Below are 144179 nucleotides of genomic sequence, written 5' to 3' on the forward strand. Positions count from 1 at the left end.
CAACCACTCTGGAAAACAGCATGGAGGTTCCTCAAAATGTTGAAAATAGAGCTACGCTATGAACCAGCAATTGCACAACTGGGTATTTACCCTAAAGACATGAACGTACTGATCCAAAGGGGCACGTGCACCCGAATGTTTATAGCAGCAATGTCTACAATAGCCAAACTATGGAAAGAACCTAGATTTCCATCCACAGATGAATGGATAATGAAGAGGTGGTATATATACACAATGGAATACTATGCAGCCATCAAAAGAAATGAAATCTTGCCATTTGCGATGACATGGATGGAACTAGAGGGTATCGTGCTTAGCGAAATAAGTCAATCAGAAAAAGACAACTATCATATGATCTCCCTGATATGAGGAAGTGGAGATGCAACATGGGGGGTTAAGGGGGCAGGAGAAGAATAAATGAAACAAGATGGGATTGGGAGGGAGACAAACCATAAGTGACTCATAGTCTCGCAAAACAAGCAGGGTTGCTGGGGGGAGGGGGGTTGGGAGAGGGGGGTGGGGTTATGGACATTGGGGAGGGTATGTGCTATGTTGAGTGCTGTGAAATGTGTAAACCTGGCGATTCACAGACCTGTACCCCTGGGGATAAAAATACATTATATGTTTATAAAAAATATAAAATTTAAAAAAAAAAGAGTCTCTCTCTCTCTCTCTCTCTCTCTCTCTCTCTCTCTCTGCATCTCCCTGTCCACTCTCACTCTCTCTCTCTTTCTTAAAAAAAAAAAATACAAATACTGCCCTAATTCTTTATGGACTCAAAGCTACTCAATATAGCAACAACAACAACAATAAAAAAAAAAACCCACTAATCGAGACTTTCCTTGTTTATACCACCTAGAACTGATGTCTCCTTCTCTAGAGAAAGCTGCCATTAGTCTATAATAACATTATTTCATACATGGCACCAGTTTGGCTAGAATATTAAATGAAAGTATAGCTGAGATCAGCTATCATTTGTGTTATCTATTAATGAGATTTAGATAAGTAAAGGTTTATTAAGTTTATTAACAGCATATGAGAGGATATAGAAGCACAGAGATAACATATAAGAAAGAGGTTTCTCCAACTGGGGGAAGAAACTGGGGGAAAATGTTTATTAATAAACCTTAAGTACCAAGTACTACAAACAAAGCAAGGAAAATAATTATGTATTTGAAGAATATGGATACTTTGAATGGAATTTTACAGTAAAATAAGAGACAAGAAAGCAAAAAATAACCTCTGCATCCTGACTAGCAGTGGGTAGGAACAGGACACCTGGCCAAGGTCTCATTCTGGGTGAAGCAAATAGATTGATGACGAAGAATGTTGGAAATCCTTTTAAAGGGTGATAAAAATGCTTGTGAGTGGTGAGAACAATGCTCACACAAGCCTTCACCCTTCACCAAATGTAACTATTCATATATTTTCAAAAATATTTTAACTTCAGAAAATTAACAGAGAGTTTATTACACCTTAGTTAAAAACCACAATGGAATCATCAGCCTCTGCAAATGTTTTACTTACCTACACTCCCTAAAAAAGTTACACATCATTATGTACCTAAGCCTAGTATTAGATTGTATGACATTGTAGAACTCTTCTTAATCTTCACATAATATTTATTATCATTTATTGCTTTAGAAAACTAAGATATCACATTTTGGGTAGGAAATATTCTGGATAGAAGAAAAATTTGTTTTTGTAAATTACCCATTTAATAATTCTTATGTACACTTTTCCTATTCTCTTCCAAAATGGAGGCCAGCAGACACAAGGCAAACAGCTCTTATACAGTCACCCTGAACTATGCAGTACACAGTGACTCTCTAACCCTGAGCATATTTCTCAGCCATATTTACATAAGACTTGAACACACCACTGCTTTAGGTCAAATGCTTAAAGTCATTGAGCAGTTCTGTTTTCATTTCCTCATCAAGTAGTAAATTTTTCAAAACTAAAGTAGAAACTGGTGGGGAAAGTATACACTGACTTTCTTTTCTTAGCTGTAGAATAACTTCTTCATTGGGCACTCAATTGTCTCATGACCTTCTAAAATTTAATTTTCTTGTTTTGATTAAGAGACATTTCAGGGATGCCTGGGTGGCTCAGTTGGATAAGTATCTGACTTAGGTTCAGGTCATGATCCCAGGGTCCCATGATACAGCCCCACATGAGACTCCCCACTCAGGAGTCTGCTTGTCCCTCTCCCCCTGACCCTCCCCCTGCTTGTGCTCTGTCTTTCTCTCAAACAAATACATAAAATCTTAAGACAAAAAAAGAGGAATTTCATTTGACCATCCTGCAAGGTTAATTGTAGACAAAAACATATTCCTGAATGCCAGTACGTGAAATGATTACAAAATATCTAGATGCAGTTCTCACACCAGAAGAGGTAATTGGTAAGAAATGAGCAGTTGTTTAATCATTATTTGTTCATTTATTCATTTACTCGACATGTATTTAAAAGTTCCCTGTCCTTAAGCATTTAGGTAAACATATTTTATTTGTGCTTCATGGAATTAGATCTTTCCTACCTGGAAGTACGGGTTGTCCTTTCTTTAAAACAGGAAATTCTCGACAGATTTCCCCATCCTCTTGATCTCGTGCCAACCATCGTTGAACAGGTATATAAAACTCTTTTCCAGAATTCATGTTCCACAATTGTATCTACAAAGCAACAGTATTTCTTGTAAAAAATGTAAAAATTCTTTACCAAAGAGTCAAATAAAAGTTTCATCCAAGCCTGACACTTAGCTCATAGAAGATCATGTCACATCTTTTTAAATACAAAAAGTTGTTGAATACTTGACAAGAAAAGTGCTAATTTCTTCTTTTATTGTCATCTCAAGTATAATGGCATTTCTTTTATTTTGAAATTTTTCTATTTCTAATTTCTCTATATTGAAATGCTAAAAATACCAATTTCCTCTCAAATTTTCTAAGTGTTAATATTTTCCCATTTAGAAAGAGATTGACAATTTTCAAAAATCTATTACTTCTCTGTTCCAATCCCTTAGTAAGTACTTTTTTTATTTCAAAATGATTTTATAAAATGCTAGCATAAGCTTATATTTCATGCACTAGAGATTCAAACTGATAGTTTTTTTCCTGTGGGTTCTCAGCAATGAATGAAATTTAAGCAATAATTATTATTTGGGTACCTATTATGCCATATTATATATATTCCATTTATCCTGGAGTTAAACAAAGATGTTAATAAATTCTATTAGGATCAGATGAATACAAAAAATCAGCAGAAAGTAGAAACTATCATTCCTGATTCTAAAATCTATCCTTTCATGAATACGGTACTATTATTGTTTTAAAATCTTCAGTGAGTGTTATTTTATTTGTTAAATTAATCTTATAGTCTTTAAAATGCCTAAATCAGAGAGTTTTCCTATTTTAATGTATTTAAGAAATTAGGTTGTTATAAAGATATATTTTTGATACATAAACTTACTAATTCTCCAGATAAGACCCAGAATGCATTCATAAATTCACACCATGTGCAATTTTGGTACAATCACACTTATAGAAAGGCTTCCTGAGAACCACACAGAATTGCCATGGGTTTGCAAGGCTGCTGGCATCACTATTTGATTTGGTTATTTTAAATAAAGCCCAAGGCAAATTACTTGAGAAGTACAAAATAAACCACCATTTGAAACTTTTTATTTTGTAATCTTCTTAACTAAACTTGAAAGAACCAAGATTAAAGGCTTGAAAGTAATGTGATTATGGGCTGTGGAAATGTTGTATCATTTTGCTATAATGGACTAAATGTTTTAATTCAAATCCCTTCAAGTTATAGGCACAAATTGGCTTACTTTAAATTTTAAATTTTAAACTTCTAAACTATACTCTAAGAAGTGTTGGAGAAGATGTGGAGAAAGGAGAACCCTCTTACAATGTTTGTGGGAATGCAAGTTGCTGCAGCCACTTTGGAAAACAGTGTGAAGATTCCTTAAGAAATTAAAAATAGAGCTTCTTTATGACCCTGCAATTGTACTACTGGGTATTTACCCCAAAGATACAGATGTAGTGAAAAGAAGGGCCATATGTATGTCAATATTCATAGCAACAATGGCCACAATCGCCAAACTGTGGAAAGAGCCAAGATGCCCTTTGACAGATGAATAGATAAAGATGATGTGGTCCATATATACAATGGAATATTATGCCTCTATCAGAAAGGATGAATATCCAACTTTTGTATCAGCATCAAGACTGGAGGAGATTATGCTGAGTAAAGTAAGTCAAGCAGAGAAAGTCGATTATCATATGGTTTCACTTACTTGTGTAGCATGAGGAATGACATGGAGGACATTAGGAAAAGAAAAGGAAAAGTGAATTGGGGGAAATCAAAGGAGGAGACAAACCATGAGAGACTGTGGACCCTGAGAAACAAACTGAGGGTTTTGGAGGGAAGGAGGGGTAGAGGTTAGGCGGTGGTGGGTATTAAGAAGGGCAAGTATCGCATGGGTGATGCATAAACAGTGAATCTTGGAACACTGGAAAAATTAAATTAAATTTTAAAAAAGAATTAAACAGAAAATACCCAACACATTATCTAGTAACTTAACTTGGCAAAATTAGTAAATTATATAACTGCTTTATCGAGCTGGAATAAAACTTTGAATCAAGAACATCTCCCTTCTTCACTGATACTCAAAGACAGGTGAGGTAAAACTCAGGCAAAAAGTTGCCTTGCAATGAGAGTAATTGTCATACAAAAAGACACAACAGAAACATTCAGCTAATTGTTTGTCTTTTCTCTGCAATATATTATAAAATCTTTTCAGATCTCTGAATCACTGTCTCAACATCCAGGCTGAATATATATGTATAATGAATATAATATTGCTTATTGTTTTTCAATCAAATGAGATGGCAGGAGTATTATTGATAATTTTCACAAATTAGCTTAACTTACTAGGAAAAAAAGTAAAAGGCACTATTACATATGATCACTTAAGTATCAATTTGATTATTGTACTTCAAAACCCTATATAGCATAAAAGAGAAAATTATTTCATATAGCAGCCATGCAGTAATTTTAAATCTAAAATCTAACTCTACATTCATATTTCATAAAATGAGTTTCATTTTCCAATTTCCTTCAGGATCTTTTGTGACTGTAATGCAAAAATGATGGCATTATTTTTTTTTAGATTTTATTTATTTATTTGAGGGAAAGATAGAGAGAGAGAGAGAGAGAGACAGCGAGTTTGAGTGGGGGAGGGGCATAGGGAGAAGCAGGGTCCCCACTGAGCAGTGAGCCTGTCTTGAACTGGATCCCAGTACCTTGAGAACATGACCCCAACCAAAAGCAGAAGGTTAACTGACTGAGCCACCCTGACGTCCCAAAGAAGAGGGCATTATTAACAACTGTATGTATCCATAGATACGTATATCTATAGGTATATATAGATATATCTGCTAATAGAATAAAAGTATTTTTAGGCAATTACTCATCTTCCACAAATTTTTCATTAATTTTCTCACATATTACAAAACTGTAGAACAAGTCTGCCAAGAATATCAAGAGTTTGACTAGATGCTCTTTGCATTTGGAGAACTTGCTTACATAAGTTCATTTATTCTGAAACGACAAAAGATGGAAATACACCATACATGAAAATGGATAATAAGATTTTTGATTTTCAATGTTGAAGATTGTTGGCAATTGTGGTAATAAGTAAAATTTTTAATTCTAAATAATTTAGAAAATGTAAGCTTTTTTTTTTTTTTTTGCTATTACAAGGTATCAAGTGGTATTATTTGCTTAGCGTGAATAGACCAAATTTGAGAGCTGGCATTCAAGTCTAGCAGATTATTTCACCAACACAAATGGTCTATTTTTACAAAACTTCTGAAACAGATAACATTCACCTAGTTACCTTTTCATCAATAGGGCAACCATATCAAGAAGCAATGTAATTGTCAAAACATGATGTTGTATATCTGAAATTAATATAACACTGTGTTTCAACCATACTTAATAAAAAATAATAAAATAGTTAAAACTAAAATTAAAAAAAGAAGAATGGGAGTTTATCCACAGTCCCAAGTACCTTTTCTTTGCAAAGAAGTAAAAGGATTATTTACTTTGCTTCCCTCAATAAATTAGGAATTAAATTATTAATAAGGGCATATGATGTTGTTCTGAGAAATAGACTGACTAAAAAGATCTAGGTTTGATTCCATCAATTTACAACAGGTGTGAAGTGCCTCTTTGGGGTTTGGTTCCTGAACAGAATTTGCAGAGGGTTTTGCAAAGGATGGGAGTGTTGTTGGTAAGTCTTTACCTCTTTACAGTGCCAGGAAGGGGAGGGTCCAGAGTTAGTATGACCAATACGAATCTTAAAGAGTGTTCCAATGTTTCCAACCATGATCTAGAAAAGAACCAAGAAAATGTCTTTCAATGTAATTTCACAAAATCCATTTAAAAATAGCTCATATTAGTATATTGTATTTCAATAAAGGGGTTAATCCATCAAGAAATATAATAATTACAAACATGTATATACCTCATGACAAAGTGCCAAAACATATGAAACAAAAATTGACCAAATTGAATAGAGAAGTAATCTAAAATAATGGTTGGAAATTTCAATACCCCACTCCGCATGATGTGTAGAATAACTAGACATAAGATCAATAAAGAAATTAAAAATGTGAACAACATTATAGACCAACTAGATCTAACAGATATTTACAGAACATCTCACCCAACAACAGAAGAATATAGTTCTCTCAAGTACACATGGAATTCATTTTCCCGGGCAGACTGTATATCACTAAAACTTCTGAAAATTAAATAAGATTGAAATCACACAGAGAATAGTTTCTAACTTCAATGGGATAAAACTAGAAATCACTACAAGGAAAAATGGAAAATCCATAACTGTGTGTAAATTAACAACATACTCTTAAGCAACCAATGAGTCAAAGAAATTGCAAGGGAAATTAATATAATGTTCTTTTTATTAGGCTATAATTGACATATAACATTATATTAGTATATTATATTCGTATATATCATGTGATATTTGTGTAATCGATGAAATGGTCACCACAATAAGTCTAGATACCATCTGTCACCAAGCAAAGCTTTGACATTTTTTTCCTGTGATGGGAACTTTTACAATTTACTCTCTTAGCAACCTTCATATGTGCAATACAACATTACTGACCACGGCAACGCTGTAATATTACATCCTTGTTACTTATTTATATATTCGACCCCCATCCCATCTGGAAACTACCAATCTGTTCTGGGTATCTATTAGTTTTGTTTTGTTTCCTTGTGTTGTTGTTTTTTTTTTAGATTCTGCATAAAAGTGAAATCATACAGCATTTGTTTTTCTCTGACTTATTTCACTTGGTATAATACCCTCAAGGTACACCTACATGGCCACAAGTGTCAAGATCTCATTCTTTTTTATGACTAAGTAGTATTCCATTGTGTATTTATACCACATCTTTATCCATTCTTCCATCAATGGACACTTAAGATTAGTTCTATATCTTGGCTATTGTAAATAATACTGCAATGAACACAAGAGTACATATATCTTTTTGAAATAATATTTTCACTTTTTTTTAATTCCAGAAGTGGAATTATTGGATCATAGTATATTTTTCTCCATAGTGTTTTCCACAGTAATTGTACTAATTTACCTTACCACCAACAGTGCACAGGTTCTCTTTTTTCCTCTTCTTGCCAACTTATTATTCCTTATCTTTTTGATAATAGCCATTCTAACAGGTGGGAGGTGGTATTGCATGGTTTTGATTTACATTTCCCTCATGATTAGTGATGTTAATTATCTTTACAGGTACCTGTTGGACATTTATGTATCTTCTTTGGGAAAATGTCTATTCAGATCTACCCATTTTTAATCAGATTATTTCTTTTTTTGATATTGGGTTATATGAGTTCACTATATATTTTGGATATTAACCCCTTCTTAGCTATATGACTTGGAAATATCTTCTATTCAGTAGGGGTTTTTTTCTTTTTTCTTTTTTTTTTTTTTTTTTGATGGTTTCCTTCATACAGAAGATTTTAGTTTGATGTAATACCACTTGTTTATTTTTGCTTTTCTTGCCCTTGCGTTTGGAGTCAGAGTTAAAAAATGATAACCAAGACTAATGTCAAAAAGCTTACCACCTATGTTTTCTTCAGTTTTATAGTTGCAGATATTACATTCAAGACTTTAATTGATTTTGAGCTAATTTTTGTATATGGTGTAACATGGTGGTCCAGTTTCATTCTTTTGCATGTGACTGTCCAGTTTCCTTCCCAGCATCATTTATTTATTATATATTCTCAGCATCCTTTTGTCATGAGTTGACTATATATGCATGGGTTTATTTCTGAGCTCTCTATTCTGTTCCATTGATCTATATGTCTGTTTAATGTTGATACTATACTATTTTGATTACTACAGCTTTGTAGTGTATATTCAAATCTGGGGTTTTGATACCTCCAAATTTGTTGTTCTTTCTCAGGACAGCTTTGGCTACTTGGGATCTTTGTGGTTTCATACATAGATATTGGATATCTATTTTCATGCATATTGAATTGATCTATTTCTGTGAAAAATGCCATAAATTTTCAAAGGGATAACATTTAATACATAGATTGCTTCAGCTAATATGGACATTTTAAAAATATTAATTCTTTTTTTTTGAGATCTTATTTATTTATTTGACAGACAGAGATCACAAGCAGGCAGAGAGGCAGGCAGAGAGAGAGAGGAGAAAGCAGGCTCCCCGCTGAGCAGAGAGCCCGATGTGGGGCTCGATCCCAGGACCCTGGGATCATGACCTGAGCCGAAGGCAGAGGCTTTAACCCACTGAGCCACTCAGGCACCCCCAAAATATTAATTCTTCTAATCCATGAGCATAGAGTATCTTCCTGTTTATTTGTGTCTTCTTCAATATCTTTCATCAGTGTCTTCTAGTTTTCAGTATACAGGAATTTTACCACCTTGGTTAAATTTATTCCTAGGTATTTTATTCTTGTTGATACAATTGTAACTGGGATTGTCTTCTTAGTGTCTCTTTCTTATAGTTCACTGTTAATGTATAAAAACACAAAAGATTTTTGTATATTGGGTTTTTACCCTGAAACTTCAGTGAATTTTTTTATTAGTTCTAACAATTTTTGGTGGATTCTTAGGAGTTTGCTATATATGAAAACATGTAATCCATAAGTAGTGACAGTATTACTTTTTCATTTCCAATTAAAGTCATTTCTATTTCTTTTTCTTGTCTGATTGCACTGGATATGATTTCTAATACTGTGTTGAATAAAAGTGGCAAGGAAGAATGGATATCACTGTCTTATTCCTGATGTTAGAGGAAAAGATTTCGGTTTTTCATCACTGAGTATGATGTTAGCTATGGGTTTATCCTATATGGCCTTTATTATGTTGAGGTATGTCCCCTCTACACCCACTTTGTTGAGTTTTTATGATAAATGAATGTTGAACTTTGTAAAAAAAAAAATTCAAGTCTATTGAGATGAACATGATTTTCATCCTTCATTTTGTTAATGCTATATATCATGTTGATTGATTTACAGGTGTTTAACAATGCTTGCATCCCTGGAATAAATCTCACATGATCATAGTGCCTGATCATTTTAATGTATTATTATTCCATTTGTTTTGCTAATATTTTGTTGAGGACTTTTGCATCAATATTCATCAATGATAATGGCCTATAATTTTCTTTTTTTGTGGTTCCTTGATCGGTTTTGGTATCAGGGTAATGTTGACCTTTAAAAATGAGTTTGGAAGCATCCCCTCTTTTTCAATTTTTTGGAATATTTTGAGGAGTACATGCGTTAATTCTCCTTTAAGTATTTGGTAGACTATACCTATGAAGTCATCTATCACTGGACTTCTGTTTACTGGAAGTTTTTTTATTTTTTATTTTTTATTTCTTTTCAGCGTAACAGTATTCATTGTTTTTGCACCGCACCCAGTGCTACATGCAATCCATGTCCTCTCTAATACCCAACACCTGGTTCCCCCAACCTCCCACCCCCACCCCTTCAACACCTCAGATTGTTTTTTTAGAGTCCTTAGTCTCTCATGGTTCACCTCCCCTTCCAATTTCCCTCAACTCCCTTCTCCTCTCCATCTCCCCTTGTCCTCCATATTATTTGTTACGCTCCACAAATAAGTGAAACCATATGATAACTAACTCTCTCTGCTTGACTTATTTCACTCAGCATAATCTCTTCCAGTCCTGTCCATGTTGTTAAAAAAGTTGGATATTCATCCTTTCTGATGGAGGCATAATACTCCATAGTGTATATGGACCACAACTTCCTTATGCATTCATCCGTTGAAGGGCATCTTGGTTCTTTTCCCAGTTTGGCGACAGTTTGGCGACTTGGTTCTTTTCCCCATTGCTGCTATAAACATTGGGGTACAGATGGCCCTTCTTTTCACTACATCTGTATCTTTGGGGTAAATACCCAGTAGTGCAATGGCAGGGTCATAGGGAAGCTCTATTTTTAATTTCTTGAGGAATCTCCACACTGTTCTCCAAAGTGGCTGCACCAACTTGCATTCCCACCAACAGTGTAAGAGGGCTCCCCTTTCTCCACATCCCCTCCAACACATGTTGTTTCCTGTCTTGCTAATTTTGGCCATTCTAACTGGTGTAAGGTGGTATCTCAATGTGGTTTTAATTTGAATCTCCCTGATGGCTAGTGATGATGAACATTTTTTCATGTGTCTGATAGCCATTTGTATGTCTTCATTGGAGAAGTGTCTGTTCATATCTTCTGCCCATTTTTTGATATGATTGTCTGCTTTGTGTGTGTTGAGTTTGAGGAGTTCTTTATAGATCCTGGATATCAATCTTTTGTCTGTACTGTCATTTGCAAATATCTTCTCCCATTCCGTGTGTTGCCTCTCTGTTTTGTTGACTGTTTCCTTTGCTGTGCAGAAGCTTTTGATCTTGATGAAGTCCCAAATGTTCATTTTCCCTTTTGTTTCCTTTGCCTTTGGAGACATATCTTGAAAGAAGTTGCTGTGGCTGATGTCGAAGAGGTTACTGCCTATGTTCTCCTCTAGGATTCTGATGGATTCCTGTCTCACGTTGAGGTCTTTTATCCATTTTGAGTTTATCTTTGTGTACAGTGTAAGAGAATGGTCGAGTTTCATTCTTCTGCATATAGCTGTCCAGTTTTCCCACCACCATTTATTGAAGAGACTGTCTTTTTTCCACGGTATATTTTTTCCTGTTTTGTCGAAGGTTATTTGACCATAGAATTGAGGGTCCATATCTGGGCTCTCTACTCTGTTCCACTGGTCTATGTGACTGTTTTTATGCCAGTACCATGCTGTCTTGATGATCACAGCTTTGTAGTAAAGCTTGAAATCAGGTAACGTGATGCCCCCAGTTTTATTTTTGTTTTTCAACATTTCCTTAGCGATTCGGGGTCTCTTCTGACTCCATACACATTTTTGGATTATTTGCTCCAGCTGTTTGAAAAATACTGGTGGAATTTTGATTGGAATGCCATTAAAAGTATAGATCGCTCTAGGAAGTATAGACATTTTAACAATGTTTATTCTTCCGATCCAAGAGCATGGAATGGTCTTCCATCTTTTTGTGTCTTCTTCAATTTCTTTCATGAGTGTTCTGTAGTTCCTCGAGTACAGATCCTTTACCTCTTTGGTTAGGTTTATTCCCAGGTATCTTATGGTTCTTGGTGCTATAGTAAATGGAATCGATTCTCTAATTTCCCTTTCTGTATTTTCATTGTTAGTGTATGAGAAAGCCACGGATTTCTGTACATTGACTTTGTATCCTGCCAGGTTGCTGAATTGCTGTACGAGTTCTAGTAGTTTTGGGGTGGAGTCTTTTGGGTTTTCCATATAAAGAATCATGTCATCTGCGAAGAGAGAGAGTTTGACTTCTTCCTTGCCAATTTGGATACCTTTTATTTCTCTTTGTTGTCTGATTGCTGTTGCTAGGACTTCTAATACTATGTTGAACAAGAGTGGTGAGAGTGGGCATCCTTGTCGTGTTCCTGATCTCAACGGGAAGGCTACAAGCTTTCTCCCATTGAGGATGATATTTGCTATGGGTTTTTCATAGATAGATTTGATGAAGTTCAGGAATGTTCCCTCCGTCCCTATACTTTGAAGCGTTTTAATCAGGAACGGATGCTGGATTATGATAGACTGGTATTGCTACAAACTTATCTATTAGAACTACTACTGCTATTCACCATAGATTTTGGTATGTTGTGTATCCATTTTCATTTGTCCCTAGATATTTTATTTTAATTTCTCCTTTCACTGACCCATTGCTTATTCAGTAGCTTGTTATTTAATCTCCACATATTTGTGATTTTTTCCAGATTTATATCTTCTAGTTGATTTCTAGCTTCATATTACTGTGGTAAGTGAAGACACTTGATATGATTTCAATCTTCTTACATTCATTGAGACCTGTTTCATGGCTTGCAGAATATTCCTATCTTGTAGAATATTCTTTTTTTTTCTTTAGTTTTTTTTTATTTATTTGAGAGAGAATGGGAGTGAGAGAGAGAGCACAAGAGCAGGATGAGTGGCAGAGGGAGAAGCAGATGCCCCACTGAGCAGGGAGGCCAAAGCAGGGCTCGATCTCAGGAGTCCAGGATCACTGATGGACCACATAGGTGCCCTATTCTGCATAATATTCTATCCTGCAGAATATTCCACGTGTACTTGAGAAGAATGTGTATTGTGCTGAATTTGGATAAAATACTCTATATTTATCTATTAAGTCCATCCTGTCTACTGTGTCATTTAAGGCCAATATTTCCTTATTGTTTTTCTATCTAAAATATCTAAACATTGATGTAAGTGGGAAATTAAATGTACCTACTATTATTATACTGCCGTCAATTTCTCCCTTTAGTTCTATTAGTATTTTCTCTATATATTTAGTTGCTCATATGTTGGGTGCATGAATATTTACAAATGTTATATCTTCTTCTTGGATTGATCCCTTTATCATTACATAATGCTTTATTTTATTTTATTTTATTTTATTTTATTTTTTCAGTGTTCCAAGATTCATTGTTTATGCACCACACCCAGTGCTCCATGCAATATGTGCCCTCCTTAATATCACCACCAGGCTCACCCATCACTCCCTCCTCTCCCCTCTAAAACCCTCAGTTTGTTTCTCAGAGTCCACAGTCTCTCATCATTCATCTCCCCATTTGATTTACCCCAATTCATTTTTCCTTTTCTTCTAATGTCCTCCATGTTATTCCTTATGCTCCACAAGTAAGTGAAACCTTATAATTGACTCTCTTTGCCTGACTTATTTCACGCAGCATAATATCCTCCAGTCACGTCCATGTTGATACAAAACCAAGATAATGCTCATCTCTGTCTTTTATTATAGTCTTTATTTAAAGTCTATTTTGTCTGATAGTATAGCTACCCAGCTTTCTTTTAGTTTCTCTTTCTATGAAATATCTTTTTCTATTCCTTCACCTTCAGTCTGTGTGTGTTTAGATCTGGAGTAAGTCTCTTATAGACAACATATAGATGGGTCTTGATTTTTATCCATTCAGTCATCCTATGGTTTTCAATTAGACCATTTACTCCATTTCCATTTAAACTAATTATTGATAGGTATGCACTTCCTGCCATTGTGTTCATTGTTTTCTGGCTATTTTCATGGTTTCTCTCTTTTCTTTCTTCTCTAGATTACTTTCCTTGTGGTATGATGATTTTCTTTAATGTTATGCTTAATTTCTTTTCTCATTTTCTTTTGTGTATTTACAATAGAATTTTGCTTTGGGGTTACCATGGGGTTCACATATAACAGCCTGTATATATAAAAGTCTACTTTAAATTGATAGCAATTTAAGTTCAAATACATTCTAAAATTAAAAATAGAACTACCCTATGACCCTGCAATTGCACTACTGGGTATTTTCACCAAAGATACAGATATAGTGAAAAGAAGGGCCATATGTATGTCAATATTCATAGCAGCAATGGCCACAATCGCCAAACTGTGGAAAGAGCCAAGATGTCCTTTGACAGAAGAATGGATAAAGATGATGTGGTCCATATATACAATGGAATATTATGCCTCCATCAGAAAGGATGAATACCCAACTTTTGTATCAGCATCAACAAGACTGGAGGAGATTATGCTGCATGAAATAAGTCAAGCAGAGAGAGTCAATTATCATATTGTTTCACTTACTTGTGGAGCATAAGGAGTAACTAGGGGGACATTAGAAGAAAGAAAGTAAAAGTGAATTGGGGGAGATCAGAAGGGAGACAAAGCATGAGAGACTGGACTCTGAGAAACAAACAGAGGGTTTTGGAGGGGAGGGGAGTGGGGGGTTAGGTGAGCCTGGTTGTGGGTATAAAGAGGGCACATACTGCATGGAGCACTGGGTGTGGTGCATAAACAATGAATCTTGGAACACTGAAAAAATAAAATTAAATTTAAATAATTAATTAATTAAATACATCCTAAAACTACATTTTACTCTCCTTTCCAAGTTTTATGTTTTTTTTTTAAAGATCTTTATTTATTTGGCAGACAGATCACAAGTAGGCAGAGAGGCAGGCAGAGAGAGAGAGAGGAGGAGGAGGCAGGTTCCCTGCTGAGCAGAGAGCCCAATGTGAGGCTCAATCCCAGGACCCTGGGATCTTGACCTGAGCCGAAAGCAGAGGCTTTAACCACTGAGCCACCCAGGCGCCCCCCAAGTTTTATGTTTTTGATGTCACATTTTACATCTTTTGTGTGTGTCCCTCATCTAATTATTATAGTCACAGTAATTTTTACTGCTTTTGTCTCTTGATCTTCATACTAGCTTTATAAGTAATTAAGGCACTGCATTTACTATATATTTACCTTTACCAGTGAGATTTTTTACTTTCATATGTTTTCTTTTTACTAATGATCACCCTTTCTTTCAGCTTAAAGAATTCCCTTTAACATTTCTTGCAAGTCCTGTTTGGTAAAGATGAACTCTTTAGTTTTTGTTTATCTGAAAAACTGTTTCTCTCTCCCCATTATTATAAATGATAATCTTCTAGTTCACATTCTTTGTTGCAAGCTTTTTCCCTTCAGCACTTTGACTATATCATGCCACTCCCTTCTGTCCAGCAAAATTTTTGCTGACAAATCCACTCATAATTTTATGGGGGTTCCTTTGTATATAGCAAGTTATTTCATTCTTTCTTTTGAAATATTTTCTTCTGCTTCTTCATTTTGCTTGATTTTTTAATGTTTATTTCTATATATAAGGTAAAATAGCCACTTCTTCCAATTGAGAGTGTAGGAACTGAACCTTGTCATTCAACTTAGCCCTAGTACTTTGTTGTCTCTTGGACCTTTCTCACTGTGTAAGCAGCCTGGCTTATCCTTTATAGGTCCCAGCTGTTGAGGTTGTTCCAAGAACTGTCAGTATTCCAAAGGGAGGGATCTCAATGAGCACCTACTTACAAAGTTATTGAAACCAGATCCTCAAGCCGCAGCCTTTAAGGTATGTAAATAGAGATAAAATCAGGATAGTAGAGTAGGAAGATCCTGAGCTCTCCTCCTCCCTTAGTCACACCAAAACAACTCTCTGAGAATGACCTGAGGACTAGGAGAACAGCTCTCCCACAGCCAAATATGTAAAGAAAATGCTACATCAAGATGGATAAAAGTAGCAGAGACACAGTCTAGTCAACCCACATTACTGGTGGGGAACTAAATACCAGAGGGATATCGTAAACGTGGAAGTCATCCCTGAGGAAAGAGAGGATGAAGCCCCATATCAGGCACCCTTGCCCTGGGGACACACACCAGAAAAACAAGCCTCTATAATATTCAGCTTAGAAAATCAATAGGGGGACGCCTGGGTGGCTCAGTTGGTTAAGCAGCTGCCTTCGGCTCAGGTGATGATCCCAGCGTCCTGGGATCGAGTCCCACATCGGGCTCCTTGCTCGTCAGGGAGCCTGCTTCTCCCTCTGCCTCTGCCTGCCATTCTGTCTGCCTGTGCTCGCTCTCTCTCCCTCTCTCTCTCTGACAAATAAATAAATAAAATCTTTAAAAAAAAAATCAATAGGGCTTAACTCTGGGGAAGCTGGAAGATTACAGGAAACCAAGGCTCTGCTCTTAAAATACTGATGCACTATCTCACTCACTCCAAGACCCAGCACAAAGGCAGCAGTTTAAAAAGCACCTGGGCCATAAGTAAAAGATATTTATTGACTAATTTTAAGGTCTGTGTCACTGAGTTAGGGATCTGTAGAAACATTCTCCAGAAACAACTTCAATGATTGGTGCTATTTTTCTTATACTTCTTCTACCTTCCAGATTTAGACTTGATGGAAACCATTTCTGACACTCTCCATCTATCTTGCTAGCACTACTCACCCTCCCTGGCATTCTGCAGACCCACCACACTCAAACTGCAACCCTTGGCAGATGTCCCTGCAAAAGGGCTTCTGACAGGTAGTCATCTGACAGGTAGTCTCAGCTAGGATCATAACCCCCCAAAAGAGGACCCCACTTATCAGTATGTTCATAGTAGCTGTTGCCAGGCCTATCAGCCACCCATGCCAAGGGCCAGCCCAACTCACCAGTATGCCCATAGCAGCCATACAGGAGATACCCCTGGAACACCTATTTCTTGTGACAAGGAGGATATTTCACCTCTCAGATCCACGAGACACCTTCTACATAAGGCCATTCCTTCAAGACCAAGAGACATAAATGATCTACCTAATATATAGAAAGACAGAGTCAGGCAAAATGAGGAGACAGAGTAATATGTTACAAATGAAATAACAAGATAAAACCTCAGAAAATGAGTTAAACAAAATAGAGATAAGCCATCTACCTGATAAGGAGTTCCAAGTAATGGTTATAAAGATGCTTCCTGAACTCAGGAGAAAAATGGATGTACATAGTGAGAACTTCAGTAATAAGACAGAAAATTTAGAAAGAAACCAATCAGAGATAAAGAATACAATAAGTGAAATAAAAAATGCAATAGAGGGAATAAAAAGCATATTAGATGATGCAGAAGAACAAATCAGTGATCTGAAAGGGTAGTAGATATCACTCAAGCTGAACAACAGAAAGAAAAAAAGAATCTTTAAAAGATGAAGACCTACCATTTGCATCAACATAGATGGAAGTGGATGGGATTATGCTAAGTGAAATAAGTCAAGCAGAGAAAAACAATTATCATATGGTTTCACTCATATGTGGAACGTAGGAATACCACAGAGGACCATAGGTGAAGGGAGGGAAAACTGAAAGGGAAATCAGAGAGGGAGACAAACCATGAAAGAACCTAGACTTCAGGAACAAAACTGAGGGTTACTGAAGGGAGGGGGTGGGGGAAGGGTTAATTGGGTGATGGGTATTAAGGAGGGCACATGTTGTTATGAGCAATTACATGCCAACAAATTAGGCATATAATCTTTTAGCCTAACTGTGGAAAGAGCCAAGGTGTCCACTGTCCATTGACAGATGAATGGATAAAGAAGATATATATCACACACAATGGAATATTACTCAGCAATCAGAAAGGATGAATACTTACAATATTTATAATCCTTAGAATATTTACAATGAACTGGATGGAACTAGAGTGTATTATGCTGAGCAAAATAAATCAGTCAGAGAAAGACAATTATCATATGGTTTCCCTCATAGATGGAATATAAGAAACAGTACAGAGGATCATAGGAGAAGGGAGGGAAAACTGAATGGGAAGTAATCAGAGAGGGAGACAAACCATGAGAGACTCCCAACTATAGGAAAAAAACTGACTGTGCTGGAGGGGTGGTGGGTGGGGGAATGGGGTAATTGGATGATGGGCATTAAGGAGGGCACATGATGTGATGAGCACTGGTGTTATATGCAATTTATGAATTATTGAACTCTACATCTGAAACTAATGATGTACTACATGTTAGATAATTGAAGTTAAATTTTTTTTAAAAAGGGGACCTGGGTGACTCAGTTGGTTAAGCATTGGCCTTCAGCTCAGTTCATGATCCCAGGGTCCTAGGATCCAGCCCTGCATCAGGCTCGCTGCTCAGTGGGGAGCCTGCTTCTCTCTCTCCCTTTCCCCCTGCTTGTGTTCCCTCTCTTACTGTCTCTCCGTCAAATAAATAAAATATTTTTAAGAAATTAAAAATTAATTAATTTAAAATAAAAATTAAAAACTAATAAATAAATAAAAATAAAGATAAATGTGAACTGAAAAAAAATTTTTTTAAAGAACATAAAACTCAACACCCAAAAGTTAAGAAATGAGCAGAAGACTTGAACATGTATTTTTCAAAGAAGACATACAAATGGCCAACAGACACATGAAAAAATGTTCTACCTCACTCAGCATCAGGAAAATACAAATCAAAACCACAGTGAGATACCAACTCATACCAGTCAGAATGGCTAAAATTAGCATGTTAAGAAACAACAGATGTTGGCAAGGATGCAGAGAAAGGGGAACCCTCTTATACTGTTGGTTGGAATGCAAACTGGTGCAACCACTCTGATAACAGTATGGAAGTTCCTCAAAAAGTCAAAAATAGAACTACCCTATGATTGAGCAATTGCACTACTGGCATTTATCCAAAGGATACAAAGATGGTGAAGGGGCACATGTACCCCAATGTTTATAGCAACAATGTCCACAATTGCCAAAATATGGAAAGAGCCCAGATATCCATCAACAAATGAATGAATAAAGAAGATTTGGGGTACACACACACACACACACACACACACTCAATGGAGTATTACTCAGCCATCAAAAAGAATGAAATCTGGTTATTTGCAATGACATGGATGGGACTAGAGGGTATTATGCTAAGCAGAATGAGTCTATAAGAGAATCACAAATACCATATAATTTCACTCATGTGTGGAATTTAAGAAATGAAACAGATGGATATAGGGAAAGAAAGGAAAAATAAAACAGAGAGGGAGGCAAACCATATGAGACTCCAAACTGTAGGGAACAAATTGAGGGTTGCTAGAAGGGATGTTGGGGGAGGGATGGGGTTATTGGGTAATGGGCATTAAAGAAGGCACTTAATGTAATGAGCACTGGGTGTTATATGCAACTGATGAATCACTAAATTCTATTCCTGAAACTAATAATATACTCTATATTAACTAAATTGAATTTAAAGATTTTTTTTTTTATTTATTTATTTGACAGAGAGAAATCACAAGTAGGCAGAGAGGCAGGCAGAGAGAGAGGAGGAAGCAGGCTCCCTGCTGAGCAGAAAGCCCGATGTGGGGCTCGAACCCAGGACCTGGGATCATGACCTGAGCCGAAGGCAGCGGCTTAACCCACTGAGCCACCCAGGCGCCCCAACTAAATTGAATTTAAATAAAAAAAAAATTTTAACTAAATTTCTTATGCATCAAAGGATACCTACCAAAGAGTAAAAAGGCAACCTACAACGTAAGAGAAAATATCTGCAAATTCTCTTTTTGATGAGAGTCTAGTATTCAGAATATAAAGAACTCTTACAGCTCAACAACTAAAAGAAAAACAACCTAATTAAAAATGGATTAAGTATTTGAATAGATATTTTTCCAAAGAAGATATACAAATAGCATATAAGTACATAGTGATACTCAATATCATTAATTATAAAAATATAAATCAAAATGACAATGAGATCCCACTTCACACCTACCCACAAGGTTTAATTAGAATTTTTCTAATCAACAATAATAATATTAGTGAGAATGTGGAGAATGAAACACTCATACTTTGCTGGTGAAAATGTAAAATAATAGAACCACCGTGGGAAACAGTTTGGCTCTTCCTCAAAACGTTAAGCATAGAATTACCATATGACTCAGAATTTCCACTTTTACAGATATATATACATATATGTATATGTATATATATATATATATATATTCAAAAGAAATGAAACAGGTGTATATATATATATATTCAAAAAAAATGAAAACAGGTGTATAATAAAAAATTACTTACACACAAATGTTCATAGCAGCACTATCCACAATAGCCAAAGGGTAAAAACAACCCAAATGTCCATCAACAGATGAATGCATAAATAAAAGGTGGTGTTTCCATAAATTAAATATTATTCAGTCATAAAAAAGAAAGAAGTATCATATGGTTTCACTTATTTGTGGAGCATAACAAATAACATGGAGGACATGGGAAGATGGAGAGGAGAAGGGAGTTGAGCAAAATTGGAAGGGGAGATGAACCATGAGAGACCATGAACTCTGGAAAACAATCTGAGGATTTTGAAGGGGCGGGGGGGTAGGAGGTTGGGGGAGCCAGGTGGTGGGTATTATGGAGGGCACGTATTGCATGGAGCACTGGGTGTGGTGCATAAACAATGAATTCTGTTAACGCTGAAAAGAAATAAATAAATTTTTTAAAAAAGAAAGAAAGAAATGAGCTATCAAGCCTTAAAAGACAGAGGAACCTTTAGCAGATACTGCTTTTTTAAGAAGCCAGTCTGAAAAGGCTGCATAAAGATATAATTCCAACTATACGACATTCTAGAAAAGACAAAAACGTAGAGATAGTAAAAAAAAAAAAAAAAAAAAAAAATCAGTGGTTTCCAGGAGTTCAAGGGGAGGGAGGAACAGATAGTAGATGGAACCCAGGGGAATTTTAGGGTAGTGAAAATATTCTGTATGAATCCATCATTAGATGGATTCATGACATTATGTGTTTGTGAAAACCCCTAAAACTGTACTGCACAAAGAAATAACACCAATGTAAATTGTAGGGTTTAGTTAATAATAATGAATTGATGCCGGTTCAGTAATATTAATAAATGTGTTACACTAAAGCAAGATGTTAATAGAAAAACTGAGAACAGAGGACAGAAGTGGTATATGGGAACTTTTTGCACTATCTGTTCAATTTCCATAAACTTAAAACTGGTCTAAAAAATAAAGCTTATTAATTGCAAAAAAAAAGGAAAGAAGTACTAATACATGTTGTAACATGGATGAACACTGAAAACATTATGCTAAGTGAAAGAAGACAGACCCAAAAGACCATATATGATTCCATTTACATGAAATATCCAGAATTGGCAAATCCTTAAAATCAGAAAGTAGATAAGAGGTTGCTAGGAGTTGGGGAAAGGAAATGGAGAGACTGCATAATGAGGTTTCCTTTTGGAGTAACTCAAATGTTCTGGAACTAGATAGTGATTGAAGAATATTGAGACTACATTACACCTCACTGAATAACAAGCTTTTAAATAAATAAATTTTAAAATGGTAAATTTTATTTTCTGGATTTTGCCACAATAAAATAGAAAATACCTATGCAACAAAACTACAAGGAAAAAGGAAAGAATGAGACAAAAGAACCTAAGAATACTTACAAGAAACCAATTCATCAAAATGAGTGACAACTATGATCAAAATCAACAAGAAGTTACTGAACTTGAAGAAGCCATCACCTCTACAAACAAGATGTAAATGTACCAATCCTAGGGCTCAAGAAAGAAAGAGCAAGACAACAGAAAGAGCTGAAATGTAGGTAGCAGTGCTGAGAAAGAAGCATCAAACTATGAAAATGGTTTCCTAAGGAAAGAAAACAGGAATGAAGAGTTAAAGGTGTTCCTTTGCTACTACAGAATTCAGAATAACTTAACTCTATACAACAGGTGTATAAATTGATTTAAAAATACACATGAAATAATATCAGAACCACAACAAAAACAACTTGGACGCTTTTGATATAGTCACTTCTAAAACTATTTCTTACACATGCAAAATAATGATAAAGTCCTCATTTTTTACATGTAGTGCCCATCAACACAAGAAAGAGTTTCTTTAAATATTGATTCATATAGAAACTATGGAAAGGATAGTTCAAACTAAACAATTAGTTTAGTTCCAAATGATTCAGACTCTCCTATAAGATATGTTACATGGCTGAGTACACAGACTGGAGTAAACCAAGTACTCAGGATCACATGGAAGTGAGTATCATATAACAATTTGAGCCACTTAAGGATACTCTTTCCTGATTGTGATTTTATTCTCTATTTCTACCCAGTCAAAATAATCCCTCTATGCATCCAATCATTCATTCAACAGATATTATTAAATACCTATAAAGTGCTAAGTGCTTGACTGATTTCACATCTTTCCTTTGGTTGCTAATCTTTCTGACTTTAACAACTGATCTGATACTGCTACCTCTGTTTCTCCCTAATCTTGATCTCAGTGTGTCTAGTAATGAACTAATAATTTGATTATAACTTCTTTGCTCTCCTTTATTTATTTTTTTATTTTTATTTTATATTTATTTATTTTTTTAATTTCTTTTCACCTTAACAGAATTCATTGTTTTTGCACCACACCCAGTGCTCCATGCAATGCGTGCCCTCCATAATACCCACCACCTGGATCCCCCAACCTCCCACCCCCCAATCCTTCAAAACCCTCAGGTTTGTATTTTTTTTCCTTTGCAACTTTGACTTTGAGCCTTATCTGTTCGAGCCCCAATCAGAAAGGCATAAGCCCTTACTTCCAACAGCCACAAGTATAGAAACAGTAAAAGTTGGCCTTCTAGTATTTCTCTCTAGCTATTGTCTCTTACTGTATTGCAGTTTTACTTGTGTATAATCTGCATGAAGAAAAACTGCCATGAATTACTTTTGACTGACTTTCAACGGGACCCAGAGTGTTATAACAGAAAGCACCAATTTGATAGATCGTATTCATTCCAATGTACCAACTACCTGTATCACTTATATTAGCAGGTTTTACGCAGCTTTATTACTTACAGTAAATATGTCTTCATGGCCATCCTGAAATTGAGATCCATCTGTTCCATAAAGATATATAGGAGCTGAACTTCTATGTTGTCCATACAGTATAATATAAATCTGTGAACTGGTCCCTGAATTTGGCAAGTCACTGGTGATTATGGAAACTTTCCAGTTACCACCTACAGAAGCACAAATAACACACAGCATTAAACCAACATATAAAAACAGAAGACTCAGGGGCACCTGGGTGGCTTAGTGGGTTAAAGCCTCTGCTTTCGGCTCAGGTCATGATCCCAGGATCCTGGGATCGAGCCCCACATCGGGCTCTCTGCTCAGCAGGGAGCCTGTTTCCTCCTCTCTCTCTGCCTGCCTCTACCTACTTGTGGTCTCTGTCTATCAAATAAATAAATAAAATCTTTAAAAAAAAAAAACAAGACTCAGAAGAGATGGTCATCATAAAGCCAGGAGAATTCAGAAAGACATAACTTACTCTTCTTCTCTCCTTTGGAAAAGTACTATAACACAATATTTAGAATTGTTTTTTAAAATATTCAATAAAATTACTATGTCCTACAATGTAACTATAAGACTATTTCCTAGATCTTTAATAATAAAGTTAGAGAGATACAATTATCCTATTATACTTGGTCATGCTTGGATTCCAAGAAAGTTGCTATGTAACTTCTCTAAAGTTCCCTGCCTTTTGACAAAATATTTCCAGTATTGTTATCTCTGACATGTAATATGTGCATTCAGTATTACACATTTTAAGATCTTCAGATTTTAGATATTTATTTTCCAAAGTAAAAAATTATTTAATAATTTATATAATCATAAAAATTGGAATTAGATAAGTTAGAAGGAATTTGAAAGGTCATCTGGCAATTTCTACACTTACTGTTTTAAGTATCCCTAATTAGTAGATGAGGTAACTGAATTCCAAAAATGTTAAATAAATTTTGTATCCCAGCAAAAAATAAACACAGTGCTAGAAAATATATGGCTTATTGTGAATATAACTGAGATTATCTAAACATTATAGCACACTGATAGTGGTATGATATTACTTCCTAGGATTTCAATTTAATTTTGTTAGGTTTCTTTGGAAAAAAACATCAAGAGTTAATCAATAAGAAAATTGAAATAATGAGAAATTAGGGAATACACTCAAGATTACATAAAAGAAGTAAGAATACGAGGCATAAAATTCAGAACTATGGATTTAAATTACATTCTTCTCTTCAGACTTTGGTTTTCTCTCTCTTATATTTAAACTAAAGTTTATTTCCCATTTTGATCATTCAAATTGTCAAATTCAAAATCTGAATTTTATTTATATGGTACAATGAATATATGTTAAATTAATGCATGTGTTTAAAAATCTACTTTGAAACAGGAAATCCTAGTTTATTTTTCCAACATATGGCAAAAAGCCAAGTTAGGCTACCAAATCATCCTGGCAGACATTCAGTTCATAAATAAAAACCTCGTTTTTAAAAACTGAAAGAGGAGGACACCTGGGTGGCTCAGTCTGTTAAGGAGCAGCCTTCAGCTCAGATCATGATCCCAGGGTCCTGGGATTGAGCCCTGTATCAGACTTCCTGCTCAGCAGAGAGCCTGTTTCTCCCTCTCCATCTGCCTGCCACTCTGTCTATTTGTGCTCTCTCTCTATCACTCTGTCAAAAACATAAACTCTCTAAAAAAAATAAAAAATAAAAATAAAAACTGAAAGAGGATAATAGGCTATCTTTAACAATGGCAAAAATAGTTAAATTGCAATTACAAACTACACAACTAGGAAAATTCTAGCTGTTTTCTGTAGACTAACTGTATGTTAGTGCTTGTTTGAATAAAATGAAATAAAGCTCTTCAGCTTCTGCTCTCTTAGAAATGCAGCAAAAGATTTCAGGGGAGAATCAATACTTGCTAAATGTACAAGGACCAAATCAATAAGGAAAGAAATTGCATTTTCCAACAACTAAGATGGAAAAGGATGAAAAGCATAGGAATAAAAATAAAAAAGAAAATAATGAAATATGATGTCAGTTTACCAAAGTCTTTACACCACTTTAAATCATTAAAACCTAACCTTGGAAGGGGATGTTGTAAAAGCCGGAGTAGAATGTAAAGATCATGAACCAAGATTCATCTTTAAGTTTATAACTCACACTTCAATCAATCAATAGCCAACAAGTCATTGAGTCATTACTAGGTGTCTGGTGTCACAGGGAGGAGTAGATGGAAAACATAAAATGATGTCATTGTCCTCTGTCAGTTTATAATCTATATGAGGTACTAAGGCCAACATACAAAAAGGGAAAAAAAATCATTTTTGGAGAAGAGAGACCAGATCACAGAAAAACTAACAGAACAAATATGAAAAATAACTTTTTAATTTAAAAAACTGGCAAAAAATAAGAGAAATTAAACAAAGAAGGTACAAAAACTCATGCTGTAATCTCTGTAAACTAAAAGCCAAGAGAAGAGTGACACAGATTATAGGAATTTGTGGACACCTAACTCAGCTTGCTTAGCAACATTATGGGAGAGAAAAGGTGAGGAGATAAAATTCTAAAAACCTTCTTAATCTTCATATCCCATTAGATCCCAATTTGAAAAAGAGTAGGTTGAAGGGGTAAGTAAATAGACTGGAGAAAAACAGGATGCAGGGAATAGACATATAGCTTGATGAAAGACTCAAATACCATATCACATACAAAACAACTATACAATTTGAATAGCCCTTATATATTCCAAAAAATAATAAACTTATAGTCAATTTATTTTCACAAAGAACTACAGGCCCAGATGGTGAATATTCTACCAAAACTAAAAAAAATAAATAAAATTTTTTTAAAATCCTACACAAACCCTTTGAAATAGTTTCCAAGTCATGATGTAAGATAAGTATTACTGTGGTACCAAAAACAAACAAAGGCATAATAAGAAAACTACAAAGCAATAACCCTCATGAATGTAAATGAAAATATTCTCAACAAAATATTAGGAGATCAAGTCAACCACAATCTGCAGATTTATCCCAGGAACTCAAAGCTTTTTAACATTTAGAAATTAATCAGTGTAATTCATCATACTAACAGAATAGGAGAACTTGTATCTGTCCACCTCAATAGACCAAAAAAAAAAAAAAAAAAAGCATTTGGAAAAATTAAATACCCAATCATGGCAGAAACTTATTATTGAAAGTGACAGAATGAGAATCATGTTATTGAAAACTGGAGCACAGTGTATCCTTATGTTGAAAGCGTCAGAGAACTTGGCTGAATTGTGCTCTATTATTGAGTAGTGCAAATAGAACTTATAATGATGAACTTAGAAATTTAGAAGGTGTGGTCAGGTTTCTCCTTGCTGCTTATGGTCAAATTCAACAGGAAAGAGATAAATTGAGGCAGGAATTACTAAGCAAAAAGAATCTTGCACTTAATAATTTGGAAAATTCTCAACCTATCTAGATACCACGTTCTATAAACAGCCTAGGATTTGGCAGGAAAACTATTTGCTAAAGAGATCGGACATGTGATTTATGGATCCAATCAACTATCTCAGCAGAAGCCAGGAGTAAAAATTAGTCATCCAGGAAGACTTTATAGAGTACTCTTGTGCCTAATGATGTGAATTCCCATGACATCCACAGAAGACAAACAAGGGTTTCAAGAATTTTATTCCAGCAGATGAAAAGGACAGAAATGGGATGAAATAAACAAAGAATGACTCTGATGGCCAAAGTAGACAGAATAACTGCTCTGGGGCAAGGCCACCACCTGAGGGTCATGAAGAAGGGGTTACTTCTCTACTAGGGCGCAGAGAACAAAGCATTAAGTCACAGAGGATTATTCTCAGGCCTCAGAATCTATTGAAATTTGCCTTACTGGATTTCAGACTTGTTTGGGATATATGACCCCTTTTTTCCTTCAAATTTCTCCCTTTTGGAATGGGAGTGTCCATCTATGTCTGTCCCATTGTATTTCAGAAGCAGATAACTTCTTTTCCAGTTTCACAAGTCTATGGATGGAAAATCATTTTGATCCAGAACGGATTATACCCAATGTCTCACCCATACCTGACTTAAATGAAATCAAAGATGAAGCCTCAAACTTCTTGAGATTATTACATTTAGATGATATTTTGGGTTTAAAGTTAATGCTGGAATGGTTAATACTTTAGGGAATTTTTGAGTGTGGTAAATTTATTTCCCACATGTGAAGGACATGAATTTTCCAGGACCAGAGGAGAACTGTTGTGGGTTGAAATGTATCCCCAAAAAGATATGTTCAAGTCCTTATTCCTAGTATCTATGAATGCGACCTTAATAGGCAAGGAAAGTCTTTCCCTAGAGCTGTCAGAGAGAGTATGGCATTACCAATATCTTGAGTTCAGACATCTAGCTTCCAGAACTGTGAAAGAATAAATTCCTGTTTTCAACTTCAATTTGTTAGAATAGCCCTAGGAAACTAATGCAAAAAGTGACTACGTAAGCAAACTGTGTTACATAAGTAAACACAACTCAGCAATTAAAAGGTATACACTATAGATACATATATTTGAGTCAATATTGAGCTTCATGCTGATCAAAGTCCTAGTTATAAACAAGTATACAATAGTGTATGATTCCACATATACTGTACACATAGTGTATGATTCCACATAAGAACTTCTAAGAAGGACAAACTTAGTTGCAGTAACAAAAAGCAAATAAACTCTTTCCTAAGGCCAGGAGTGATGGAATTATCTGAGAGAGTATGAAGATGCTATTTGGAATTATATAATTATTCTATATTTTCATTAAAGTGGTACCTAAAGGGTAAGCTCAAAGGTCAAAATAATCACACTATAGATTTGAAATGCATGCATTTTGTTTATATAAATGTCTCAATACAATTAGTTGTTTTAAACACCAAGTAAGAACTTATAAATGCCATACTGAAACTGATAAAGTTGGGCAGGAGAAAGCCACACAGATGAAAAAGAACTAAGTTCTTTCATTTGCAAAGAGCTTATACAATCAATAAAAAAAAGCTAAACATGAATTTCACAATAGAAAAATGGACAATATGAATAAGCAATTCATTAAAACACATACACACAAAAGTAGCAAAGAAATAGAAAATTTCCTCACCCTCCCTTATAATTAAGGGTAGGCAAATAAAAACAAGACATCATTTTTCGCCTATCAGATTGGCAAAAATATTTAGTTTTACAATATCTAGTGCTGTGAGTGTGAGCCTTTCCATACTGTTTGACATCAGTCCACATCCCCCTAAACCTTTTTTGAAGGGCAATTTGGCAATAGCTATGAAAATTTATAACAGAAGCTATTCATCTAAGAGTTTCACTGCTATAATTTACTGTACAAATATACTCACAAAGATGTCAAACTATGTGCATTAAGGACATTCTCCAAGATTCCTGGAATAGTGAGTATTTGGACATAACCATATATCTTTTAATACAGAATGAGACAAATCACAAAATAGCCACAATGAAATGCTACACAATGCAATGATTTTAAAATAATAACTAAAGCAAAATATGGCATGATTTGAATACTATAATCTCAATTTTATAAATAAAAAGGATATCCATAGGCATACATATATATACATGGTGACATATGTATTTAAAATTTAAAGGAAAATTTGAAGACCTCTTTAGAGTTTAGAAGCTGGACCTGGGGAAAGGCTAACTTTTCATTTTATATTTGACTATACTTGTATACTTGTACCATATTATTTTCACCTTTTTAAATGGGCAAATAAATGAAAGATAGAACTTTAGATGATGAGAAGAGCTCTTTAGGAAAATCAGGGAAAATGTGTCTGAATTTTTCAGAAACAAAATGTTTTCTGTAGTTATAAAAATTCTCTCTAGAATTATTCTTTTTTATTTCCAGAGTTCCTTATAATCACTTCCTAATTGTTCTTCCCAGTAAACTATAAGCAACTCACAGACCAAAAATTATTTGATGACCTACAAGCAATGCCAAAGCTGAAGAACAGAACCATTCCTAGAAGTCAGTATGTTGGAAATTTAGGTGCCACAATAAGTCATGGTTCTCTGGCCACAGAATAGCATGACTCTTCAATTAATTTGAATAGCATCATTATGAGGAATGGAAAGTAGTAGGAAATTTTTGAGGTCACAGGACTATCTTGAGATCTATACTTTGAAACTCAGTTTTAGAAAAGGTAACAACTCTGTCTCAGTTTCTTTATTCAAAAAGTAGAAATACACTATTGATTTTTTTAATAACTATATCAGGTAACATTTGTTAAGCACATGGTACAGTGTCTGGTACATAAAAGTCACTTAATAAAGGCAGGTTATTATCATTGTAATTGTAATTGAATTACCTTTTCTTTCAAGTAGACCATGTATTCTCAATGGAGCAATATTACTCTCAAAGGAGAAAAATTCGTTCTTAGAGCACAAAAAGCTTAAATATTATAATAGATTGTGGCTCTTCTAAACTCAATTGTACCCAAGAAGATACTATTCCTTCATATTTATCTCCTTAAAAGGCAATAATGAAAAAAATAAAGTAAAAGGCAGTAATGAGGAGAACTTGGCTGGCTCAGCTGATGGAGCTGATGGAGAATGCAACTTTTGATCTCAAGGTTGTGAGTTAGTGTCCCACATTGGGTGTAGAGATTAGTTAAAAATAAAATATTTTTTAAAAGGCAATAACAAAAAGAAAGTTTAAAAATGTTGAATTAGGCTATAACTCACTTAAGAATTATATACAAGGGGCACCTGGATGGCTCAGTCATTAAGCGTCTTCCTTTGGCTCAGGGTCATGATCTCAGGGTCCTGGGATTGAGCCCTGCATCAGGGTTCCTGCTCAGCAGGAAGACTGCTTCTTCTCCCACTCCCCCTACTTGTGTTCCCTCTCTCTCTGTGTCTCTCTCTGTCAAATAAATAAATAAAATCTTTTTTAAAAAAAGAATTATATACAAATGCTGTTGTAAGTTCTGTAAATTTCAAAGATTAAAATGTTTATGGAAATGAAAAGTAATATGCTGAAGTACGAAATTACAGAAATAGTGCCTGTTCCTGTCTACACACCTGAATGATTATAATTCATATATGCAGCAATAAAAATAAACATAAAAGAAAGGGGATCAGAGTTTAGGACATAGTTATGAAGCCACTGGATGACAGCAGTGTCTATAAGGAAATTTATTTTGGTGGGTATTAGCCAAATATAAATCACAAATACTTGGAATTAAACCATTGGAAATCTTATTCCAAGCAACGCAACAAGCAAAGAGTGTTTAATCTTAGTTGCAATTGTTTGAAGAAGATTGAATGTGTGAAATTAGAAGTAGCCATAAAATAAATAACTTCTGAGTAGTAAAAAATATAGAACTATACCAGAAAAGCCTTCTTTTTGCTTTCTCCCTCCTAAAGTAGCAACACATATATTTGAAAGTCCAAGACAATTATGGACTGCCTCAAAATTGGACGGAGTCAATAAGTATGGTTCTCTGTTGCGCTTTTTTGCACATGGCCTCTATGCACTAAGCTGACTCAACTTCTGCATTTTTCTATGGTCTATATCTTTCACCAAGAACTATAAGGGCTAAGACTATTTCAATGGCTATATACTCAGCAGTGAGGGAAAACTCCAAGCTAGGCACACAGGGCTGTGGTCTCCAGCTATCAGCTGAGAGTTTGAAGAAGAGGAAAACAAAAGAATGTTGACTTACCAAAGCCATTTTAAAAGATAACAAAGATGAAAAAATCCACACTATCTGGTTCCAAGACTTACTATGAAGTTATAAGTAATCAAGGCAGTACGTTTGGGCATATAAACAGACACATAATCAATGAAATAGAGAGTGCAGAATACCCCCACATATATATGGTTGACAGATTTTTCAACAAGACTATCCTTTTCAATTCAAAGTATTTCAATGGGAAAAGGATACTCTTTTAAACAAAGAGTATTGGAATAATTGGATATCTGTATGAAACAAACAAGCCCCATCCCTTACCTCCTACCATATGCAAAAAAAAAATAACTCTATGTGGGTCAAATAGACCAAACATAAGAATTAAAACTATAAAACTCCTAAAAGAAAATATAGGAGAAAATCTTGTGATGGGGCTAGGCAGGATTTCTTAGAATTTGAAAGACAGAAACCACAAAAAAAAAAAAAAACCATAAATTGAACTTTACCAAAATTTACAACTTTTGCTCGCTTAAAATCCGACCACTGAAAAAAGAAAAGGCAAGCTATAGACTGGGAGAAAATATATGGAGAACATGTATCTGAATATACTGTGCCCAGAATACATGAAGAACTCCTTCCACTCTAGGACTACAAACATACAAAAGAAAATAAGATTTGAAAAGACACTGTACCACAAAAGACAGATGAATGGCAAACATCAATAACCATTACAGAAATGCAAATTAAAACCACAAAGAGACATCATTAAACACACACTAAAATGACTAAAATTTAAAGGTCTGATACTAACCAGTATAAACAAGAAAGGTACAGCCACTTCAGAAAAGAGTAGGCAATTTCTGATAAGTTAAACATACAACCCAGCAATTTCACTTCTAGGTATTTACCTGGAAGAAATTTTTAAAATGCCCTATAAAAGGACTTTTATATGAATGTTTTTATAACATGTTCATAATAGCTAAAAACTGGAAGAACACAAATGTCCTTTAACTGGTGAATGGGTAAACAAACTGTGGTATATCCATAAAGTGGCATGCCACTCAGCAATGAAGAAAAACAAACTACTGGTTCAGGTAACATTAATGAATCTCAAAAGCACTTTGCTAGGTGATAGAAGCAGACATCAAAAATTACATTCCATATACTATGAACATGAAATTCTGGAAAAAAAAAAAACTATAGTTACAGAAAATACATCAGTGGTTTCCAAGAGATTGGCAAAGGGGAGAGGAGATTGACTGCAAAGGGGCATGAGAAAACTTTTTGCGGTGATGGACATGTTCTATATCTAGATTGTAATGACAGTTATATGACTATATATTTGTCAAAACCATTAAAATATACACTTGAAATTGGGGGTTTTATTAAGTAAATTAAATCTGAATAAGTTTTTTCTTAGAAAAAGAGAAACAAGGAAAATATAAAAGAAGATTAAGGGATTAATTCAGCAGTTCATCATCTTTACATAGTAATTAAAATAAAACCTCTCAATAGTGATTTTTTAAAATTATAATATTATTGGGAGGAAAAGGGACAGGAAGTAGAAGGTAGACGGTGGAGAAGGTCAATAAATAAAATCTGAAATTGAAAAAAAAATCAATATTTCTAGAGAGATGCCTGGGTGGCTCAGTCAGTTAAATGTCTGCCTTTGGCTCAGGTCATAATCCCAGGGTCCTAGGATAAAGCCCCGCATTGGGCTCCCATCTCAGCAGAGAGCCTGCTTCTCCCTCTCCCTCTGCTACTTCCCCTGCTTGTGTGCTCTTTCTCTTCTCTCTATCAAATAAATAAATAAGATATTTTTTTAAGATTTTATTTGTTTGAGAGACAGAGAGAATGAGAGAGATTGAGATCATGAGAGGGGGAGGGTCAGAGGGAGAAGACTCCCCCATGAAGCAGGGAGGCCAATGCAAGACTCAGTTCCGGGACTCCAGGATCATAACCTGAGCCGAATGCATCTGCCTGACCAAGAGAGCCACCCAGGCATCCAATAAATAAAATTCTTAAAAATACATTTTTAGAAATAAAGAAATAAATAGAAGGAAAAGCTATAAGTTTTAAAGGTGGATGCCTCTGTGGAGTGGGAATTAGTTATGTAAAGGGTCAGAAACTGATCTACTATTTTTTTTATTTTAAACCTTGTATTTCTACCTAATTTTTCAAAACTAGTTATACATGTATGACTTTAATAAAAAATCAAAATATGGGAGGAAGGATTCACCATCCAAAAAGTAGAATCTCTGAACTGGATAACCTGCTAGAGCAGGCCTACTATCTGGTTTTAGCTCTTAACGCCCTGCATAAACAAGTGGACTAACTCTCTGCAGACATCTGCCAATTGGGCAGTCACCAAGGATCCCATTCCTATCTCATTCAAGACCCTCAAGGTTAAGTCAGCCCTATGAAGATGGTCCATTTCACTCCACATACTTCATACCAATTAGGCACTTTATGATAACCCACTTTAGCCGAGGTCAAGGTCTATATTGTAATTATACATGATGGACTGCCAAACAGGGTGCATCAGGTTGACTCCAACAATAACCTTTTGAAGAAACAGACTTCCAGCCTGAATCTGTATAGTGCTACACTATACCATACCTTCTGAAAGGGTAAAACAGGAAGCATAATTCTATGAAACATAGGACAGATTCCAGCTCTTTTCAATATTACTCTTAACAGGAGAGATACCAATCAGATGGTGGAGTAGGAGAAACTCAGTCTCCATCCCTCCATGAAGATCAACAATTAGAAAGCTACCCAAGAACAAAAGCAGCTCGGGGAAAGCTCAGGATTGACTTAAGAAACTTTAGCAACAGAGGAGGAAAAGGAAAAAAAAAAAAAACCTGAAAATAACCACACAAAAAGGGAGCATACAGCTTCCTCCGGCCTGTATCATCTCATCACCCAGCACAGCACAGCACAGCTCAGCACCAAAAAGAAACATTACAGATACAAAGATTTTCCCTCACTAGGAAGGGGAGAGTGGAGCAAACAAACAACTTCTCCCAGCCTTTTAGGGCACCACATAAAAGACTCACTTCGATTTCACCCCACCTAGAGACTGGTGATGCTGAGAAGTATAGAGATAGCAAGGAACAAGGAATAAGAGAAGGGGCTCCTAGTATGAGCCTCACAGCATGAGTGACCATGGTTCAAACTGACTTGCTCTGCAGAGGACCTTAGCAGCTTTTACCACTGAAGAGATCAATGGCCAGCACAGCCACCACAGGCCCACTACAGATTTCACCAGTTTTGCCCCTCAGGTATTTGAGTTTAAAGATATCAGCCACCTGATTCCCTTCCTTCTCCCTCCCACCCACCCTTCTGAAGATCAAGATCCACACCAGCAGCTAATGCACAGGCTTCTTAAACTCTGCAAGTGCAAGATGCTAGCCTAGACATCTGTAGCTGACTTCCACCACTGTGCATGCTCAAGGCCAGCACCCCTACCTGTGTACTTGTACTCCAACAGCCCAACTCTCATCATCAGCCACTACCGCCATGTGTATGCCCATGGCAAGATTTTGGGGCCTTGGCAGTACACATTCACTGCCAAGGCCTCCACAGCTACCTGTAGGTCCAGACTCAGCTCTATTTCTAGTTACTGGCCTGTTCCATTGGGCTCACCTCTGACTAGCCCAGCCAGCTGTGCCCTTGAATGCTGGTGCTCATCACTAGCCTCCATGCCATGTGCATGCCTATAGGGAGACCCTGTAGCCACAAAGGTGTGCACCAACAGACCCAACTGATGATTGTGGGCCTGATTCCAACCCAATTTCCTATCACTGGCCCACACCACTGGGCTCATTTATAGCAAGCCACTCCAGCTATGTACATCCATGTTCTCAGCCTGACTCCTGACATGGGCCCAGCCTCCACTGGGTACATCTATGGTGAGACTCAGCAGCCACAGTAGTGCATGCCAACAGCCAGGGTTCACTCACTGCTTGATAAAAACATCAAATTTTTTAAAAGCGTATTTTTAAAAGTAATTAACACTAATGGCTTTTTTATTTATTTATTTGACAGAGAAAGAGTGAGCTAGCACAAGAAGGGAGAGCAGCAGGCAGAGGGAGAGTGAGAAGCAGGCTACCTGCTGAGCAGAGAGCCTGAAATGGGGGCTTTATCCCAGAACCCCAGGATCATGACCTAAGCTGAAAGCAGACACCCAACTGACTGAGACAGCAAACCTATAACCTATAACCCCAACACTAATGGCTTTTTTAAAAAATAGCTAAAATGAGATGGTTGGGAAAAATTAAAAAAAAAATAGGAGGATCATGAGTTCACTTTGTTGCATGGATAAACTAACAGCTTTATCTATACAACTAATTCTGAAAATGGCCTTAAGACTGGCAGAACAGACCTTCTACAGTTAATTGTATAGGGAAGGCCATATCAAAAAAGGTAAGAGGGACAAAGACACAGTTGGAAACTAAACCCTTGGCAGGACTATCCACAAACAGGAGGGAAACCCCAAGCACAGAGAAGCAAAAGGATCAGACCCCATATTAGTATCCCACACACTGGGGACCTGCACTGGGAAGATAAGTCCCCATAACATCTGGCTATGAAAACCAGTGGGACTTAACTTCAGGAGCTTTAAAAGTCAGCATGGCTTAACGCTGGTAACACTACAAATTAGTGAACTTAGTGCCAGAAGAGCTGGAGGGCAATAGGAAACTGAGTCCCCACTCTCAAAGAGTAGCATAATAAATAACTCAGCTTGAGACACAACAAAGAAACAACAGTTTGAAAATCAACTGAAGATTTATTAACTAATCTTAGAGTGTGTGCTGGAGGGGTAGGGATCTTCAGGAGACTTCTTCAGGAACAAAAGTACTATGAGATGCCATTTCTCTTTCCCTCCCCCAGTCTAAATAGCCAGATGTTTGTGGGAGCCAGTGCTAATCCTCTCCGTATACTTTGCTAGCACTGCATGCCTTATCCCAGTGTTCCCTTGGACCTGCTCCATTCAACCTACCTGCCTCAGCAGGCATTTGTTCAAAGCAGCTCCTACCCAGCCACACTGTGCAAGAATCCCTAGCAGAAACCAGAAAAATGACCCCTACTTTGGGAAGGTGATAGATAACTCCAGATAACAGTGAGCCTGCAATTCTCATAGCCTAGCCTCCTAGCTGGCTGCCAAGGGAGCAAGTCCTGTCCTTTGGTGCCCCTGCATCTGAGGTGGAAAGGCAGATTGCAGATAGCTAGTCTAACTGCTGGCCCCAATCTCCAACGAGCTTACAGTGACTTCAGACAGGCCTCTCAATAGCACAGAGACCAAACCCTCCATAGCACACCTACTGTGGTAGGTGAGCTACCTACCACAGTAGGGTCAACGCAACTGACTAAGTGGGTCAATGCAACTGACTAAGCTGAAGTCAAAAGTGGCTCAGCCACCATAGTAGCACATATGTAGCCCAGCACAGGATACCTGGAGTTCCTGAGTTTAGAGACTAGAAGGGATTGTGCTACAGGGCACCTCGAGACCTCTTCTATACAAAGCCATATTTTCAAGACCAGGAGAGTCTACTTAATACATAGAAACAGACAGTTAGACAAAATAAGGAGACAGAGAAATGTGTCACAAATGAAAGAACAAAACAAAATCACAGCAAAAGAGCTAATGGAACAAAGATAAGCAATGTGGTCAATAAAAAATTCAAAATAATGGTCATAAAAACACTCACTGGTCTTGAGAAAACAGTAGATGATCTCAGTGAGGACTTCAATAATGAGATAGAAAACATTTAAAAGAACCAGTTAGACCTGAAAATTTCAATAACTAAACATAAAAAATATACTAGAGGGAACCAATAGCAGATTACCAGAAGCGGAAAGACAAATTAGCAATCTGGAAGACAGGTTGATAGAAAGCAACCAAGCTGAACAGCAAAAAGAAAAAAAGAATAACAAAAAATTAAAATGGGTTGAGGGAGGTCAGTGACATCATCAAGCATAATAACATTCACATTATAGGAATTCCAAAAGGAGAAAAGAGAAAGGGACAGAAAATGTATTTGAAAAAATAATAGCTGAAAACGTCCCTAATTGAGGGAAGGAAACAGTCATCCAGGTCCAGGAAGCACAGAAAGCCCTGAAGCTGAATGCCAGGAGAGCCACATCAAGGTACATAATAATTAAAATGGCAAAAAGTAATGATAGATCATTTTTTTTAAGATTTTATTTATTCACTTGACAGAGATCACAAGTAGGCTGAGAGGCAGACAGAGAGAGAGAGGGGAGGAAGCAGGTTCCCCGCTGAGCAGAGAGCCCAATGCAGGGCTCTATCCCAGGACCCTGGATCATGACCTGAGCCAAAGGCAGAGGCTTTAACCCACTGAGCCGCCCAGGTACCCCATGATAGATCATTTTTAAAGCAGCATGAAAAAAGAAAACCATTACCTACAAGGGAAACCCTATAAGGCTCTCAGCTGATTTTCAGCAGAAACTTTGCAGGCCAGAAAAAAAATGGCATGATATATTTAAAGTGCTAAAAGGAAAAAAACCTATAACCAAAAATACTCTATTCAGCAGGTTGCCATTCAGAATCAGAGGCTAGATCCTAGACAAACAGAAGTTAAAGGAGTCCTCACCATTAAACCAGCCTTACAAAAAATGTTCAATTCTTTCAATGGAAAGAAAAGGCCATAACTAGAAGTAAGAAAATTATGGAAGGAAAAAATTTTGCAGGTAAAAGAAAACCTACAACGAAGGTAGTAAATTTATCACTTATAAAGCCACAGTGAAGGTTAGAATACAAAAGTACGATAATTAGTTATGTCTATAAAAATTAGTCAAGGGATACACAAAGTATAAAGACATAAAATATGACATCAACTTAATACAGACTGCTATATGCATAAAATGTATATATAAACCCAGTGGTAACCACAAATCAAAACCTGTAAGAGATATACAAAAAATAAAGAGAAAGAAAGCCAAACACAACACTTATAAAAACATTAAACCACAGGGAAGACAGCAAGAAAATAACAAAGGAAGAGAGACAAACTACAAAAACAACCAGAAAATAATTTAAAAAATGGCAATGAGTACATACCCATCAATAATTACTTTGAATATAAATGGACTAAATGTCAAATCAAAAGACATAATGTCACTAAATGGATAAAAAAACAAGACTCATTCAATATGCTGACTACAAGAGACTCATTTCAGACCTAAAGACACATACAAACTGAAAATGATGAGATAGAAAAACATGTCATGCAAATAGAAACAAACAAAAAAGAAACAAAAACAAAAACAAAAACAAAACTGGGAAAGCAATGCTTATTAGACCAAATAAACCTTAAAACAAAGGCTATAGCAAGAGACAAAGAGGACACTATATAATGATAAAGAAATTAATCAAACAAGAGGATATAACAATTGTGAATATCTATGCCCCCAACACAGAAATATCTAAATACATAAAGCAAATATTAACAGACATCAAAAGAAATTGACAGTATTACAATCATAGTGGGGAACTTTAAGATGCCATTTATATCAATGAATATATCATCCAGACAGAAATTCAACAAACAGTGGCTTTGAGTGACATATTAAACCAGATGGACCTAACAAATATATACAGAACAGTCCATCCAAAAACAAAAGAGTACACATTCTTTTCAACTGTACACAGACCATTCTCCAGGATAGATAACATATTAGACCACAAAACAAGTCTCAGTAAATTTAAGAAGACTAAAATTATATCAAGCATCTATTCTGACCACAGCAGTGTGAAAGTGGAAATCATTTACAAGAAAAAAATCTGGAAAAAACACAAACACATGGAGGCTAAACAACATGCAACTAAACAATGAATGGGCCCACCACAAAATCAAAGTGGAAACAAAAAATACATGGAGACAAGTGAAAATGAAAATATAATGGCCCAAATTCTTTTGGATGAAGTAAAAGCAGTTCTGAAAGAAAAGTTTATAGCCTACCTCAAGAAACAAGAAAAATCTCAAATAAACAACCTAATCTGACACCTCAAGGAACTAGAAAAAGAAAAATAAACAAAGCAGAATCTAGTAGAAGGAAGGAAATAATGAAAATTAAAGCAGAAGTAAATGAAATAGAAACTAATAAAATAATAGAAAAAAACAATGAAACCAAAAAGATAAGGAAAATTGATAAACCTTTAGCCAGATTCATCATAAAAACAGAGAAAGAGAGACAGGACTCAAATAAACACAAAATGAAGAAATAACAAGCAACAACACGGAAATACACAAGATTATAAGAGAATATTATGAAAATTATATACCAACAAATTTGGCAACATAGAAGAAAAGGATAAATTCCTAGAAATATGTAATCTCTTAAAACCAAATCAGGGAGAAATTAAAAATTTGAAGAGACCGATTGAGCCAATATTCAAAAATCTCCCTACAAACAAAAGTCCAAGACAGATGGTTTCCCAGGTAAATTCCACAGAACAGTTAAAGAAGAATTAACATATATTCTTCTCTAACTGTTCCAAAAGATAGAAGTAAAACATCCAGATTTGTCCTATAAGGCCACCATTATGCTGATACCAAAATCAGACAAAAGTACTACCAAAAAAAAAAAAAAAATTACAGGCCACGATCTCTGATAAACATAGATGTGAAAATCCTCAGCAAAATATTAGCAAACCAAATTCAACAATAAATTTGAAAAAATTATTTGCCATAATCAAGTGGGATTTATTCCAGGGATAAAAGGGTGGTTCAATATTCACAAATCAATGTGATACGTCACATTGTAAGATGATTGATCTCAGTAGATGCAGAAAAAGTCTTGACAAGATACAATATCCATTCATAACTTAAGGGAAAAAACTCAATAAACTGGATTTAGAGGGATTCTATTTCAACATAATAAAGACCATAGATGACAAACTCACAGCTAACATCATAATCATTGGTGGAAAATGAAAGCTTTTCCTCTAAAATCCAGCATAAGACAAGGACCCTCAATCTTATGTCTATTCAACATAGTGCTGAAAGTCCTAGCTGCAGCAATCAGACAAGAAAAAATAAGTATAAAGTATCCAAATTGATAAATAAGAAGTAAAACTGTCACTTTTTTTACAGATGACATGATACTATATTTAGAAAACCCTAGTCTCCAATAAAAACTATTAGAACTGATGAAAAATTCAGTAAAGTGGCAAGATACAAGATAATATACAAAAAAATCTGTTGCATTTCTATACACTAGTAACAAATTAGCAGAAAGAGAAATTAAGAAAACAACCCCATTTACAACTGCACCAAAAAGAAAAAAATACCTAGAAGCTGAAAGACCTATTCTCTGAAAACTATAAAACACTAATCAAAGAAATGAAAGAAAAAGAAAGAAAGTAAGAAAGAAAGAAAGAAAGCTAGCTAGCTCATGGATTGGAAGAATTAATATCATTAAAATGTCCATGCTACTAAAAGCAATCAACAGATCTGATGCAATCCCAATCAAAATACCAACATTTTTCCCAGAACTAGAACAAATAATACTAACATTTTTATGGAACCACATAAAAAAGAGCCAAAACAATCTTGAGAAAGAAGAACAAAGTTGGGGATATCCCAATTCCAGATTTCAAGATACACTACAAAGCTAAAGTAATCAAAACAGTACAGTACCGACACAAAAACAGACACATAAATCAATGGAACAGAATAGGAAGCACAGAAATAAGCCTATACCCATATGATCAATTGATCCACAAGAAAGGAGGCAAGAATATGCCATAGGGAAAAAACAGTCTTTTCAATAAATGATGTTAGAAAACTGGAGAGCTCCGTGCAAAAGAATGAAACCTGACCACTTTCTTACACTACACAAAAATAAACTAAAAAATCGACTAAAGACCTTAGTGGGAGACCTGAAAAATTCCTTTGAAAAACAAAAAGGCAGTCATCTCTTTGATATTGCTATTAGCAACATTTTTTCTAGGTATGTGTCCCTAGGCAAAGGAAAAAAACACAAAAATAAACTCACCAAAATAAAAAGCTTTTGCACAGCAAAGGAAACCATCAACACACCAACCAAAAAAAAAAAAAAAAAGAAAAGAAAAGAAAAAAAGAAGTCAACACAGTGATTGGGACAAGATACTTGCAAATGATAGATCTAATAAGAGGCTAATATACAAAATATATAAAGAACTTATAATACAACTCAACACCAAAAAACATATAATCTGATTAAAAATGGTCAGAGGGCCTTAATAGACATTTTTCCAAAGAAAACATATAGGTGGCCAACAAGTACTTGAAAAGATTCTCAACATCAGTATCATAAGGAAAATGCAAATTAATACCACAATGAGGGGCACCAAGGGACTCTTGATCTTAAGGTCGTAGGTTCAAGCCCCACTTTGGGTGTGGAGATTACTTAAAAATAATATCTTTAAGAGGTGCTTGGGTGGCTCAGTGGGTTAAAGCATCTGCCTTCCACTCAGGTCATGATCCCAGAGTCCTGGGATCCAGCCCCGCATCAGCTCTCTGCTCAGCAGGGAGCCTGCTTCCTCCTCTCTCTCTGCCTGCTTCTCTGCCTACTTGTGATCTCTGTCTGTCAAATAAATAAATAAAATCTTTTTAAAAAATCTTTAAAAACATACACACACGGGGCGCCTAGGTGGCTCAGTGGGTTAAGCCGCTGCCTTCAGCTTGGGTCATGATCTCAGGGTCCTGAGATTGAGTCCCATGTCGGGCTCTCAGCTCAGCAGGGAGCCTGCTTCCCCCTCCCTCTCTCTCTGCCTGCCTCTCTGCCTACTTGTGATCTCTGTCAAATAAATAGGTAAAACCTTAAAAAAAAACATGCACATACAATGAAATATTACCTCATGCCTATCAGAATAGCTACTATCAAGAAGACAAGAAATAACAAGTGCTGGCAAAGATGTAGGGTAAAGGGAACCCTCATGTACTATTGGTGGGGATGTAAACTTGTACAGCCATTGTAGAAAACATTATGGAAGTTCCTCTAAATAGCAGCAATGGCCACAGTCACCAAACTGTGGAAAGAACCAAGATGCCTTTCAGCAGACAAATGATAAAGAAGATATGGTCCATATATACAATGGAGTATTATGCCTCCATCAGAAAGGATGAATACCCAACTTTTGTATCAACATGGATGGGACTGGAAGAGATTATGCTGAGTGAAATAAGTCAAGCAGAGAGAGTCAATTATCATATGGTTTCACTTACTTGTGGAGCATAAGGAATAACATGGAGGACATTGGGAGATGGAAAGGAGAAGCGAGTTGGGGGAAATTGGAGGGGGAGACAAACCATGAGAGACTGTGGACTCTAAGAAATAAACTGAGGGTTTTGGAGGGGGGACATGGGAGGTAGGGTGAGCCCGGCTTTGGGTATTATGGAAGGCACGTATTGCATGGAGCACTGGGTGTGGTGCATAAACAATGAATTTTGGAACACTGAAAATAAAATAAAATAATTTTTTTAAAATTGGAAATACCATATGACCTAGTAATTCCACTAAGGAAAACAAAAACACTAATTCAAAAAGATACATGCACTCCTATGTTTATTGCAGCATTATTTATAATAGTCAAGATATGGAAGCAAACCAAATGTCCATCAATAGATTAGTAAAGAAATGGTATATCATATATATATAAACAGAATGTTATTCAGCCATAAAAAAGAATGAGATCTTGCCATTTGCAACAATATAGATGCAACTATAGGGCATTATACTAAGTAAATAAGTCAAATAAAGACAAATACCACATGATTTCACTTATATGTGGAATCAAACAAAAACAAAAACAGACCCATACACACAGAGAAAAACTGGTGGTTTCTAGAGGACAAGGTGTGGAGGGGTGGGCAAAATGGGTGAAGGGGAGTTGTAGATGTGGGCTTCCAGTTACGGAATGAATAAGTCACAGGGATGAAAGGTGCAGCATAGGAAATATAGTCACTGGTATTGTAATAGCATTGTATGGTGACAAGATGGGAACACAGCATAATGTGTAGAGTTGTCAAATCACTCGGTTGTGCACCTGAAAATAATGTAACATTGCATGTTAACTATACCTCAATTTTTTAAGGGCAAAAAAAAATTAAATTGTAAATAAAAGACAAAACAGCTAAAATGTATTAAGCACTATGTACCAAGTTCTGTGCTAATAATAGCTTTTATCAACATTCTCTGAAGTGATCCTCTGACAACACTCTTATAAGCCAGCTTAAAAGATAAGACCTTTAAAGCAGTAGCCACAGGAGTCCCTGGGTGGCTCAGTTGGTTAAGCATCTGTTTTCTATTCAGGTCATGATCCCAGGGTCCTGGAATCAAGCCTTGCATCAGGCTCCCTTCTCAGCAAGGAGTCCACTTCCCCCTCTTCTTCTACAGCTGCCCCTGCTTGTGCTCTCTCTAATAAATAAATAAAATCTTCTTTAAAAAAATTTTTAAAAATAAAGTGGTAGCCCCATTTTACAGATTAGGAAAGTAACAAAATGTTTGCTATAAACATGAAACGTAAACCATGGAAAAATCACCCCTGAGCCAATGCTTCATTAACTTTGGTCTCAACTGGTGTTAGGATTTGGGGTTGTCCTCACTCTCTCCAAATTCAGTTTTCCTTGGGATCAACCCTAATGATTATTGAATAGCTTGCATTTTTTAGTATCCCCTCTACTTTTGAACTTCAGCTCCTTGCAACTAACAGACTATTTCCTCTAATTCTGAGTACTGATATGCCCTCTGGGTTTAAGACTTCGGGTGGGGAGGGGGATTGCCTGTACAACTGGGTCCTGCTCTCAGTATTCTTTGAAGCAGAAGCAAATTTCCCAGAGACTGTCTCAATCCTTGCACTCCCTTTAGGCATGCAAGCCTCTTTCTGAACGCTGCAATTGAGCATCTGGCAAAAAGCATAGCGCAGCTGACATCTTGTGGACATAAAAATAATTACACCATTCCACCCAGAAGTCAAGATTCTGAGGTTGGCTACATTCTCCAGAACACAATAGGCTAGAATCCCTTCCTCAACCCTCTGGCACTTCATCTTTAGAGCAAAAGCCAGGTCTGTGCAAAATTCTTAAATTTCCTCTTAAGTTTCATTTAGTCTTCTTTCACAGTGTTAACAAGATATTTTTTAATGCAAGTCTGGTGAAAATCTAAAAATCATTTGAATGTTTGGAATAAGAAAATCAGGGTCCTGTCCCCATGCTTGAATAAACCATTTTGCACCAAAGATGTCTCAAGAATTCTTTCTTGGTCATTAGCCCCAGACTCAACCCCACTGACTCTGACTTATATTCTTCCTCTTTTTTTTTTTTTTAATTTTTGTTTTGACAGAAAGAGATCACAAGTATGCAGAGAGGCAGGCAGAGAGAGAGGAAGGGAAGCAGGCTCTCTGCCAAGCAGAGAGCCCGATGCAGGGTTCAATCCCAGGACCCCGGCACCATGACCTGAGCCGAAGGCAGAGGCGTTAACCCACCGAACTGCCCAGGTGCCCCCCTCACTTATATTCTAAAACTTTATCACTTGGTGCCCAAACATGGGGCTTTGAATATTTACATCTGAACTCTAAGCTTCAGTGCAAAATTGGTTGTACCCACTGTTTGCTTATTAATTCTTGGTTTACCTTTTGAAATTGACAGAGCACAACTTGAAAAAAGAGTGCAAAAGAAGGTAAACCTTGCCTGGATCATGGTTGACATATTCAGCTATACATTCCCTCAATGACCTCTCACCAAAATGACTAGGAGGAGGAACATCCAACAGAGGAAAAATTCAGAGACTGTGCTCTCTCTCACAGAACTATTGGATATGGACATAAACAATATGTCAGAAAGGGAATTCAGGGTAACAATTATCCAGGCAATGGCTAGGTTGGAGAAAACCATTACTGACAACATAGAACCTCTAAGGGTGTAAGTGAGAGCTAATCTGGCAGAAGTTAAAAATGCTATCAATGAGATCCAATCTAATCTAAATACTCTAACAGCTAGGGTAAACAAGTCAGAAGATAGAATTAGTGATCTAGAGGACAAACTGGGGGTGACTGGGTGGCTTAGTCGTTAAGCATCTGCCTTCAGCTCAGATCATGATCCCAGGGTCCTGGGATCAAGCAGGCTCTGTGCTTGGCAGGAAACCTACTTCTCCCCCTCCAACTCCCCCTGCTTGTGTTCCTTCTCTCATTGTGTCTCTCTCTGTCAAAAAAAAAAAAAATTAGAGGACAAACTAATAGAGAAGAAGGATCAGGAGGATGGAACACACATCTTAGAAGCCATGAAAACAGAATTAGGGAAATACATGACATGATGAAATGTTCCAACATCAGAATTATTGGGATCCATGAGGGGGTGGAGAAAGAAGACTAGAAGATATAGTTGAACAAATTCTGGATGAAAATTTCCCTAATCTGGGGGATGGAACAAGTGTTCATGTCCTAGAGGCAGAAAGGACACCTCCCAAGATCAACAAGTCTAGAAAGACCTCTAGGCACTTAATTGCAAAATTCACAAATCATAATTTTAGACAAAAGTTATTAAGAGCAGCTAGGGGGAAGAGATTCCTTAGGTACAGAGGAAGGTCCATCAGAATAATGTTAGAACTGTCCACAGAAACCTGGCTAGCCAGAAAGGGCTGGCAAGACATATTTAGGGCACTAAATGAGAAGAACATGCAGCCAAGAATACTTGATCCAACAAGGTTGACATTCAAAATGAATGGAGACATAAAGAGCTTCCAAGACTGGCAAGGTTTAAAAGAGTATGTGACCACCAAGCAACACTGCAGGAAATATTGAGGGGGGTTCTATAAAATAAGAAAGAATGCAAGAGAGCCATAGAACAGGAATTTACAGACACAATCTATAGAAACAAGGACTTCACAGGCAACGTGATGTCAATAAAAACTTATCTTTCAATAATCACCCTCAACGTGAATGGCCTAAGTGCTCCCATAAAACTGCACAGGGTTGCAGACTGGATAAAACGACAGGACCCATCCATACACTATCTACAAGAGACACATTTGGAACCTAAAGATACATCCAGACAGAAGGTGAAGGGATGGAGAGCCATCTTTCATGACAACGGGCCTCAAAAAAAGCTGCAGTAGCAATTCTCATATCAGATAAATTAAACTTTAAGCTAAAGACTGTAGTCAGAGATACAGAAAAATACTACATCATTCCTAAAGGGTTTATCCACCAAGAAGATCTAATAATTGTAAATATTTATGCCCCCAGTATGCAAGTAGCCAACTACATAAGACAACTGTTAACCAAAATAAAGAGTCATATTGATATGAATACAATAATTGTAGGGGATCTTAACACAGCACTCTCAGTAATAGACAGATCATGGAAGCAAAAAATCAGTAAAGAAACAAGAGCTTTGAATAATACATTGGACCAGATGGACCTCATAGATATATAAAGAATGTTCCACCTAAACAACAGAATACTCATTCTTCTCAAGTGCACATGGAACTTTCTCCAGAATAGACCACATACTGGGTCACAAATAAGGGCTCAGCTGATACCAAAAGACTGAGATTATTCCCTGCATATTCTCAGACCACAATGCTTTGAAACTGGAACTCAAACACAAGAAAAAATTCAGAAGGAATTCAAATACTTGGAAGCTAAAGACCAACATGCTCAAGAATGTTTGGATTAACTAGGAAATCAAAGAACTTAAACAATTCATGGAAACCAATGAGAATGGAGATACATCAGTCCAAAACCTATGAGATATGGCAAAGGCAGTCCTAAGGGTGAAACACTTAGCCATCAAAGCCTCACTCAAAAAATTAAAAAATCCCAAATACTCCCGCTCTCTTTACACCTTAAAGAACTGGAAAATCAACAACATATTAAGCCAACCCCATGAACAAGAAGATAAATAATCAAGACTAGAGCAGAGATCAATGAGAAAGAAACTAGAGATACAGTAGAACACATCAACAAAACTAGGAGCTGTTTCTTTGAAAGAATCAATAAGATTGATAAACCACTGGCCAAACTAATCCAAAGAAAAGAGAGAGGACACAATTAATAAAATTATGAATGAAAGGAGAGAGATCACAACTAACACCAACGAAATAGAAACAATCTTCAGAATTATTATCAACAGTTATATGCCAATAAGTTAAGCAACCCAGAAGAAATAGATGCATTCCTGGAAACCTATAAACTTCCAAGACTGAAACAGGAAGAAATTGACAACCTGAATAGACAAATACCTAGTAACGAGATTGAACAGTGATGAAAAACCTCCCAAAAAACAAGAGCCCAGGACCTGATGGATTCCCTGGGGAATTCTACCAATGAAGAAATACCAATTCTTCTAGAGCTGTTTCAAAAAATAAAAACAGAAGGAAAACTTCCAGACTCTTTCTATGAAGCCAGTGTTACCCTGACCCCCAAACCAAGCAAAGACCCCACCAAAAGGGAGAATTTCAGGCCAATATCCCTGATGAATATGGATGCCAAGATTCTCAACAAGATCCTAGCTAATAGGATCCAACAGTACATTAAAAATATTATCTAGGGCGCCTGGGTGGCTCAGTGGGTTAAGCCGCTGCCTTCGGCTCAGGTCATGATCTCAGGGTCCTGGGATTGAGTCCAACATCGGGCTCTCTGCTCAGCAGGGAGCCTGCTTCCCTCTCTCTCTCTGCCTGCCTCTCTGTCTATTTGTGAACTCTGTCTGTCAAATAAATAAATAAAATGTTTAAAAAAATATATTATCTACCATGACCAGGTGGGATATATCCATGGGATGCAAGGGTGGCTCAACATCAGCATATCAATCAATATGATAGAACAAATCAATAAGAGATGGGAGAAGAACAACATGATCCTCACAACTGATGCAGAAAAAGCATTTGACAAAATCCAGCATTCGTTCCCAATTAAAACTCCTCAAAGTATAGGGATAGAGGGAAAATTCCTCAACTTTATAAAATCTATCCATGAAAACCCCACAGCAAATATCATTCTCAATGGAGAAAAGCTGACAGCCTTCCCTTTGAGGTCAGAAAAATGACAAGGATGCCCACTCTCGCCACGTTGTTTAACATAGTACTAGAAGTCCTAGTAACTGCCATCAGACAACAAAAAGAAATAAAACGTAGTCAAATTGGTAAAGAAGAAGTCAAACTCTCTCTCTCTTTGCAAATGATACTTTATATGGAAAACCCAAAAGACTCCACCCCCAAACTACTAGAACTCATACAGCAATTCAGTAATGTGGCAGGATATAAAATAAATGCACAGAAATCAGTTGCTATCTTATACACTAACAATGAAATATAGAAAGGGAAATTAGAGAATCCATTTACTGTAATTCCATTTACTGTAGCACCAAGAACCATAAGATACCTGGGAATAAACCTAACCAAAGAGATAAAGGATCTGTACTCAAGGGACTACAGAACACTCATGAAAGAAATTGAAGAAGACACAAAAAGATGAAAAAGCAATTCATGCTCATGAATCAGAAGAATAAACATTGTTAAGATGTCTATACTGGGGGCGCCTGGGTGGCTCAGTGGGTTGAGGCCTCTGCCTTCAGCTCAGGTCATGATCTCAGGGTCCTGGGATCAAGCCCCGCATCAGGCTCTCTGCTCAACGGGGAGCCTGCTTCCTCCTCTCTTTCTCTCTGCCTGCCTCTCTGACTACTTGTAATCTCTACCAAATAAATAAATAAAATCTTTTTTTTAAAAAAATGTCTTTACTGCCCAGAGCAATCTACACGTTCAATGCCATCCCAGTCAAAATTCCACTGACATTTTACAAAGTGCTGGAACAATCAATCCTAAAATTTGTATGGAACCAGAAAAGACCTTGAATTGCTAAGGAAATTTTGAAAAAGAAAAACAAAGCTGGAGGCATCATGTTGCCTGATTTCATGCTTTACTACAAAACTGTGATCGCCAAGCATGGTACAGACACAAAAATAGACACATAGACCAGTGGAACAGAGTAGAGAGTCCACATACGAACCCTCAATTCTATGGTCAAATAATCTTCAACAAAGCAGGAAAAAATATCCAGTGGAAAAAAGACAGTCTCTTCAATAAATGGTGCTGTGAAAATTGAACAGTTTATGTATAGAAGAATGAAACTTGACCATTCTCTTACACCATACACAAAGATAAACTCGAAATGGATAAAAGACCTCAATGTGAGGCAGAAATCTATCAAAATCCTAGAGGATAACATAGACAGTAACCTCTTCAACATCAGCCACAGCAACTTCTTTCAAGACATGTCTCCAGAGGCAAAGGAAACAAAAGTGAAAATGAACTTTTAGGACTTCATCAAGATCAAAACCTTCTGCACAGTAAAGGAAATAGTCAACACAACAAAGAGGCAACCCACGGAATAGGAGAAGATATTTGCAAATGACACTACAGACAAAGGGCTGATATCCAAGATCTATAAAGAACTCCTCAAACTCAACACCCAAAAAAACAATCATGTCAAAAAATGGGCAGAAGACATGAACAGACATTTCTCCAAAGAAGACATACAAATGGCTAATGGACCGATGAAAAAATGTTCATCATCATTAGCCATCGGGGAGATTCAAGTCAAAACCACATTGAGAGCAAGATGGTGGAGGAGCAGGAGACTGAAATATCATTAGGTCCCAGGACTTCAGCTAGATAGTTATCAAACCATTCTGAACACCTACAAACTCAACAGGAGATAGAAGAGAAGAAGAGCAGCACTACTAGGAACAGAAAATTGACCACTTTCCAGAAGGTAGGATGTGCAGAGGAATGAATACAAAACAATTGGAAGATAGATCACATGGGGAGGGGCCTGGCAAGTGAGAGAGCAGTGGAGCACAAAATCAGAACTTTTGATAGTCTGCTCCACTCAGGGATGTCGCTCCAGAGGCTAAGCAGAGGTGGAACCCTTGTGAGGACAGTGTGGTCTCAGGACCCGCGGGGTCACAGAAGGACTAGGGGTACATGAGTGGAGAGCTTCCAGGTATCAGAGCAGGGAAGCCGGCTACAGAGACAGAGCCAAGGGGTGCACTCTCACCTCAGGCTTACCTTAAACAGTGATCTGAGGCACAGTCAGGTCACTGTTCTTTGAGCAGAGACCCCACAAGTGGCAGATCCAGAGAGACCCCCTCCTTCCTCCTCTGGGAGGAGTAGCACAGGAGTGTGCGTCAGGAATGTCCTGGGTTTCAAGAATCCAAACAGGGCCATATGTGAGAGATAGAAACGCTCAGTCACAGGCTGGGTGAGCTCAGAGTGCAGCCAGAGACAGGGAGATGGGAGGATTGACTGCTTTTCTCTGAGGGTGCACTGCTCTGTGGGGCCCTGAGCTCTTGGCTCCTTCCAGCCGGAGATTGGGAGGCTGCCATTTTCATTCCTGTCCTCTAAAGCTCTATGGAAAGGGTTTAGGGAACAAAAGCTCCCGAGAGCAAACCCAAGCAGATTACTTAGCCTGGCCCCAGGCAAGGAGAGTGCAATTCTGCCTCTGGCAAAGACATTTGAGAATCACTGTAACAGGCCCCTCCCCCAGAAGACAACAAGAATATCCAGCTACGTCCAAGTTTACTGATATATGAGAACTGCAGAACTCCAAAGCTAGGGGAAAGCAATATACAGAATTCATGGCTTTTCTCCCATTTAGTCTTTCAAAGTTAAATTTTTTAATACTACTTTTGTTTTAACTTTTCCTCTTTCCTCTTTTAATGGTTTTTAACTATTTTATCAATACCTTTTTTTAACTTTTTTAAAATTTTCACTGTTATGCTCATATTTTATTCCTTTATTGTATTTAACCTTATTTTTGGTATACATATACGGTTTTTTCCTTTAAAATTTAGGGATACAATTTATTCTAATAGATCAAAATATGCCCTAAATCTAGTGTATGGCTTTGTTCCAGTCTCCAGCCTGATCATGTTCTCCTCTCTTTTTTAAATTTTTTTTAATTTTGTTATTTTTACAACCAACTTATCTTATCAATTTCTTTTTTAGAATCTTTTTTAATTTTCATCCTTATAGTCATATTTCATCCCTTCTTCATGCATACCCTAATTTTATTTTATTTTATTTTATTATTAACATATATATATATATATATGTTTTTCTTTCTTTAAAATTTGAGAGGTAATTTCTTCTAAGATACCAGAATACACCCAAAATCAAGTGGTGGCTCTGCTCTATTCACCAATCGAATATATATGTATATATAATTTTGTATTTTTTAATATTTTTTATTTTTTTTCCTCATTTTATTCCCCCTGGTTTTGGGTCTCTTCTGATTTGGTTAGTGTATATTGTTCCGGGGTCTTTGCCAGCCTTTTAGTATTTTGTTCTCTCCTTCATCTATTCTTATCTGGATAAGATGACAAGGTGGAAATACTCACCACCAAAAAAAGAACAAGAGGCAGTACTGACACCTAGGGACCTAATCAATACAGACATTAGTAATATGCCAAAACTAGAATTCAGAATGATGACTATCAAGGTGCTAGCTGGGCTCAAATAAAGCATGGAAGATATGAGAGAATCCATTTCTGGAGAAGTAAAAGCCCTTTCTGGAGAAATAAAAGAACTAAAATCTAACAAAGTTGATATCAAAAAAGCTATTAAAGAGGTGCAATAAAAAATGGAGGTTCTTACTGCTAGGATAAATGAGGCATAAGAGAGCATTAGTGATACAGAAGACCAAATGATGGAGAATAAAGAAGCTGAGTAAAAGAGAGACAACTACTGGACCATAGGGGAGAATTTGGGAGATAAGTGATATCATAAGATGAAACAATATTAGAATAATTGGGATCCCAGAAGAAGAAAAGACAGAGAGAGAGGGGGGCAGAAGGTACATTGGAACAAATTATAGTAGAGAATTTCCCTAATATGGCAAAGGAAATAAGCATCAAAATCCAGGAGGCACAGAGAATCATCCTTGAAATCAATAAAAATAGGTCCACACCCCATCATCTAGTAGTAAAAGTTCAAAGTCTTAGTGACAAAGAGAAAATCCTAAAAGCAGCTCAGGATGAGAGGTCTGTAACATACAATGGTAGAAATATTAGATTGGCAGCACACTTATCCACAGAGACATGGCAGGCCAGAAAGGACTGGTGTGATATATTCAGAGCACTAAATGAGAAAAATATGCAGCCAAGAATACTATATCCAGCTAGGTATTGTTGAAAATAGAAGGGGAGATAAAAAGCTTCCAGGACAAACAAAAATTAAAAGAATTTGCAAACACCAAACTAGCCCTACAGGAAATATTAAAAGGGGTCCTCTAAGCAAAGAGGGAGCCTAAAAGTAAAAGACCAAAAAAGAACAGAGACAATATACAGTAACAATCACCTTAAGGGCAATACAATGGCACTAAATTCATATCTTTCAGTAGTTACCCTGAAAGTAAAAGGGCTAAATGCCCCAATTGAAAGATATAGGGTATCAGAATGAACAAAAAAACAAATAACGTCCATTGATATACTATCTACAAGAAACTCATTTTAGACTCAAAGACACCTCCAGATTTAAAGTGAGGTGCTGAAAACAATTTGACATGCTAATGGAAATCAAAAGAAAGCTGGGGTTAGATTTTAAGCCAAAGACTATAATACGAGATGAGAAAAGACACTATATCATACTTAAATGGTCTGTCCAACAACAAGATCTAACAATTTTAAACAACTACATCTCTATCATAGGAGCAGCCAATTATATAAACCAATTAATAAAAAAATCAAAGACTCCATCAACAAATACAACAATAGTAGGGGACTTTAACACCCCCCCTCACTGAAATGGACAGATCATGCAAGCAAAAGATCAAAAAGGAAATAAAGGCTTTAAATGACACACTGGACCAGATGGACATCACAGATATATTCAGGACATTCCATCCCAAAGCAACAGATTACACATTCTTCTCTAGTGCACATGGAACATTCTCCAGAATAGATCACATCCTGGGTCACAAATCAGGTCTCAACCTGTACTAAAAGATTAGGATCATTCCCTGCACATTTTCAGACCATACAAATGATCTGAAACTAGAACTCAATTACAAGAGGAAAGTTGGAAAGAACTCAAATACAAGGAGGTTAAAGAGCATTTTATTAAAGAATGAATGGGACATCCAAGAAATTAAAGAAGAATTTAAAAAATTCATGGAAACAAATGAAAATGAAAACACAACACAACTGTTCAAAATCTTTGGGACACAGCAAAGGCAGTCCTGAGAGAAAAGTATATAGCAATACAAGCCTTTCTCAAGAAACAGGAATGGTCTCAAGTATAGAACATAACCCTTCTCCTAAAGGAGTTGGAGAAAGAACAGGAAAAAGCCTAAACCCAGCAGGAGAAGAGAAATAATAAAGATCAGAGCAGGTATCAATGAAATAGAAACCAAAAGAACAGCAGAACAAATCAATGAAACTAGGAGCTGGTTCTTTGAAAGAATTAATAAGATTGATAAGCCCCTGGCCAGACTTATCAAAAAGAAAAGAGAAAGGATGCAAATAAATAAAATCATGAATGAAAGAGGAAAGATCACAACCAATACCAAAGAAATACAAACAATTCTAGAAACATATTATGAGCAACTATATGCCAGCAAATTTGACAATCTGGAAGAAATGGATGCATTCCTAGAGACATATAAACTACCACAACTGAACCAGGAAGAAATAGAAAACCTGAACAGACCGATAACCAGTAAGGAAATTGAAGCAGTCATCAAAAATCTCCCAACAAATAAGAGCCCAGGGCCAAATCCTTCCCATGGAATTCTATCAAACATTTAAAGAAGAATTAAAACCTATTCTCCTGAAACTGTTCCAAAAAATAGAAATGGAAGGAAAACTTCCAAATTCATCTTATGAGGCCAGAATTACCTTGATCCCAAAACCAAAGACCTCATCAAAAAGGAGAATTACAGACCAATATTCTTGATGAATACAGATGCAAAAATTCTCATCAAAATACTAGCCAATAAGATCCAACAGTACATTTAGAGAATTATTCACCACGACCAAGTGGGATTTATTCCTGGACTGCAAGGTGGGTTCAACTTTTGCATATCAATCAATGTGATACAATACATTAATAAAAGAAAGGACAAGAACCACATGATACTCTCAATAGATGCTGGAAAAACATTTGACAAAGTACAACATCCTTTCTTGATCAAAATTCTTCAAAATGTAGGGATAGAGGGTACATACCTCAATATCATCAAAGCTGTTTATGAAAAACCCACAGCAAGTATCATTCTCAATGGTGAAAACCTGAGAGCTTTTCTAAGGTCAGGAACATGGCAGAGCTGTCCATTATTACCACTGCTATTCCATAGTACTAGAAGTCCTAGCCTCAGCAATCAGACAACAAAAAGAAATAAAAGGTATCTGAATAGGCAAAGAAGTCAAACTCTCACTCTTCGCAGATGATATGATACTTGATGTGGAATACTGAAAAGACTCCACTCCAAAACTGCTAGAACTCATACAGGAATTCAGTAAAGTGTCAGGATATAAAATCAATGCACAGAAATCAGTTGCATTTCTATACACCAACAACAAAACAGAAGAAGGAGAAATAAAGGAGTTGATCTCATTTATCATTGCACCCAAAACCATAAGATACCTAGGAATAAACCTAACCAAAGAGGCAAAGAATCTGTACTCAGAAAACTATAAAGTACTCATGAAAGAAATTGAGGAAGACACAAAGAAATGGAAATACATTACATCCTCATGGACTGGAAGAACAAATATTGTGAAAATGTCTATGATACCTAAAGGAATCTACACATTTAACACAATCCCTACAAAATACCATCACTTTTTTTCAAAGAAATGGAACAAATAATCCTAAAATTCATATGGAACCAGAAAAGACCCCGAATAGCCAGAAGAATGTTGAAAAAGAAAGCCAAAGTTGGTGGCATCACAAGTCCAGATCTCAAGCTCTATTACAAAGCTGTAATCATCAAGACAGTATGGTACTGGCACAAAAATTGACATACAAATCAATGGAACAGAATAGAGAGCCCAGAAATAGACCCTCGACTTTGTGGTCAGCTAATCTTGACAAAGCAGGAAAGAATGTCCAATGGAAAAAAGACAGTCTCTTCAACAAATGGTGTTGGGAAAATTGGACAGCCACATGCAGAAAAATGAAAATGGACCATTTCTTTATACTACACACAAAAATAGACTCAAAATGAATGAATGACCTCAATGTGAGATAGGAATTCATCAAGATCCATGAGGAGTACACAGGCAGCCACTTCTTTGACCTCAGCTGCAACAACTTCTTCCTAAAAACATCACCAAAGGCAAGAGAAACAAGGGCAAAAATGAACTATTGTTACTTCATCAAGATCAAAAGCTTTTGCACAGCAAAGGAAACAGTCAACAAAACCAAAAGACAACAGGCAGAATGGGAGAAGATATTCGCAGATGACATATCAGATAAAGGGTTAGCATCCAAAATCTATAAAGAGCTTATCAAACTCAAAACCCAAAGAACAAATACTCCAATCAAGAAATGGGCAGAAGTGGGGCACCTGGGTGGCTCAGTGGGTTGAGCCTCTGCCTTTGGCTCAGGTCATGATCTCAGGGTCCTGGGATCGAGCCCCGCATCGGGCTCTCCGCTCAGCGGGGAGCCTGCTTCCTCCTCTCTCTCTCTGCCTGTCTCTCTGCCTACTTGTGATCTCTGTCTGTCAAATAAATAAATAAAAATCTTTAAAAAAAAAAAAAAAAGAAAGAAAAGAAATGGGCAGAAGACATGAACAGACATTTCTGCAAAGAGGACATGCAGCTGGCCAACAGACACATGAAAAACTGTTCCACATCACTTGGCTTCAGGGAAATACACATCAAAACCACATTGAGATACCACCTCACACCACTCAGAATGGCTAAAATTAACAAGTCAGGAAATGACAGATGCTGGGGAGGATGTGGAGAAAGGGGAACCCTCCTATACTGTTGGTGGGAATGCAAGCTGCTGCAGCCACTCTAGAAAACAGTATGGAGGCTCCTCAAAAAGTTGAAAATAGAGCTACCCTATGACCCAGCAATCACAATACTTGGTATTCACACTAAAGATATAAATGTAGTGATTCGGAGGGAAATATGTACCCAAATGTTTATAGCAGCAATGTCCACAATAGCCAAACTATGGAAAGAACCTAGATGTCCATCAACAGATGAATGCATAAAGAAGTGGTATATACATACGATGGAATACTATGCAGCCAACAAAAGAAATGAAATCTTGCCATTTTCAATGACATAGATGGAACTAGAGGGTATTATGCTAAGCGAAATAAGTCAATCAGAGAAAGACAATTATAATGTAATCTCTCTGATATAAGGAATTTGAGAGGCAGGGTGGGGGGTTTTCGGGGGGAGGTAAGGAAAAAATGAAACAAGTTGGGATCAGGATGGGGGAAAAACCATAAGAGACTCTTAATCTCAGGGACCAAACTGAGGGTTGCTAGGGGGTGGTGGGGTAGGGATTTGGTGGCTGGGTTATGGACATTGGGGAGGGTATGTGCTATGATGAGTGCTGTGAAAGGTGTAAGCCTGATGATTCAGAGACCTGTACCCCTGGGGCAAATAATATATTATATGTTAATAAAATAAATAAATAAAAATAAATAAATAAAAATAAAACTACATTGAGATACCACCTTATACCAGTTAGAATGGCCAAAATTAACAAGACAGTAAACAACAAGTGTTTGGGAGGATGTAGAGAAAGGGGAACCCTCTTACACTATTGGTGGGAATGCAAGTTGGTGCAGCCACTTTGGAAAACAATGTGGAGATTCCTTAAGAAACTAAAAATAGAGTTACCCTATCACCCTGCAATTACACTATTGGGTATTTACCCCAAATATATAGATGTAGTGAAAAGGTCAATATGCACCCCAATGTTCATAGCAGCAATGGCCACAATCTTTAAACATGGAAAGAGCCAAGGTGCCCTTCAAAAGACAAATGGATAGGGACGCCTGGGTGGCTTGGTTGGTTGGACGACTGCCTTCGGCTCAGGTCATGATCCCGGAGTCCTGGAATCGAGTCCCACATCGGGCTCCCAGCTCCATGGGGAGTCTGCTTCTCCCTCTGACCTTCTCCTCACTCACGCTCTCTCTCACTGTCTCTCTCTCAAATAAATAAATAAAATCTTAAAAAAAAAAAAAAAGACAAATGGATAAAGAAGATATGGTCGATATATACAATGGAATATTATGCCTCCATCAGAAAGGATGAATAGCCAACTTTTGTATCAACATGGATGGGACTGGAGGAGATTACGTTGAGTAATCAAGTAAGTCAAGCAAATAGAGTCAATTATTATATGGTTTCACTTACTTGTGGAGCATGAGGAATAACATGGAGGACATTAGGAGAAGGAAAGGAAAAGTGAACTGGGGGAAATCAGAGAGGGAGATGAAGCATGAGAGACTGTGGACTCTGAGAAACAAATTAAGGGTCTTGGAGAGAAGAGGGGTGAGGGGTTAGGTGAGCCTGGTGGTGGGTATTAAGGAGGGCACGTATTGCATGGAGCATGGGCTGTGGTGCATAAACAATGAATCTTGGAACACTGAAAAAATAAAAATAAATGAAAAAATCTTTCAAAGAACTTTTTAATGATTGAAATATTGCTTCATAAAATACTAAAAAGTTAGTTATATCGATCAGCATCTTTGCATATCTCCCCATATGTATTTGAAGATAATAAAAGGTAACTATTCAACACATATTTGCTAGGTGCTTACCATGTCCCAAGCAATATGCTAGAATTGGAATAGAAAGATGATATAAGATGTGAATCCAAATCTCAGAATCCAATGCATATGAACCCATTCATCTTAAATAAATACATTACACAGTCATGAATAATAATTTGTATGTCACTCTCAATTTCTTTTTCCCAATAACTTCTGGGCCACCTAGCAGTGTTATTGTATTAATGTAACATATGTATTATAATTGCTAAAAATATGCTACATGCCACATTTTCCTATAAGCTCCTGGCTGTTGTGATTTCCCCAACCTCCTTGATATATCTAAATATCATTCTCTTTTCAAATTAATTTCCTTCTCTCTCTCTTCTCTGTGGAGAGCACTAATTTTTTGAATTTTTTTAAATATATAGAATATAAATATAAGTACAAACATAAATACAAATATTTTAGAGGGAGAGATAGAAACAGATGAAGGGCAGAGAGAAAAGGAGAGAATTTCATTTTATTTAATTTATTTAATCATTTAATTAATTTAATCTCACAATCCTGAGGTCATCACCTGAGTTGAAATCAAGAGTCAGACACTTAACTGACCTTGTCACGCAGGTGCCCAGTTTTTTAAATATTTTATCACTTTTTCTTCACACAAAAAGAATGAGGTGTAATAAAAATAACACTGATTTTCAAGCACAAAGGTCTGGGTTCAAATTCTGACTGTGGTACTATGCACCACTGATTAAAGTACTTTACCTCCCTTCCTTTAAAAAGGGAAAATAGGAAAGCCAAATGCACAGTACCTTTATGAGGAAGGATTACATTTACTAGATCTGTAAGACTATCATAGACCTACTATAAAGTAGGCACAAAATTAATTCCCCCTTTCCTCTTATTTCTTCATAATTTTAGCCCTTTATTTCAACAAAATTCTCACTGGTCATAGACGTTTACATAACATGGCAAACTATTTTTCAATGAGAAAACATATCACTTAATGTAGAAAAAGCATACTCTACATAGAGGTAAGTCTTCATCTGGTGAAATAAATAGCAACTCATAATTTATGGACTTATGACTCATGTTAAACTGTAGCCAAAGGTATTTTTTTATGTGTTTAGTTACCTTTAGTTAATACCATATTTAAGTTGTTTTAGTACCTCCATATATGGCTCCAAAAAAACATTAACTGTTCTACTTTAAGTCCATTCCAGACAAGAGATATAGATTTCAATGTTTTATACGATGTGTTTCTATACCATCAATATAGTCTGTAATGTAGTCATGAAGTAGAAGGAATCTTAAAATGTTCCCTGGATAAATCCCAGGCAAAACACCACAAGTATTAAAAAAGGCAATTTATAGTCTAATCAAATTTATTTATCTTTCTAGGTAATATGTATTTCTTCATATCTAATTAAATTTTTTTGCATATCTTTTTGAATTAGTGTTTTCATTTTCTTTTTTTTTTTATTTTAATTTTATTTTTTATAAACATATATTTTTATCCCCAGGGGTACAGGTCTGTTGAATCACCAGGTTTACACACTTAAATTTTTATCAATGAAGTTGAACACAAAAAAATATGTCAAGTTCCTCTTCACAGCAGTTCTTCAATTTTGAGAATTTTAAATTTTAAATTTTCGTTCCCAAGTTAAATGACTCCATGCTCTTCACAGAGCATGCCTTAAGTTTTTTCCTTTTTTTTCCTGACCTATTTGGATTTCTTGACATTTTACTGCTGTTTAAAAGATTACAATTTCTAGGCAAAGTACTAGAGAGGGAGCATAGTAGTAAAGCATTTTTTTTTTTTAAATCATGAGGGAAAATGGGTCTTGTCCCTTGGAAATGCTTATTGAGTTTATTGGATAGATGTTCTGAGGAAACTAGAGTCAACACATTTGGAACAAGAAACTTATGAGATTGTTGCAGAGATCTTAGCTTCATATCTTTATTAAATCAGAGTTTAAAATTAATAAATGATATACACTTTGAGACTATGTCTATTCCATTTATTCATCAGTACACATTTTGTGTTAAAGTGAACAACATAAAAAGAGAGAAAAAAGGTAGAATTCCTGTCCTTAGGGCTTTTATGATGTCCTAAAAGAAAAAATCACAATTCTAGGAAATTACAAATGTTCAGGAAAAAAAATACAGAAATTTCAAAAGTAAGAGAATAAAAACTGAGTCTTTAGTTTTTGGAAAAATGAAGATCAGCAGAATAATGAAAGTCAAATCAAATTATCCACATACAAACTTTCTAGAAGAAGCTCATTTTAAAGTGCGAAATTTTTAGAAGTTAGTCTATATCCATCCCATGTGTTTCACCTCATTATGAGGAAAAAACACATTGATTTAAAAAGATTTGCTGATATTAATATTATAAATCTTGTTCACCACTGTTTTCAAGATCAAATTGGTTTTCTTCTTCCCAAAGAAAAAGGTTTTCATCCTCAAATATATAAAATATTTCTAATACATTTCTATTGCTAATATTTAAGGATGTCTCAACTTGGTAAAATAGGCAGGTTTGATCGTGCATTTCAAAAGAGAAATGATAGTTGCTGTTTTCTCTTACTACTTGGTTGAGATTTGTTAATGAATTTTGAAATCTGTAATTTAGTAAGTTGTTATTCTCATCAACTACTTCAAAGATTTCATTTGTCTTATTGGTGCCATCTTGTGTATTTGAATTCACATCATCCACAACCAACAATGATATGTGCAAGAAATTCACACAAAACTTCTTCTTTAAATATAATTGAAATTTCTTTAAATTATTTTCTTCCTCTAAGCTCAAGGAGTTAATTCCTTTTAATTTTCTTAATTTTATTTTATCCATCAAGTCAAATGTATTATTAAAATAAAGCTGATCAAATGTATCATCACTGGCATTATCAATAAATGTTTTTCTACCCCTTACTTGTTTGTTCTCATCTCTGAACATGGTCTTATCTGACTGCAGTAAATGTGGGTGTATTTTCATCCATAAATGGAGACCCAAGAAATTTTCAATATCAGAATCTTTGCAATATACAAATCCTCGGTCTTCCTCATTTATAGGTTGGATGATAACTGTTAGTATAGGGCAATGCTGGCCACAAATAGCATAGAGCTTATCCAGAGAGTCACCTTCCTGAAGTGCACCACGAATTACATTATTGATAGGCAATGGTTGGTTTTTAATAGTATCATCAGAGACAGGATGGACTTTGTTACCAGCAGACGTAAAAACCTGAGTGACTGATGTGCATACTCTTTCTGACTTATGACTAGCCTTCTCTTCTGCGTGATGATCTGGTATTCTCTCCTTGGCGGAAGTTTTATTTTGAATATCTAGCAAATCCTCACTAAAAGGCTCGGAGTCACTACAATGAGGCATGTTAAAATAACTGCATTTCAGTTCAAGGGGTTGAGTCAGTTCTTCCAGTTCTGACGAGGATAGCTCAGCCATGTTTGGGCCTGGAGCCAAATTTCCAAAATGTGAATATGGTACCTCATTGCCATTATTAAGTAGAGTATCCACTGATGTGGTATCTTCATTGCCATATAAGCCAGAATTTTCAGGAGAGGATAATCTTAACAAGTGATTTTCTTTCAGGAGCCATTTTCCTTTATCAATCACTACCCCTTCCTCTGTATCTCTAACAATTCTGTTATGATTATTTTGTTTTGTACCATGTCCTATGTCTCCCCCGTGATAACTGGCCCTCACATCACATTTATCTTGATCTTCTTCTGGAAATTTCTGTAACATAGATGAACTACTAGAGACCTGTTCAGAAGACCCAAATGACTGACCTTCAGAATCATAAAGACCAGCTTTCCTAGCACACTGAAATTCCATAGAGTTATAAGGACAAACCTGAGATCTGTGCACAGACCCAGAAAAAAAAGATGGTTTAATAATTTCTCCTTTACCATAAAGTTTTTCTATTGTCCTTTTAACAAATCCTTTATTGTATTCTTTTTCTTCAGCAATCTCCTCACAACCACCACTGGGGCCATCACTGGATGTTTTATATGGCTGCTCATTCTCACTGTCTAGTCTAAATTCTGACCCATCAGAAGTCACTGGTCTTGTGAAACAGTTTTTAAAATCAAGAGAGGACTCTGAATAACTTCCAATTTCTGTATGTTTCACCATCATTTTTACTCTCATTTTAGTTTCTCCTTCATTGAGTTCCCTTTCAACATTTTGCTTAGAATCATAGCAAAACACTAAACATGGTGGTGTTGCCGACTTCCTACTGATTGCCTCACAAATTACATCATTTCTTTTTTCTTCTTCTGTAATGTTCCCACTGGAGACTTCTATCAATTCTGAATTTTTACTAGCCTCTAACTCTTTTTGGATCAATTCTTCAGTGGCTGGCTCTCCTGCATTTACCTTTGTATGAAAGAGATTAGTGTCCTGGTTTTCTAATTCTTCAAATGATTCCAGTTCTGAAATGTTTCTTTCACTTGATGTCATGCTACTGGTTATTGAGCCTGGTTCTTCAGAAGTCTTTGAGTCTTCCTTATCAGAAGATGTAGATGCATTTTTACCCTGAAATTTCTTTAATGAAAAAATTTTAAATTCAGCCTCAGAACTATGTTCCTTATCAAATTCTGGTTCAGTTTCATTTATGGGAAAGCCACAGTGATTTAAACTGATGGTATTTTGATGTGACATCAATATATTAAAGCCATGTTTGCACCCAGGGTCTGCCAAAATATTTAGATCTTTCTGAACTTCATCAATCCTTTCTAATTCTTCAGTCAATTCCAAATTATCAGCACATGTGTTTTCTTTGGAATTTAAAAAGTTACTGGTATTACAGGCTTTGTTAGGAATGTAGGTCTCATCAACTGGGCAAGTTGTCTCATAACTATGGTTTTCATCATGAGTACAAGCATTATGGGAAGACAGAGCATCAGTAAGTGAACAGACCTCTCCTAGGAAACAAGCCTTATTCATGGAGGCCTGATCAGTGGTAGAGCCATCTCTAGGGCAAAAATTGTCACTAAGGTTACAAGTCGCTTTTGGAGGATAGGTCTTATTCACAGTGCACATCTTACATGAAGAACAAGTCAACTCTGAAACACAGACTTCAGGGCCACAGCCCTCACTGCCAGAGAAGCCTCCATGTAAACAGATTTTCTGTGTTTTTTCATTTTCAATACACTTAGGAACTCTCTGAATGTTGAGTGTGGAACAATTTGCAGAAAGTCCTCCTGAAACTATATCATGTTCTCCCTCATTGAGTCCAAAATGATTTGTGGTTGATTCCACTAAATTGGCAACAGCAGCCTTCAAATCATCAGCTTCCTCTGTGATGGCAGTATGCTTTAGAATCTCCAATAATTCAAGTATTTCTGAAGCTCTGTTGGTAGTCTTGTGAGCATCACCTTGGCAGAAGTTATTTATACTTCCCTTTAAGGTCAGCACCAGAAGCCAAGCTAGAAGGACATTAGTATATGACTTATATATTGGGGAAGGGAAAGGAACATCTTCAAGTGAACCTGGCATTTGAATAATTCCATTCTGAGTCTTATGAATACTAGGAACTAAAGCTTGCAATTGGCGAAACAACAAGACTGGTAAAAGGTCTTTTGGAGTGTCTTCTTCCATAAGATCTACTTGAATAGCAGCTTCTACGCTGCACCTTTTTGTAGCTAGGTTTATTTCTTCATAAATAAGGCTTACCTCTGGTTCTAATTTTTCAGCACATACCTGGATTTTAGTATTATGATCACTGATAGCTGACTGTGACAAAGCATAATTTTCAGGCAAGGGAAACAAACAAGCATCATTCAGAGATTCAACCTCATTCTCACCCAGATCTTTGGAAAGGTCGTCACTGTTATCTTTGTCAAAAGATTTACCTACCCTTTTGCCTAGATTTTCTGTCAAACTGGCACTTTTAGTTATGTGTTTATTACTTTCCCTAACAAAATTATTTCCTTTTCCAGAACTTGTGTGTGAATTAGTTCTTACAAAACCATTGTTGTTACTACTTACCACATTCCTTTCCTTTTTGTATGTTGGAGCTGATTTTCTAGGTTGCAAAGCTGAATGTGGATTTATGCTCTGCAACCATCTCTGTATATAATTTTGAACTGAATGATGGCTAATATCCTCAGGAAAAACAGCTTTTCTTAAAGAAGCTAAGGAATTTGCCCTGGTTGTAACATGTTTACTTACAACACTACCTGATTTCAACTTATCCCCTTTTTGCTTTTTCTGAGTTTTTAAAGTTATGTGTGAGTTATTAACTTTTGAAACTAAACTTTTCTTGGTCATTCTTCTCAAATACCAAGATGCTATTTCTGCTTGAGCCTGTGGTCCACAAACAGCAATGGGTTTTTGCTCAAGGAAGTTAAACAGATAAAATAAATTTTGATCTTCAAAGTTACTTTTGCAACACCAAAGCTCATTATGGGGAAATACTTTATTGTCTTGACCAATTTCTCTTTTTGTAGGTCCTCCTAAACTTACTGGTCTGGACTTCCTTTTGGCTAAAAGTCCTTGAAACTTCTTAGGATTCTGAAGAGTATTTAATTTATTTACATGGAAATTCTTGGAATTCATGGGATTGAGATTACTTTTGGAACAACAATAATTTGATTGAATTACCATATCACTTATGTGGCGGTCTTCCTCACACAGTATTCCTTCTTTAAGGGAACTGTCTGAATCCTCCAATATGATTCCCTGTGCAATTCTACCTCTTGTGTTAATTTTCTCACTCCTACTAAGAATTCTTTTGGTTGCAATCTTCCCATCCTGATACCTGGAATTTATCATTTGTTGCTGAGATTTCATCTTCTTTTTGCTGGCAACATATGAGGAACTCTGCTTTTCATTTGCTGGAAATTTTGTTACACCACACTGAGCAAACTCATTAATTACTCTGTCAATTCTTACGGTGGCAGTGGAAGGCCCTACTGAAGCTGGGGTGTCAGAAATAGTTCTGTCAGCTCCATAGTTGTTACTTAAAGAATGAGTTGTATCTGCTAAAGCAGGACTGCATCTGTCACTCGTGTTACCACAAGGTCTTAATTTTTTGATACTAGTTTTGTTGTCTGATGTTACACTATCAACTACACCTTCCTCCACAATTGAGTTTTTTGATAAAGTCTGCGGTAAGCCATTACTATGAGATATCTCTAACATCTTCTGACTTGTTATTTCTACAATACCAGCACGTATTGCACCTGACTTGAGCAGCTTGCTTTCCTTTTTTCTTTCTAAAGATGACTCCATCTGTTCAATGTTATCGATCTGAACAAGCACTGGTTTGTTAGATACTGATGACATTTTACTGCAAGAATGTGTGAACATATGATACTCAGATTTGTTTTCCCCATCCTCCTTCTCTTCACTATAGATCATTTCCTCTTGAACTTCAGTTTCAGATACCAAGGTCACACTCCCCCTCACAGATTTCTTTTGTCTCACTCTCCTTGGTCCAGGTGTAGGGGGTCTATAAAAATGATGCTTTGTTTGATCCTTGGTCTCCTGGATGGTGTTTGTGTCCATAGCAGCATTCTGCCAACTAGCAGAAGGGCAAGTTTCAGTCTCTTGATCTGTCATTTGAGTATTTATGTCCTCTGCCAAACTGCCCTCTTGATTATTGTCTTTCTCTAGAGATGAGACATCTGCAGACAATGAGCATGCTGCAATTTTTAAACCAGAAAACTGATCATCTGTTCTTCCTGGAAAACCACCTACCTCACTCTTTTCATTGTTATGAGAAAGACTAGCTCTACTGACAGTGGTCCATTTTATGGTTTCCTCCTGTTTTATCTTAAATCGAACTTTCATCTCAACTGTCATGGTACCATCTTGATTAAAAATAATTGATTTCTCAATATCATCTTCAGAAGGATATATCAACAAATTCTGAGAATCATTTTTTTCTAAGGCCAAGTAATTTTCAGAAGCAAAAGACTGGTCTGAGTAGCAATCATTATTATGCATTTTGTCAGGAGAAACAGAATAAATCTGGGACTTTGGGCTTGAAGGTACATGTGTCCTCACTTTCAGGATTTTGAGAGTAAAAGATGCCCCACATCAAAATGTAGAAGGTAGAGAAGTTATAAATATCCAATAGAAGAGGCAGCAAAGAAAGAAAAGGAAAAAAATTAGTATGAAAATTTCATATTTTCTGAATTTCATAGTAAGATATCATTAACATGTTTCTCACCTCTATGTATTCATTGGTTACTTGAATTCACTATAATATCTGGTACACTTCTACAAGCTATTCTCAAAAAGAGAATCTACAATCTTACTTCAATAATGAGATTCACAGAATTTTAATTTTCATGAGTTTAATCAGGCAATTTTAATAAGGGAAGTAGAAATTGCTAAGGATTCTAGCAAAAATAAAAAGATTTTTGTGGGATTTTATTTTGTTGTTTTGTTTACCAGTACTGAAACTGGAGTCTAACTAAGTGCTGCTTACCTATGCAAAGTAAGTAATAATTTACAGTGATATTCATTTTCCTGTCTGTGTATATCTAAGAGATACCTACAACATGAGGAAAGTTAAAACATTTTTAGAATTTATTTAGAAGTCAACATTAATCGAGTAATTACTAATTTTGCATTCACTTTGTATAATAATTGCATTTGATTTAATATAGAGCACAAAAGAGAACAGAGCTAGACAACAGACCAATGTATCTAGTTATATTTTTACTGTGTGTCTCTAAAGATAACTCCAGTACTCAAGCCTCTTAAACTCAATCAAATTCTTATTAGTAGTTTGTATAGATTTGCATATGGTTGGCATCAATTAAATACCTTCAACATTTTAGAGTATAAACCTGGAAATATTTTCTCTTATTTTTGGCATGCATTTACCAAAATCAAAAATGAAAAGGGCTCTCTTAAAATTTTTTAAGGTAAAATTTAACAAAGCCCTCAGATTCCCTAACACCATCAAAAATCATATTCACAACCCTTAACACAAAAAATAATAAAATCATTTTAGTAATATGAACACAATGAAACAGGACTACCATATGCTTAACAGATATTTGGTAGTTAATGCCTACAGAACAGAAACATTAGTAGATAGATATCTATTGAATACATCCATAATAGATGAGTTTCACCCACTTTAGCAATAAGTAGAGGGATTAATACTACTTAAAGGGCTTATTAGTCCATGTCTACATAAAAACCAAAATCTAAGTATAAGTGGCAATCAATTCCTCAGCATAGAGCTAAAAAACTGCACACAATGAATAATGAGATTAAAATATTGAGCACAATGAATAATATGATTAACCATGACTGCATAGAGAACTTACAGCCCATCCTACACTCTTGGGCGTCAACAAGCCCTCCTTCTCACCTACACAAAGGATTATACTATACTGTGCAGCATTTCCTAAGGAATTATCAACATAGATTATTATTAACCAGCATGAACTGACTACATGATTTTTTTTAATAAATAAAAAAATGGATCCAAGGGCTGTGATTTTTACTGAAACAACTTCAGAAAGTGGGGTCATGTGTACTTAGAGATTTTTAAAACACACACAACTAACCTGCTGAGCTTAGCTATGATGCTGCATGGTACTATTTGGAGAAAACCATATAACTACCAGATGCCACTTATACAAATTCCATAGAATTCGTCTCCAAATCAAGAAATGCTGATATTTTTATTTTTTATCTAGGTATTATATGCCCTCCACACACACAAATAAAGGCTTACCCCCTCAATTTAATCACTGATTGATCTGAAAAAATCTAAAAACAACAACAACAACAACAAAAAAAAAACTCTACAACCTCTATAACTCTTTCCAACTATACATATAACCAATTCCCGTTTACAATGTTTTCAGTCGGGCGCCTGGGTGGCTCAGATGGTTTGAGCCTCTACCTTCAGCTCAAGTCATGATCTCAGGGTCCTGAAATCGAGCCCTGCATTGGGCTCCTTGTTCAGTGGGGAGTCTGCTTCTCCCTCTCCCTCTGCCTTCCCCCTGCTCACTCTTGAATGAATAAGATAAAATCTTTTGATGTGGAGAAAGGGGAACCCTCCTACACTGTTGGTGGGAATGCAAGCTGGTGCAACCACTCTGGAAAACAGCATGGAGGTTCCTCAAAATGTTGAAAATAGAACTACCCTATGACCCTGCAATTGCACTGCTGGGTATTTACCCTAAAGATACAAACATAGTGATCCGAAGGGGCACGTGCACCCGAATGTTTATAGCAGCAATGTCTATAATAGCCAAACTATGGAAAGAACCTAGATGTCCATCAACAGACGAATGGATAAAGAAGAGGTGGTATATATACACAATGGAATACTATGCAGCCATCAAAAGAAATGAAATCTTGCCATTTGTGACGACGTGGATGGAACTAGAGGGTATCATGCTTACCGAAATAAGTCAATGGGAGAAAGACAACTATCATATGATCTCCCTGATATGAGGGAGAGGAGATGCAATATGGGGGGTTAAGGGGGTAGGAGAAGAGTAAATGAAACAAGATGGGATTGGGAGGGAGACAAACCATAAGTGATTCTTAATCTCACAAAACAAACTGAGGGTTGATGGGGGGAGGGGGGTTGGGAGAGGGGGGGTGGGGTTATGGACATTGGGGAGGGTATGTGCTATGGTGAGTGCTGTGAAGTGTGTAAACCTGGCGATTCACAGACCTGTACCCCTGGGGATAAAAATATATTATATGTTTATAAAAAATAAAATTAAAAAAAAAAATTTTTTTTAAATGTTTTCGATCCCCTCATTTTCCCTCATGTGATGAAGGAAATTGGCCATTTAAGCATGGATTGGGTTTTCTTTCTTTCATCTTGTGGTTAAAAAAAAAAAAAGAAAAAAAAACCACAACTCAGGGCTAAAAATAAAAGCTACATATTTAAAGGACTTACTCTTTCTGCTTTCTGACCTAGCACTTCCCTTGGCGTATACATGATGAGAGATCCCTGGTAATCTTGCAGAATGCAAGTACTTTTGGATGTCATAATTTCCTGGTTTAAATGGCTCTCTTCCTGCTGCCACCACAGCTCCAGAGCTAAGGATCACAGCTTGGAGACTGGGAACCTAGAAGAAACCAAAGAGTTAAGGTCCTTACATGAGCAACATGACGTTTTTGTTCTTTCCATACAGTATTTTTTTAATTTTATTATTATTTTTTAAAATAATTTCTACACCCAACATGGGTCTCAAAACTAAGTCAAGTGGACTGAGCCAGCCAAGTACCCCCTTTCCATATATTATTTATAGTGAGTGGAATCAATTCAACAATTTTCAGGGTTTGAAAGGGATAATCACCAAGTGTTCATTAGGCACCAATAATGTATACAAAGTTACCAGTATCAAGGTGGGGGGTGACTAGACCAACATCTTTATTCAACCTGATTACTATCTGAAGAGAGATGTCTTCTGCCCTAAAGGAATCTTTAAAAGGTATGCAGTTCTGCCTCTGCCTTCCCCCCCAAAATATCCAGCTGTAGCCAAACGTCCACCCTGAGCCAGCTGAGAAAGGACCTGGTAGCCACACTGACAGCTGTGGGGGAAGGTCTCCCCTGCTCCCCCACCAACCCTCCAGCATGGATGGCAGGGGGAAAAAAAAAAATGTTTTCTCTACCTAACGATATCACTCTTGGCCGTGACTTTTCTGGAAATATTGTCACGATTGCATTCTGTGCCAACACATTCTGTGCCAACAACTCGGGGCTAAAGAAGGAGAAAGGGGAAGGGAGTTTGAGATTAAAAAGAGCCCCTCGTGGAAGTGGCTTCTTCAGATTCTGACCAGAGAACAGTGGGGCCACCCACCCAGGTGAGCCAGTGCCCTCCCACGAGGGTGGGAACGCACACAGACACACACGCACGCGCGCGAGCAAAATCCTTTCTCTGGGGCCTCCACCTATGTCCCACACAAGGCGAACTCAGACATGAAAAACCCCAGGAACACTCACCTTCCTTCCGTCTGTCGCGTAGAGCTTGGTCACCGGGAACCGCATGACCTCCGTCAGGTGCTGCAGAAACGCCTGGAAGCTCTGTGTGACCCTCCTGTTCATAACCACCACACGCCTCATCTTCGGGTCGCCATTTCTAAAGACCAAGAGCTTTCGTGGGGCACGCAGCATGCCGGGAGCAGCAGTGGCAGCTGCAGCGGTTGGAGGGGCTTGGTGCGCTTGCACACTGATGGCCCGACTGCTGTGCCAGGGTCGTGGGCGCCGGCGGGCCTTGTCGAGATCCACTGGCTGCACCTTCCTGCGGTGGGAGCACAAGTAGGACTCGCCGTCCTCTAGCTCCTCCAGGCGCGTGATGCTGTGTCTTCCCCGAGGTGTGCTGATGTTCCTCACCCCAAAAGGTAAGGGCACCTTCCTTGACAAGTTATCCAGCAAAGCATCAAATGTCTTGAAGGAACGAGGGTTGACCACCACCCTGACCCCGCCAAATTGCGGATCTCCGCTCTTGTAGAAGCTTATCTTTTTGGCCACAACAGGATGCATGACGCTCAGGTGGCGAGGGGAAGTCCGATGAATCATGGAAATACTAGTGGAAGAAGTTTCACTCATTTTGACTGAGAACTAGAGGGGAGGAAAATTATTCATCTCTGCAATGACAGTACTATAAGGAATACATGACAATGCAACTGCAATCTTATTACAGTTGTAGATATCTTGGCTATTCCTAGCATTTCATTCATTCATTTATTCATTGGTTATTCTCACCTATTTTGTATGATAATTTTAAGGGGTTTACAATAAAAAGACATAAATGAAACAAATAAAGATATTTATAGTTCAAAGATAAAAACAATCTAAAGACACGAATAAAGGTATTGTTAAATAAGTTATATTGTATATGCCCATGCACCGGGAAGCTATGCAACCATTAAACATGACAATATAAGTCTGTATTTACTGGCATCAGAAAAATGATCCTAATCTATTACTAAGTGAAAAAGCAGTTTACAACATATGTATGCCATGCCATTGCCAGTATATACATATTTACTATACTAATGGAAAAAAATCCAAAAGTATATATAGCCCTAATGTTGATGGTGATTATCACTGAGTGGCAAAGTGATGGATAAATATTGGTTTCTTAGACATTGCTGAATTTTGTGAATCTTGAAAATTAATAGGTATTTTGAACAATTAAAAAATAACAAAAGATACATATCAAAAGCCATTCAATGAGAAAAATAAGAGTTTTGCAGTTGATCCATTTAGTTCTGCATGTCCTGGCAGTCAAGGAAAAAGGGGAGACAGAAAGAGTTTATCGATTTCAAATTGTTGGGTAGAACCAAATGAGTTCATCTGGAGGAACTGATATTAAATTCTAGAAGGAATGTATCATATAAATCCTTAAATAGGGGCCATATTAAGATAATGTAAATGTTCCCATTACAGATTATAAAAAATGCAGGTAAATTATCTAATGCACCATTAATCCTACTTTGGGAAACACTGCTTTAAACAAATATTTTGAATGAATGACAGCCATTGCTATGAACTACTAAAAATGGAGGCACTGCTCCTATTAGTGGTTCTAAAATTAACCACTGGGAGGGAATTTAAGAGCCATTTTCAGCCAATCACTGAGGTTTTTCTCTTCTACTTTCTAAGTGAAGCAAGGGTCTGACTGACAAGTGAGCAGCTCATGGAAGCTCTGATTCACTTCTCATACGTAGCATACTGTGACTATTTTCCACTCCTTTAAGTCAATGTAATTATTAGTGTCCTTTGACAGAGTGAGAATGCCCTACAGCCCTGAAGACAAACTGAACAAACTAAATAAAAGTGATCAATATTATAGAAATGAAAAAGGCATGTTTCTCATATATCAGCTGTAAATTTGGCCCAAATCACCTACTTAATATTTGCAAACTGTTGTCTAAGATTCTTCATATATCTCCAATATGATTTGCAAATTTTTTATGTGTAATTTAGGAAAATACATTCAAAGATCAACCTAGAAGTTAGATATGTCTTCCCTACTCCTTTCTCCAAGCAGTTTCAGGTAATTATAGTACTTAAGACAATAAAGGCAGCTGTAGCAGGTTTGTGCTTCAGGAGCTGGGGAATCCACCTTTGCAATGAAGTCAGCAAAACTGCACCTCTTCTTATCCTCAGCTGATAAACTGCTGTCTGACCTTGAGCATGTTGCTTAATCTCCATGCCCTCACTAACTGTAAGAGGGATGAATTCTTTCAGTATTTCATAAAAACTTCAGAACTCTTTGCCTCCAAGTCCTTTTTAGGTTGGTTAACTTACATACATATTTTAAAATAGTTTCCATAACTAGTGTTTGAAACACATTTTTCACCTAATTTTGGAAAATTATATTTATCTGTATGTAAATGCATAGCGAGACTTATTTTTTCAAGATTGATTTTATTTACTTACTTACTTATTTATTTATTTATTTATTTATTTATTTGAGAGAAAGAGAGAGAGAACATGAGCTGCAGGAGGGAGAGGCAGAGGGAGAAGCAGACTCAGCCGCTCAGCAGGGACCCCTAATGGGGGACTCGATCCCAGGCTCCTGGGATCATGACCCGAGCTGAAGGCAGACTTTTAACCTACTGAGCCACCCAGGTACACGAAAGCGAGCTTTTAATTGCAGTAGTCTTCTGCCTGGATCTCACTATTTGGAGAGCCATTGACCTGGTGATCAAGTTAAAACAAGCTGATAGCCCAAGGCGTTTGTTTTGGGGTGGCTTTTTTTTTTTTTTTCCTTCACTAAAAGAATGGACATTTTGTGCTGGGACCAGGAAAGAAAACATAAAAGATAAGGACAATTGGAGGGAAGAGGTGGCCCCCCATATGCTATCCTATTGCTGCCCACCCCAGAACTGAAGGTACCATGTCCTAGGAAGATGCCATATGCCCAGCAGTGGAGGAACATTTATAGAGAATCTATGGGATGGTTGCCAGGCTCCTTGAGGAGGAGGCTTTAGCAAGAATAAAACAATATAAGTTCATATGGTCCTCACTGCAGGTAAGAGCATCTCTGGGAATGCCTAGATATCATTGGGGAAAGTTTCAGAGTATCAAGAATTTGTATACATGCAAGTGAGGTTTAAGAGTCTATGGTAAGGTGGGCACTTTGTATCTAGCAGAAAATGAAGAAGATTCAGTATTATATTGAATAAAAGTATCTATGTGCATATAGTACACAATATCATTATTGGGGAAGAAAGTAAAACACAGATTCCTTCCAGGAGAAATGTTCCAACCTGTGCCTTGATATAATCCATTGTATCTCCTATAATTTCCATGGGAAATTCACCAAGAAATTCAATAGCACAGTTAAGGAAGAGTAGGGGTGTCATGAGAATATCAAAGAGGGATCTATAGCCCAGTCTGAAGGACTAGCACTGGAAGGGGGTTGGGGGGAGAGAGATGACAGTTTCCACAGGACAGCCTGTGTGAAGCTGAGATGCCAGAGGCAGAATGGTAAAAATGCCCTCCAGGAAGAAGGCAGGGATTCATGCAGCTTCTGCCAAAGACATAAGCAAGACCAGTGACATGGTCAGTGAGTCTGGACAGTAGAATGTCCCTTTTTGTGAAACAGAGCTACCAGCCCTCCACAACTTTCGGTTACCTTGTCTTACTTGTGCACTCTTCTTACTCAGCTTTAAAAACTGATCAGAATGTGGATGGGAATTTTAAAATGTTTCTTTCCATACTTTTTAAATAGTAAGATTTATTCTATGCCCTCTGAAGTCGTATAAGGCAGTAACATTCTTAGGGGAGGGATATCTAGGGAATGAAATAGCCGGAAGTGGCTTAATTCTTCTCCCAGTAGGTTAGGCTGAAGGAGAAGTAGAGGGACAAAAAAGTAACAAGAGAAAACTAGATTCCTAAGGCCCTCCACTTTTCTCACTGCTGACTTTCCTAGAAGTAGCAAAGGACCTGGTTAACAAAATCTCTTTCCCACAGCCCACATTACAGCGAAATATACTTCCAGTAACTTGTGACTTGGTAGCATGCTGCATTCTCTTCATTGCCAAAAGTCGGATCATGGAACTATCATGAATACTTGTATTGCTTGTTAAGATTAAGCAGACGTTTTTAACAGCTTTTTGTTCACTAGGTTTACCCATGATTATGCTTATCTGCTCCCTCATTGTTCTCAGCACCTGTACTGCTCAGAGCTAAACAACGGTTCTACCAAGAGAGCTGTACCTTCTTACCACCATTCACTTGACAAAACACATTGTAGAATAACAAGATGCATGTGCATCATTTCATTAGTGACATTTTAAATTTAATTTTCTACTACACACTAGGAATTCAGGCAGTTCAGAAAGTATGAAGTAGACTTCTATCTCATTGGTATATTCATAAGGTTAGTTCTGTGGCAATTCAGAGATTTGACATTACAAGAAAAATTCGTTCATTTGACAGTTTATCATTACTCTATGAGGTGGAGTTGAGTGTGGAAGTTCAAAAAAGAAATTCACCAATTCTCCCGTATGGTGGTCACAGCAATTGTTGAATTAAAAGCAGCTTCCTTCTCTAATGGATTGCTCAACTTCCTCTAATGCTGAGGTAAATAGTGCTCTTATAATCAGAAGAAAAAAACTGTACACCTATTTGATTACACTAGAATTTCTTGATATCCTGAAGTTCCCTCCTACTTCAATACCAGCAAATTGTGGAGGTTTCTAGCTTATGTGGATAAACGATAATAATTATTACCAATATTTATTCTTTTTTTAATGGTTAAGAATAGAACTATGTAATTTAGATATAAAATGGAAAATAAAATACAACTAGCTAAACACAGATTGTTTTCAAAATAAAGATTTCAAATAGTCTTATACTTACCGGAACTTGAAACTTCCCTTTCAAAGAAAAAGATGTTTTAAGTGATTTATATAATTCACATAATGTTGCTGGATAGGTAACCTGCTCATTTCATGCAAAGAAACTAATGTCTTTGGATTTATTCTTAGCGTATCTACCCAAGGATTGAGTATAGCCAATTAATTTAATCCCAGGTGATGCTAATCACCAGACAGAATTCACCTTAAGGGGACCACAGCCAGAAACAAACCAGTCCTAGATTTCTCCACAGTTGTGAGGTCTTCCTAATTGGAGTTTTTCTTGCCCTGTCTTACTTACCCCATATCTTTCTCAGGAGAAGATCGCCAATTCATGAGCTTTTCTCTCTCAGACAGCCTCAAATTTTCATTTATTTATGTTAAAGAGAAAAGTTGTTATGCTACTAAAAATGAAATCGTTTGACATTTTATCATTCTTTGATAAGTAATTCTGAGTCAGTATTTGCTCATGGTAGTCATTTAAGCACTCCTGTTTATTACTGCATCAATGTAGTTCTAATGAAAATGGCTGTTAAGTGTGAACAGTTTGGCTGCTCAGCATAACACAAGACAAGTAAGAGAGGCAGCACATGATGAAGTGATTTTATGCTTCTGCATACGCAGCATTCTTTTGCTTTGCTTAATCATGATGAGATTTGAACATGTTTTAGGACTTTGTCACACATAAGGTCCTCAGATGACACCTGCCTCTAATGGCTACCTGTAGTCTAATCCGATTTGAAGGTACCTCACCTAATCAGATTTCTTACCAGGCTTCCTGCCTCAGCTCTGAACCACAAAAACAATGTAAGGGGTCCTCCAAGAAAAAAGGATCAGATTCAAACATGTGCTCTCTAATGTTGTCTTCAAACAGATCACAAAAGGAAAAAGACTATGAAATGACACACTGTGCCCGGTAAATACTGACTTTGTAACACGTCACCTATTAAAACGTAAAAAAGTGTAAGGGTGGGAGAGGAGGGAGAGAGCCGCTGAGTGAAGGAAGGAAAGATGGGGGGTAGATAAGAGAAACAGCAGTGTTTAACTTTGATACAAACCTTCATTTATAATCATCACTGTTCAGACAGAGACATCGCTATTGACTCAATAAAGAAGCTTACGTTTATAGGGTACCAATTAGCATGAATGGCACCACTACTAGCTCCAAATCTAAGTGCACATTTAAAAAGCTTGGAATTAGATAAAACCTGCCCTTAAATAGTTACAAACTAATAAGGCATTTCTGTCGACTTTAATTTGAATCCTATAATCTGTGTCTGATAAACAATTCACATCATTGGTTCTATTTCAACAGTGAAGGAATGTCAACTAAAGGAAATCTTCTGGGCATTTTTAGGAAAGGTAAAATTTCATGCATCAGCGCAAAGAAGTTCTCCTTTTCTAAGCATCTCCAGTAACACGTGCTGCACTCCCACAACTCCATTTGGGAAGAGGGACCAAGCACACCTGTTGCCCCAATCATGCCACCACGCTATCTCCTTGGTATCACTTGTCACTGGCACATGCCATTGTGGGGAGTCCACACCACCATTTCTTAAGCTTGAATTTGCACACAAATCCCTTATGGACCTTGCTGAACTGCAGTGACTAACTAAGTAGGCCTGGGGTGAGGCCTGAGAGCCTGCATTTCTAATCCCTGATGCTGCTGCTGCTGACATTAGACCACACTTTGATTATATTGAGCGTAGGAAATACCAGAAGCCTCTATAACACAGATCATTTTTTTTAACTTTTTTTTTTAGATTTTTTTTTTTTAAATTTATTCGGCAGACAGAGATCTGAAGTAGGCAGAGAGGCAGGCAGAGAGAGGAAGAGAAGCAGGCTCCCCGCTGAGCAGAAAGCCCGATGGGACTCAATCCCAGGATCCTGGGATCATGACCTGAGCCGAAGGCAAAGGTTTTAACCCTCTGAGCCACCCAGATGCCCCAACATAGCTCATTTTAAGGTTCTTCCCTGTTAATAGCTTCAATAGCCATGACCTCTGAGGTGACCTGTCTGACATGTCTAAACTGTTAAATTCCATGTGGTTGCTACTGACAGAGTAGCCAGACCATGGGGAGTCCAGTGCACAGTGGTTAAGCATACATGCTTTGAAGTCAGTCAGACTTCAGTTCACATCCTCTGTTCCGTCCACTTAGCTGGGTAGTCTCGGGCCATTTACTTAGTTTCTCTGTGCCTGTTTCCCTAGTTATAAAATGTGAGAAAATACCTACCTTATAGGCTTATTGTGAGGATTAAATGGAATAATACATATTACATGTTTGGCAGAGTGCCTAAATGTCCTAACAATTAATGGAAATTATTATTTTTTCCATGTTAATCTTTTAAAACACACCCATGGTCCTTGAAGCCTTTGGTAAAATGTCTCTACACCTTACCCTGCCATACCATTTCTGATCTGACACCAGCTTACCTTTCTAATTTCATCTCAACCATGTGTCTTACTCTAGTTTTAATTACTTGATACTTCTTAACTGTGGCTCCAAACTTTTGCACATATTGTTCCTTTTACTTGGAATGCCTTCTCCTGGCCCAAACGTCCTGCCCTCCATCACCATCCACCTTTGCATCTCTTCCTCCAATACTCGGTTCATCTCAGAAACCATTCTTGAACCCTTGCCTTCCCACTACATAAACATTCCCTGGTGAAATAGATACCCTCCATTGTAATCTGTTATCTGTAAAAATATATGCTCTTGCCCATTTCATACTGCAGTACAACTGGTAGCTTCTTAGTCAGTAGGCTCGTTAAGCACCAGAAATGCAACTTATTTATCAACTCAGAACTTCCAGAAACAGCTCAGTGCCTCTCATACAGTAGAGAGTCAATCAGTATTGACAAATGAATGATCCCCTGCTTCTGTTTAATACAGTATTTTATACAGGTATATATACCTGAAGAACCCTGCCTTACCTTAACTTCTGGAATTTACCTCTCCAGGCAGACCCATAGAACCCAGGACAGATATCAAATTTATCAGGATGTATAATCATTTTGTGCAGTTAGCATGGAACATACCCTTTGTCATTTCCATCCAACCCACATGGAACATCTATTCTGATGAAATTAAATTGCTGGATGTTGAACCTGAATGGTCTCTCTCTTGGAAACCATTCCTCACATTACACATATCCTGGACTTTGAAATTGGGATCTGTTTTAGTCCATTCAAGCTGCTATAACGGGATACTATAAACTGAGTGGCTTAAACAACAGATGTTGATTTCTCACAGTTCTGGAAACTGGGAAGTTCAAGGTCACAGTACCAGCCAATTTGGTTCTTGGTGAGGGCATTCTTCCTGGTTTGCAGATAGCCAGCCTCTTATTATGTCCTCACACAGTGAGGTGTGGGGAGAGACAGTGCAAGAGTGCTCCTGCTTAGCAGAGTGAGAGAGCTCTCGCATCTTTTCTTATAAAGGCACTAATCCCATTATGGATGGGATTAGTGCCTAATTACTTCCCAAGGGCCCCATCTCCAAATAGCATCACACTTGGGGTTAGAGCTTCAACATACAAATTTGGGGGTATGTAACTGTCCATAGCAGCACTGCCCTATAGACTTGAGGTTTTTCACCCAACTTTCCTTATTCATTCATTTCTTCATTCATTCATTCATTCTATAGATATTAAATGCACTCATTGTGCACCAAGCACACACACAAGTGAATGCAACAAAAAATACCTTTCTCTTCACGGAGCTTACATTATCCAACAGAGACAAACTATGAACAAACAAGTCTTCAACATGTTATACAATGCTGGTTGCTATGAAGAAAAATGAAGCAAAGTAGGAAGAGTAGTGCTGGAGGTCAGGGAAGTCCTCCAAGAAGGTTATCTGTGAGCAGATACCTCAAAGCAATGGGGGAAAAACATTTAGGTATGTGAAAGAAGAGTGTTCCTAGAAAGAAAGTAAGTGCAAAGGTCCTGAATCAAGAGTGGAGTGTGTGGGAGGTATGTGAAGTACTTGGGAAGTGATAGGAAGACCAGGGTAGCTAGAGCAGCAGGACATCAAAGGGCCCTGTACCCTTTGGTAAAGACTTTGACTTTAGCATGTTTCCTTTGACATGAGAACCCAAAGGAGGATTTTGAGAAGAGGAGTAATTTCAAAGATTACTGTGAAGTATTACTTTGATTATTACTTTGGATACTGTGTTAAAAACTAAAGTTAGGGGGCACCTGGGTGGCTGTCAGTTAAGCATCTGCTTTGACTCAGGTTATGATCCCAGAGCCCTGCTTTGGTCTCCCTGCTCAGCAACAAGTCTGCTTCTCCCTCTTCCTTTGCCCCTTCCCCTGCTCATACTCTCTCTCTCACTCATGCTGTCTCTCAAATAAATAAATAAAATCTTTAAAAAAATAAAAACTGAAGCTAAACATAGGAATAGGTGAGAAGGAAGATGGGGTAGAAAGTACTAGGACTCTGAACACCTGGACAAACACTTACACTGGCAGAAACTGTCTGAAACAACTATTTTGGAACTCTGGAGTCTATTTGAAAGCTTGTGACTTCCAGGCAAAGGTTTGGCTGGTAAAATTGTAGTTAATTTTAGTCCATTTCTGCCATTAGCATGGTGGTGGCTACCCAACTCTTGTCCCCCAGCCCTGTGCAGCAGACAACTATGGGGACACAAGCCTGCATTCCAAGCGCAGCTTATGAGAGCCAAAGTAGGCAATAATTACCTTGTCCTCCAAATACTGCAGTTCTGTGTTCTAGTTGATGATTACTGCTTCTGGTCATGGAAATGCATACAGAGGTGGTTGCCCATTGTTGCAATCCCCAGTGGCTGAAGCCGCTAACAGGATTTAAAGGGATTGCACCCGCAATTTTGTCCCTTTCTTTCTTCCCTTTTCCCTTTTTGGGAGCAGGCTTTAAAGACTAGCATATTCAGAAGTTAACAGTGTCTGGGAAGATTTAGAAAGTCACCCTGCATGCCCTGGGAGAAACACAGGCTCCGAGAAGACCTGAACAGATCTGAAGCTTTCACTCCAGGTTGATCTTTAGGAAAGAGACGCTGTACAACAATTTAAAAGAAAACCAGCAAACCCTGGAGGAAGGGAAGAATTTGATTTCCAGAATTATCACAATATAGGACTCTATGTCTAGGTTTCAGTAATAAAAAAAAAAAATACATACAAACAAACAAGAAAGTATAACCCATTTAAAGGAAGAAAATAAATCAGCAGAAACTATCCCTGAGGAAGTCCAGATACTAAACAAAGACTTTAAAACAGCTATCTTAAAGATGTTCAAGGAGCTAAAGAAAAACATTAACAAAGAGAGGAAATTGATACATGAACAAAATGAAAATATCAATAAAAAAGAAATATAAAAAGGAACTAAAAAATTCTGGAGCTGAAAAACACAATAACTGCCCTGAAAAATTCACTGGAGTGGTTCAAAAGCAGATTTAGGCAGTCAGAAAAAAAAAAGTAGGTCTTAAAGACAAGAGGAACAGAAAGAAAATAAAGTAATGAAAAATGAACAGAACCTAAAGGACATGTAGCACATCAGGCAGACAAATATATGTATTGGGGAGTCCCAAAAGAAGAAAAGAGAGAGAAAGAAAAAGACAAAGAAATTATCTAAAGAAATAATAGCTGAAAATTCTCCCAAATATTTTTAAGATTTTATTTATTTGAGAGAGAGAGAGACCACAAACATGGCAGCAGGGCAGGCAGGGTGGGGTGCACATGAGCCAGGCATTTGTGCACCAGGGGGAGGGATGGAAAGGGAAGGAGAGGGACAAGAAGACTCTACACTGGGCACAGATCCCATTCAGGGCTTGATCACAGGACCTTGAAATCAAGCATTGGCTGCTCAACCAACCGAGCCACCCAGGGCCCCCCAAAACTTTGCAAATTGGACAAAAGACATAAATTCACAAATTCAAGAAACTCAGTGAGCCCCATGTAAGATAGGAGACACACACCAAGACACATTATAAACAAAAGTCTCAAAAGCCAAAACAAAGAGAGAATCTTAAAAGCAACAAAAGAGAAGCAATTTTTCACATATAAGGGATCCTTAATAAAATTATCAACTGATTGCTTAACCCTGGAGGCCAGAGGCAGTAGGTGATCTATTCAAAGTGCTGAAAGGGGGGGGGAACCTCAACCAAGACTTCTATATCCAGCAAAACCACCCTTCAAAGATTAGATATTAAGACATTCAGGCATAAACAAAAATTCAGAGAGTTAATTATCACTATAGCTGCCCTGCAAGAAATGTTGGAAGAAGTCCTACCAGTTGAAATGAAAGGACACTATACAGTAATTTAAATCTATATGAAGAAATAAAGATTTCCAGGAAAGAAAAATGGGTAATTTATAAAAGCTAGTATATTATAATATTGGTTTGTAATTCTACTCTTTATTTTCTTATTGTTTTATTAAAATAAAAACCATTGTTAAGCAACATCTCTGCACTGAAAATGTATAAAGAACTAACTTGTGATGTCACTAACAGAAAGAGGGGGAAATAAAACTATATAGAAGCAGGGACTTTGTGTGCTATTGAAATTAAGTTGATGTAAGTTAGATTGCTAAGTTAAATATTATTAAAAAGAAATAAAGGCAGGGCCATTAAGAGAGTAATTAATAATCCAAACAAGAGGTTAGTGTGACTCAGGCCAAGAGGATTGCTGTGCAGGTGGTGGACATGATGAGATACTGGACATCTCCACTGTAGCACTGACAGCATTTGCTGATGGATTAGACATGGATTTTTAAAAGCTGGCTGTGAGGGATGAGAGCAAAAGAATTATCAAGAATGACCAAGATTTTTGTCCATTGTAACAGGAAGAATGAAATTATTGATTAGTTAGTGAACACCTCAGAAGTAGCAGTCTGGAGGGTAGGATATGGTGGTGAACATCATCTCCGAAAGCATATTAGACATCCAAGTAGAATTATCAAGTAGACAGTCAGATATATGTATAGTAGAAGTTCAAGCTGAAGGAAAAATTTGAAAGTCACTGATATTCTGATGGTATTCGGATGAGTGTAGATGAGAACTTCTAAGAAGTGAATGTAAACAAAGAAGAGAATGGTCTAAGGTAAGAAGTTAGGGCGCTCCAAAGTATAACAGACAGGAGAGGGGAGGAACCTACAAAGGAATTGCTGAGGAAAAGGAGCATCAACAGAGTGGTGTCCTAGAAGCCAAGGGCAACTAGTGTTTCAGAAAAGAAGGTGGTCAAATGGTACTATTTATAGGTCAACTCAGAGGAGTACTGAGAATTAGGCATGGGCTTTAGCAGTGTGGAGTTTATCACTAACCTTGACAAAAGCTGTTTTGGTGGGACAGAGTGGGTAAAAGCCTCACTAGAATAGGAGGAAAAAACAACTGGAAGGAGACAGAGTTGAGCCAGAGTGTTGAGTTAATTTTTTTGTTAATTTTGCTAATTTTTGCTAATATTCTTGCTAATTTTCCCATTCAAAATCAGATACAGGACAGGATGTGTGTGTACATGCTAGTAAGAATGATCCAGTCAAAAGGAAAAGTTTGATGCAGAAGATAAGAGGGAAGAATTGCTGGAACAGTGTCCTTGAGGAGATAACAGGGACATGGGATCTAATGCATGGTAGAGGTCAGACCTTAACAGGGTTTGCAGGGAAGATCTTAGTAAAAGGAAGGGATGTAGAGAGGCAGGTGGAGGTAAAACTTCCTTCTGAGTACTTTTCTGATATCAGCAACCTCCAACCTCCAATAAGAGGTTACCCATTGAGGGTTCAAGTGAGGAGAAAGTGCTATAATCTGAGAAGAGAGATTGTGTGGAATAGTCACCCAGTGGAGTAGAAGAGGGACTGAAAAGGGTATAGTGGGTTTGCAGGCTGAATTGAGGTTTTGGTCACAAATATAAAATGATGCCAACCAGCATGATAGAGGCTGGCTCACACTTCACAGCACTAAACTGCTATGATCTGATAGGATGGGACCATTACTTGGTTTGTACCCTTGATTTTTTCTGGCATATATCCATCACAGTTTACTGCCTGTACACAGGGACATTCCTGGCCCCAACTACAGAGCTTTTCCTATATCTTAGCATGCCTGTCTGTAACCTAGAGTCCTGCAAAACCAAGCAAAAGAGCCTGATCTCTGACCTGTGCTGGATCCTGCAATGTGATGATAGACAAGACAGGCTCAACTTCTGTCCTCATGGTGCTTAGTGCCAAACGGAAAGACAAACTCAGCCTAAATACCTTTACTAATCAAAACATTGTAGTATGGAATGCTTCTTGGAAGGGAGAAATAACTCACAAAGATTTCAATATACACAGATGTGGTATATGAAGGCAGCTAAGACGGCAGCATAGTAGGAAGACCCTGGGCTCATGCCATCCCTTGAACACGGCTAGATGACTACCAAATCATTCTAAATACCCCCAGAAATCAACCTGAAGACTGACAAACTCCACAACTAAATGAAGAGAAGGAGCCACATCTAAGAAGAAGATAGGAAGTGTGGAGATGTGGTTTGGGAGAGAAAGAGATTGTGGGTGCTGTAGAGGGGTGGAATCCCTGGTCATGTATAAAGGGGAAAGAGAGTAGAATACACAGGGAATTGCACAAGGAGAGCATTTCCTCAAAGCCACAGGCTGGGAAAACCAGAGGAGCTGATTTTCGTTAGTTTTTTGCAAGCAGCAGGGCTTGAAGACTGGAGGGTTTTTTTGGTGTTTTATTGTTTGTTTGTTTGTTTGTTTGTTTAGGATAATGTAATGGTTCTTTTTTTATGTTTTTTTCTTTTTTATTTTTTTATTTTTTTATTTTTTATTTTTATTTTTATTTTTATTTCTTTTCAGTTTTCCAAAATTCATTGTTTATGCACCACACCCAGTACTCAATGCAGTACATGCCCTCCATAATACCCACCACCACACTCACCCAACTCCCACTCCCCTCCCCTCCAAAACCCTCAGTTTGTTTCTCAGAGTCCACAGTTTCTCATTGTTTGTCTCCCCCTCCAATTTCCTCCAACTCACTTCTCCTTTTCATCTCCCAATGTACTCCATGTTATTCCTTATGCTCCACAAGTAAGTGAAACCATATGATAATTGACTCTCTCTGCTTCACTTATCTCACTTGTATCACCCAGTCCCATCCATGTTGATACAAAAGTTGGGTATTCATCTTTTCTGAAGGAGGCATAATACGCCATTGTATATATGGACAATATCTTCTTTATCATTTGTCCGTTGAAGGGCATCTTGGCTCTTTCCACAGTTTGGCGACTGTGGCCATTGCTGTTATGAACATTGGGGTACATATAGCCCTTTTCTCTACATCAGTATCTTTGGGGTAAATACCCAGTAGTGCAATTGCAGGGTCATAGCGAAGCTCTATTTTTAATTTCTTAAGGAATCTCCACACTGTTTTCCAAAGTGGCTGCACCAAGTTGCATTCCCACCAACAATGTAAGAGGGTTTCCTTTTCTCCATACTCTCTCCAACACATGTTGTTTACTGTCTTGTTAATTTTGGCCATTCTAACTGGTGTAAGGTGATATCTCACCATTCTAACTGGTGTAAGGTGGTTTTGATTTGAATCTCCCTGATGGCTAGTGATGATGAGCATTTTTTCATGTGTCTGTTGGCCATTTGTATGTCTTCTTTGGAGAAATGTCTGTTCATGTCTTCTGCCCAGTTTTTGACGTGATTATCTGTTTTGTGTGTGTTGAGTTTGCCTGGAGCACACAGAGGGGAGATTATTCCCTCTTCTTGTAGCAGATGCCTCTCCAGGTTCAAAGGAGTCAGCAGAAGCCATTTCCCTCCCCCAACTCAGCATAAACAACAGAGTCACCTGCAAAAGCAGCTCAGCCCTGACACTGGTTGCCTAGCCTGCACTCTCCTGTGACTGCCCATCCTTTCTCAAACTTCCTGTAGTGTCAGCACCGCAAGACCCTCCCCCAGAAGAGCAGTGCTGGCCCCTGCCCACACCACATCCCTAAAACCTGGAGTTTTAAAAGTTGGACTGCCTAGAATACAACCCAAAGTGCACAGCACTGCTCCTGGGAAAAACACAGAGGCAGAGAGTGGGAAAATAGCAGTCTGAAAAACGCCTGGGACATACAGCAGGGAGATTATTTGCTCTTCTCAGAGTGTTCCCCTGAGATGTAGCATGCATGGTGGTGCCTCTTCAGGGACAAAAGAGTTAGCTGCTGTCATTTTCCTCCCCTGTCCCTCAACATAAACACAGAGCCATCTGTGGTAAGTAAGCAGCACAGCACCAACACTGGCTGCCTACCCTGCTTATACCAGGTCCCATAATCCTACACTCTGGTTGGGCTGCCTTTCTTGGTAAAGCTTGCCTCAGTCCCAGGGCAGCAGGCTCCTTCCCCAGAAGACCAGCAGAAACCACTTCCCACACCATGTCTTCCCACTGGAGAGTTCTACAAGGCCTCAGTTCTAGTAGAAGCAGTATCAGATCTCATTTAACAAGCAGACCAGAGCACACCTTGTTAAAACTCATCACATACTGACCAAGGACCAAAGACTGCCTACTGCAGGCAAAGAGAGCCTCTGCAGATGACTGGATCCAAAGGGTAGAGCACCCAAAACTCAGCAGCAGAGTGCATGCAGCACACTCTGGGGACACTCCCTGAAGCACCAAATCTGGGCTACTATATGATCTCTCCTTTATAAAACCATTACTCTCAAAAGTAGGAAACATAACTATCTTTTCCTTTTTTTTTTTTTTTAAAGATTATTTATTTATTTATTTGACAGACAGAGATCACAAGTAGGCAGAGAGGCAGGCAGAGAGAGGGGGAGGCAGGCTCCCTGCCGAGCAGAGAGCCCAATGCGGGGCCCGATCCCAGGATCCTGGAATCATGACCCGAGCCGAAGGCAGAGGCCTCAACCCACTGAGCCACCCAGGCGCCCCATAACTATCTTTTCTAACACAGAGAAGAAGGTAGAAACTTAGACAAAATGCCAAAGACAGAGGAATTCATCCCAAATGAAAGAACAAGATAAGGTCACTGCCAGAGATCTAAGTGAAACGGATGTAAGTAACATGTCTGATGGAGAATTTAAAGCAACAATCATAAGGATACTTGCTGGGCTTGAGAAGAGAATGGAAGACTTCAGGGAGGCCCTTACAGTAGAGATATAAGAGTTAAAAAACAATCAGAGATTTCAGTATACACAGATTGCTATCACGGTGTTTGTAGTTAACATAGTAATTATAGCTAAGACTTTCTAATTTTTACTAAACTTCCCCCCTATTATTTTTTACCATTTTAAATAGGATTTGCCCATTCTGGACATTTTGTATAAATGGAATCCTATAATATGTGGTCTTTTGTGATATGTGGCTCCTTTAGCATAGTTTAGCATAGTTCCTTGTAGCATGTAACAGTACCTAATTCCCTGTTACTATTTTAAATAGTAATTCATATTACAGATTTTTAAAATTTGTTTTATCTTACTTATTCATTCACCAGTTGAACGGCATTTGGGTTGTTTCCAGTCTTGGGTTCTTATGGATAATATATCTATGAAAATTTATGTATAAGTTTTTGGTGATACCATTTCTTTTTTTTTTTTAGGTTTTATTTATTTATTTGACAGAGAGAGATCATAAGCAGGCAGAGAGAGAGAGAGAGGAGGAAGCAGGCTCCCCGCCAAGCAGAGAGCCCAACTTGGGACTCCATCCCAGGACGCTGAGATCACCACCAGAGCTGAAGGCAGAGGCCTAACCCACTAAGCCACCCAGGTGCCCCAATACCATTTCTTTTTAAGAGAAAAAAAATTATACATACCCACAATTTGAATATACTTTTGGTTTTCTTTTATTTACCTTGCTTTCTAATGATGGGATTTCGAAGTTTAATTTTTTCATAATGAAGAGAGTGTATCTTTGATAAACCTCATTACTTACCTGTTTTATCATTATACAAGATCCTTGTAGATCCTGCAAATCAATACTCCTACATTACAAAGCCGAGTGACCAAAAAAAAAAAAAATTTTTTTTTCAGATTAATTGATAAAAACATATTATCCAGACCAAGAAAGCCTTGGCAAGGAAAGATATAAAGAAGAAGATATAAAGAAGAACCAAATGGAATCTTTGAACTGAAAATATATAACTAAAATTTAAGAGCCCAATAGATGGTCTCAACAGCATAATGGAGAAGACGGAAAAATGAGTGAACTTGCAGATAGAACAATAGAAATTAACCCACCTGAACAATAAAGAGAAAATAGATTTTTTAAAGAAATGAACAGAATCAGGGCGCCTGACTGGCTAAGTCAGTAAAACGTCCGCCTTCAGCTCAGGTCCTGATCCCAGAGTCCCAGGATCAAGCACACCCTCCCTGCTCAGCCGGGAGTCTGCTTCTCCTCCCCCTGCTGCTTTCCCTGCTGCTTTCCTGGCTACTGTGCATGCTCTCTCTCTCCCTCGCTCTCTTTCTCAAATAGATAAATAAGCTCTTTAAAAAAAATGAACAGAATCTCAGGGACCTACAAGATTTTAACAGAAGACCATTTCTTATTCCTGTTGCTAAGTCCAACTCAGCACCATGGACATTATATATAAAACAAATACCCTGAAAAAGATACAGAGAAGGAGGCAGAAGGACTAGGTATCCTAGGAATGATATGACAATCTGTTTCATGAGTTGTCTTTTTGCACACAGACTGGGTACTAGAGAAGCCAATAACCCAGAAACACCAATGGAAGCAGATAAAAAATGCCCCAACAGAATCCAGCTCTCTCTAGCCAAAGGTCCAGGAAAGGGGCAACCCTAGCAACACAGAAACAACAGCTGTCAACCACAACCAAACACCATTGGGGGCAGGGTGGGGACCCTCCACCTGCTTTAGAAAGTCTTGATTTCTATCCTTTCCCACCTGCATTGTGGCCTCTCTCCTTTCCCATGCTGAGATGACATCAGGGAAGACCCAAGTAGGGACCTAGCATTTCTGTCCCCACCTGGAAGTAATGGACCCACACTGCTGCCCTCCTTGCAGTGTCAGAGGTGTCAGAAGGAACCCAAAAGAAAGCCAGAGTTTTTACCACCATTCAGCAATAATGAGGCCATCCCAAACCACAGGGTCAGTGAGACCACACAGGAAAACTAAAATCCACCTCCACCCAGAAGTAATGAGGTGCTCCTTCCTCAGGGTGTCAAATGAAACAATGTGGGGAACCTGTACTTCCAACCATACCTGGCACTAGAGAGTGATACTCCCTTTCCCCTGACAGCATTGTGTCAAAGGACATCTGCTAAAACACAAGTTCTATACAATATCCACAGTCTTATAATGTAATACCCAAAATACCTAGGATGAAAAACATATATATATCCTACCAAGAACAAGGAAAATCTGCACTCGACTGAAAAAGATGGTCAACAAATGCCAAGACCAACATAACAAAAAGGTTGGAATTATCTGACAATAATTTTAAAGCAGCCATCATAAAAACATAGGGTAATAAGTAATTACAAACATACTTGAAACAAAGAATAAAAGGCCTTGGCAAAGAAATTGAAGATATAAAGAGAAACCAAGTAGAGACCCTAGAACTGAAAATATATAATAACTGAAATTTAAGAGTCCAATGGATGGTCTCAATAGCACAATAAAGAAGACAGAAGAAAGTATCAGTAGACTTGAAGATAAAACAATGGAAATTACCCAATCTTGACAACAAAGAGAAAATAGATTTTTTGAAAAATAAACAGAACCTCAGGGAATTTTAGGACTTTAATGAAAAAGCTAATATTTGGGTCATCTGAGTTGCAAAAGGAAAAGAGAAAGAAGGTGGAACTGAAAAAATATTCCCATAAATAATGTTTGCAATTTTCCCAAATTTTGCAAAAGACAAACTACAGATTCAAGAAGCTGATTGAACCCCAAAGACAGTAAATTCAAAGAAATTCTCACCAAGGTAATTCATTATTAAACTTTAGAAAGCTGAAGACGAAGAAATTTTGAAACAGAAAAGAGAAATGGCACATTACCCATAAAGGGAAGACAATTTGACTTTCTTATCAGAAACCATAGAGGTCAAAAGGAAATTCCAGCCATTTTCAAGAGCTGGAAACTAGAGTTCTAATTCAGTGAAAATATCCTTGAGGAATGAAGAGAAACCAAGACATGCTCACATGAAGGAAAGCTAAGAGAATTTATCATCAGCAGACTCACTCTAAAAGAATTGATAAAGCAAGTTATCTAATAGAAAGGAAATGATAAAAGAAGGAATCTTGGGATATCAGGAAGGAAGAAACAGCAACAGAAAGACCAAAAGTATGAATAAATAGAGTAGACTTTCCTTCTCTTGAATCTTTAAATGATTTTTGCTAGTTGAAGCAAAAAGTATAATATTGCCTTATTTAATTTTTGATGTATGTAGAGGAAATATTAAAATAATTATAAATAGGGGAGGTTAAATGTAGCTTTCTACATTTAAACTGGTAAAATATCTACATCGGTATACTAATCATTATATATGTATAATGCCTAGAGCAACCACTAACACACAAAAAGAGATACACTCAAAAATAATATACATAAATAAAAATGGAACTCTAAAAGCTGTTCAAGTATCCCACAAGAAGGCATGAAAGAGAACATAAAAAAATTTAAAAACAGCTGGAAAATTAGTAATATGGCATCCTTAACCCCTAAGATACCAAAAATTACATTAAATGGAAATGGCCTCACATACTTTATGATTTAATTTATATAAAAATCTTGAAATGACAAAATTATAGAGACATAGTGTTGGTTATCTGTGGTAGGGATGGTGTGAGGAAGTGGTAGCCCGAGGGAAATCTTTGTGGGGATTGCACACTCCTCTGTCTTGATTGTGATGATGGTAACACATGTAACATGTAACACATGTAATTAAATGACGTAACACATTTCCATCAACAGAAAGACACTTTGTTTCCATTTACAGTTATTTCTCACTCCTACCCATAGTCCAGAGCAGCCAGTAATCTTTCTGTCTTTAAAGATTTGTCTATTCTTGACATTTCATATAAATGGAATCATTCAATATGGAGTCTTTTGTGTCTGGGTTCATTTATTTAGCATAACGTTTTTGAGGTGTGATGATGTTTTAACATATATCGGTGCATCGTTCCTTTTTATTGCTGAATAATATTCTGGTGTATGAATATATCATATTTTGTATATTACCATTCACCAATTGGTGAGTGGACTTTTGGGTTTTATGATTAACCCATTAGGCAAGTGGCCACTACAGTTTTTAATGCACTCTATACAACACAACAGGCATAGTAGCCATGTATCTGGAAATAATTGCTAATGAGAAACACATAGGAACTAAATGGTGGGGAACCATAATTCCCAGTGCTGTAGCAGACTCATGTCCCTATTTGTAAAACTTACAGAATAGAACTGAACAGATACCAAGTCCCATGAGTAACATCTATTTATCAACTCATCTATCAGTGCTGTAATAATAATAAAATGTATTGATTACTTATTTTGTGCCAGGCATCATGGTTAATGCTTTAAATGAATTATTTATTTAATCCTCACAATAGCTCTATGAGGTCTGTACTATTATTATCCCTGTTTTCCAGGTAGGAATACTGGCATTGAGAAAGGAATAGTAATTTACCAAAGGACACACAATTAGTAAGTAGTACAGCGTCCTAACCACCTTGCAGTAATCTTCTCCACTTAACGTTGAAGTCTATCTGTGTGGAGGAACCAAAATGCCAGGCTAAGGAGTTTTGATTCTATTCTATAGAACAGGGAAATGCACTGAAGTTTTTTGAGGAGGGAAATGACATCATCAGAACTGTACACTTCCCTGACATTGCTAAGTCAGATAATTTGGAGGGAGGAGACTGTGATGACAGACAGACCAGTGAGACGGCTCTAAAAATAGTTAAATCAAGAGTTCCTGAGAGCCTGACTTAGAGTAATGAAAATAGGAATAGAAAGGAAGGAAATTATTCTCAAAAAATTTCAGAGGTAGCCCCAAAATAACATAACAATAGGTTGATTGGAGAGGACAGGGAGATAGGCAATTTATTTAATCCTTTAAATGAATAATCTTTTGTAACTATAGAATCCAGCACAGAGTTCAGCAAAACTTGCATGAAGAAGGAAGAGCAAAAAGGACAAGAACTGGCTCTTAGTAAGTGCTTGCTGTGGTCTTGTTTAAATGAATAACTCAAATTTTTCAAGCCTAGCAAATTACAGTGTCATTAACAACAATTCTCATAAAAGGAGAGAATGTTAAGTTGGGAATTGTGTAAATCCTTTCCATTTTAACATATATGGTTGAGGTCCTAGAAAGACATCCAGGTGGCGATGTTCAAAAAGCAGTTATTAATATGACACTGGAGATTAGGAGAGAGGTCAGAATAAGCAAGAGATATAAGCATTCAAGTAAGAGGATGTAATCTCTGTCTTGGAATCACTGAGAGAAAGCATTGTGAAAAAGGTGATTATTACTCATATAATGAAATGAGCAAACTTTAGAAATTATATATTTACAATTATGTTATGGATAGGGCCTATAATGGACAAGATAGTCTAGGTCATGTTGAGATGACAGAAAGATCCCCAAATCACAGTGGAGTTTCAGATGAAACTGATCTAAATGTACTTTAAATTAAAATTCAAATGATTGTGATTTAAATGTCTTGAAGTCTATTATAGTCTTATGGAGAAACAGAATTATTGAAGTAGAATTTTACATATCCCAAGAATTTAAACTATACTAAATTACAATTTATCATTTCTATGGTTTGAAAAACTTATTTTTTAATTTGAGATAAATTATTGAGTTATAATCACTTGGTCAGAATTTGATAAGTATTTACTGAATTTTAAAAAAATGGGTTTCTTGGGGCGCCTGGATGGCTCAGTCGTTAAGTGTCTGCCTTCACCTCACGTCATGATCGCAGGGTCCAGGGATCGAGCCCCACATCGGGCTCCCTGCTCAGCAGGAAGCCTGCTTCTCCCTCTCACACTCCCCCTTCTTGTGTTCCCTTTCTCGCTGTGTCTCTGTCAAATAAATAAATAAAATCTTTAAAAAAATAAAAAATAAAAAAGTGGGTTTCTCTAAAATATTTGTCTGTCAGGGATCAATCACCTCTTCCATAAAGTCTTCAAGGGTGTTCAAAATAGTGTTAAGGAATATATTTCATTTCACCATAAAAAGGAATAACTTTGATATGAGTGAAAGAAAATCGAGTTATCTTCAAAGTATGTATAACCAAGTTATGTTTAAGAGACAAGTCAGTACACAAAATCATTCCTAAATAACTTTGCAGAACAATAAAACAAAGTTTCTGCTTAAAATAATCAGGTTAAGTAGACCCTAGGTTTATAATTTTCTGTCTCAATTGATAAGCGTTCTTGGGATTTCAAATCAATTATTGGAAGCTGCCAGTGAAAAGAGTGATTTGGGGTAAACTTCCCTGCTGTATTCTTAACACCCTGCCATAGGAAAATATTTAGGTGCTTGAAGATTCCAATTTGCTATGAAACAATGACACTGAAAAGTGTCAATCTATCCATGTGATTAGACTCTTGGTTTAAAATGTTTGGAGGATCCGTATTGCTTAGAAGACATAGACATTCTTGAATAAAAGTGCACTATACAGAAGGATTTATTTATTTTAAGAGAGTTGCAGGGTTTTTTTTTTTAAGTGAGAAAAATACCTTGAAATTCTTTTAGACTGAGCTGACATTTTTACCTTACGAAAGAAGACATTTAGATATTCTCTCCAAATAGCAGTTTTATTCTAATCCTTAATACCAAATGCTATCATCAAGAACTTTCCTTTTCTGTTAGAGAATTTTTTTTCAATCTCAAGCATGGTCTTTTTAACTCATTCTAAAAATGGAAATTTCTGAATTCAGTTTAAATTCTTAGTACATGTATCTTTAATGAACAACTTCCATAATGATTATAGTGTCTCTAGTGGCTCTTAATTTGTCTTAGAAGTCTCCATTTTTGTTCTTTGCATCCTAGCACCCCTAATGAAATGAATGTATGTATAATCATAGATTGGAGTTTAATCAACGTTTAAATTTAACTCTTAATTTTGTCTGAAAAGCATCATGTCAAATTTATCTGTGTCTATACTGTTTTGTTGTAAAAATGGTTCAAATTATTCTTCATCAAATAAGTTGAGTTATATCACTATTGCCCTCCTCCAATGGTTTTTCAAAATCCCCCTCTAAGCACACCAGAGAAGAGTGTTTCTAACATGCTTCTAACAAAAAGTAGAACATTGGTAAAAGCAGAGAAAAGAAGACAATTGGATGATGCTGCCAGTCCCTGCATGATCTAACACGGTCTGGCTGTCAATGGTGAGGTCCTACCACTTACAGATTCAGCCTCCCCATTCTCACACTAACAAGATCCAAGGTGGACTGTCCATGGTCCTATACACTCTAGGGTTTTAGGAATGTCTTGGTTCCTGCACAGCTGGACAGGGAGCCCTTGGACACCTGCATGCCCCTGAACTTCTGCCTTCCCTGCACTCTGCCCTCTGGACCAACCTGTGTTTCAGTCTGCTATTCTTGATCCAGGTTCATGCTCCACTTCTCAAAAAGACTGCCACAAGCACCCCACTGACTGGACTGAGCTAGCCCAACCCTGCTTTAACCCAGTCAGATCCCCTTCCTGATACAAGTTCCACCAATGAGACTGTAGACTAAATACAAGTTCTAAGTGAACGATAACTGCCGTAGCCCTTTCAACAAAATGACATGGTAGCCCATTCTATATTGAGGGTGTTCCCTGTATCTCAGCTGTTCCCTTCACAGGGAAGCCTTCTGCCATTGCCCACGTGAGCCCTGCAGTCTGTCACTCTGCATACACTGGATATGACAGCATATACCAGATGGCCACAAGATTAGCTGGATTTGTGAGTGATTACCAACTAAGTTGCTGATGTACAAGAGGTAACGGACTGCTAATGCAAGGAGTTGAATTCCAGGCTAAGAGATTGAGATCTACTACAACAGAGCTAATACAGATTTTTGAGAAGAAAAAAAGGGCAAGATAAAAATGGTATTCAAGATGATATGCTAGTAGCAGAATGTATTATAGACAGAGGATGGAAAGAACTGGAGAGAGAAATATAGCATAAAAACAGATCTGTAATAAACAAATCTTTAATAATTGGCCTAGAATAAAATGGTAGTTCTGTAACAAAAGCAAAAGATATGATAAATTTTAAAGGAAGAATCTTCAGCTATAGCCACTCAGTCAATGAACTTGCCAAGCACTGTTCTAAGCACAGGAGAGAGAGAAATGAATGAAGCACAGCCTCTGGCCTCCAAGAACCATCATTATAAAGAGGGTGACACGGTCACCACTTTATTCAACACACATTCTCTAGCTTCCTCCCTTTGTGCCTTCCTCAGAGAGGTTAGAGAGTCAGACACTCACCTCCCAAACTCTCAAGTCAGTAATTTAGGTGATCTTATTTGGGCCAAGACAGTGTAAGGGAAGATCTAAAGGGGCACTTCTAGAAACCTTTATTTTGTTTTGTTTTTTTTATAAGAGAAACAGACATAGCTAATGTCACCCCTTCCTGTCTGGAACATGAAAGTAATACACGGAGCTAGCAGGAGGCAATAGTGCAAAGATAAAACACACACGAAGGCTGGCCAAAGATGAAGATAGAAGGAGAACCTTGATAGCAACTGGGCTAACCTGGCAACCATCTAACTCTTCCTGTTACATAAAGAAAATTAACTCCACTCCTGATACCAAGTGCTGGAAGAGAACTCTTCGTGGCAAAGCAACCAAATCTGACCCTGGAGAATTACAAAGAAAAGGAGTCTGTTAAAGAATATTGAGTGGCTCATAGGATCTGTGAGAAGTCTAAAGAATGAGGCTCGAACTTAAGATTCCAGAAACAACATACAAAACCTTTCATAGTACCGGCCTGATGAGGGGGCACCTGGGTGGCTCAGTCAGTTAAACATCTGCCTTCAGCTCAGGTCATGATCTTGGTCCTGGGATCCAGCCCTACATCAGGCTCCCTGCTCAGCAGGGAACATGCTGTCCCTTTCACTCTGCCCCTCTTCTCTGCTCATGCATGCTCTCTTTCTCTGCTCATGCATGCTTTCTTTCTCTCAAATAAATAAAATACTTATTAGTTATTAATTAAAATAAAATAAAATAAAATAAAGAATTGGCCTGATGAGGAAATCACCTGCCTGCCACAGAGCCTGAGGTGCTACAGCTTGTGTTCTCGTTGCTTTTCTACCAGGAAAACAACTATACTACAAATAAGATCAACCTAGGATAGTCACCTTTGCTGTCACCCTAACCAAAAAATCAATTCCACAACGAACCTACTGGCCTACCTTGTTCACTTTCAACCTTCTACAAATGCCTGTGCCTTAAGGGAAAAGAAAATGAAAAGAAACTATGTAGCTTGTTTGGTTCCTATAGGAAGAAATAATCTTTGCCCTCCGAAGATCCATAAAGTGGGTAATCTCACAAACTCAAAAAGGGATTCAGATGCTAAGAACCTAAAGTGAATTGCAAATATACATTGTTATGGTGGGTTGTTTGCAAAAAATGATTACCATTATGATTACTATAGACATACCCCATGACAATGCAATCCGTAAATCAAGAGGTGGTGTCTATTCCTCACCCCTTGAATTTGGGCAGCTTTGACCAATAGAATGAGGCAAATGTGACATTATGCCAGCACCAAAACCTCAAGAGAACTGGTATACTTTGCTCTGAGAATTCTATTATCTACTATATGAATAAACTTGGGCTGGCCTGTTAGATGATGAGAGAAACTTATTCCAGCTGCCCCAGTCACCCAACCCTCAGAAGCAGAGCTACCTACCTGACCACAGATGCATGAATAAGCCCAGTCTAACCCAGAAGGTCACTCACTTGAGCCCAGTCCAGTTGGCTCACCCAAAGAAGTGTGAGCTCGGTACATGGTTGTTTTAGCCTCTAACTTTGGAGTGATTTTCTATATCATTAAAAGCTAAAATAAGAAGAAAGGAAAAAATAAGTAAATAAGATAATTTCAGGTACAGAAGTGATTTGAAAAAGATAAAATAGGTTAATTTAGTAGAAAGTGATAAGGGCCACTCAGTTTCTCAGGGAAGTCCTCTCTAAGAAGGGGATATTTAAGATGAAACTTAAATCTGAAGGACTAAGCAAATGCTATTCAAAGATATAGAAGAAATGTATTCAAAACAGAAGGGACAGCATGTGCAAAAGCCCTGAGACAGAAATGAGGCCAGTATGGCTGGAAAATATGAACAAAGTAGAGAGTAAAGAAAGGTGACATCAGAGGAATAGAAAGAGACCAGAACGTTTAGGGCTGTCTAGGCCATGGTAAGGAGTTTGGAATTTACTTACCAAGTAATCTGAGTTACATTTCAGAGAGTTCATTCTGGTTGCTATGAGGAGGATGGATGTTAGAACTGCTGTAGAGGCTGGAGCCTTGTTAGGTAGCTACTACAGTAGTGATGAGAAGTCTTTGTACCTTCTGCTTAATTTTTCTATGAACCCTAAACTGCTCTAAAAAATGAAGTCTATTTTTTTTAATTGAAGAGAAAATGAAAGGATAGATTTTTAAGAGATCAGAGAAGGAGATCCAGGCAGGGAAGAAGTCAACTGCACCTGATACTTAATGCCAAGCCCAGCCTCCAGAACTGGGCCTCCACAGGAAGCAGTATGATGGAGTGGAAACAGTGGGGACTTTAGAGTCACGCAGATCTGGAACTGGATCTAAAGGCCACTACTTATTAATTGTGTGCACTAGAGTGAACTACTTATCCATCTGAGCCTCCCTATCTTCTATAAAATAGAAATAAAAATAACTATGTCATAGGCTGCTGTCACAGTTCAAGGAGTAGCATATGAAAGTGCTTAGCTGAACCCTTTTTAAATGGTCGGCATTCTAGAAGTGTTTGTTTAATTCCCTTACATTTTACTTCCCAGATGGAAGATCCAGTATCTGAGTAAAAACTAAAAACCAAGGGACACTGAAATCAAAGTAGACCTATGTCTGGAGCTGTTGGAAAGTCAGCAACCTTCTTTCTTCCTGTAAATCTCACTCAATTACATGTCCCCTCAATACCCCCACTTACCTACGCCTGCAGGCTGCCAACAGTGGCTTGTGACCCAACATGACAATTATGAAACTTCGAGCTAAACTGAAATGTCAGCTTGTGTCCTTTTCTGTTGCCAAAACCCATTATCCAGTTCCTTCTTGGGTCCTGCCTCCTGCCATGATGAGATCCTAACACTGCAGCTACTTTCCTAAACTCCAGCCCAATTGCTTTCTCTAATCTTTAAAACTTGCTTCCTGTATCAGTCTAAATTCTAAGCCCACCCAGCTCTGAACCTCAGTGCCATGAGTAAAGTTCTCTGGGTCCCTCCCATTGCTTCTCCATTCTTGTATTTGCTTTTTCACACCCAACTCCCTTCCATACGCTCACAACCAATTGCACTCCTCTGTGAGAGTCCATCCTGAAAGGCTTGTCCCCTGAGGAAGCCTTGTTTCTGCAGGATTGCTGCTTTATCTTTACAACACCAAGTATTCTGCATTTGGACTGGCTTTCCATACCAGGGAGTAACTTAAAATGAAAGATGCTCCATAATCTGCAGCTAAATTCACAGCATAAAGTCACAAGCTGACCCACCAATGGATATTAAATTCCTTATCAAAGATGGATTAACTGTACTCTAAATGTAATTTTAAAATAGCAACCCCAAAGATACAGATGTAGTGAAAAGAAGGACTATCTGGGGGCGCCTGGGTGGCTCAGTGGGTTAAGCCGCTGCCTTCGGCTCAGGTCATGATCCCAGGTCCTGGGTTCGAGCCCCACATCGGGCTTTCTGCTCAGCAGGGAGCCTGCTTCCTCCTCTCTCTCTGCCTGCCTCTCTGCTTACTTGTGATCTCTCTCTGTCAAATAAATAAATAAAATCTTTAAAAAAAAAAAAAAAAGAAGGGCTATCTGTACCCCAATGTTTATAGCACCAATGGCCACGGTCGCCAAATTGTGGAAAGAACCAAGATGCCCTTCGAAACAGACAAATGGGTAAGGAAGATGTGGTCCATATACACTATGGAGTATTATGCCTCCATCAGAAAGGATGAATACCCAACTTTTGTAGCAACATGGACAGGACTGGAAGAGATTATGCTGAGTGAAGTAAGTCAAGCAGAGGGAGTCAATGATCATGTGGTTTCACTTATTTGTGGAGCATAACAAATAACATGGAGGACATGGGGAGATGGAGAGGAGAAGGGAGTTGAGGGAAATTGGAAGGGGAGGTGAACCATGAGAGACTATGGACTCTGAAAAACAATCTGAGGGTTTTGAAGGGGCGGGGGGTGGGAGGTTGGGGGAACCAGGTGGTAGGTATCAGGGAGGGCACGTATTGCATGGAGCACTGGGTGTGGTGCAAAAACAATGAATACTGTTACGCTGAAAAGAAATTTAAAAAACTTAAAAATTAAAAAATAAAAAAAATTAGTAGTGGCCATAAGGCAACATGACAGGACAGCTTTGCTTTGTAGGAGGAGGAATTTGCAAGACAGGGTTTAAAATGGACTAAGCTTAACAGTATGAAATGGCATTTTTGCTGTAATTTTAAGCTTTGTAAGTAGAACTTATAAATGTATCTGAGAAGAAAAAAAAAACAGTGAGAAGGCTAAAGAAAAAAATACATTTGGAAATATAGAAAAGAAAGAGATCTTTCCATAGACTCTCAGAAATTAGAAATGGAAAAAGTCTTTAGGCCACCTTGTTCATTTTCCTGCCAGCATCACTCACTCTCAAGTGTTTGTCCAGTCTAATTTTAGATGACCTAAGAGTTTTGGCTTCAGGCAACTCATTTGTAAAGCTATTCTGCTGTCTAACAAACCTCCATAAGTTATCAAACCTTCCAGTTATTCAGCCTAAATTTCCAACTTTCCAGGAGGTTCCAAAGGTTTTCTTGTCCTTCCCTGGCTGCACCACCCAGATACATAACTAGAGGGAGAAAATTCCTCTTCCTTGTCAGATCTGCCTTTAAAACACCTAAGAAAGGTGAGAATGCGACCTCACCAAAACCAGAATAGGCATTCTCTAAAGATCCCTGGGCTGGTACAGGAGAACTCCAGTCCTGGTTTCCTTGTTTTCAATATTACAAACCATGCCAGAGGCTTAAGTATGTCTAAGTTACATTTTGCTTCCCACTGTCTAAATAGTTATTGAAATACCAAATAAACACTATCACTTATTAAATGGCTAATACATACCAGTCATTAAGCCAGGAGCTTTATTTGCATTGACTCTGATCCTTCAACAACCCCTCACAGTAGTTTTTTCTCTCATTCTACATATGAGGAAACTGACACTTGTCTTGGGTCTCCTGGCCATTTAAATGCATGTTGGAGCCAATATTTCAGTTAAGTCCATCGGGCTCAAACCCTTGCTTTTTCTGCTGCCCTCTGCTGGTGTTGCTGCATCATTGTCAGAGTATTAACACCTGGTGTGGGGCTCTCCAAGTCCAAACAGAATCCAGGCAGAATGTGAAGCCAAGGATGATGCAGAAGACTACCCTTCCCAGGAGATAAATTGCCTCTAAGAATTCTGGAGACAGGCTCAGAGAGAAGTAGGTGAACACAGTAGTTCCATGTGTGCAGACTGATTTTGAGGAAGGAGTTGGTGAATGGAGTTAACTTGTAGGAACAAGGAACCTAGACTCAGAGGCTAGGGGAATACCAGGGTACGGAATGGGGTCTGAAGTTCCCAGCTTCCCTAACTGGGAAATGACAAGGGCCAAGGAGCAGAAGTTTCTGATACTCAGCAACCACATGTACATTGCTGATCATTCCGTGTGGCTTCAAGGACCCCGGATCTATCCGAGGCTTTGAATCAGGGTCTGTGCAGACCCTAAGAGGAATAGTATAACTCATTCCTGCAGCTGACTCAATAATCCCAAACACCCCAGACTAACAAAGGACAGAGCTGTGCCACGAGTCACCGAAGCCTTTCCTAACCAAAGTGACAAGGAGGAGCACACCTCCCAAGAAGGTGAGTCATTAACTCCTCCCTGTTCTCAGGTCTTCAGAATTGGTCCTACATTTCAGCTTCTTGAATCTTTATGTAAACATGCTGACTAGACTCAACATTAGTTTTCTTAGTTTTCCCCCTCATTTGGAGGGAAATGTTGAGAATAATCAAAGAAACCGGACTACAGCTACTGATTTGCAGCTGTGTGTCTACTGAGATAACACAAGTGGAAATCTGGACACTTTGAGCCCCTGACTTCACTTTCCTAGACAAAAAGCTATGTTGATTAGATTGGCAGTTTTTGAAACAACACACCAACACAGCTCTTCAAACTTGCTGCAGATTTTGATTTGGAACTCTCACTGACTGTATATCCAACCTTTCGAATGAAGCATTGGAACAAAAAATAAAATTGGAAAATTAATTAAGAATCTGCTTATTTGGGGAAATGATTTCATTTACCTCATTTTTCAAAGGACAATATATCTAATCCTAAGAAGGGCACGAGCAAACGCAAGTTGGAATCCCAGCCCTATGGCTTATAGGATGTACAACTTGTGTTGAGGCAACTAAATTTCCTGAGACTGTTTTGTCAGCTGAAAAATGGCCAGCTCACAGTGTGCCATGAGAATCAGATGAATTAAATTGCCCAGCACAGTGTCTTGTGCTTACTTAACAAATGCTAGAGTTCTTCCTTTGATTCACTGGAACAAAGAACAGAGAAGCTCATTTTGTGAAGCCATGATAGAAGATATTTTTATTTGGAAGGAACCCTGGAACCCTTGTTAGAAATTTAAAAACATTTCACTTCCAAAGCAAAAATTGAAGGTAAAAGAAATGAAATACAGAATTACTTTTGTACACTTCCAACTAGTTTTTGTCAACTAATATTCTTTAAGAAATTACTTGATTCCTGGGGCACCTGGGTGTCTCAGTGGGTTAAGGCCTCTGCCTTTGGCTCAGGTCATGATCCCAGGGTCCTGGGATGGAGCTCCACATCAGGCTCTCTGCTCAGCGGGGAGCCTGCTTCTCCTCCTCTCTCTGCTTGCCTCTCTGCCTACTTGTGATCTCTGTCTGTCAAATAAATAAATAAAAATCTAAAAAATTTTTTTTTTCAAAAAAAATTACTTGATTCCTCGGAGCCATTTCTCACTCTATATTTAGAAAATATTTCAATGCTTCCAACTTCTCCTTTCTGAAAATGTCTACCAAGTTTCTCATCAGTGGAATTTATCCAAGTCTGATGTTATCAACATACCGTGTGGAAAGCCAGTGCAGTACCCTGATGAAGCCTATAGTTTGACTATGGACACACCTAGATTTGAACCTCACCTGTACACTTTCCAGCTGTGTGTCCTGAGTAATTTTATAGTCTAAGCTTCTACCTGCTCATCTACAATATGGTTATCATAATATCCATCGTATAGTTTTATCTTGAGGATTCAGTGACATAAAGTACCATAGCACCAAGTAAGAAATCATGTTAGCCATAATTATCACCAAAGCAATTCATAACACATGTGACTGCTCCATACATACATACATACTTACTATGTAAGAAGGAAATGTGAGTTTAATAATACATTACTCATTATTTTGCAAGAGCAAAAAAAGTACTTATTCATGTAAGGAAAACCACATAGACCAGAAGCTTGGAACACAGATTCATTATTTCTAGCCTTTATCTTTTATTTACTACAATTACAGTAACATTTTCTCCCTAATGTGGAAGTCATATATAAAGGACTGACATTTTTTACACTAAAAATGGGCAGTTTTTTCCCATTACTCAGGTAGCTTTCTTTTATTTAAAGTCTCCATTTCATATTTAAACTTGTAGAATAGTAGAACTATACATAACAGCATCTAAGGAAATCTAAAACATATTCTAATTGATTAATTTAATCAAGCCTTGTTTTTAGAATAGCTATCAAATTTAGCCTTAGGCAATTGATAACACTGTCCACACCTAGGATTGCCTCACCACTTTATTCCTGTTAGCCAGAGCTGGAGGGAGTCTTATCTAGGAAACAAAGCCCATGAATTTCCGGACCCAAAGTGGAAAGAGATTAACTCCTGTCCTGAAATAAATCACTTCACTGTGTTTTTACTTCCAGACTTCTAACATTTTCCCTGAAGTTTTGGATATGACCAGAACTGTTACATGTCTGTAAAAAAAGGTGATTTATTACATTCAGATCCCAAATCAAAATGGGAACCTGCAGTTTGGAATCTCTTCCTTGTGACCCACGTGACATCATTTTTTTTTTTAAACATAGCTAACTCTTCTGAAATCTAACACACCTGTGAAGAATGTCTTCAAAGCATAAGAGGCCCAATGTAAATTAGGTCATCATTAAGTAATGCAAGAGGAGTACAAACATACACTTCCGTGGCTGCTAATGAAGTTAAGTGAGCAGATGTTGTAAGACTGATTACCAGCATTAATCAGTCGTAAGAATCTGACATATTCATTCATTTTTTTTTCTCCTTAGAATATGTAAATAGCACATAAACTGGGACCTTTCCAAGGCAACAAAGAGTGATTGGGAAAGTGGTGTTTTACTTCTCCTTGCTCCTACCCTCAGGGTGAAAAAGAACTCTCCCACCAGTTAATCACGATACTATGGAAATGGACATTTTCTATGCCTCCAATGCTCCTTGGAGGCATCTTTCCGGACATCTCTGTGGCTTTTCTGCATCTCAGAAGAGCTTTGTTATGTTAGGGAATAACTAATTCAGGACCTCTAAATTCCAAGTCATCATAAGACCATTGCCTTGAAGTGAAGGAATTGCTTTTGCGGAATCCCTGAGTCACAGTTATGCATTCGTTTCTTCAATTCATCTAAAGGTGTAGAACTCATTGGCTGAGGACAGAGGCCATAGTCAGTCAAGATATAAGAAAATTCTGATTCATATTGAGCCAAACTGATACTCAAGATGTCTTCTCTTTTGTCTAAATTCTATACTTGACAGCAAGGGGAGGTTCGATATAAATTGTGGAAATGTCCCCCAAAGTGGAACCTTTGGATAGGGGTGGGTGTTCCTTCAAATTCTCAGCAGGAGGGCAAGCACTAAACATGAAGTAGGCCTGAAAAGAGTTGAGAGAGTCCCATACACCTGGCTGCAGTTTTAGGGCAAATTTCTAATGCCTGGCCTAGCCAACCTAGAGTGCAAAATCATAAGAAATAATAAATTATTGTTTCAAGTCACTCGGATTTTAACTCACTTTGGAGTGGTTTGTTACATAGCAATAGATAACTAAAACATGGACAGATACTCAAAATTTCAAATAAAACCTCATAGACTAACTGAAGCCCATTCCTAGGCTCCTTAGAGAACCATGAGACTGAGTTTGAAATCCCTGGGCTAGAATATGCCCAGGCCCCAGTCTTAAAAACCTTGGGCTGCTTTTCAAATATTTCTTTGTTCTAAGTGATGCTATTCTACAGTAGAATCGTTTTCTGTTCATACAGTAGCACCACTTCTATGCCTCTCACATATCATTCCCTCTACTTGGAATGCCATCTCTCACCTGAATTTGCTTTTACCAAAACCCTAATTATCCTTCAGACTAATCCACGTGTTTTTCCTCAAATGGGTCTTTCCTTATCTTCTCCCCAGTGATACAGCCCACAACCGTCAGTGGTCAGAGGTGGAGTGGGGTTCGAAATGACTTTTGCATACCAGGATCTGTCCCTCCTTAGACTCTAATAGCATTACTTTGTAGTTTCATATGGCACTCATACTGTCTCTCTTATCGTAATGATATGTGTACTTTTTTCCTCTTAAATGTACTCTGAGGAACTATTTCTCTCATCTCTGCATGCCCATTAGTGCCTGCTTCCATTCTTCTTCCTTCAAACTCACCAGTACTGGCCTGGCTTAGGACATACCAGCATCATTAAGGCCTGGCTTAATGATGCCATAGGAATCTATGTTAGAACAAGGCCTTTGTAGTCATCTGATTCCCACTCCTGCAAAGCTGTGTGACAGCATCATGTGTGCAAATCAAGACTCTGTTAATACTACTCCATACTATTTGGAAAGAGCTCAGGGCTTGAGTCAAATGGTCCTGCTCCATGCATGAACCCTAGTATACTATTTCCTAACTAGATGAACCGGAGCAGACTACTGAAGTCCCTCTGTGTTATGTTTTGTATAAGGTGGAGTTGTTCTGGTCTCATAAAGTTTTTTTGCTTTAAATATCATGTATGCTCAACACCTAACCTAGTAACTGATACCTAACACAGAATATAAAATGTTGCAATAAAATACTTCTATGATTGACTTTGTTATGTTGCTAAAAATCAACTCTTTCCCTCATTGTAATGTTGTTGAGGGGGACATCTTTTTTTTTTCTTTTCTTTTGAAAAGTAAAGTTCTGAAATCAGATACTATTTAAATGTAAACCGAAGCATTCTCAAATTTGAGGGACTGTATTGTGATCTTATCTCCCTGGCTTCATATCAAAATCTATATTCCCTTCAAACATTAGAACTAAGTTCATCAATCAATTATCTTTCTCCTGAGGTTGTTATATTTAGTCTCAATATTAAATGAGACAAAACACCAACAGTTTGGTTTCCCTCTATGTTCACAGTAACTATGGTTGCATCCTTAAAATTGAATGCCCACACAAGTGACACAGCACAGTTAACAGACATTTACACCTTTTTTCTGTTTGCTTTGGAAAGACTGAATGGAAAGTAGGGTCTACGCCCCTCACTCAAGGCACTATGTCTCATTTTTCTCAGAAAAAAGAAGGGTGATGACTGATTTATCCAAACATGGTTAAGATATCTGGTCTATTCTGTATCCTCCCTATAATCAGGGGGTCACAGTTTTATGACAAAATAAAGAAAAGGGATTAAGATCTGTTGAGCATTGTAAGAGACAGGACAATAGAAGAACAGAGCATCTAAAGGTCTCTATTTATAGTAATGATGTTATTATTAACAAGAGCTTTTATGCAGAGATTATAAAGAGTGAGTGTGTACAACCCAGTTGTACTAGTAACAAGTAACTTAAACTCTGATAAGTTTCTTAAATATGCTAGCAGACACTCATATAAATAACTCCTTAGAAAATTACTTATTTAGAGAAAGAAAATGACATAGTCAACCCATGCAAATTTTGACACTACAAACCCACCAGTATGTGATCACGGGGGTGGGCCAGGGGAATCGTGCCCTGTTAGCAGTGGACATGTGTCCTGAATGCTGGTTTGTCACTTGCATGGAGTAGACAATGAGCACATAAAAGTTGATGACAACAGGGACCAAGCCTCTTCCTTTTATGCTGAGCCTAGAACCACCTCATATCTATTGATGATAATGAATAAGAAAAGTTTTTCAACAATTGATTCCTTTTTATACTTTGCATAACCCTATTCCTTAGAGGTCTGTTCTGCTTTCAACACTAAAAGAACTACATAATTCAAAGAAGATTCCAGCCAGAAGGGTCCTTGGAGGTTACCTAATCCAGTACTAGAGCTTTACAGATAGCATGCTGAGGTCCAGACAATTTAGTGACTTGCCTAGGGCCATACGGCTAATATGTGGCCAAACTTGAATTACTTCTCTTTTCAAAGGTTGGGTGACTTTAATTAAATTGTTGACAAAGTCACTTTCTCTAAATAATTGTTTATTGATCCATGAGAATAAATGAACTCTTGTGACTATGCTTCTTGGTAGATATGCAGCCAAGTGGGTCTAATGTCAATCAGCTGGAAACACTATGTGAAGACCATTTTCCAAACCTAGCAAACAAGCTCCATTACCTGAGTGAACTGGCCTCTTAATTTATAAGCCAAGTTTTCCTCATACTGTTCTCGCTCACAAAAGACTACAAATAAGACCTTGGAAAATAACCCAACCCCCATGTTCGAAAAATGGTGAGTCAGTAGCTTTATCTTTCAACAGAGGGGAAAATATGTTATGAACTGAGTCATTGCTATGTGCTAATTGTGTTCCCTAACTGCCAGTACTTGTGAATGTGACCTTGCCTGGAAGCAGGATCTTTGCAGATGACCAAATTAAAATGAGGTCGTTAGGGTGGGCTTTCAACCCATACGTTTGACTGGTGTCCTCACAAAAAGGGGAAATTTGGAGACTAACGTGTTCTGAGGGAGAATACCATGTGAAGATGAAGGCAGAGATTGAGGTGATGCTTCCACAAGCCAAGGAACACCACGGATTGCCAGCAAACACCGGAAGTGAGGAGAAAGGCAGGGAACCAATCCTTCTCTCTCTGCCCTCAGAAGGAACCACCTCCAGACATCTTGATCTTGGGCTTCTAGTCTCCAGAACTGCTGAAAAATAACTTTCTGTCATCTAAACTACCCGGCTTGTGGTATTTTTTTGTCAGACCTACTAAACTAAAACTATTGCTTCATCTGAAAAAAGGAGGGAGCAAACTAATTGATCTCACCAGCCCTTGGAGACCAACAGGTCCATTCTATATAGGCATGGACAGGGGCTCCAAATACATGCCTTGCCCTGGGAACCTGTCTGCCGTAATGAGAGGGGAGGGGCTACATCTGTCAGACAACGAACAAATATTCACCAAGCACCTATTACATGTCAGACACCAGGCTGGGCATGGAACACGGCCATGAACCAGAAGACACAGTCCCTGAGACCCTGAATCCAAATCTCCCAGGGAAGATCAGCTCTAAACAAGTATTGACGAGTGTGATGTGTGCTGTGCAGACACAGAGGCTGCCCTGGGAAAATTAGATTAGTCTGTGGGCAAGAGGAGACTTCCATGAGCAATCAAGGAGAAGGGAATGAGGGTGAAGGAGTAGCACCCCAAGAAAGAAAGGTGGGTTTGGGAGGAAGTGGTGTGCATGTTCCATGTGGGACCACCATAGGGCTCGCACCATCCACCATTCTCAAGGGAAGGGGCAGCCTAGTCAGCCAGAAAGGGGATAAAGGAGGACTGGCAAGTGAAGGAGTGAACATACCTTCCATGATATAGTGATGGCCATTAGTCACAGCCCATCAGGACCACACCCGGCAAAAGAGGTGATGTTTATAGCAGAGGCAGTAGTGCAAGTTTCAAAGGAATCCTACCATCAAGACACATGATGAGCCTCCTACTATGTCCCTGACTTCAGCTATATTTAGATTTCTGTTGGGCTTAATGGCATTCTTTCTGTTTTCTATTTAAAAATGGAGTTAAACAGGCTGCAAACAGAAATTGTGAATAAGCGTGTATGACTTAATCTAGACTACAAAGCCAGTTTTCCTTTCAATGAGTTTTGGTCATTAGGTTCCTATGAGAGGGTGTGTTCTTATTTATGTACTTACTTGTTTACTTAACAATAGCTAAGAACACTTTGACAACTACTTTAAACAACATGAAAGGAAAGATTGACAGAACACTAAATACTCACTGAATTTGTTTCTAAAGAGTGATGAGAACATTCTGTGAATTCATGAGGGAGTGAGAATCTTACCTAGATTTTGTCCCATGTGCTGACTATATGGAGAAAACTGGAGAGCTTAGATCAATCCCATTCACCCTCAGAGCATTTGATTTTCATTTGATGGAATTTGAAAGCATTTGTCTCACACTATTCATGTTCACACACAACTTCTTGAAGAATAAAAGAACACAGGAGTTCTAACATCCTTGCCCACAGGAAGTCAAGGTCAGCCCAAGATGTGTGCAGAACCAGCATTCTCTCTCCCAAATCCCATGCTGATTTATCATACTGCAAGGAATGATAAGAAGCTCCTTACCCCATTTTTCATGAGAGATCAGTCAACAAAATATCTCATGTACACCAGTTCTAGCCAGTTGATCCAATTCAATTAAGCAAATATTTTTTTTTTTTTATCTGTAGAGAAAGGATTGCTAGCTGTATCTCAAAATCCATTTTTTTATTTTTGGTAAAAGAATTCAAGCATATTTCCCAGTATTTTTTGCAGCCACCTATGACCATGTCATTGTTCTAACCACAGAGGTGGAAAGAGAAGTGTTGTATGGTTCCTTCAGGAAGACTCATTAATAAGGAAGGGTTCCTTTTTTTCCTCCAGCTTCCTCATAGCAGAATGAAAAGATAGGAGAATCCTGAGTCTCAACATTATAGATCTACCATATCAACCCTGGAGTGTATATTCCAATTTTTTAATAAGAAAGAAATGCATTTGGGGCTCCTGGGTGGCTCAGTGTGTTAAGCCTCTGCCTTCGGCTCAGGTCATGATCTCAGGGTCCTGGGACTGAGCCCCAAATTGGGCTCTCTGCTCAGCGGGGAGCCTGCTTCCTCCTCTCTCTCTGCCTGCCTCTCTGCCTACTTGTGATCTCTCTCTCTGTCAAACAAATAAATAAAATCTTAAAAAAAAAAAAAAGAAAGAAAGAAAGAAATGCATTTAAGTCTATTTTTCATGTTTTAATTATGTGCAGCAAAAATAATCTAAGAAAAGCACTTACGTTTGCCATGCATTACACTAGAAACAAATCTCCCTTCACCTCTCCCACCCCCAATACACATATGCAGACAGAATAGAAATAGTTTGGGTATTTTAGCAATGCCTGATCTAATGAAGCAATCACAAATAGATCACACTGACCATAAACATTTCTTCTAAAAATTGTACAGAAATTCAGAGGACCCTGAAATTTTGTGAAACATTCTCAAATCCATGAGTTTTTAATAGATTCTTCTTCCACACACAATTATTTTTTCTGAATGTACAAAGTGAGGTCTAGCTTCCCATTGCTTACTGCACTCAAAGATCATTACACTAAAAATAATTACCCCAAAACCAGTGGGAACATTTTTCCTTCTCCATCTTACCTGTTAAAAAGTGAAGTTCTGGACACCTGCATGCCTATATTTTTACTTTACTTTTCCTCAGGAAGCCTCTTGATAATAAGTGAATGTCTGTGACCTTGATAAGCTTTGTGTTATGCTGTTAAAATAAAGCCTTTTGTAGATTCCTGAAGAGTATTTGGATCTGATACTGTAAAAAAAAAAAAATTGCTTAGATACTGATGCCCTTATTAAATTGGCCTTTTAATAAGAATGTAATGGAAGCTCTCTACTCATTTTGCCAAGTGTAGGCATCCCTCTGTAAGTGTAAAGCCCTTAACTGATGAATAACAATAGTACATTCCTGTGACTAAAGTGAAGTTTGACAAAATACGTCAAACAGGCATTTAGATGTAAGGAGACAAAATAATTGCCTCCATTGAAAAGTTTTTCCCTTATGATTTATCTTTAGAAAGTAAAAGTCAGGTTGCCTTTTGAGCTACAGGGATTTAAGTATTCAAATTAAGAAAAGCAGGGAACACCCAAGGATGAGGGTGAGCCCAGAGAGGCAGCCAGGACTTGCAAGAGGGTTATGGGTCGGCTCTGTTTCCCCTCCCTCCCAGAGCTCCCAGTAGAGTCAGACCGGGGAGTGTGCAGGACCAGATGAGCCTGAGTGTTTCACCTCCACCATTTTTGCCAGACATGTCTCCCCACATTGCACTTCAGGCCCTGTGAACACCCCTACTATGTTCTGTCAAATTCAGCATACCTTGGTTCTGGAAGGTGCTTTTGACTCTGTGGTTTATGGTAGTTGTTGGTTTGAGCCCTTTGTAAATAATTAGTCAGCATTAAATCTCTTATCTTTTCCCTTTATTTCACTTCCAGACTAGTTGGGTGGAGGCCAGGGTCTGAGGAGATAGAAGAGCTCTGATCTCAGCTCTTGGCTGTTTACTGCCCATTGACCACAGCTCTCTGGAGCCAGCCTCGGGTTACAAGCTACAGCTCAACCAGGAGGAGCAAACCCAACTGAACTAAGACAACTCTTGATGAGGAAGGCAGAACAAGGCAGTCACCAGATGGAGATTCTCAAACTGAATGGCTTCTATCTGACCAGTGCCTGTTCTGGTCAACCCTTCCCACAGTGGAGAAGGAAATGGGAGGGGTGGGTGTTGTTGGTGAGGTCCTTCGCTCTCCTAGAGAGCACAGCCTGAAACACATGAGATTTCCTTTGATTTGGAAAGAGGAATGTGGAGGACCTATGTGAAGTTTTAGCATCCTGACTTAACTTTAGGAGAGCCTTGGGTAAGCTCACTGCCTCCTGAAGTAGGGAGGCAAGTCTTCCAGTCTCCCTCCCTTATTAGGAGAACATTGATTAAGTTTGTGTTGAAAGAGTCAAAGATTATTGTTAAGAAAAGGGAAGGCATAATGGATTGAACTATGTCCTGTCCCCACCCCCAAACTGATATATTGTTGAAGGCCTAACCCACAGTCCTTGGAATATGACTGTATTTGAAAATAGGGTGATTGCAAATGTAATTAGTCAAGATGAAGTGATACTGGATAGGGTGGGCCCCTCATCCAGTATAACTGGTACTTTATAAAAAGGGGGAATTTGGATACTGATATTCTTCTATAAGCCGAGGTACATCAGATATTGCCAGCAGGCACCAAACGTGGAAGAGATTTCCCCCTCAAAATGATCAGAAGGAGCTAACCCTGCTGACACCTTGATCTTCAACTTCTAATCTCCAGACTGTAAGATAATAAATTCCTGTTACTTTAACCACCCAATCCATTGTGCTTCATGACGGCCCCCTTACGACACTAATACAGAAGGTGTCAAACTAACAAGACACAGGCCCTGAACAACCTGGAGTAGTCATGTCTGCTCAGAGTCCAGGACCGTCCAAACCCAGGTTTGCATGCCCAGAGAGTAACAGTGAAGGACTACGTTCCTCTCAAATCCTTAACCACGAGTCTTCTGTTGATGGACTTTGTGAATTGCCTCTCCTCATGCCCAAATACGGAAGAATGAGGCAATCCGGATGAACACTTTCTGAGGCCACTCCTACTGTTCTTACTGTGTCACAAAAAGGAAACTGTGATTTAGAGAGCTTGGGAACTCTCCATGTTTGCACCAGGAAGCACGAGTCTATGTTTCCAACCCAGGCCAGGCTCGGGCTCCAGACTCCACCCCCACCTCTGTCATAAACAGTGTCAGGTACCTGATATTTGGTGGCATTCATTTTAGTATCACCATCAGACCCTGTGGTGGCCAAATTGGAGAAATTCTTCTGGTAAAGAAGCTTACAGTAAGAAAACAGACCTCCACAAGTTGAAGACCACTGCTATTAATCTTGAGCAATATCTGTTCCTTAAGCTGACTAGCCCTATTAAGAATACCAGGATCGGGGGGGGGGGGGGGTGCGGGGGGGGGAGAAAGTCTACCAGGACAGGGATGAAAGCTGCCAAGTCCCACTCACAGAAGACCTGAACTGAAATGTTCTAGGGAAAGTCATCCTTTCTGTGAGAAAAAGCCACCATGGCCATCAAATCTGTCACATCAGCATATCTTGAGGTAGCTCCTCCTATGATGCGTTTACCCACTTTTGTGATGAAATGGCCAACATTACTGCTTATAGATTAGTCCTTTTCTGCTATTTCAACGTGTTTGACAAATGGATGGGCCTTGTGGCCAGGAAATGAAGATTTGGGTATCAAAAAATAAGAGCTAACACTTGTAAGGCATTTAAAATGTGCTGGGGGGGACGCCTGGGTGGCTCAGTTGGTTAAGCAGCTGCCTTCGGCTCAGGTCATGATCCCAGCGTCCTGGGATCGAGTCCCACATCGGGCTCCTTGTTCTGTGGGGAGCCTGCTTCTCCCTCTGCCTCTGCCTGCCACTCTGTCTGCCTGTGCTCTCTCTCTCTCTCTCTGACAAATAGATAAATAAAATCTTAAAAAAAAATAGTTTTAAAATGTGCTGGGTTCTTAAATACCAAACCACCCTACAAGAGAGCTGTTTTATCTGCACCACTTATATGGAAATGGAGACCTTAGGAGGTGAATGACACCCTCCTGCACTACACATCTCTTTGAGAGGTCCATCCCAACAAGTAAGGTTGTCTCAGAAATCCAGATTTCCAGTATAACTGAGGAGACAAGAGGCCCTGAACCTCTTCCTTCTCGGCCTATTTCTAATCTCTGAACTTCTTAGTAAGCCACAAAGCAGTCAGAGACAACCTCAAACACAGGCCCTTCTCTTCTGGGCCTTAGGGGGAAACTAATTATGCTTTTCTCATTCTTTCCTTAGATTTTACTCCCTTCTGTATCAGAGTGGTAAGACTTAAGGGGCAGACGACAAGGCGTAGACTTAAGGGCAAAGACCATAGGTACTACTGGGATGTCTTGAGTGTTGTGGGAGTCTGACCTTCCAGGGCCTTGGTGAAGGATGCCTCAGTGCGGCCTGCCTGATTAACCAGTGCCTGCAACGCTCATTCAGGCAAAGGCATTTGCCTGGTCCCTTGTTCTTTGCACAGAAACTTCTGAGATCTTTGGAAAATTGCTTTTCACTTCCATGTCAAAGAAGGTCCCATTGTCTAGCATCTACTATGGAAATGCTTTTTTAATCAATTAATATTGAAATCTGAATAATTATAAATTCACCAACCCTAATATCACTAAAAGTGTTTCTTTTAACTTACTCCAGAAAGCAGTTTATATATCATAAGCAAATGTTATCATTTCAATATGCTCTTTAGGAAAGCCTTCTCTGAAACATCAAGTAACTTCAGATGTGAAGAATGCAATTATTTAAAGCAAAGCCCTTGGGAACCTGAGTGGCTCAGGGTCCTGGGATCAAGCCCCACAATGGGCTCCCTGCTCAGCAGGGAGCCTGCTTCTCCCTTTCCCTCTTCTTTGTTTCTCTCTCTCTCTTTCTCTCTCTCTCATAAATAAATAAAATCTTAGCAAAAATACTTTAAAACAAACCACTCATCAATCAGTATTCATTTTCTTAATGGGCATAAAAATGTTACACCCATATTCACTAGTTTTACATATGAACATAAGACAAAAAATTGTAAATTCTTAGCTTTGAATCCTTTGGTAATAGAAAAGCTGCTGAGTTTTTTAGGAAAGTTAATTTTAAATTACTTAATATTAACTATCAGATCTCATCTTTATCTAGACAAGTTAGGAACCATCCATTCACTTGATAGCCAAATCTCATACACTTTCTTAGCTATGGTACTTTGTTGTGACAAGTGATATTTATATCAATGTCCCTGAAATGCTATTAAATTTTGAAATACCTTCCCAAAGGAAGGTATTATATTTCTTCCAAATTATTTCCTTTATTTGAGTACAGTTATTGCATGTATGATATTCTGATATTAATTCATATATCATCAGGATGTATAATTCCATCCATGGAAAGTAGAAGTGTACTCATAGAATGTTCTAGCAATGATACCTGTTGTTGATCTTTTTTCTGTTTTCTAGTTACTAAAATTCTTTTGTGACTAAGTAAGCCAACCTGGAATTAAATAATCCATTGGCCAGGCCTTATACACTCTAACACTAACACCTGAAATACCACAACTTCTTTTTTTATAAGCTGATGGTCTGTGCTGTTCACTTTCTCTCTGACTTCACTAGGTAAGTCATGCCTGCCAAACTTCTCTAGCATTTGAGTGTACCAAAGGAATCCTTCCGCTGTGGTAATGCCCCAGTCTTCATTGTGTTTATGTTTCTAAGGGAGCTGTTTGGTTTTTATGTTATGTTGCTATTAAATGATTCTTAGATACTGAATAAAGTAAATATAAACAGAAATTAAACACCTATTGCTATGGCACCAATGACAAGTAATTTAGTAATCACTTTGAGTCTCCTCATAATCTACATTACAAATTTTAAATACATACATTGTGGTTGTCCAAAAGAAAGAAAGTGATGTTATACTGTGTTCTTATGAAAATATTATGCCATTAATTTCAAACATGCCAAATGAGAAAAGGAGATTGGGGATTTATTAAGAAGCTTTAGCAATAAAAAGGTTTAGCTGGACTGGGTTTTCAGTCTACAGGGCCAGACTGACAGAACTGTCTAAGGATCCACCTTCTGGGGTAATGGGGCTCATCTAGTCTAGCCACTCCGATCCCAAGCAATTTCATTCTGTAGTCCCCTCAAAATCAGCTCCAATCCCTCTAGTGTCCAAATCTTTGTCATAGGTCCTGAGGCTGCAGAGTAACCCTATCTTCAGTGCTGAGGGGAATACAAGAGTCAGCTGTGTGCCCACACTCCCCATATGGAGGCTCCAGCTCTAGCCCCACATAAAGCCATTGAAGGCCACCCACATAGGGATGACATCAAATATGCTAGACAGTGTAGGTTTCCCTTGCTCAAATGATGTCAGCATGTCAGACCCAGAACAAGTAAGATTGATCTGTTTATACATTGTGTGCTCACAATGTACTAAGCTCTGTATGTAGTGGCCTTCTACCGCCCTACCCTTACTATTCCCAATTTACAGATGGAAACAGGAAGGAGGAGGTGGAATTATTTGTACAGGGCTGGAGGACTTGGAGCAGGTGTTCTGCACCGCCACCTCAGTGCAGAGACCTTGGGGCCAGCTGCACTCTTCTTACTAGGCAGAATGCACAGGGAACATGGCACTGAGCGAGGTAGAAGCAGCTTCTCGCCTGCATATCTAGCAAATACATTGAGCCTGTTGGACCCTGTGCAATCTCCTTGCTCCAGCCACCTCCACAGCTTTCAGAACAGCTAGTCACTTAATCAAAATGAAAAAAATCTTCCTCTTGAACTGATAAGAAAAAAAAAATCTAAGTTAATAGCTAACATTCATGCAGCAGTTTAGTTTACAGAGTGTGAGGAGCCCTGAGGGACTTGCCTGCAGGCATATCCCAGGACTTCCAGCTCCAGCCCACAAGCTCTGACTCTACTTCCTGTGAACTGCCATGACGCATCCAAGCTTCTCCTCCCCGTCTACCCATTCTACAACTAGGAAGTTTGCAGCTTGACTGTTAACTTATTGAACATGAAAAATTGCAAGTGCAAAAATATGAGAAATTAATGTCATCTACATTAGAAACCAAGGGAGAAACTTGCACGTTAGAAGCCGTATTAAACTCCTTCTCCCATTCAGGGACTGAGTCCCCAAATATATATATCGGCACTCTGTCTTGTTCCCTGAATATTCTTTTCCTATTCTTCAATTTTATCCCTGTCATCCCATATTAGACTATGTGGACATACCTGGATAGCCTCCTGAGTGGTCTTCAGGCATATGTCTAGTCCTGCCCCATCATGAGCTACTCTATTTGCCTCCATAGTTAATAAATGTCAGCTGTTATTTCTAAAAACAAAGATTACTCATAATATTTCTCTGCTTTACACTCTCCAATTATCCCCAGGGCTTTAAGGATTAACTCCCAAGTCCTATGCTAGCCCACAGGCTCTTGAACTTAAGGACAAGTGTCCAAACAACCTCTCAAAACGAGAATATCTCAGAAACACCTGCAAAACACTTCACAAGAAAAATTAGTTCGTTCACTTCCCCCACAGCAGCCAAGACTAAAAATTATTTAGCTCAGTCCTGTCCTGCATTCTTTACCCATCTTGGGCATAGTAAGCAATTTCCCTCATTTAAATAAAAGTTAAAGATAGCTTCTTGTTTAAAAACTCAATAAAGTTTTATAAAACTTAAATTTTAATTACCATTGTCTACCAAAAAAAAAAAAAAAAAAAGACCAGGAAAGAAAAAAATCATGTATTTTACCTGTAACATCCAAAGCATACGTAGAAAGTCTTCAGTTGTTTCTAGTGTCTTAATCAAGATGGCTACGTTTAAAAGAATCAGAGCAAAGGGTCTGGCATCACTGGGACCCTGTTGCTCACATACTGCTTAGGAGTAAACCTGGTTTTCATTTCTGCTGATCAAAGGAAAGAGCAATGTTTGCATTGTCATGTGCATTGCCTGTAGCAACAGCAAACACTTCACATAACTCCCAAGCCACGCAATGACAAAGGATAGCGCTCAGGTGAGATTTGGGGCTATTATCATGGATCAGTGAGTAGATTCCCTCATCCTGATAAAATAAATAAATAAATAAGTACAAACTTAAGCACATGGAAATGTTTTCCCTTGTCTTTCCAGTTGCCTATAATAACAAGTAAATAACATATTCTAGATAAAATTCAATTTTATTAAACGGCCACAAAAGAACCTATTTTGTTCTTTTTCTAATCAATAGATCTTTTGTGACATATAAATATAATTTGGCATATAAGCCTATGATCCTTTTACCTTATTTTGAAGTTGATATTTTGAATATTTATCTGGAAAAGTATGTTTTCATCTAGACACTATGAAGTGGAGGTAAATCCCCATAACAAGTGAATTGCTCTCCATTTAAGACATGTGCCAGCCAAAAAAAGAAAAAAATTCTGACTTCAAAGAGTTCACAAGTTACTTCCTGTTCTAGATGACTACCAAATGACATATTATCTTTACTTTTCACTTATTCTCTTGACAACCATCTAAGTACCTATTCTGGCCAGGCAGAGATGGACTCTGGGGAATGCCACAGCCAAAGGAGGAGGGGGCCCCAGAAGGTGACAAATGTATCAAATCACTTGTCATCATTATTACCTTCATTTTGGTCACCAGAACCCCTGGTCGAAGGTCTTCTATTGTTTTCTGGGGTTCTTTTGAACGGCTTTATTGGAATATAATTGTTATACAAGGAACTGCACATGTTTAATGGGTACAATTGGATGAGTTAGGATGAAAACAAAAACCTATGAAGCAGTCATCACAATCATGAGAACAGACATATCCAACACCTCCCAAAGTTTCCTTGTTTCCCTTTGTTTTTGTCTGTTAGTTTTTTAAGAGGGTAGATTTCATCTTTAGTATTTAACCCTCTTAAATGTTGAAGTGCACTGTCCCATATGTTCATTGTAGGCACTATGTTGTACAAAGATCTCTAGAATTTATTTACCAAGCATAATTGAAACTCTAACCACTGAGAAACAACTCTCTGTTCCCTCCCCCACCCCCAGGCCCTGGCAATCACTATTAAGCTTTCTGCTTTTATCACTTCGACTATTTTAGTTATCTCATATAAGTGGAATCCTACATTATTTGTACTTCTTTCACCAGCTCATTTCACTTAGCGTAATGTCCTCCAGGTTCATCCATGTTGTTGCAAATTTAAAGCTGAATCATATTCCATTTTATGTATATATGGTTCACATTTTCTTTTGCATTTATCTGTCAATGGGCATTTGAATGTTGCCATATCTTGGCTAGTGTGAAAAAATGCTGCAGCGAACATGGGAGTCCAAATATCTCTTTGCGATCCTGATTTCAATTCTTTGGAATAAATACCCAGGAGTGGGACTGCTGCCCTATATGGTAGCTCTATTTTTAATTTTTTGATAAATCGCCATACTGTTTTCCATAGTGGCTGCGCCAATTTATATTCCCACAAACAGAGTACAGGGGTTCCAATTTCTCCACATCCTCACCAGTATTTGTTCTTTTTTTTTTAATAATAGCCATCCAGACAGATGTGAGGTGATGTCTCATGGTAGTTTTTTTTTTTTAAGATTTTATTTATTTATTTGACAGAGAGAGAGATCACAAGTAGGCAGAGAGACAGACAGAGAGAGATGAGGAGAAGCAGGCTCCCCGCTGAGCAGAGAGTCCGATGCGGGACTCGATCCCAGACCTCTGGGATCATGACCTGAGCCGAAGGCAGAGGCCTAACCCACTGAGCCACCCAGGCGCCCCTCATGGTAGTTTTGATTCGCGTTTTCGTGATGATTAATGGTGTTCAACATCTCTTCATATCCCTATCTGCCATTTGTATATCTTCTTTGAAGAAATAACTTGTTCAAGTCCCTTACCCATTGCTTTTTTGGGTTATTTGGGTATTTTTGCTATTTAGTGGTTGTCTCATATCGTTTTAATGTTTACAGCAAAGGCACAATCTTTTTCTCCTCAGTGCAAAAATTATCTTGTTTCTGAGGTGGAACACACATGAAGCAAAGTTCCTTCAGAGGTGACCACAGAATGTCAATTCCAGAGAGCAAGAAATTTTATCTGAAAGACCTGGTGCATTTGAAAAAGTTGGCATTTCTTGATAAGTTAAACAGCAGGGGGCAGGATAGTGCAGCAGAAAGTTTAGAAACTGACCCGCCAGAAATCTAGGACTGGTTTCCCCTCCACTGGGCCTTTTAAACCAGTCTGCAAAGTAAGGAGCTGCCTTGCATAGACTTTCCTGCACCCAGCATATTTTTTCTTTCATTCAGTAATATTATTACATACCTACTGTGTGCCAGACATTGTGTTAGGTGCTGGAACAGACCTGGCCATTTAGAGTTTATGTTCTGATAAGGATGGTAGACAATTTACAAGTAATTTCATGACTCATGTTGTTTCAAACAGTGCTGAACACTACAAGTAAACCACAACTGGCTTTCTGCCTGACCTCTCCTTTACTAGTCCTGACCCTTTCAAGGGCTTTGCACATCTTGGGTTTCTTTTTTCCTCCTCCCCAGTTAAGTCCTAGCTCTGATGTCACTCCTCTGAGGCCACCCTGGCCAATATTGGCTCACCTCCCCCAGTCACTAAACAGCATGTCATTCTGTTTTATTTCATTTGGGGCATTCCGCACTGTTTAAACAATATTACTAATTTACTTAGAAGAATGTAATTTCTAAATAGCCAGGTTTTTTTTTTTTTTTTTAGTTGATATGCAGGTGGACAAATGATTCCATTTTTACCTTGTCCAAAATGTCCCACAGACTATAGAATGAAGAAAATATTTCTGGGCACCTGAGTGGCTCAGTCGAATGTCTGCCTTCAGCTAAAGTCATAATCCAGGGTCCTGGGATCCAGCCCCTCGCTGGGCTTCCCACTCAGCAGGAAACCTGCTTCTCCCTCTCCTTCTGCCTGCTGCTTTCCCTGCTTGTGTTCTCTCTCTCTCTCTCTCTCTCTGTGAAATAAATAAATAAAATCTTTTAAAAAAAAATATGACCTATCTTCCTGAAGAATATATTTTTTAAAGATTTTATTTATTTATTTGACAGACAGAGATCACAAGTAGGCAGAGAGGCAGGCAGAGAGAGAGGGGGAAGCAGGCTCCCTGCCAAGCAGAGAGTCCCAGTGCGATGCAGGACTCGATCCCAGGACCCTGGGATCATGACCTGAGCCGAAGGCAGAGGCTTTAACCCACTGAGCCACCCAGGCGCCCCCTGAAGAATATTTTTAATGAGTGGAAGGTATTGAACATATTTTTTTTCATTTTTGTATTTGTCTATTTTATATCTTATAAAAGAAATCACATATATGCACCAATAATTTGTCTCTTTAAAAGAAGTAAAGGAATCTCAACAATGCCCTTAATTTCTCTAAACCTCTGTTTTAAAATGAAGTTAATAGTCCCTCCTGGTAGGATTTTTGTCTGATTGTTAAACAGAATAACTGAAAGCTCCCAGCAAAGTATCAGTCATAAAGAGGGTATGCCTACTAGATCTTCATGAATTAGAATTACAGTTAAGTGAATATTCAGAAAAGCTTCCAATAATATGCTTAGGTGAGCTCTGATAAAAAGCCTAACTTGTGATTTTAGAAAAAGTCAGATCCTCAGTGGTATGTCACAACAAAGAATGATGCAATGGACAATGTACACAGAAAACATTCTAACCTACACTTACAACCCCTCAAGTAAACAAAGTGCACAGGTACCAAAAATACACCCTCCCTTCACCCTCCTCAGGATCCAGTTACACAACAGCCTTGCACTGAGGGTGCTGAGGGACACCCCCTCCACTCCCAACAGCTCCAGGCAGCTGATAACATCACTGACTAGCTGGCAAATTAAAGAATAATGCAAGACAAAGGGTCAAAGTGAAGGGCACTTGGTCTCATGGATATAGACATTGGGCCCAAAGAGATACAGCGTTTTCCTGAGATCAGACATCCCTTTAGTAGCTGAGTCTGATCTCAAACTCGGCCTCTTTACTGTTTATTTCACCAAAAAGCAGCTACTATACCCACATGGCCATGGTTCACAGTCTAAGTGAACATTGGGACAAAGGAAATTATTTTTATTCCTTCACTCAACATTTATTGAAGACCTGTTTGACTGGATACACACATTCTGAGAATTACAAATTCAATGGGCTCCCAAACAGATCTGTAGATGCTTGAAAAAACTCCATCAGCCTCCTCCTGCTCTCTGCATAGTTACTAAAGGCCAGCCTGACCCCAGTCTTCACAGCAGGGAAAGGGTCCTGATGTAATTTAGGATGCACGATTATAATATTATAATATTTAAAGACAGATAGTCTATAGAGCTAAAGACTATATTATGTAGTGAAGCTGAAATAAAAAACCATGTACAGTCTTATCACATTAGGTACTCATAATGTGTGCAACAATTTGCTTGGTATATATATTTTTTTATAATTTAAAGATTTTATTTATTTATTTGACAGAGAGGAAGAGATCACAAGTAGGCAGAGAGGTAGGCAGAGGGGGAGGGGGAAGAAGGCTCCCCACTGAGCAGAGAGCCCTATGTGGGGCTCGATGAGATCATGACCTGAGCCAAAGGCAGAGGCTTAACCCACTGAGCCACCCAGGCACCCCGGGATATATTTATATCAGGGAAGGGAGAAGAGAGAACAGGATCTGCAAAAAAATGGGAGCCAGGGAAGCTTGGTGCCTTGAGACAATTAAGTACAGTTGTATCAATGTGGCTAATGGTGGTATTAGGTTGAACTGCATAAATTCCGATTTTTGTAAGTCAAAAATTGTCAATTCCAGTAACTTCCTATCATTTAACATTATATACATATAGTGAGGCAATGAGAGAGGTTGCTAGAAAGGTAGTCAGGGGCCACCCTCTGAAGGGAGTTTGGATTTATACTACAGCCTATGAGAAGCCACTAAAGAATTTTAACAGAGAAGATACATGGTAATTTTTTATAGTTATCATTGTGATGATATGATTGAGCTTGAAGGCAGTGAAACTGAATATAAAGATACCAGTTAAATGACTATACTAATAGTTCATCAATTCAACAGTATTTATTAATTGCTATAGTAGAAGAATAGTCCCCAAAAGATGTCCAGAGAGACACAGCAAATGTGATTAAGCCAAGAATCTTGAGATGGGAGAATTATCTAGATCATCTTGGTGAGCCCAGTGTAATCACAAGGATTTTTTTTTTTTAAAGATTTATTTATTCTAGAGAGAGACTGAGAGAGCGCATGGTGGGATGGTGCAGGGGGAGAGGGAGAGGGAGGCAGACTCCCTGTTGAAAGCAGAGCTCTATGCCTGCACAGGGCTCATCTCCGACGTGGAGGTTATGACCTGAGCTGAAACCAAGAGCCGGACATTTAACCAACTGAGCGACCCAGGCTCCCCACAAGGATTCTTTTTTTTTTTTTTTTTCTTAAGATTTTATTTATTTATTTGACAGACAAAGATCACAAGTAGGCAGAGAGGCAGGCAGAGAGAGAGAGAGAGAGGGAAGCCGGCTCCCCGATGAGCAGAGAGCCCGATGTGGGACTCGATCCCAGGACCCTGAGACTACGACCTGAGCTGAAGGCAGAGGCTTTAACCCACAGAGCTACCCAGGCACCCCTCCTCACAAGGATTCTTGTAAGAGGGAGATAGGAGGGCCAAAGTCAGAGAGAGATTGGAAGATGCTACGTTTTGAAGATGGAGGGAGGGCCCACAATCCAAGGAAGCAGGCAGTTCTAGAAGCTAAAAAAGGCAAGGAATTGATCCTCCTCTATAACCTCCAGAAGGAATGCAGTCCTTAGATACCTGGATTTTAGCCCACAAATAAGACCCATTTTGGACTAGTGACCTCCAGAACTATAAAATGATAAACCTATGTTGTTTTGAGCCGCTAAGTTTGTGATGATTTATTACAGCAGCAGCAAGAGTTGCCTACAGTGGTAGTGAATTTTATGTTCAACTTGACTAGGCCATCAGGTGCCCAGATATTTGCTTAAACATTATTCTGGGTGTGTCTGTGAAGGTGTGTCTGGATAAGAGTAACATTTTAATGGGTAGACTGTGTAAAGCAGATTGCCTCCCCCATGTGAGTGTCCTTCATCCAATACATTAAAGATTAAAGGCCTGAATGGAACAAAAAATCTGAGAAAGGTAGAATTCACTCTTTCTGCCTTCCTGTCTTCTACTTGGGACATGAGTCTTCTCTCCTCCCGTCAGACGTCAGACTTGGACTAAGACTGGAACTATACCATTGGCTCTCCTGGATACCTAGCTTGCCAACTACACAACTCTTGTGACTTCTTAGCCTCCATGATCATGTAAGCCGACTCCTTCCTGAACATTTCATTGCGTGTGTGTGTGTGTGTGTGTGTGTGTCTAGTCTCCTATTGGTTCCGTTTCTCTAGAGAACCCAGACTAATACACATACCACATATAAAGCTCTGGGTAAGAAGTAATGAAGCTTTGAATTTCTGTGGATTCAGCGCACATCACCCTCCATGCCTATCCATGTTCACCAACCAAGAAGCTCCACTGAGCTTTGTGTCCAATGTTATTTACTGCAGTTTCATTATGCAGGCATGATTGAGTAAATGATTGGCAATGTAACCGAACTCAATCTTCAGCCTTTCTCTCCCAGCCAGAGGTCAGGTGGCTGAGAATCCCAACGCTCTAATCACAAGGTTGGTCTTTCTGGTGCCCAGCCCCCATCCTGAAGCTTTCTAGGAGCTCCTGTGAGTCATCTAGTTAGCATAACAGAGACAACCCCCAACAATCAGAAACCCAGGACAAAGACCAGACAAATTATTTAGTACAAAATAGTTCTTTTCACAGGAAATGTTGAATTTGCACTACCATAACCCCTGGAAGCTTTGGTTGATTTTTCAATGGCTCTTAATAAAGGTATTCTTGAGGCTTTTTAGAGGTCGTGCTTCATTTGTAAGTGTGCAGGCTTAAAATGGATCTTAACAAACACATTTGTTCCGAACATGACAACCACATGCATGAAAACAGCACATTTCATATTGCTACCTTCCTTTCTCGCTAGACTTTTTGAAAGCAACAAGAAAGCAAAGTTTGGTTAAAAAAAAAAATTTTAAAGGACAGTGGTACCAAAGGCTCCCTTGGACTGAGTTTCAGTTTTGGAAGATGACCCCCCCGCCGTGGGGGAACGGATGGGTGTTATTGGCACAACAATGGGAGGGTATTGCACTGTGCATTTAAACATGGCTAAGATGGTCAATTTTATGCGTGTCTATTTTGCCACAATTTTAAAAAAGAAACCTTCCTTGGGTCACTTGTGAACTAATTTAATCTGAGCTCAAGGAGAGAATCTTTTCCAACTTCATCAATAGTTTCCCTTCTCCACTCCCTCATATGGGGCCAGGGACAGCTGCCAGTGGTAGGGAGTGAAACTGTGGGGCACCTGGCTGTCGGCTCCTTAGCAGCTGCAAGGAACGCTCAGGCAGGAAGGGGCTTCTGCCACTCAGCACCACCTTCTGAAGATGCTCTGCTGTCTTCCTAGAGAAACCTGGTTTTCAGGAAATGGCCACTCTAGCTCAGAAGGTAAATAGAACTTTATAACTAGAGGTTCCACACAAACTGATTGGGCACCTGTCCAGTAAGAAAACATGATTAAATTTAGCTGGTGTGTTGGAGTAGTGGGATCCTGGTTGATGGACCTTTTTTTTTTCCCCTATAAATTAAGATTGAATTTTTGGTGAAAACTTTAAAACCTGAATTATCTCTTTTTTTTTTTTTAAAGATTTTATTTATTTATCTGACAGACAGAGATCACAAGTAGGCAGAGAGGCAGGCAGAGAGAGAGAGGAGGAAGCGGGCTCCCTGCTGAGCAGAGAACCCGATGCGGGGCTCGATCCCAGGACCCTGGGACCATGACCTGAGCCGAAGGCAGTGGCTTAGCCCACTGAGCCACCCAGGCGCCCCTGAATTATCTCTTAAAGACATTTCTCTGCAGAATTTAAATGTGCTATTGCCTTTTCTCCCCCTACTCTGGCTTAACAGTGTTGTGTCTCCTCATTTCTGTTTGCTCTTTTATTACAGTGACTTCTTCATTTTTATGTAATAACTGCTTGTTGGGTCACTGTCCAGATGTTTGCTATTAGCATTTCCTCATATAGCATCTAAAAGCTTCAGGGAAGAAACTTACATTTATCCCCTGAAACACCTACAATGCAGGAGCACCTGGCTTGCTCAGTGGGTAGAGCTTTGAGCCTCTTGATTTCAGGGTCATGAGTTGGATCCCCCACCTTAGAGTGGAGATTGCTTAACAAAAAAAAAAAAAAAAAAAGAAAAGAAAAGAAAAGAAAAAAGAAAAAAACCTACATTTCACATTCCACTTATCTGCGAAATGTTCAGCTGGTGGCTGTTTGTTGAGCACCTGTTATGTGTCATTGACTATGGCATATAAGACTCTGGGCACATACACACGGTAGAGAAACAGGCTCCTCCAAACACATATGACAGCTAAAGCAAGTTTATTTTCCCAATAGAAAATATTCTCTCATGTGTTCTTCAGAACAGGTTTTAAGAACTTAAAACAATAGAATAAAATTGAATAAAGATTTATTTTTAGAATGGATAGTCTGCATGTTTTGAGCACACATCCAGACCTCAACTACTTGTGGATACAATTAAGTTGCATTTCCCTGAGGTTTGCTAGCTTGTGAGGCCTTATTTGAGTAGCTGTAGAAATTTTAGTTCTTGACAAGCTTCTAACTGTCCTCTTCCACGGTCCCCTTGGTCTTATGAGGTGAGTCCAGGGGAAGGCTACCCAGGCCTGAATCAATGAATCCCACTTTCCCATGGAAATCCACTCCACAGGAGAACTTGAAAGAGGCTCCTCCTGAGGCTCGGCTGCTGGCTCTCCGTGCCTGTGAGGTTTCTCAAAGGGCTATGGCTTTCCCTGCTCGAAGCGCACAACCTGCCTACAATCTTTGGATGAGAGGACAATGTCCCTCTCCCCCATGTTGGATCATACATTTTCAGCTGGGCACTCAAAGCCAGCTGTCTCTTAGAAAACAGTCTGTCTCTTAGAAAACAGTTTCTTAGGGCGCCTGGGTGGCTCAGTCGATTAAACATCTATATTCAGCTCAGGTCATGATCCACGGGTCAGGAGGATCAGAGGCCACATCAGGCTCCCTGCTCAGTGGGGAGCCTGCTCCTCCCTCTCCTGCTCCCCCTGCTTGGGCTCTCTCTATCAAATAAATAAATAAATAAATCTTAAAAAAAAAAATAGTCTCTTCCTCTCTTCTAACTACTGTTTGAATTTCTAGTTGCCTTGAATCAGTTTATCAAGCCAGGCAAGAACAATACCTTCCTACTTAGTGTACATGGTATGGCTCAAGGGTCAGGCCATCCCACCTCTGCAACCTTAGGAAAATTCACTAGCCTCTCTGTGCTTTAGTATGCTTAATTATAAAAGGAGGGTATTAATAGTAATTATTTAATTGGGTTGTTGAAGATCAAAGATCAAATTAGGTAATCATATATAGTGCTTATAATACCACTGAGCATATAGGGAATGCCTGATAAATGTTATCATCATATCCATCAGTTCATCTCTCCCCCCTTTGTCTTCAAGGCACACATGCACAAGATTTCCTCTGCTTCAGCTGCCCTCCCTGCTTGTCACCTAATAAGACTCGATCTAGAATAACCAATGTCATTTGACTCAATCCGCCTGAGAGATCAGAAATAAAGTGTGGATAGTCATCTACAGAAAGTACCTCATTAGCCTGTTTTCTTTTTTTAAGATTTTATTTATTTGAGAGAGAGAGAGTGAGCAAGAAAGCAGGAACAGTCCTAGGGAGGGGAGGCAGAAGCGGACTCCCCACTGATTCCCCGTGAGACGGAAGGACAGTAAGACGTGGGGCTCCATCCGGGACTCCAGGATCATGACCTGAGTCGAAGGCAGACACTTAACCAACCGAGCCACCCAGGTAACCCTAGCCTGTTTATTTTAATTCTACATAAAGAACCACCAAAAACGAACGTATCAGTTCCATTCTGAACACTAATCTGAGATGCTAACAGATAACGAATGAATGAAGGAATGAGTATGTTATCCAAGCAGTTCCAACATCATTAAGAGTTACCTCACTCTCAAATATGATCACATTTGGCTCTAAGTGTCTGAATTTAACACTGGATAGTAAACAGTTCAACAGCAAGATGGGTATACTTTAACCCCACCAGCTTCATTCCAAACTTTCACAAACACAGCTCTGACTCTAAATCACGCACATAGTACCGTCAAAAGTATCCATCCTTCCCCTCACAATTTATGCCACTTCTGTTTTTCCACTTTGTTTTGGTGACCTTACTTTGCTCCCCGATTTCCCAACCATATAACCTTTGAGTCATTCTTGACTCCCCTCTCCCCTTTCCTTCCTGAATTTTCCTTCCTGAATAAACTACCAACAAATCTGCTGCTCCTGGTTTCAATGTAATGCCCTACCCCAGCGGGCGGCAGCAGCGCAAACCTCTATTGTCTTAGCCACCTTCCAGGGGGATTTCCAGCTCCAGGCGTTCCTGAGGCCCCATGCAAACCTGCTGAGGGACTGTTCCAGCCTTTCACTGCCTCCTTTCCTGACTCACACGGAGAACCAGCTCTCTGCAGAGCTGACAAGGGAGGGAAACAACCAGGCAAGTGCTTCCTACCAGCCCGCAGTACCAGGAACTGGGGGCTTTCCCACAAGGCCAGGCCAGGCTCTAGGCAAAGGAATGTCCCTGTTCCAAGGCGCAGCCTGGGCTGGAATCCGCCACCACCCTTGCAAACCCCTTTGAAGCGGAGCAAAAGTCCTGCCAACGCCAAGCAAAAGAGCTCCTCTTCTTACCCTGGGAGGAGCGGTTTCCTGCCTTTAGTGGCCTCTCACAGGAGGGAAGTGGAGTTACAATCATTCCGTAGGATTCTCACTTCAGACACCAAAATCCAAAAATGCAATGGACGTAAGCGTTCTGTGAGATAATGATCAGACTGGCCAAGACCTATTGAATCCTGCAAGATAATTCTACTAACTCAGGGATCTATTATCATTTTATATCCAGATCGGTAGATAGGTAGGTAGGTAGGTAGGTAGATAGATGTAGATGTAGATATAAATAAGTCTTTACAGACTTTTTTCCTTCAAAATTGGATTAAACATTCATAGCTTAAATAGTTTCAGACCCTTCCCCACCTTGACTGTGTCCAGTTGTTGATTTCTGTCTAAGTACAGCACCCAAAAGGGAATGCAGAACTCCTGAGGGATAAAGAAAAAGAACTTTCTGCCCCCACACTGCCGTGTTTCCATATATTGACATAAGCTAAAATCCTTACTCTTTGTTCACATGAACCTCTCCCAAGCCCAGGTCTTCTGTTCTAGACTAAGGGAATTGGGTTGGAAGGCTTTTGTTTATTTTGTTTGTTTGTTTTCTAGGAGAATCAGAGAGCTTTAGAACTAAATAGTCTGTTGATATTGCTAGTACACATTGTGGCTTACAGTCCATTTGTGGGCCATGAAATCAATCCAGTAGGTCACTGCCAGCTCTTTCTTTTAAAAATGAAATACAATATTAAAAAAATAAATTGAAATTAAAAAAAATAATAATACTAAAATAGACTAAGACATATCAATGCATTGCACTTATGGGGGGCAAGTATTATCTCGTGAAAATTTACTTTCAGATCTATACATACACATTTCTGTGTGCATATGCCCACGTGTGCATACTAAATTATGAGCATAATTAAGTTTTGGTCAAAAAAATGTTAAAGCCAACAGTCTAGTCCAACCAGGAATGAGCAGCGTGCTATAATGGATAAATGTTTATTTGAAAGTTAGAATCAGAAAATCTGGTTTCAAGCCTTGGCTCTGGCACCTAGGAACTGTATGACCACAGGATACAATTAAGCTTCGCTGACACTCCCTTCAGTTCCTCATCTACAAAGTAGGGGTAACAACAGTATTTTCCCTAAAGAAGTGTTAAGGAGAAACACAGTCATACTTACTTCCGTGTAGTGAGCACATACCACGTATGGGGAAACATAATGTGCGTGAAACTGCTAACCTTCACCGTGTCAACGCTTTACGTTAGATATGATTGTTATCCATCATGTGAAGAGACCAAGGCAGTTTGGTCCAGGCACAGACCACTCAACAGGCATACCCTCCAGGAGATGAAGAGTTCGTGCTGGAACGTAGGCCAGTGCCCCACATCTTGCACCAAGGAAGTTTTGTTTGTTTCTCTTTACTGAACAATGTGCTTTGTAACTAAATTCCTGGACACCCTGGCAGGAGCTCCCTACCTTGTCAAGGATAGGCAATAAGCAATTTGGGGAATGGTGGTCCGTGGACCACACTCAGGGTAACTCCGTGTTAGAATGACTTAACTCCTGTTCACTTTCATCTTGTAGATTTCAGCCCATTGAAAACTTTCTGAATCTTTGCAATACCATCCAAATGGACCAATTATCCTCCCTGGCTTTGTGTCATCACACACTTGCTGAGCATGTCTTTTGCATCTTCCTAGAAGAAGCTGACAACAGTGTTCATCAGGATGGGGCCAAGAACCAATCAGTTTTCATTATGACAATGACTAGAACAATACTCTAGATCCTCTCCAAGTCTGCGCACCTCCTCATGGTTGTAATGGCTTTGCTTTCTCAAACACTCACAGAACCAGACCTTCACTGTCCAAAGGGGGAAATGGGAAGGAAGCACTGGGACATAAGCTGCTTCGGAGGCTCCATCTTGTGGTGCATAAGCATCAGTGCACCTCAATGACTGAAAACAGAGGAGATGTTTATGGAGAGGTAGGTGGCAGTGGCCCGTAGGGGATTAGGGAGTACTGGCATCACTCTCTTGACCTGCCCAGAGGATCTTGTCTTCTCATAATGTCTCAAAGTAAAATCAGACTGACCTTATTCCTTTTGTTCACCACTGTTAATAATACATGTAACATCATACCCATACCTGATTAGTGGCCTAGAAAAAATATTTTTTTAATGAGTCACATAGTTAAAGAGAAAATTTTTTTTAGTCCTTTCTTCCATCCATAGTTGCCAGTTTGAAAGAAAAATTTCCTTTTCTTCTATGCCTTGGAAATTATCTTTAAGGGATCTTAGATTTAATATGAGCTTTTGTATATAGGGAAGTAATGCTACACTGGCCAAGCAGCCTCTTCATAGTCTTGACTGATGCTGGCACTGATGCCCTGGTGGCTCTGGCCTACTTCTTCCACACCTGGATCCAATCTCCTTAAGATGTAAGGTGGTGCTGCCTTTTCCAAGTGACTCAGATTTCCATTTTCTTCTAGGATGCAAGACAGCTTAGGACCAAGGAAACAATTCAAGCACATGATCAGGTACAAATCTTCAATACGATTTTATTTTTTTTTAATTTTTTTTAAAGATTTTTATTTATTTATTTGACAGATCACAAGTAGTCAGAGAGGCAGACAGAGAGAGAGGAGGAAGCAGGCTCCCCGCTGAGCAGAGAGCCCAATTCAGGGCTCCATCCCAGGACCCTGAGATCATGACCTGAGCCAAAGGCAGAGGCTTTAACCCACTGAGCCACCCAAGTGCCCCTTCAATACGATTTTAATGATGATGACTAATAATCTGGGTTAAAAAGCAGGAATCAGCCAGGAGTGCCCATGTAGGGCCTTTTAGGGTTGGGGATGGTAAGACAGAGTTGAAAATTACAATAAGAAGCAATAGTCATCTGGGGTTACCAGTATCGGGAATATGACTGTTTTTCCCAAACCAAACTAAGAACTCAGGATCTGGAAATAAAAATATGACAAAAACAGTACCGTCGTTTATTCAGTCAATAAACATGTAGTAGTGGTAAGTTTTGAGACTCAAGAAAATAATGATACCTGAATCGCACAGAAGGTCATTGGTTGAGAGGGCAGCCTATATGTAAATAGGTAATTAAAACTGTTCCTAAAACTCTTGAAACAGACTCTCTAAAACAAAAGCAGAGGAGTGCCTGGGTGGCTCAGTTAGTTAAGCATCTATCTTTGGTTCAGGTCATGATCTCAGGGTCCTTGGATCAAGCCCTGCATCAATCTCCCTTCTCAGTGGGGAGTCTGCTTCTCCCTCTCCCCTTCCACCCATTCCCACTTGTGTTCTCTCTCTCAAATAAATAAATGAAATCTTTAAAAAAAAAAAAAAAAGAAGAAGAGCAGGCAAAAGTGGGATCTGGCAAGTTCTCCCTGATGTCCCTTTCAGGAACCAAACAGAGGCTTTTTACCTGGTAATCTTTATCAATTTAGCATATCAAATCCTGAATTATAGCACCTCAACCCCATAATGCCTCTGAATTTTGATTTATGACTATACGTCTTTCTTAACCTTGAAACAACCTAAGAGCCAATTTAATAGAGCACCTTATGTTACAGATGAAAAAAAAAAAAAAAACCTGGCCAACTAAAAAGCATGTCTTCATGAAAAGCCTTTCCACTTCTTACACTATGACACTCATCTCCCAGCTAATTGCTGGATGAGACTGCTTTGAAGGGCCAGAGAAATACAATATGAAGTCCTAATAAACCACAGCTTACAGATTAAAGATATGCTGCATTACCCAGTCAAGTTCCCTTTAGAGGTCTGACCTTCCCTGGAAGAAAGTCAATCAAGTAAAAATATATAGTCAAATATGTTAGCAATTAGTAAAACACCAAAAATTCAATCTATTACCAAGGAGACTGTTTGCACCTAACATTTATATTTTTATTTCACTGATAACTTAAGGATTTGATAATCTAAGAATATCTTGTATCTCCTCCATTTCATCTTTGTCACATCCCTCCTGAGGACATCATCAAAGAATGGAAGCATGCCTGAACTCCTGCAAAGCAACTTCTTCATGAAACCCAAAGAGCAGAAATTTGAGACATTTAATTCAGAATGTTCCTCTACTATTGATTTTTTGGGAATTTGAAAAGCCTCACCAATAGGAATTGCTGGTGATCTTGGGAAGGTGACTTTTTTCGTTTTTGTTTTTTTTTCCAAAATTTTATTTATTTATTTGACAGAGAGAGATCACAAGTGGGCATAGAGGCAGGCAGAGAGAGAGAAGCAGGCTCCCCGCTGAGCAGAGAGCCCGATTCAGGGCTCAATCCCAGGACTCTGAGATCATGACCTGAGCCGAAGGCAGAGGTTTAATCCACTGAGCCACCTGGTGTCCAAGGTGACTTTTTTCTTAATGTGAGTAGCAAGCTGGTTGACTTATGTAAGTATGGGTAGTGGTTGCCTGTGCATTCAAATAAACTAAGGATGTAATCTAAACTTCTCAAGCATAAAGCAAAACTCCCTTGATTTCATTGTCATGTGGACAATAAAAATCAAGGATAAGCACTGTATTTACAAATCATTTAAGTGAGAAAGAAGAAAAAATATAATACCACTAAATTCTATGCCTTTATTCCAAGTAACTAAGGAGGGAAAGGGTTAAGACTGGCTTTGACATGAACCTCTCTTTCTTACAGAAACTGGAAGGAGACACTGCATTTCAGCTGACATCCAAATTCTAGTCACCCTGGAAGTTGTGCTCGGTCCACTTCCAGCAACATGGCTGACTGACTGGCAGAGTGAGTACATTAGGGCAATGGTGAGGAGGGTTCCTCCAAAAACAAACTACTAGTACTATAGGATATAATACCACTTTTTTAACAATGACTTTGGATAATGGAAATCCCTAGGCTCCAGAAATGAAGAGAAGACTCAAAACAGTGTGCAGAAGTTGTTGCCACGGGGATCCACAAGGATTTCAGACTTGGCCTGAAAACTTGTATCTTAATGCCAACGGAAGAACAGGAGAAGAAAAAAGGAGGGAGTTGGGATGGTGCCACCTGTGTAATGTCCAGATATATTGAAGGGGGGCCAAACTGAAGAGCAGTCAAGAAAATTCAGGGCACTTGTCCTAAGAAGCAGCAAGGAGGGTGCCTAGGTGGCTCAGTTGGTTAAGCATCTGCCTTCAGCTCAGATCATGATCTGGGGGTCTTAGGATTAAGCCCCACATCAGGCTCCCTGCCCAGGGAAGGAAGCTGCTTCTTCCTCTCCCTCTGCTGTTTCCCATGCTTGTATTCTCTCTCTCTCTCTCTCTCTCTCTCTCTCTCTCTCTTTCTGTCAAATAAAATAAATAAAAATCTTAAAAAAAAAAGAAGAAGCAGCAAGGAAACTTTCCATCTAAGGTGCCTTGTATAAAGCAAATTGCTTCCAAGAAACCAAAACATCAGGCTATTTTATGAGTGGATATGAAATTTACACCATCTGCAGGGGCAGGAACCACAGCGTAAGACTTAAACGTGAAGACTGGTCCAGGAGGATTGAATTCTGAGATCCTAGGAAAAGCAAATATGAAACTGCTCCCTAGGAAAACTTGTGTATCCCAGAGCATATAGATCCCCCATAGAAGGAAGAGCCTTTACTGACCATTAATCAAAATTCAAAGTGACATAATCAAAACCCCACATGCAAACACCACCAAAACTACATGAGGAACCACCTTGAAAGGAATTAGAGCTCAGAAATGAGAGGAAATAGGAAAATCTGAAAAACACCTTTAAAAAGTTACGTTTAAACTTATATAAACTAAAAAAAGAACATAATAAAAAAAAGGCAGGACAGCATTTTTAAAAATCAAGAATATGTGAAAGAAAAAAGCAGATACAAAATGTAGACATTTTTAAAACAGATTCTTTAAATTTCTAGATTCAGCATGGAGATGCAAAGAGCTAGGAGAGAGGAACACCGACCCTTCAAACAAGAAAAATGCTGGACAAACTGCAAATTAATGACTTTTCTTGAATCTCCCTTGGAGTGTCAGGATCACAAGAGCAAACAACCAAGGAAATCTTCAAAGAGACAAGTGCTTGCAGGGGGAAACAGGACCCAAGCTTTCCCTACTTGGGACAGATGTTATCAGATGCTATATAAGCCAGTAAGAAGATTTGGCTAGAAATTTTTAATGAATTCGTGAAAGCCAAGTGTTGAGGCAGAATGAGTTTGAAACCCTGGGGGCTGCAGATGACATGGGGGCAGGGAGTGAGCGGCAGTCCAACTTCATTGTCAGCAGTCCAAATCCACAAGAAATGTTAAAAGTTCTTAAGTCAGAAGGATTAAAATATAGGTCAGAAACTTGGGTCTACATAAAGAAATAAAGACTGTTAGAAATGGAAAATCATTGTCTATTGAGAAAATCCTGAAGAATCTACAAAAGATCTCTTCAAACTACAAAAGTGGGGGCGCCTGGGTGGCTCAGTGGGTTAAAGCCTCTGCCTTCGGTTTAGGTCATGATCCCAGGGTTCTGGGATTGAGCCCCACATTAGGCTCTCTGCTCAGCAGGGAGCCTGCTTCCTCCTCTCTCTCTGCCTGCCTCTCTGCCTACTTGTGATCTCTGTCAAATAAATAAATAAAATCTTGAAAAAAAAAAAAAAACTACAAAAGTGAGTTCGACAAGGTTGCAGGTTACATGATCAATATATAAAAGTCAATTGTCTTCACATAGCAATTACGTACATATAGTAATGAAAAATCAAAATTTGAAATTCAAAAAATACCATTTACAATAGCACCAAAAATAAAATAGTTAGGTATAAGCATAATAAAATATATGCAGGGTCTGGATGTTAAAAAGTATAATATAAACTAAATTTAAAAATATACCCTGTTCATGAATTGGAAGAATCAATATTTTAAGGTATCCATCTCTTCAATTGATATATAGCTTTAGTGCAATCCAAATCAAAATTCTAGCAAGGTTTTTGGAGATATACATGACTTAATTCTAAAATTCATATGGAAAGACAAAAGAACAAGAAAAGCCAAAATAATTCTCAGAAAGGAAAAGATTAGAAGACTCACTCTACCTGATTTCAATTTTTACTATAAAGCTACAGTTATCTATTAGTGAAAGAATGTAAACATATAATAATGAAACAGAATAAAGGCCCCAGAAATGTACCCATGCAAACATAGTCCGTTGATTTTTGGCAAAAGTACAAAGGCAATTCAATGGAGAAAATTTTATCTTTTCAACAAATGTTGCTGGAACAATTGCAAAAAGGGGGGGAGGTAGAAACAATGAATCTTGGAACATTGAAAAAAGGAAAGAAAAGAAATAAAATAAAATAAAAACAAAAGAAGGTAGACACATACTTCATACCTTATACAAAAATTAACTCAAAATAAATCATGGACCTAATTCTAAATCTAAAACTTTAAAACTTCCAGAAAAAAAAACAGAAGAGAAAACAAATCTGTGTGACTTTGGGTATGGTGATAAACTTTTAGATACGACACTAAAAACATGAGCCATTAAAAAATTGATAAATTGGACTTTTAAAAAATTAAAAACTTTTGCTCTGTAGAGGACATTGTTATGAGAATGAAGAAAAGCCACAGACTTGGAGGAAAAAAATGTATATACCCAATATCTGATAAAAGACTTGTACCCTTGTAGAATATGTGAAGAACTCTTAAAGCTCAACAAAAAAAAACAAACAACCCCCTTACTTATAAAAATGAGCAAAAGAGTGGTGCCTGGGTGGCTCAGTAGGTTAAACATCTGCCTTTGGCTCAGGTAATGATCCCAGGGTCCTGGGATGGAGTCCCTCATCAGGCTTCCTGCTCAGTGGGGAGCCTGGTTGTGCTCCGTCTGCTGTTCCTGCTGCTTGTACTCTCTGGCTCTCTCTCTCTCTCAGTCAAATAAATAAATAAAACCTTTTTTTAAAAAAAGTGTGAACAAAACATACGGAAAGAAATTTTTCTAAAGAAAATACACAGCTAGCAAATAAGCATATGAAAAGATGTTCAACATTAATGGCCATTAAGAAAGGTAGATTAAAATCATAAAGAGGTACCATCACATACCTAGAATGGTTAAAATTTTAAAATTAACAATGCCATGACTTGCAAGGATATAGAGCAACAGGAATCCTCATTCATTATTGGTGGGAATGCAAATGACATACCATTTTGGAAAACAGTTCAAAAATTTCTTATAAAGTCAAACATATACTTACCATATGGTCAAGGAAATCTCCCTTTTTAGTATTTATCTAAATTAATTGAAGACCTATGTTCACTTAAAAACCTCTGTGTAAATATTTGTAACAGTTTTACTCATATCCCCACACTGGCAACAACCCAGATGTGCTTCCAAAGGTGGCTGGATAAACAAAATTATGGTACATCCCATAGTAGACTACTCCAATTCAGCAATAAAAAGGAACAACTATTGATTCATGCTAACACTATGACATTTAGATGAATTTTCCTAAATAAAAGAAGCCAGACCCTAAAGACTTCATAATGTAGGATTCCATTTTAATAACATTCTGAAAAACAAAACAGTACAGAAAGAGGATCAGGAGTTAAGGGTGGAAAGTGGTTGACTAAAAAGAGACTGTACAAGAGAATATGTGGCTGGGATAACTGAACACAACTCTCCCAGAAAATGATAGATCAAAATGACAAAACACTAGTGAACCATAAAGTATTTCTTCCCATTAATAGACTTGATCTAATGGAAGTACATATAAAACATGCCCCCAATGAATAGAAAATATTCCTCTGTTTCAAGCATACATGAGATATTAAGAAAAACACACACTATGTCAAAAGGAAATCCAATAAATATTTTAAAAATTATATATTGATCATATTATCTGATCAAAATTTAATAATATTAAAAATCAGTTACAAAAAGATTGCCGATACCCCTCAACACACACACACACACACACACACACACACACATTTCCAAAACTACAAACCAAGCAAACTTCTATTTGGGTTTAACTTATCTGGGATCTTTTGTGCCTCATGGGTGGGGATGTCCATTTCTTTCCCAAGGTTTAGAATGTTTTAGTGATTATCGCTTTAAATATATTTTCTGTCCCTTTCTCTTTCTCTTCTCCTTCTGGAATTCCCATAGTGTTTATATTGTTTCTTTTCATTGTGTTCCATAATGTTCATAAACGTTCTTTACTCCCTTTCATTCTCTTTTCTCTTTGTTCGTCTGACTGGATAATTTCCAGTCTCCTATCCTCCCAGTCACTGATTCTTTCTTCTGCACAGCTGAGTTGACTTTTGAAACTCTTGACTGAATTCTTCAGTTTATTGTAGTTTTTCATCTCTAGGATTTCTGTTTGGGGTTGTTTGCTTGATGGTTACTCCTTCCTTATCAAACTGCTCATCGTGTTCATGCATTGTTTTCTTTTTTTTTTTCATGCATTGTTTTCTTAATTTTGTTATGTTGTCTGTGCTTTCTTGCAGTTCACTAAACTTCCTTAAGAGGATTTATATTTCCTTTGGTAATGTCACACATACCTGATTTTTTGTGATCCTTGATTTTTTACGTTGGTTTCTGCTCATTTGAATAATGGGGCTCCTCTTCTATACTTTACAGGTTAGCTTTGGCAGAGACAGTTTTTTTACCAGTCAGCTCATGTTGAGTGTCTAGGTGTGTCTGCTGGTACTGTCTTCAGAGAGGTGGGGCCTGCTATTATGGTCTATTTTGGGTGAAGCAACTATTCAGGCTCTGAGGTTGGGGACCGGGGATGTGCCATTGGTTGAGAACAGTTGGATAGCACCACTGGCTTGGCTTCTTACCCAACTGAGGCTGTAGGATGGATTCGATGGTTGCCTGGATTTTCTGATCAGGCTTACCAGATGGTTGGGATTGGGTGATATATTCAGTAGTAGACAGGGCTATGAATTAGCTTCCCTGTTCTGACAGGGCAGCAGGCCAGGGCCCTGGACTATACAGTTTGATGTTTGGGAGCCTGAGTTTGTGTGCACTGAATTCCCTGGTCAGGTGAGGCCATCAGTTTTGCTCTGCTGCTTAGAGAAAACATAGGCTCTGCTCTCTGTTCAAGCACCACTGTATGTAGTAGTGTTAAATGGGCTCTACAGCTTCTGGTATGTTCTGGTTAGTTTCTCTGATTGGACAGGCTAAAAGCTATACTCAGCAATAAGCAGGGCTATGAATCAGATTCCCTGCCTGGGTACAGTGAGAAAAGCAGCTTTAAAACCAGTAAAGCTCTATTTGTCATCTTAACTCAAGCTGACCCACACCCCAGTTTCCCTGGCTGAACAGGGCCACTGACTTTGCTCTGCAAACTATTGGCTCTGTCCGCCCCTCTCTTGGCTTGACCACCATTGGCCATGCAGTTTTCAGAGGGTTCTACCAACCCTTCTGGTCAGCTGGGGATGGGAGACACTCTCCACTGTGGGTGGGGCTGTGATTCAGTACCTTGCCAGAAATTGAGCAAACCAGGCTCTAGGGTAGCAAACTTCCTCACTTGAGTATCCAAATCAGGCAGATCTGCAATTCTCTGAGTTCTTTGATCAGAATGTACCCTCAACTTTGTTTTGTAGACGAACCAAGCCACTGGCTGGGACTACCACTTGGTCACTGCAGCTATGAATTGGGTCTCCCAAGATCCATGTGCTGGTTGTTGCAAGCCCATCCCACTTCTCTATCACAGTCATATTCCCAGTGGTTGAGCCCATAGATTCTCCTGCAATGCCCATGGTTTGAGATCAGAGTAAGGGCTCCAACAAAATGACCTACAATGGTGGTGAAGATGCTTCTTGCCCCCTCTGGGTTCTCTTTCTTTCCATACCAGACAAACTTGAGGTTCAGAAGAGAACTCTCCATGTGCTGTCCTAGGGGAGAGGTAATATGGTCAGTGTGTAGCCACTTCTCTTACCTTCCAGTGTGGTCTGTCCTGGTCTCTGTTGTGTAGTGGATGCCTCAGCCTCACCCTTGTGTGCTAGGATTCTCTCACTAGTGTCTTATTCACGAATAGATGTTAGTCGTTTTTCCTATGGGGGGAGTGAACAATGTATATTGTCATCTTGATGATATTATGCTCCACACTTGTAAATGATTCATGGATCAAAGGATAATCATAAGAAAAATTATTAAATATTTATATTTAAGTGAGGGTGAAAGTGATATATATTTTTCCATCATCCCATTTGTACATACACATACAAATACATATGTTATGTGTATATATATATATATATATATATACACACACACATATAAATATATAAATATATACATATAAATATATAAACATATATGTATGTTTATGTACATGTGTGCATGTACATAATACACAAATAGGATGATGGAAAATAAGACAAAAAGGATAAAAAATATAGAAAAAAATGGAGGATGAGTTCAGAAACTCTAACATCTAAGTTAGCATTTTACCATAAAGACATAAAGAAGGGGGGTGCCTGGGTGGCTCAGTGGGTTAAAGCCTCTGCCTTCAGCTCAGGTCATGATCCCAGGGTCCTGGGATCAAGCCCCGCATCGGGCTTCCTGCTCAGCAGGAAGCCTGCTTCCCTCTCTTTCTGCCTGCCTCTCTGCCTACTTGTGATATCTCTGTCAAATAAATAAAATCTAAAAAAAAAAAAAAGACATAAAGAAGAAAATACAACTGATGATTTTATCATAGAAACAATTCTAGAAATTTCCCTACTATTGAACAACATGAATTTCGAAATTGAATGGGCTTACTAAGTTTTCAGGACAATAAAAGAAAAAGACAGTCACCAAGGCACATTATTATGCCTTATATCCAGAATAACAGAGACAGATAAACATTACAACATTCTCAAGAAGCTACTGAGGAATATGCTTTACTAAAAAAAAAAAGCATAAACAAAATACAGCGTGCAGGAAACTAGTAGCTTGAACACTGGAGAAAGTTCCTTTTGCCTTTCGCCCAGGGTCAAGACACTGGTACCTAGCATGATAGTGAAGAGAAATCCCTGGACAAGAGCCCTATAGCAGGCACAGAGCACAAGAAGTATGGATTGGAAGGAAGAGACATAGAATTCTATGAGGGTTATCTCTGAGCAAAAGATAAATTCAAATACCAAATGTGGGGGCACCTGGGTGGCTCAGTGGGTTAAGCCTCTGCCTTCGGCTCAGGTCATGATCTCAGGGTCCTGGGATCGAGCCCCACATCGGGCTCTCTGCTCAGCGGGGAGCCTGCTTCCCCTTCTCTCTCTGCCTGCTGCTCTGCCTACTTCTGATCTCTCTCTCTGTCAAATAAATAAGATCTTTAAAAACATTAAAAAAAAAAAATACCAAATGTGTATGACCACAGTGAGAAAATACTTAAACTTAGGGAAGAGACCTTGAGAATGAAGGAATGATAAGAAAATAGAAAACTAAGAAAAACAAAAACATTTTATTAACTTTAAGAAGGAAAAAGATCAGGGGTACTGGTGGCTCAGCTGGTTAAGCAAATGCCTTTTGCTCAAATCATGACCTCAGGGTCCTGAGATCAAGCCTCATGTCAGGCTCCGTGCTTGGTGGGGATTCTGCTTCTCCCTCTCCCTCACCCTCTGTCCTTCCCCCTGCTGTGCTTGCTCTCTCTCTCTCTCAAATAAATAAATAAAATCTTAAAAAAAAAAAGAAGAAGAAGAAGGGAAAAGATTGTCAAAACAGGAAACGTGTCACTGTATACTACATAGCTCTTCTGTGAATAATACTTACATATCTATATAATAATGCAAACACTGAATATACACTTAATGAAAGATGATGACATACATGAGTTCTATTAAGAGGATAGGGGGAGAAGGAGGATGTAGGACAAATCTTATCTGACTTATAATAGAAAGTCAGTAGGTAAGAATTAAACTAAAATATAAAGAAATGAAAGTATAACATGTGAATTAGAAATAAAAAGATAAACTGAGGGTTTTAGAAGGGAGGGAGGAGGGGGGATGGGTGAGCCTGGTGATGAGTATTAAGGAGGGCATGGATTGCATGGAGCATTGGGTGTTATACACAAACAATGAATCATGGAACACTAGATCAAAAACTAATGACTGTGTGTTGACTAACATAACACAATAAAAAAAAAAAAAGATAAATACCAAAAGAAATGGTTAAAAAAATTGTCTTTGTGGAATGTGAACTTTGTGGAATGTGTGGAATGTGGAATGTGGAAAAAGGAGCTAGGGATGGAGAAAGAAACTAGGATGAGAAAGGAATGCTTCTTTCATTATCATCTTTGGTGACTCTTTAAGCTAAGCACATGTAGAATTCCGTGGGCTACCCAAAATCAATATTTAGAAAGAATATATATGCATAAGTATATATTTTAGGAAAAATGGAAATTAATGAGCTAAGCACTCAACTCTAGAATTTAGAAAAAGAACACAGCAAATCCAAAAAAACATAAAAGGAAATAAGAGAAAATTAAAGAGATAAAAGAGGGATAGAGAAAAACAAAGGCTGATTCCTCGAAATAAACTGATAAAATTTTACTCTTTCCATAAAAAATAGGTCATTAAAGGTATAATCACCTTTAAGACATCATAAAAGTATACCTTAAACTACTTTATGCTAATAAACTTGACAACTTAAGTGGGATGGAAAATATGAACTACCAAATAAAACTCAAATATGAGTAGACATAAACATTACAGAAATTGAATCAATTATCAATATCAGAAATTTTGCAGGACTAGAAAGTTTTAAATGTGAGTTTTACCAGAACTTTAAGGAACAGATAATTTCCATTTTTACATTAACCCACTCAAGACATTAGAAAGAGAATGAAAATTATACAACTCACTTTTGGAATTTTATAAATCTCAATACCAAAAACGGATGGAATGTATGAGAAAGGAAGCTCTCAATCTCATTTTTATGTAGTATTAATAATAGTAGGTTATAATAGTAGACTGATAAATTCTTCTAGTTCTTTATACATTTCAGGCACCATTATAAGATGTTTTATTGTTGTTTTCTAACAGCTTTATTGAAATATAATTGGTATATGAAGAACTGCACATATTCAATATATAAAATTTGGTGAGTATAGACATATGTGAATGCCTATGATACCATTGCCATAATCAAGGTAAGAGACATATCCAACACATCCCACTTTTCTTGTGTCCTTTTGTCTTTTTATTCTGTATGTGTGTGTGTGCATGGTAAGAACATTTAATGAGATCTGCCCTCAACAAACTTAGAAGTGTACAACACCATTTTGTTACCATAGGCACTATGTTGTACAGCAAATCCCTAGAACTTATTTATCTAGCATAACTGAAACAAACCCATAGAATAACAATGCCCCATTTCTCTTGCTAGAAGAATATTATGTGTTAACTTAGTCTTCAAAAACAGCCTCATCAAGAGGATGCTATTATTATGCCTGTTTTATCAGTCAGTATAGTAAAGTGGTTAAGCTATTTGCCCACGACATGAAACCAGGCAGTGTTCCAGACATTGGTAATTGTGAAGCCCCATGCAGACTATGAATGGAGAATAAACCTGATTCCAATTGGTCATTTAAGGATGCAGAGCTGCTACAGTGTAGGTACACAGCTGCACCAAAATAAAAATACTAGCCAACACAATAAAATAAGAAAAAGAAATAATTTTGACTGCTGAAGAAAAAACAAAATTATTTTTAATAGGTGACATAATTATCGACATAAAAACCCAAGGAAACATATAGACAAATGATTAGAACTATTCAGTTCTTCAGCAAGATTGCTGGAGAAAGATTAATAATTTACTATACACCTGCAAAAATCTATCAGGAATGTCACCTTTTAAAAACTTTATTCAAAGTACAACCAAAGATATAAGGTACCTGGAAATAAAATAACAAAGTTTATGTAAGATCTCTATTGAGAAAAGTTATAATTACTTTTATGAAGGCTATTACAGAAGACTTAGGAAGGAAAATACTATGTTCATAGAGAGGAAAACTCACTATCACTACAATAGTTTCCCCAAAGAAGATAATCTAATGTTATTCTAATCATGATACTAACCATACTTTTCAAGGAAATTGACAAATCTTATAATTCATTTGAAGAAGTAAGATGAAATTTTGAGAAGAGTAAAGTGGGATAAAGAATAAGGAACATGGGACGCCTGGGTGGCTCAGTTGGTTAAGCAGCTGCCTTCAGCTCGGGTCATGATCCCGGTATCCTGGGATCGAGTCCCACATCGGGCTCCTTGCTTGGCAGGGAGCCTGCTTCTCCCTCTGCCTCTGCCTGCCACTCTGTCTGCCTGTGCTCACTCTCGCTCCTCTCTCTCTGACAAATAAATAAATAAAATCTTAAAAAAAAAAAAAGAATAAGGAACATTCCCTACTAAATATTAAGACTTGTTATAAAGCCATAACAATTTTTGAAAGTTTAGGACTGATGAAAGAATACACAAATAAACTTGGCAAACAATAGACAGCCTAGAAACAAAGCAAGGGAACATGGTATATAACAAAAGTAATATGAGTCAAATCCAAAATCTCTGCTTAATAAATAATTCTGGAAAATCACTTATCCAAATCATATTCATCTTTTACTCAAAAGAAATACTAATAGGTTAAAGATCTAAGTGGGAAAGGCAAAACTACAAAACTTTTAGAAGACAATATATGAGAATATTTCCCTGATACCAAAGTAAGGAAAGATGTCAAAACAAGATGAAACCCATAAACTATAAAAAAGAAAGATTAGTAAAATTGACAAAGTTAAAATAAAATTTTTTGTGTAACAAAAGACACCATAAATATTGTTAAAAGATAAATTACAGTCTGGGGGGAAATATTTGAATCATGTACAATGGACAAAGAATTACAGTCAATCCTCATTATTTGTAGATTCCACATTTGTGAACTCACCAATGCTCACTAAAATTCATTTGTAATGCCAAATCAATACTTGTGGCACTTTCATAGTCATGTACAGAGAAGTAAAAAATTTTAATCATCCAACATGACATTCCAACCAAGGTCAAACAAGGCTATGTTCTGCCTTCTTTTTTCAGGTTTCATACTGTAAATAAGTGTCCTTGAGATTCTATTGCAAGATTTTCCCAATTTGGGGATTGTTAATGTTTTATTGTTTCAATGTCCCCTAAGCATAGTGTTGAAATGTTGTCTAGCATTCCTAAGTGCAAGAAGGCTATGATGTGCCTTATAGAGAAAATACATGTGTTAGAGAAGATTCATTTGTGCATGAATTATAATGCTGTTGTTCATGAGTTATAGTGCTGATTCATTTATGTAAATGAATCAACAATATATATTAAATAAGGTGTCTTTAAACAAAAATACACATAAAACAAAGTTGTGTATTGATCAGTTGACAAAAATGTAGTGGCCAAAGACTGAGAGGAACCTAACCTTGTACTTCCCCTAGGAGCAATAGTTCAATATTCACTAATTCTGTGTTCACAGTGACTTTGTAGAACACTACTAATGAAAATATTGAGAATCAGCTGTACTTTCATGAGTCTATAAAGATCTACAAATCAAAAGGAAAATATAAACATAGAAAAATAGCAAAGTATGCAAAAAGGCAAAAGGTAGAAATATCTGAAATGCAATAAATATGAAAAGATGCGCAGTTTCCCTATTCATAAGGAAAACACAAAATGATGCAAGTGATGTCTTTTCACACCTACTGAATTAAGCAAAATACAGTACTAACAGTGACAAAAAGTTGGAGAAAATAGAACTCTCGTATGTGCATTGTTGTTGGAATTGTAACTTAGTTTGACTAAATTGGAAAGCAATATTGCAATATTTATTATGTTTGATAATGTATAATTCCTATGACAAGAAATTTGCTTCTAGCTAAACACCTTAGAGAGCCCAGTGAAAAATGTATGAAATCATTATTGGCTCACTGAGTTTAAAAAAATAAAAAGTGTCTAGGTATGTCTGTGTGGTGGGGTTGGTTAAGCATTTGACTCTTGGGGCACGTGGATGGCTCAGTCCTTCAGTGTCTTGCCTTCTGCTCAGGACATGATCCCAGGGTTCTGGGAACAAGTCCTGCACTGGGCTCCCTGCTCAGCAGGAGGCCTACTTCTCCTGCTGGTGTTCTCTCTCTCGCTGTATCTCTCTCTGTCAAACAAATGAAATCTTAAAAAAGAAAGGAAGGAAGGAAGGAAGGAAGGAAGGAAGGAAGGAAGGAAGGAAGGAAAAGGAAAGGAAAGGAAAAGGAAAGGAAAGAAAAGAAGAAAAAAGAAAAGAAAGGAAAGGAAAGGAAAGAAAAGAAAAGAAAAGAAAAGAAAAGAAAAGAAAAGAAAAGAAAAGAAAAGAAAAGAAAAGAAAAGAAAGAAAAGAAAAGAAAAGAAAGCATCTGACTTGGTTTTGATTCAGGTCCTCATCTCGGGGTCCTGGGATCAAGCTCCGCACCCATCTCTGTGCTCAGTGCAAAGTCTGCCTGAAATTCTCTCTCCCTCTCCCTCTGCCTCTCCTGCTCTTGCTCTCACTCTCTCTCTAAAATAAATAAGTAAATCTTGAAAAGAAAAAAATGAAGCATCTAAATGTGCATCAACTGGCAACAAGCAAATTTCACATTAGTGAAAATCAATAAATGTACATATATCAATGTGAATATACATATATCAACATAAATCTCAAAAACATTTTGCAGATTGAAAATAAGTTGTAGGGGTGCCTGGGTGGCTCAATTGGTTAAGCACCTGCCTTCAGCTCAGGTCTTGATCTCAGGGTCCTGGGATCAAGCCCCACTTCGGGCTCCCTACTCAGTGGAGAGTCTGCTTCTGCTTCTCCATCTGCCTCTCCCCTCCACTCATGCTCTCTCTTGTTCTCTCTCAAATAAGTAAATAGAATCTTTAAAAAAAAAAGTTATAAATAATGATATAACAACTATATAAATTTTTAAAGCACATACTATTATTTATGAATACACAAAAACCTCCAGAAGAATGATGCAATGATACAGGAAACAGTATTGGGGAGGAAATATTATTGGGGGAGAGTCAATAATAACAAATGACATTAATACTAAAAACTTACCTATAGTATAAATATATTCACTTAATCTTCAAAATAGAACTATTATGTAGGTACAATATTAGTTTTTCTTTAAGTAGTTTCCGTGCCCAACATGGGTCTTGAACTGATGACCCTGAGATCAAGGGTTGCATGTTCTACCAGCTAAGTCAGCCAGGCACCCCACAATAAATTTTCAGCTGAGAAAACTAAGACATAATTAAGTAACATACTAGGAAGTTCTCCCATTTGCAATGTTAAAACAGGGATGATATCTAAGTATTGGTGCATTCCTCAGGTTTTTGAGTCAGTAAAATTTAAATTCTGAACTATTTGCTCAGGTGTCTGGTGAGAAGTGGGCTTTCATGGTCTTCGTTTCTCTCAAATAGAAACCTTATAGATGTCACATTTGGGCACATGG

At 38.1% G+C, this 144179-nt stretch overlaps 1 protein-coding gene across 1 annotated transcript; it reads right to left on the reverse strand.

Moving 5' to 3' along the window:
• Window positions 1-59652: 59652 nt before the first annotated feature.
• On the reverse strand, window positions 59653-114727 carry RP1 (RP1 axonemal microtubule associated). Its single transcript, XM_047728118.1, has 4 exons — window positions 114676-114727; window positions 69227-69844; window positions 68177-68348; window positions 59653-65297 (listed from the first exon to the last, which is right to left on the reverse strand). Exons 1-4 carry the CDS (start codon window positions 114691-114693, stop codon window positions 59653-59655), a joined length of 6453 nt encoding a protein of 2150 aa, XP_047584074.1. The 5' UTR covers window positions 114694-114727.
• Window positions 114728-144179: the final 29452 nt, after the last annotated feature.

The sequence above is a fragment of the Lutra lutra genome, chromosome 4, assembly GCF_902655055.1.
Source record: "Lutra lutra chromosome 4, mLutLut1.2, whole genome shotgun sequence".
Taxonomy (NCBI): domain Eukaryota; kingdom Metazoa; phylum Chordata; class Mammalia; order Carnivora; family Mustelidae; genus Lutra; species Lutra lutra.

Excerpts from the sequence above, each read along its gene's own strand:
- RP1 (XM_047728118.1), bottom strand. Across the intron at positions 68,349-69,226 it reads ACGCGACAGACGGAAGGAAG|GTTCCCAGTCTCCAAGCTGT; the intron begins GTGAGTGTTCCT and ends GGTTTCTTCTAG. Across the intron at positions 65,298-68,176 it reads TAGGTCAGAAAGCAGAAAGA|TGAGGACACATGTACCTTCA; the intron begins GTAAGTCCTTTA and ends AAATCCTGAAAG.